Below are 144179 nucleotides of genomic sequence, written 5' to 3'. Positions count from 1 at the left end.
CCTAACAAAGCTGATTAATTCAGCCTTTCTAGTTGATAAGGTATCAACCGTGGTTTTGTCTACAGATAATTGAGTAAGATATGAGGCAGGGAGAGTCAGAGAAGGTGGACAGCAAAATGATCTGGGTTAAATCCCTGAGCCTGAGAACCAAAAGAAAAGGTGATTTGTATGATGCAAGAAGTGAATCACCATAAATTGGCATTAATGGGTGCTAGCTTATGTTAATAAAAGTAACACAAAGGGATGGAAAGGTAGAATGGTAACTAAAAAACCCCAGCGAGAACAGGAACAGGAACAATTGCAGTTACTGGAGTTCTCAGAGCACATTACCTTTTCACCGCCATGTTTCATTCATTATTAATCATGCTTGTTAAAGCAGTGTAAACTGAGAATCGGTGGCCATTGTGTTAATCGCTATACAAACATCTTATGACACACAGTCCTTGTCCCAACAATCTTATAAACAAAGAGTAGGAAAAAAAGATACAACATAAAGAAGTGAGAACAATGCAATGGCTGCAAACATCAGGGAGCAAATTACATAGCTATAGAGTCCTCCTCGAGAACACCCTGCCAGCTGCCTCTTTTATAACACGGGGAATCCAGCTCAGTCACCATGAAGGTGATTGGCATTGGGAGGGGAAAAGCCATTTCCTGCATAAGCGACGAGGAGTCCTGTGGCACCTTATAGACTAACTGAAGTGTAGGAGCATAAGCTTTCGTGGGCAAAGACCCACTTCGTCAGATGCATGTAGTGGAAATTTCCAGAGGCAGGAATAAATATGCAGGCCAGGATCAGGCTGGAGATGACCAGGTGGATCCAATCAAGGAGGATGAGGCCCACTTCTAGCAGCTGATCTGGAGGTGTGAATTCCAAGAGAGCAGAAGCTGCTTTTGTAGTTAGCAAGCCATTCACAGTCTTTGTTTAATCCAGAGTTGATTGTGTCAAACTTAAAGATGAACTGTAGCTCAGCAGTTTCTCTTTGAAGTCTGGTCCTGAAGTTTTTTTGCTGCAGGATGGCTACTTTTAGATCTGCAATTGTGTGTCCAGGAAGATTGAAGTGTTCCCCTACAGGTTTTTGTATGTTGCCATTCCTAATATCAGATTTGTGTCCATTGATTCTTTTACGTAGGGACTGTCCTGTTTGGCCGATGTATATAGCAGGAATTGTGGGCACACTGGATCAATGGAGCCCTCAGGCTCCCTTTGCCCATCCTGGGCTACTTCCTCTCTCCGCGGTCAAACATGCCCTTATCATCGGGCTCACCTCCTCGCCTTGGGTCCCATCCATCGCAGGTCCTCAATGCGGGGCCGCTCTCTCCGCGCTCGCCCTTCCCCTTCTTCCGGGGTTTAAATCCCCGCACCCGCTCCCAGTCCTCAGCGTCTTGCCCCTTCCAGTGTGCCCACAATTCCGGTTTGTCGGCAGGGCCGAGCGCCGACGTCACTCCACCTGTGCCGGCGCCCGGGCTCCCAGCCGTACCCGGGCGCCCGGCCGGGGCCGCCCAGAAACAGCGGGTGCACCACTAGTTGGCAAGTGCCGGCGCCGCTCAGCCCGCAGCCAACAGCGCGCCCTGCGCTGCTACTCCGCCCCCCACCCCAAGAGCTGCCAGACAAGTGGCCGCCAGTGGGACCGGAGTGCAGGGCGCTTCCGCCCCGTCGCACAGACCAACTGCCTGGCTTTCACGTACATGCACAACATCATCATAAACACGAGCACTTTTTGGCTATTAACTGCATCCTGCAAGCACGAAAGCTTCTGAGCAAACCAAAATCTTGTAAGTTATATTTTATTTATTTAAGTTGCTTTTATCACTTAGATCCATATTGTATCTTTCTAACTGTTTCCAAGACCAAGGTTAATATTATGCGATATTGCCTTCTTCATAAGCAAAGAAATATGCAGTATTTTGAAATGTTAAAAATATTTACATATCTCTATTTCATTTAGGAAAAGAATACAATGTCTGCCGGATAAACCACATACATTATATCATTTTATGGGCACTTCATAGCATAGTGTGTATATCAAAAGCAGCCTGTTAAGAACTAGAATTTCAGGAAATATGCAAACAATTTTGGCTACTCAATTTGGAAGAGCAAGCATTTAGAGTAAAGTTCTTTACTCGAGTAATACCACTAATGCCAGTGAGGCTATGCATGTGAGTAAGGCAAGCAGAATTAAGCCTAGTGTCTTACTGTTAAAGCATCTAATAATCAAGAAATGAGTATGAAAATTGGGGTAGACTTGAATATTTATTAGCTCAATTATGTTTGCAACCATTCATATGTTAACCACTGTTTATGCTGAGATTTTCAAACCATTGGCACACAGTTTTAGTAGCATCTATCTTGGCTATTAGACTTTCCTTAAATGGAAGTCATTAGCAAACACTCCATTATAATATTATTTTGCATTATATGCTCAGTGTACTGGCTTATTTTGTAAAGTAAATAACGACATACAAAACAAATCACCATGCCTCCAGAAAAGGTGATTTAAAAGTCTGACCTAATCGAGTCCATTATTGTATTATGTTAAGAAATATTTTCAGCATTTTTACCAAATAGCTACCAAATAATGGAGTTTATTGTAGATCATTAATTATAGTAATTGATTATTCTCACACACCCATGCTAGAGTATAATATTTTCACCTTCTAAATCACATCAGGAATGAAATGATTATCATATTTATAAATTAGTTTGAGCCATATTTTATGGATTCTAAGGATGCACATAAATTATTCTGAATTATTAAACTTGGCTACTGCAAAAGGAAAACCAGTACAGTGGTGTTGCTCGCCCTTCAGTCCCGACTGGTCTGGCTGTGTAGAACACAAAGAGGGAGAGGCAGTCAGTCATCCATGCAGACACTGCCCTGAGACTGTGCCCTCTTTGAGCAGCGACCAACAGTCATCAGGCCAGAGGAGGGGAATGTCCTGGGAGCAAGGTCATGTGTGGCCTGCATAGCAGACCCAGCCTCACTGGGTTCCCGAGGTGCCCAGGGGACCATGCTGCCTGCTTTCCCATTCCTCTTACCTCTGGCCCATGGACAAGCAGGCAAGAGAAATGTCCGGCCACAGTGGGATCCCATGGGCAGCAGAGGAACCAGGAGCACGTAGCCCTCTCTGGTGTCTGCACACACACCTGCAGCTTGCAGCGTTGCCCACAGGAGCGGGTGGTGCCTCACATGTGCAGGCATGCCCATGTGCTGTGTGCGGCACTCCTTGGGGTGTCTGGGGTTGTGCCTGCCCCCTTGTGGTTAGCCTGCTTCCAGCCATGTCAGGTGCTGAGGGCCCCTCCCACCGGTGCAGGATGTGTGTGTGGCTTGCCTTGAGCCTGGCAGCAGGATCCCAGCCATGCTCAGGGGCTGCCTGCTGAGTCTGTGTGCTGCACACTAACACTGCACATGGTTCCATGTGCATGGACTGCAGCACGATGTCCCGCTTGAGCAGCCCCAGCGATGCTCGCACCCAGCCCCCTCTGCACCTGCCTCCCCAGCCCTGTGTGTGTGACAAACTGAGAGCACTCACCTGAAGATCCCTCCCCGGCATCAGACGCAGCCTGGGAGACATCCTGGCTGACAAGCACCTGCTCCAGGGACAGGGTGATGGTGTCCGTCTCCTCCTCCCCCTCCGCCATGACCTCCGGCTGGGAGACAACAGGGGTCTCAAGGCTGGAGTCCATGATGACAGGAGGGGAAGTTGTTACAGCTCCTGGTAATAGGGGCAGGTGTGGGGTTCTGCCCCTGAACACGAGCTGCGCTCTCTGGCCCTCATGTACCCCTGACAGAGCTCTTTCATCTTACTCCAGACCTGTTCCAAGGTCCGGGGTGAGTGTCCACGCTCCACCAGGGACTCAGCCATGTGCTCGAATATATTGGTGTTGCAGCACTTGGAGTAGAGATCCTGCAGTGTCTCCTCCTCGCCCCACAGCACGAGGAGGAACAGAATCTCTGCTCCGGATCAGGAAGGTGCTTGCCTCTTGGTCCCTCTGTGTGGGCCAGGGACCCCTGGGGCTGCTCCCTGCGAGAGCCAGGGGAGTCTCGGGGGCCTTGAGGCTGGGCCATGGGTGGCAAGGCCTGTGGTAGAGAGAGCCATGCAGTCAGGGTGCTGCTCTCAGGCCGGCTTTCTGCCACAAGGCTTGTCCAGGGAGCCTGCACAGGATCTGACAGGAGACAGGAGGGTCCACCAGGGCACCCATGTTATTTCCTGGAGGCCTCTTCTTCCAAAAGAAAACCCTCCTCCCCATCCACACACTCCTTTTTCTGAAAGAGCTCTTGGAAAAAGATTTCTTCCTCATAGAAGGAGGAGCACCAGTGTTGGAAAACCCCCTCTGTTCTTTCAATTTACTTTTTAAGGAATGTGATTGCAGTGTGGACGTAACTCTGTAGTGTAGACATACCCTTAGTGGTTTCAACCATTTTCTTCCTGGGACCCCAAACCACTTGCTTCCGAATCTTGCTGAGCCCCACAGCTCCTTTCCCATGTGGTGGCTGCAAAGGATTATGGAACGGGGGCGGGGCGGGGGAGGGGGAGGAATAGGGGAGGTCTCAAAATAAGAAATACAGCTGTTGGGGGAGGGGGATTCTGTGGGTTAGCTGTTGGTTGCTAGTATATCCTGAACTTCATGCTTGCTGGTGAGTTTGTGTAGGAATACAGGAAGTGAAGGTTTAAGGGAAATAGGTGATGTGGAGGGAGTAGGTTTTCTTTTCCCCTCCCCACTTGCTTAGCACTCAATTTTAGGTTAGCGCTGCTTCAATTGAATGTGGCATTTTCCTGAAGTGGCTCTTTTCCCCCTCTAGGGCTGAATGATGCTCAGACAGGGGAAAAGTAAAGAGGTGACATATCATCAGCATTGCTTAGTGGAAATAAAGGATCCAGGGACAGACTGGAGCAAGTTGTCTTTACCCTTATTCCCACTAAGACAGGGGCGATCAATAATTTTTGCAGGGGAGCAATTCACGAATTTTGGGAAGTTGTCAGTGGCCTCTGGCAGAAGGGGCAGAGCTGGGTGCTAGAGAGAGTGACAGACTGTGACAGACACTGTGACACAGATTTTGTGGCACAGAGCCTGGTAGCGTGTGCGTGTATATACAGTGTCTGTGTGCATGAGGCAGAGACACAGGCTGTGTCTACACTGGGCCACTTATTCCGGAAAAGCAGCTGCTTTTCCGGAATAACTTGCCAGCTGTCTACACTGGCTGCTTGCTTTTCCGGAAAAACAATGACTATCTACTGTAAAATTGTCAGTGTTTTTCCGGAAAAACTATGCTGCTTCCGTTCGGGCAAAAGTCCTTTTCCGGAAAAACTATTCTGGAAAAGGGCCAGTGTAGACAGCACAGTAGTCTTTTCCGCAAAAAAGCCCCGATTGCGAAAATGACGATCGGGGCTTTTTTCCGGAAAAGCACATCTACATTGGCCACGGATGCTTTTCCGGAAAAGTGCTTTTCCGGAAAAGCATCCTGCCAATGTAGACACACTTTTTCCAGAAATACTTATAACGGAAAACTGTTCCATTTAAGCATTTCCGGAAAAGGGTGCCAGTGTAGACACAGCCACAGTGTGTAACAAACTGTAACATGTGGCAGAGTGTGTATAGACAGTGATTAAGTGTGTGAAGGCGGAGACGTAGTGTATGACAAATCTCTGTATGGGACACAGAGTAGGGATGTCATGGTATAAACATGTAATCAGTTAACTGGTGATCCTGTGCTCATCACTTAACCTTCATGGTTACACACAGTCTTCCCAGCCCCGTGCTGCTACCTCTGTATCAGAGGAAGCAGCTGGGGGAGAGGGGCAGGTGGGAACCAGTGTGTGCAAGGAGCCTGCTTTTAAGTTGGCTCCCCATGCGCACCAGTTCCTGGGGATCTGCCTGACCCCTGTGCTTGTGTGTCTGAAACAGAGGCAGCAGCACCTGGGGATGAGGGGCAGGTGGCTCCATAGGAGCTGCCTTCCCCTTGTGTGTAAACATGTAATCACTGAAATTAGTAACTGAGTAGTTATCAGTGGTTTACAGTCAAGCTGGAAGGGCATATTGAGGGGGTCCTGCAGGGATTAGGTCTGGGTCTAGTTCTGTTCAACATCTTCATCAATGATTTAGATAATTGCAAAGAGAGTAGAATCCAAAATTTGCATACAGTATCAATCTGGGAGGGGTTACAGGTGGTTTGGAAGATACGATTAAAATTCAAAATGATCTGGGCAAGCTGGAGAAATGGTCTGAAATAAATAGGACGCACTGCAATAAGGACAAGTGTAAAGTATTCCACTTAGGAAGGAACAATCAGTTGCACACATACAAAATAGGAGTTGACTGCCTAAGAAGGAATACTTAAGCAAAAGATCTAGGGCCATTGTGGATTGAAAGCGAAGTATGAGTTCACTGTGTAACACTGTTGCAAAGAGAAAAAAAAAAGCTAACATAATTCTGGGACATATTAGCAGGATTATTGTAAGCAAGACACATGACATAATTCTTACATTCCTCCATGCAAATTAGGCCTCAATTGGTGTATTGTGTCTAGTCCCCAGTGCCACATTTCAGGAAAGATGTGGACAAATTGGAGAAAGTTCAGAGAAGAGCAACAAAAATGATTAGAAAATATGACCTCTAAGAAGATTAAAAAATGCATTTACTGGTATTTAGTCTGGAGAAGAGAAAGCTAAGAGGGGACATGATAACAATTTTCAAGTACATAAAAGGCTGTTTCAAGGAAGAGGGAAATAAATTGTATACGTTCATCTTTAAGAACAGGACAAGAAGCAATGGGCTTAAATCGCAGCAAGGGTGGTTTAGATTGGACATTAGGAAAATCTTCTGAACTGTCAGGATAATTAATTGCCTTGGTAAGTTGTTGAATATTCATCATTGGAGATTTTTAAAAGTAGGTTAAACAAATACCAGTTAGAGATATATTTAGTCCTACCTTGAGTGTAGGGGGCTGGACTAAATGACTCTGTCATTCAAGTTCCCACCCCAGTGTTTTAAAATATAGGAGACCATCCTCTCTTAGGCTACGTCTAGACTACAAGCCTCTTTTGAAAGAGAGCATCTAGACTGCAACAACTTGTTTCGAAAAAGCAAGCCACTTTTTCAAAAGAGAGCACCCAGGCAGTCTGGATGCTCTCTTTCAAAAAAGCCCTGTTTGCATTCAAGAATGCCTTTTTTTTTTAAAGAGCACTTTCGAAAAAAGGCGTTCTTCCTCGTAACATGAGGTTTACCGCGGTCGAAAAAACTACCGCGTTCTTTCCATTTAATTTCGAAAGAATGCAGCAGCAGTCTAGACGCAGGTGAAGTTTTTTTCGAAAAAACCCTAGACACACCCTTATTTCCCTGGTGTGCCTCATTCACTATCTGGCCTATGCTTTGTTCTCCAAGACCCATAGCTGAATGAACAAATAAGATTTACCACACAGATCTTTGGCTCTAAAAACTGTCACAAAAGCAGTGATTGTCATGTCTGCCATGCTTGCCAGCATGATGCAGAGGAAGTAATCTGTAACGGTGTGTCTAGACCTCAGGGATTTAAAAAAAAAAGTGGCCTTTTTTTGAAAAATCTCTACCTGCGTCTAGACTGCTGCCGCATTCTTTCGAAATTAAATCGAAAGAATGCGGCAGTTTTGTTGACCGCAGAAAACCTTGTTTTACAAGGAATAATGTCTTTTTCAGAAAGTGCTCTTTCGAAAAAAGGCGCTGTGTAATGCAAACTTTGCTTTTTCAAAAGAGAGCATCCAGACTGCCTGGGTGCTCTTTTTCGAAAAAGCAGCTTGCTTTTTCAAAAGTACTGGTTGTAGTCTAGACGCTCTTTTTCAAAAGAGACTTGCAGTCTAGACGTAGCCTAAGAGTTCACTTTATGGTTCTTAAAATATTATAATGTCATGGGAAATGCAAGGAAAGCAAAAACTACAATTTGTGGAATCACTCCTATCACAATGCTTTCCTTTTGAAATATATTTTCATATACATGTTATGTTCAATAACTCTTGGCTGAAAGTTTAGGTGCAATGTGAATTTCTTCAATATAGATAGACTTCTATGTTCTTGAACTGTCAAAGCAGCCAAAATAGTCTGTGTGCCATGGTTTATTTCCCTTTTGTACCTCTTCAAGGTTAGAAGGACAATTAACTGTATTCTTTTAGCTATATTTTCCACCTAGCATCTTTCTTCCTGAGCCTGTGTAATGGAGTTTTTCCTCTTAATCTGCCAGGAGACAGGTTGCCAACTATAAGAAGAGAATAAACTAACTTCAGAATTTTTTAAAGTAATGTAATTTGGTTTTCAATGAGAATAGCCTTTGCCAGTGAATGTTTTCCTTAAAGATTTTATTTGCATGGCTAGATTTATAGCTTTGAATGTTCTTCACCCATTTGTTGATAGTGAATGGAAAGGAAAAAGAAGAATATGGTTAGAAATGTAAGAGATTAAGTGAGGTCATACAAAGATGAAAAAAAAATTAAACTCCAACTTGTGTTTCTACAAGTTAGCAAAACACTTAGGAAATATCACTGCAATGCAATATTATGTTTAATATGCACCTGTATGTCAGGTGTCCAAAGACATTATCTTATGTTAATTATAATGAAGTTCACCTCATAGGAGATGTGTAAATATATTAAACATCCAGTTTATTTTCAAGCACTTTGTACTCTTGTACAACATAGATATTGAATCCATTTTGATTCTGCCACTAGGCAATTTCATCCAGTAGCTACACAACGAGCTGACAAAGGTTAGCATTCATGTCAGATTTTTTCTCCTAGGGCATCCTCATGAACATCTTATAGAAACAGGGAAAATAATACCAGAAAAAATTATAGTATATTGTTCTGCTATAGTGTCTAGAGGGTAGAGCATCAGTCCCTTAGACATCAACAAGTGTGTAATCTTCAATTACTCATTAGCAGCTTTTTAAAATACAGTATATCCCAGACAGGTATATTTTTTCACTAAGAAATAATCCATTAGAAATGTTATTTCAATTATTTACTTATTATATGTTATTGAGCTTTAAGCATCCCTTCCTCACAGGCAAAATTGGGAGGTTGATCTACGGATGCAAGCACCACCATTTAATTCCACATGATCTATTACTGCACTTCCCCATCTGTCAAAGCCACTGACTCCTAGCATTGCTTGTAAGTGGAAATTTGGAAACCAATCATGAATTTAATCTCTCTGGGGATTCCCTAATTTTCCCCAGGTTTTCCTTCCCAGCATTAGTTTAAGAGATAAATTTTGCTATTGCACAAAGTTATTCATTTATAAACTTTTCTGCTTGGCTAGAATGGTTCTCTTAATTTACTGGCCTAGAGATGAAGCATCATCTATTAAAGTTTGTCTAACTTAATCAGATACTCCCTCCCTTTGGAGTGTTTCACACACACAGATACAGGTTTACCGTGATAAATGTACCCACGCCTGGGATGACCCCAAATGAACCACTACAAGCAATTTTATTTCTTCTGCTAATAACATGAGTGCAGTATTCAATCTTTGTTTGGTACATTTTGAATACAGCTGAACAATGATCTATGATTTTGGTTTTCTATGCTGCATAAATTGCATATGATGTGCCTAACACAGCTACTTCTCAAGACTTCATTTTCCTTTCTCTCATTTCTAACTGGTCTTCCAATATCATTATCTCTTTGATGCGCTATTCTTCATCTTATTATCCTTGCTACACTAGTCTAAATATTATGTATAATTGTAGATAGAACAAAATTGGATAATTTTTAGGTTTAAAAAACAAAAACAAAAACAACCAACCATCATTTTGCAAGAGAAGCCAGCGATTTTCCAACTCATTCTAAGATGCTGAGAGTTTCATTCTTTAACTTAGTGAAAACTGAAGGCCGGATCATCCTGTTCTGTGGTGCTAAGTTATGGCAGGAGCCTCTGACAAAGGACATTTTCACAAATAGGATGAACGGTTTTGCACCTCGGTATCTCCCAATCAGCAAGCTGAAAAAGGCTAGGGGGAACATTTCTTTAAAAGAAGGAAAGTATCTGTCGCTTCTGACAAAGAGATCAGTGGCATTTATAAAATAGGAAGGACTGAGGCAGCAATCAGAGTGGCTAAATGTTTGTGCAAGAATGTCATGGCTTGAGACTGTGCTGCTTGTAACTACTTAACTTTTAACCTTTTTGTTCACTCTGTCATTTATACAGTCTTGTGTGGGGGCTATCATATGGACTAGCATATGCAGCTACAATGGCATGTTGCAGCTGGAAGATAACTCTTAACTTCTCCATTAGTGGAGGTACTAGAAAACCATGCACCAATACACCATCGATGTCAAATGCCATTACTCACTATGAAGACCTCTGAAGAGTTTGTAAAAATAACAATGTTCTGTACACATTAGGTATGCACTGTATAGTATAACAAAATATTACTCAACTGTAACTAGAAACAATGTACCCTATTGGCCAGTGGTTAATCTAACTATGTAAGGCCATGTAAGAAGGCAGCATGGCCTCCTGATGACCTGGAGGAAGAAGTTCCCCTAAAGATCTCTTGGTGGGCAAAGCCAGAGCACCCTAGCCCAATTCCCAGGAAGCAGAAGGGCGGGGCTGGAAGTATAAGAGAGGAAGCTCCCAGCTCAGTTGGAGCCCAACAGCTGAGCAGGCTCAGACGAAGCTCCAGAGGCAACAGAGAGCCTTAGCCTGCCAACCCCAGTGGGATGACTGGGTTGGGCCGCCGGAACCACTGCTGTGCCCCGGGGACTGTTCCAGGCTGCTGTGACTGCTGCGGGAGCTCTGTAACTATGAGAGGCTTTCAGAGACCCCTGCTAAGGCCTGAGGCCTACCCTGGACCCCAGGATCCAGACCGAACCCCAATGAGTGTGCTGGGTCCCCTGGGCCTCTGCTTGAGCCAACCCAGGAGGAACCTGTGGACACTCTGCCACCTCCTTCAACCCTCGCAGAGCCTGCTGGCCAGAGGTGGAGCAAGGTAGGACCCCACGGGGGCTGGAAAGTTGCCCAGAGGAGCCAACCTAGCATTGACCAAGGACATGGAGGTCAGCTGGGCTGTGGGTTGTTGCCTGGACCCCCGCTACCCCACTGACCGGACCAGCATGGTGCAGCCAAGAGTCCCACCGACCCAGAAGCAACTAGCACTGCCACTGATAGGACCCTGGTCTGGGACAGTGGAACAGGTGGGCCTGTGTCCCCCATCCCCTGCCACCCTTTTCCCTCAGATGGCAGGTTCCCCCCTAAAGGGAGAAACCATCTGCACCTGTCAGCTCTCTGCCAGCAAGGAGACCCGAACCCTGGCTCAGCCTGCAGACAGGCCTCTGCCTTTGGACCCTTTGGGATTATTTACTGTTTGTTTGCCTGCCCTGCTCTGCCCCCAGGGCCTGAATCATAAACTGCTTGCCTGCAGCCTTGCCCTGAACCAGGGCCTGGGCTTATAAACTGCCACTCTTTGTCTGTTCACCCTGCCCTGATTTCACGGCGGGGCTCTGAGACTGACTGAGGGGAGGTGGCGAGGCCGCGCACAGGCCTCTTTCTATCAACTGGTTTAAACCGATCTAAATTTGGTATCTTCACTCAAACTTTGCATACAAGTTTAGGTATCTCACAAAAAGATCCCCAAAATACCACAGTTGACTGAGAATGCACAGCAGTGGATGGGATCAAATGACAGAGTATGTTTTCATGTCAAGATTACTATCCCCTCCGATAGAGCAGTGTGATGACACTTGAACTATGATTGAGTCTAGTTAGTAGAAGCAGCTCTCTCACTGTTATAAGGACTAAATTGGCATCAACCCTAAAAGAACAAAAATCATTGTGACTGATATGAGTGGTGAGGATTCCAGTGTCTCCACTGATTAGTTCAAACAGAAAAAAAAAAAGAAACAAAATCCTAATATTGTGAGTTGACTTGGCATTTGAATTTCTCTCTGCAGGTGTTGAACCAAAAAGCAGCATTCCTGGAGAATTAATAACACATCATCACGATAACAACTTTTTGCAAGTCTCATGAGAGCGTGTAATTAACAAGTTAAGCTGTTCTTAAAATGATATGAAGTATCATTATGCATAGGATAAATAATTCCTAATTACTGAATTATTTGCCAGTAAAATTACCCAGGTAATTTTCCAAACTTTACTAATAAAAGGTTTCATGCACTATATTGCATAGAATGAGTGCTTACGCACAGCGATAAATTATTGCCTTATAAACCTAAACTACTCTACAAATACTATTATTTGTTTGTTTTAAACAACACTATTCATACCGGGATTGATTCTGGCTGAGCTGGCCATACCTTTTTGCCATAATTTCCCAGTATAAAATCCTAGTGGAGATAAATCACAGGTAGCTTTTACCTTAGTGTAACTAGTCAAGGTGAAACCCAGATGGGGCTATAGGGCTAACTGATTACATTGAGATAAAAGCTACCTATGACTTGACTCCACTAGGATTTTACACTGGGAAATTATGACAAAAAGGTGTGACCAGCCTAGCCAGAATCAATGCTTATTCAACGGCTTCCTGGAGATGCTATCACAGATGATTGTGCTGTATGTTGCAATTATGGTGGAAATTAAAGTTGAAGTTCCTCCTCTTTCCAGAACTGAGGCAGCTGACAGGTAGAAATACTGCTTGCTCTCCAAATGGGAATTAATTCCCTTCTAGAGAAACAGGGTTAGCAGGCACTGGATATGGATACATAACTGGAGAATATTTTTTACTTCCTTACTCCAGCCTTGATGAATTTGGCAGCTTGAATATAAGGGCATATTTATAAATACCCTGTAAACAGATTGAAAAAGAAATATGGCATATCTGATTGTGTTATATTTAAACTGCTAAAATCTGTTGTTGTTTGTTTTTTGTGGTGGGACATATTTGTTTTTTACAAACCAATAGTTCTTTTATTATAGTGAGCATACACTGTGCAGGAGACAGACCCTCACGATTCGCAGAATTGCTATTCATGGTTTGGCATATTTGCAGGTTTCCTGTCCTCACCTGGAAGGCAGCAGCAGGGGCCAGAAGACACAAGGAACTCACAACAGCTGCCAGGATCTGTGGTGAGTTCCCTGCTGTTCCTGGCATCTGCAGTGAGTTCTCTGTAGCTGCCAGGAGCTGTCAGGAGCCACAATTAGCTGTGGGGAACTCAGTGTAGCTCCTGGCACCTGCGGTGAGTTCAGGAACTGCAGGGAATTCATGGGAGCCATGGCTTCTAGGATTTGTGAATTTCACCATTTGTGGTGGATGCAAGGGTTTCCTGTAGAATGTTAATATGTAGAAGTCATACATATAGCACTGATACACCTAAAACTTCATTCTTACTTAACTGTAACATAACATTAGGGAAGATACTTGAAAGTTAGAAAATGCCAGAATTTAGGTTGTCCATGCCCCGCCCCCATATCCCACCATCCCATGTGTATGAATTATGATACAATCATAATTCCACAATCACATGCTGGGTTTTTTTTTTTTTTGAGAGAGAATCCCTTCTTCATTGGACAATAATGGAATGTACGACAATTCCAGAACGAACCGCTATTCAGTATTTCACTTCATCCCCATTGTTTGGTGTGTGGCCCTACACTTTATTTACTTAAACTATTCAAACCTCACCTTTTAATGCAGAATTATTAACTTCCTTGTGAGATTTTCTCTATTGCTCATCACCACTACACTATCTGAGTGCATCACAAATATGATTGCATTTTCACAACCCCTTTGAGAGGTGAGGCGGTGATAGTATTATTCCCATTTGACAGATGAAGAGATTACATCTCTAGTGAAAATAAGCGAACTATGATTTTCAAAGGCTCATTACGTGAGGGCTTTTTTGATGGGGCAGGGGCAGCAAAAAACATGTCTGATAGAAACGTGCCTTCCCTCCTCCGCCAAATTTCAAATAACTGCTCCAAAGCATGGAAGCCCTAGAGCATCTCAATGAAATGGTCACTAGAAATGGTTAAGATGGCAGGAAACAATGTATTGGTCCCTCAAACTCATTCTTCAAAATGGCTGAACCATTTTTGCTAAACTAAAATAAATTTTAAAATAAATAAAAATACATCACCATCGGGCAGTCACCAAACATGGAAAATATCAGCCTAAACAGTTAAAAGTTAGCAACATTATTAGAAAATAGGGTTTTCTGAGGTAAAATGTCAGGCAGTCTTAATGAAAGGCATTGCTACCTATGCTGTCTATCATCATAACAAGACTTAGTGCTTATATAGTGCTTTTCAGCCTTGGATTTCAAATCACTTTATATACGGTCATGTTTGTGTGGCCCCTAATAGTTAGGATATGTTATCACTGCAAAAGAAAGGTATGTTCTTAACATGGTGAGTGATACCCAGAGAATTATTTTCACGACTGAGACATGGCAGGTAACCCTCTCAGTGGGAAAGATCAGAGGCAATTTCATGAGGGTGAAGCATGAGGCTCAAATAGTTTATAAATGTTATGAAATCCTCGAGACTGAGATTTGTCCTTCTACACATCCCTACAGGGGAGTCTGGTCAGGAAAACGCACACTAACAAGACTCTAGTGTCAATTTGTTTGGATGCTTGCCACAGAGTGCCAGCATGCTTGTCTTCCAGCAGTACCGTGAAGCAGAACAGGATGTACAGTTAGGCATCCTCAGCATCTGCAAGTTTTTAATAGAACAGGACTTTGCAGCTGAAGTGAGAGCTTTCCCCAGCTGCTCCTCATTACCTGATGTGAAATGTATTTTGATGATGCATTGGCTGATCCATGTTGAGCTGGTAAAAACAAGTGACCTCCAACCTATCTGGCAACATCTAAGCTGGACCCATTACATTGTATACATAAATACTTGACATTAACGCACCTACTTCTTCCAGTGAGAACAGAGGACAACAGAAAATTGAAGCTAAAATTGTTATTAACCTACTGGTTTCAGCAGACACATAAGCACATCCCCCCAGGCATTTGTTTGGCAGGCAGCCTGGAAAATATCAGTGATGCAAGGGTTAAGACCATTTCTGACAACAAATCATTGTGAAGTTCAATTCTTCTATTGGCACTGAGTGATAAGAATATAAATGTCTGGGCATTTTAAGACTACCTCTCTCCATATGCTCTATTGTAATGATTGAGAATTGCATTTCTACACCCGGAGAGGTTTAGTCGAAAATGTGACACTACTAATAAAAATGTGAATTAAAACAAAAATTACTCAAGAAAGAAGCATCCACAATCTTTGTTTCGGGGAATCTGTGTTAAAGCCTGAAGAGAGCAAATAATGAGCAATGAAAGGAGTCTTTGTTATGCCGTGATTTCAAAGCTCTGCCAAAATGTCAAATAATCCATTTAATCAATCAGAAAATTAAGGAATGTTGTAAATTCTCAAGGTAGTTTGAGGTTACAGCTCTGTCAAGTAATCCCACTACTTGCATCAAGCTTATGTCACAATAGCAATTACTTAATAATTCATTTTTGTCTAACAGCGCTGATGTAAAAATACAATTTAGCTTTCAGGTTATTTGCAGCTGTGTTCACATTTGAAACCAGCACAGTCTACGCTAAGGAAAGTTTGCATCAGCTGCTTGGACCACTGATTTTTATTAGCGAGGCACACCCAGGGTGTGTCTAAACTACATGGCTCCGTCGATGGAGCCATGTAGATTAGGCTGATCAGCAGAGGGAAATGAAGCCGCGATTATTTAAATTTAAATGGCTGCTGCGCTCTGCCGACCAACTGATCATCAGCTGTTTGTTGGCAGATCGGGGCAGTCTGGACGTGCCGCGGTCGACAAGAAAGCCTTTGTTACTTTGAATAAGTAAAAAAATTAAGAACCCACAGAACAACAAAACTCCCACTATAGGAAGCACAGCTATCTGCACAAAAAAAGAACAGAAGGCCCTAATTCAGAAACTGCATCCGGGAGTACCCCTCCAGAGGGCCAGTGTGTCCAGCAGGACTTCTGTGGCATCATTGTCCCTCGGGGGGGGGGGGGGGGGACGTGGGCAGAGGAAAAAGGCAAAAACAGACAAAAAACAAAACAAAACAAGGTTTCACGAGGCATACCTACGCCAGTCGACAAAGGGTTCATTGTTGACCGCGGCGCATCCAGACTGCCCGGATCTGCCGACAAACAGCTGATCATCAGCTGGTTGGCAGAGTGCAGCAGCCATTTAAATTTAAATGAAGCTGCGATTATTTAAATCGCGGCTTCATTTCCCTCTGCCGATCAGCCTAATATACATGGCTCCATCGACGGAGCCATGTAGTTTAGACACACCCCCATAGAAATTCTTGTTAAGTGAACAGAACAAGATAAGTATGCCTTAAAACATAGCTTCATTTGCTCATATTACAAAATCTTTTCTGTCACTGTTGGGTTGATGCTGTGCCCTTTGAAATCAGTGGTAAACACCCATTGTTCCCTAGGCTTAGGTCTCCTATGAATGCTCACATTTCAAATAATTTAGGAATTTATTGTAAGAAAGAAAGTACTTCTGTGGTTTCTGTTAGAATCATAAACTATACTTTATACAGTACCTTGTGTATAACTTTTATTTTGAGACTTTTTGAAAAGAAATAGCTTCAGATAAATATTTGTGAGCAAATAGCTCATTTTCATATGTATTTTTAGTGTATTTTTGCACTATTGAAAAGGGCACATTGTACAGGACTGGTTCCCAATGTGAACCTTTGCATCCAACATCCCTGATATAGTTACAGTTCTAATTTGTCAAATGTTTTGTTAAATAAAAATCTTCTATTAAATAAAAAGGTCAGGGAGCAGTTCATACACTATGTTGTAGTATAGTTAAATGAACGTAACTATTGACTTCCCAACATCTCTTCTACTATTGCCTCAAAATGAAATTTCCAGCCTGCTTTTCCCAGGTTTCTTCTCTGTCCCCTTCAACTTTAAATGCAGTTTTGTTAGCCAAACATTTCTGTATTTATTTCCAGGGATTTTCCATTTGAACGTGTATTTGTTAGTTGCATGGAAGACACACTGTCTTCATATAACAAGACGAGTATAATCAATCCTCCCTCCGACATGAAAAAAACAAAATGGGACTCTTGTCAGAAAAAAAAGCCAGAAATTCTGACAATTGCAAAACTGCACTTGAATTGTTAAGGGAAACCATTTCAACATCAACCTAAAACTGTAAAATACATGCACTGAAAATATTTAATAGTAATATTCCCCCTCCTACAACATTAATAAAGAATGGGATTATCTCTATAAAAAGCCAAAATACATGTTAATTGAAGAAAAATGAAAGCACAAGTGGTGATAAGAGTTGTTTATGCCTGCTAAAGCAATGATAATGTGAAAATATACTTGGGACCAATCTTGTTCTACTGAGGTCACTAGCAAAAACTCCTATTAACGCCAGTGATTCCCAAACCTTTTTAGTTGGAAGCAAACTTGCTCCTCCAACTTGGTTGATGGTTGCTCCCCCATTACAACCATTATTTTTATCAGATCCAGCTATGGTACCTTGACCTTTTTATGCCCATTTCGACCCTCTGATTTCCCTTTATGTCTCTATTCATTTCCCCCTCTCATTTTTAACTCATTTTTCATGTGTTTCTTTTCTGCTTTCCCCTCCCCACCCATTCTCTCATGACTAGCTTCATGCTGCTCAAGGCTAGGGTGACATTCATTGGAAGCTCTACAGGGAGTTGTTTTCTCCTAGATGTGCCATGCATTGCAAGAGCAGACATAAAATTTGGGCTGGTCAGCTGCTTCATGATCCTGGTGACCCATAAGTGAGATCTGCTCCTGCGGCTGGTGTTATTAGGGTCCGGTGTTCCCTCTAAGATGGGAGGCAGCACAGTTTCACAGGTGATTAATCAACCTTGCCCAGTCGGTCAGTTCCGTGCACAGAGCCCTGAGCCTCTGACTGGGAAGGGTTGATTAATCACCTGTGAAGCTGTGCTGCTGCGCAGTTTAGAGGGAACACTGTCAGGGAACCCCACTTCTTTTGCACTAGTCTGTCTTCCACCAGGGAAGCACAGTGCTTTAATATCAAAATAACCTACAGTAATCTGCTGAAACTGTATCTATGAGTTGAGAGCTATTTACGGCTGTCTTAAAAGCACACCACACCTTTTCCAATAATTCAAGAATATTTGCTATAAAGCAGCAATGGGCAACTTAAGCTAGTGAGTGGACCACATAAGTAGCCTTCCTTCATCTCAGTGGGCCACAAGATTTCTGTAACCAAGACAGTCTTTCAGGATAGAAATAGTTTTGACAACTGCGCTTGTGTACCTAGAATTTGCAGGAGGAGCCAACTGAACCATCGCCACACTTTGTTTGGATGCAGAGGGAGCGCATGGCTCATAGTCAACGTGTGCAATCAGCAATGTGCCTATCACTTTAGTTATACTGATAGGAAAAAAATGCCCAGGTGGAAACCAGTGGACTCTGGCAACTCTGCACATGGACAACAGGAAAACAAAAGGTCTTCTGGGACATACATAGAACCCTAAGGAGCTGCATCTTGCCTTGGGCCACAGGTTGCCCACCACTGCCAGAAAGTATACAAAACATTTGTTTAGTTTGGCTTGTTCATCAAATTTGTTTAGTTTGGCTTGTTCTTGCCACAAATAGTCTCCTCATGCTAGCGTGACAGTTTTCTTCAAATGCACATTTGTTTCCAACTTGGAGAATAGCAAAAAACAAAAACACAAAAAATTAGAAGCATTTTAACATTGTCCTCATTCTAATTATTTGGAAAACTCACATACTGAGTATGAGACATCAATGAGAACAGATAAGAACAATACCTGTTTTCCCAAATGGAGTTTTATGATCTGTACCAGTTCTCATGGTACAGTTTCAGAAGTAACTTAGAAGTATTATAATGTAAATGACATCATGACAAGCACATCTTAGTTTTAAGTGATACAAGAGCAGATAGCTGTGGCAATCTAAAAATAAAAGCCTCACCGATCTATTCAGGGGAAGGAAATATTAAAATTAACTGCAACATTTGCTTAAAAGCAGGGTGGATTGATTTACATCACAGTGATTTCAATCATGATTTCAATCAGCATGCAGAAAGCCTTGAGTTAAACAGTCAGATTTAATCTTGTTTTGCATATGGACTTTTCAGTTATTTCCCTAAAGAAAGGTCATTCTCATTAGTTGGAATAATTCTTAAAACATGTTGATTTGTGATCAAATATAGCATTTACACTAAATTTGGGGGGAGGTGGTTGTTAACTAGGATATACTTTGTCCATACACATTTCTTTTAAGCAATCTCCTAGTTTAGTAAACATGTAAAAGTAATCTCAATACATTTGTTTATGTTGAAAATAGTAACTGTTGCATTTCTTATTTACTTAGAAAATTTTTGAGCTGTGATTTCTATCAATTAGAAAGGAAGAAAAGAGCATATAATACAATTTATTAAAACATGTTTTATGTTTAAACTATCTGTCTTATTAAAGAAAAGAACTATTGACTGCAGTTTTTGAATTGGCAGATTTTTTCTGGTCATTCTAGGCCAGATTTTCAAATGATTTTAGATTTCTAAAGAAAGCAGACAGGTACTTAACATCCATTGCAACAAATAGGAGTTAGGTGCCTATCCTGCTTCTTAGGTGCATTTGATAATCCCCTTAGGCACCTAGCTGCATCTAGTTTTCATTGTAAAAGGTACTGGATTCTGAAATAAGCCCCAGAACGGCAAGAGAGAAAGACACATTCTGGAATCTGATGTGAAGAGAAATACATCGAAAGATTAAGTCCAGACTCTTTTAAAAACTTACATTTGATCCGTGTTAAATTATGGCTAGGAAACACAGCCATTCAAACAATCAATTATAAAGAAATTACAATCCTTTGAATTATGGTGTTATAATAGCATTCTGGAAGTATCATGGAAGACGCATAACCAGCGTGAAAGTAGTGGAGATCATTAGGACTTGGCAAGTACTATTCAGCCAGAGGTCTTATAAAAAGAAAGATTCGATTTGCAAGGCACAGGGTTCAGCAGGTGAGGAATGTTTATAGGCACTAGAAGGTAAAATTGATGGCAGAAGGACACGAGGCAGGAAAAGAACAGATGGGCATGTAGAATATTGGTTGGAGCGGAAGGATTAGTTACCTGTAAAGGTTAGCAGAGGATTGTACAGAATGACAACTCTACACCTATAAGCAAAGGGTGGGGGGTTTATTTGGCTGGGCTGAATGAAGGGAACAAAGCTTTATGGATGGGGGAGGGGTGGAGAGACGAAAACTGCTGCAAAAAGGTCCTTGTGGTAGCTGACTCAACCCTTAGGAATGTTGGATTTAAAAGGGGTAGCTTTGTGCCTGAAGACCTCCTTTTAGATATTCCATAGGGAAAAGATGTAGTGACCAGATAAATGGCTAGGAAAAGGTCTTAAAAAGAAGTATTTGTTAAAGGAATAAATAAGTGGGGGCAGTTGGTTTGGTTAGTATGACTGCTACAGAAGGGAGCCAATCCCCCAGTTTTATTGCCCACTTTAACCTTTCTATGAGCGGGAGGGTGGATGGTAAGGTCCCAGACAATGGATTTGTTAGAGGAACCTGGATAGAAAAAGGGGGAGCTGGTAAAAGCCCCCAGATAATTATGGAATAAACATGGAGTTACTGGCACTGTTCACTTATCTACTGAGTAGTCCCTGACATCTAATAATAAAGTTCTGGCCTGACTAAACCAATGTCACCTGTCTTCTCTCCTTTTGGTATAGCCAGACAACAGCCTTTGTACAAGAAGATCCCTTTGACTATCTGGCCCCATATCCTTCAAGTTTTGAAAATTAGTAATTTCATCCTCTACCAAATGGTTTTTATTCATAAACTGGAAGAGAAAACCAAACTTTCCTGCTTTTTCAGCTCCAAACTTGTTTCTCAACTTTAATTGAATTAATCCAAATGATGAAAATAGTCTATTACTGCTAGTTAAACTAAAACTAAAAGTGGTTTAAGCCAAAGATTTTCTGGACATCTGAGACTGGAAGTACCATCATTCACTCCTTTGTAAAGACTGAAACTAATAAAGAGTTTTAATATAATACATAGCATTGTGAAATAGTTACAAAACTTGAACTGTGTTCAAAAGTAAAAGATGTTTTCCTCTGTTCCTGTATATAATTTTTTAAAAAATTACTCTTTAATTCATTACAATTTGAGAAGGGTTCATGGATGCAGCATTTTTAATCTACTATATATTTGAGAGAATGTATCCTTCTGTGCATGAGTCTGTCTGTCTATGCAAATGTCTGTTTAAGAACTCCTCCTAAACGCCAAGAGCTACGACTACCAAATTCAGTATGCAGCTTCCTCTTATCATAACTTAAACCAAGGCAAGGGTTTGTCTGTGCCAGGAAAATGGGATGTGCCTGGAATGGGATTGCTTCTCATAAAACCACACAGAAAAGACACAGAATCACCAGGCAGGTGAAAGGAGCTGGCTGGGGGTGACCCCCCCACCCCGAAGTTGGGACTGTCCCAGCCCCGAGTCCCCCCACCAGGAGCTTTTTAAAGAGAGCAGGGGAGCTGGAGTTCCCCCCCACACACCTGATTTCTTTGGGAACATTGCTAGTGGTTCCCCTTTGTCAAGGAGTGAGGGGAAAGTTCACAGCTTGCTGAATTCCTCACTCTGCTGAGGGATGCAGGGGACAGTTGAACCTGGACCTCTCCCAGATGGGGGACATGCACCCCTCCCTCAGCTGTACCCACTGGAGCTGTAGTAGCCATGGAGGAGTGCTTTTCACCTGGCCCCAAGCTGTTGCAGTAAGAGAGGGCTGGGGGAATTCTCTCTCCCTAGGGCAGTCTGCATACTGAACCGCTCATCCCCATCCCAGAGCAATGATTTAAATGACCCCCCCCCCCCACACACACACACACAAATCTGATTTATCCCAGCTGGGTAAATCTTCTAGTTTATTTAAACTATCTTAATAGATGATGGTAAATTTAGGGCTTAACATAAATTGTGAAGATTTCAAATTTAATTTTAAATGGGATTATTTGTATATACACATTAAATAAAATATTGATTTAAATGAAAAAATGATTTGTATCTAGGCTGATTACAAATGGTAATTCACAAAAATTATAGCATTACACACACACACACACACCCTACAGTACAAAAGCAATATTTTGGAAAATAGTTTATGCAACATCACGCTACACTGTTAAATAATGCCAAGACCAGTGTCGCATCTAGTTCACTCTGTAGCAACACAGCTCAAATTAAACCCGTTAATGAATAAAAGTCACTGAATAAAATGATCACAACACTTCATATCAGTATTTTTTATATATATATTATTAACAGTCCTGTAACTGAGACATCATATGAACATTTGGTTATATGCTGAAGTAATTAGTTTTTCAGTATCCAGCCAGTATAGGGTTTTGGATGGGTAGGGGAGATGGAAATCACTCCAGGTAATGTTAGTAGGGTAATAGAAACAGAAGGTATCAGCAAGTGGCTCCTTCATTCTGCATTTATATGGATGTTTGTAACGTGCACCCTCCCCCTCACAGTATGGCTTTCCAAGCAGTGAACACCACCTTTGTTACATATAGAGGGCTTGGAGAACTGTAATATACTCTATACGGCTAACCTGGAAGGCTGCTCTGAAGATACAATTAGCACAGAATGCAACTGTCCTTTATTTAGTGGTATGAGCCTCAGAGAACAAATTGCACTTTCTTTCAGAGATCTATTCCATAATGGCTCATTCTTTTCTTCCATGTGAACCTCATGCGGTTTTTAGTGAGCTAAAAAAGACCTACTGGATAATGATTAGATCCTAGATACCTATAAGATTACCTATCATGAACTCTGTATCATGACCTATTTGCATATTCTGAACAGAATGAAACATTGTTGATATTAAATCATTATTATTACTAAATAATAAATACACTGATAGATCACACTGGGTAAAAACAAATGCTGAGCTCTGTCAGCATGCAGCACTTGCATTTACATCAGCAGATTTTCTGTGAGCTAAGTAAATACAGAATACAGCTAAAAGTCCTTCTGTTTCAGATCCCTAATACTCTTTTTAAAATTAAACTGTGGGTTTCTATCACAGATGGCCGGGAAGGTCTGACCTACGTAGTCCTTGTCCTAGGTTCAGGCTCAGCAATTCAACTACATGTACTAGACAAAGCATATACACTTCTGGTAGAATAAACAATGGAGGAACAACTTGCAGTCAGCTTTGAGTTTAACATTTCACCCCGATGACAAGACATTCCCTTTGTCTGACAAGAGACTACATTTCAGAATGCTGTCCCACTACTCAAATTGACATTGAGGAAAAAAACTTTATTTTCCATCAGGTAAGGTGTCACCTAGGACTGGAACTCTGAGCCCTCTGAGTACAAAATTAAAAGATGGGTTCTGATGCAGGCTTACATGATTCATTAACAAACCAATCCCTTCCATTGGGGAAACAGCCACATCATTGCCTGGGATGGGGAGGAGGCTAATTTGGTGAGGCAAGTGAGTTTTACACCATAGTTACTTACAGTAAACTTCCGATAATCTGGCACCTTTAGGACCCAGGGGATGCTGGATTATCAGATATGCCGGACTATTGGAAGGGGGGGCTATGAGGGGTCTGGGAGGGAGCGGGGGGTTGGGGGATGCACCCCTTGGAACTAGGGGACCAACCCGGCAGCACCCTAGCTGCTCTACCCCGGACTTCCCTGAGTCAGCCATTGTTGAAACTGACCAGCAGCTGACTCAGGGAAGTCCGGGGCAGAGCAGCTCCAATGGTCTGGCTGCCCGGAGCACTTCCAGGTTTCAGATGGTGCCGGACCACCAGGAGTGCCGGACCATTGGATGCCAGACCAATGGAGTTTTATTGTACTTCTTTCTACTACTTACAGGAAAAACACCATCTTCTTTCTATTACATATACCCAGGTCATGTGTCAAGAAATGTACATGCATTTTTGTAACAGTGTAAGTATCCCCTTCTGTACTCAGTCCATAGAGGGCGAGAGTTTGTTACTGGCCCCAGCTGTAGCGTCTGCCTCAGCGTAGGTACTTTCAGCTCTGAAAGTTCTGAGTTGAGCTTCTCTTGTTGACAAAAGATGGAGACAAGCCATTACAAGTACAGTGAGGTTTATACTGTACCCATAAAGCATTAAGACTAGAAGAATATAAGAACGGCCATACTTGATCAAATGAAATGTCCATCTAGTACAGTGTCCTGTTTTTCAACAGAAGGCAATGCCAGGTGTCCCAGATGGAATGGACAGAGCAGGTAATCATCAAGTGTCACCCATTCCCAGCTTCTGACAAACAGAGGCTAAGGATACCATTCCTGCCCATCTTGTCTAATAGCCATTGATGGACCTAACCTTCAGTAATTTATCTAGTTCTTTTGTTTAACCCTGTTAAAGTCCCAGTCTTCACAACATCCTATGGCGAGGAGTTCCATAGGTTGATTGTGCATTGTGTGAAGAAATTCTTCCTTTTGTTTGTTTTAAACCTACTACCCATTAATTTAATGTGATGACCCCTAGTTTTTGTGTTATGGAAGCAAATAACTTATGTACTTTCTCCACGCCACTGGTGAATTTTATTAAACTCTCTTCACATGGGGATCATTCCATACTCCAGTCATTTTTGTTGCCCTTTTCTGAACTTTTTCCACTGCCAAGGTATCTAAGTGTCAACCTTGAGTTACCATAGTTTTGCACTGCACCAGATAGCCTATTTAAAAATAACTTCTTAATATTCAACAGGTAAGAGAGTCTGCTAGGGCTGCCAGGCATCCAGTTTTTTCTTGATATGCCCAGTCAAAATGGAACCATGGTGGCTCTATTTATCATAGCTTACGGGACCACTAAAAGTTGGGTAAACAGTGTAGTGGGGCTAAGCCAGGCTCTCTACCTGCCCTGTCTGTGTGCAGCTCCTGGTGCAGGGGGTCCAGGGAGGCTCTGCATATTATCACTGCCCTGAGCACTGGCTCCACAGCTCCCACTGGCTCGAAACTGTGAGGGCAGGAGGCACACATGCCATGCAGAGCTGCCTGGACACAATTGCACCTAAAATCTGGATGTGGTGGCTGCTCCCAGGAGCTGTGTGAAGTCAGGGTGCCTGCCTTAGCTCTGCTGCACCACTGACCAGAAGCCGCTTGAGGTAAATACAGCCGGGCTGGAGCCCATACCTTGAATTTTCTCCCATGCCCAAATCACCTGTCTTTGGTTGGAACTCTTTGCCAAACCCCACACCCTAATTCCCCCTCCCACACCTAATCTCTCTCCTGCAGCCCACATCCCCTTCCCCTCCCAGTCCTGAGCCTGCTCTCACACTCGAAACCCCTTGGCACCAGTCTAGAACTCAAATCCGTCATCACTGGACACTCCCCAGAACCCACACCTCTAGCTGGAACCTTCACCCATCCCAATCCCATGCTCCAGCCTGGAGTCATCCTGGACCCTTCATTGCTGCCCCCCCTCCCCAGCCCATACCCTCACCCTCTTCCAGACCCTGACCTCCTGCCTCAGACATGTGAAAGTGAGTGAGCTTGGATGTGAGCAAGTGACGGAGGGAGGGTGTTGGAGTGAGTGGGGAGCATGGATTTGGAGAAGGGGTGTGGCAAGGGGCAGGGCAAGGGTGGTTTTTTTTGTGCAATTAGGCAGTCGACCACCCTAGAGACCAAGCAGAACTCTATTCATTCTTGTGAGTCATCAATAGATTTATTTATGAAGTTCCATTTAGACACACCTGTGCAAACCTAATGAGAGCAATTTTTTTTCTGTATAACTGAGGATATAAATTGAAGACAATGGCAGTAGAGGGCTGTACTGCTGTAATTGAGGGTATAATTTTGCCTAAAACACCCTTTATTGTTAGTGATGCTGCATGAAAAGGAAAATACTCCACGTTGCTTTGCCAGCCCTGCAGATTGAGCTGTGAATTAGAAAAATGTATTTTTTACTTGAAAACTGAATACAGTTAGATTTCAAAATCATGTGGAGGCAATAAATATAGAGCCCCATAATGTCATTTATAAAGCACACTTACATGAAAGTCTGCCCTGTTGTACTGAGAATGAACCCTCAAACTGCACATTATTTAGAAGGGACAAAAATTGAAATAATCTAAAATGTATTCTTGGGAAGGAAAGAGAGAGAGAGAGAGAGAGAGAGAGAGAGAGAAGAGGCTAATATGTTAATGATTAGTTCATTTGAAACTATTTAAAAAAATCTTCTCCCAGATTACAAAAAACGAATGTCCATATCCAAAGAAAATTCTGAAAACATTTGGGGGCAAACAATGAAGATGATTTTTTATCGGTATAATTTTTCTTCTGTTTTGGCTAACAAGCTCAGTTTTACTTTCTAAGCAGTATAACCTGTGTAATCTTGGAAGCAAGACTGCAAAAATCTCATTTCATTAAAACACAAGGAAGCAGATACTTTGCCTTTTAATGGAGGTCTGATTGTAACTTGCTTTGCAAATTCTGCAACTATTGCTTCACAAGACACTAATGATATAAACATCTAACATCTTTGTAAACCAAAATGATAATTAACCAATTTCGGACTACTCTTGTGATTTAATTAAGATTAAAATATTTAGAGTGTTATTTTATTCATACTGACAATTATTTTTTTAAAAACATGTAAGTTACAAGTGAGAAACCTAAAGCAATACAAGGAAAATACCTTTTCTACTTAATTGCCTCTAGGGTTTATATCAGAAGAAGATTTGCTTGCTTATAGTTAATAGAAGTGTATGCCTTTTTTGAAAAGAGACAAGAAATCCATATTTTTCAGATAAATAAGAGAGGCAAAGTAACAAAAATGCTTTATTAATTTTCATTAGAAAAGAATACAGAAAGAAGACTGTAATAATAAATTTAGTCATATAAGAATGACTCTCAATCACAGAAGTTTTCCACAAAAATAATATATTCAAGACAGAAAGATATACGAAGATTGACATAACTTAGATAGCAAAGCAATATATGGGATGTTAGCACAATTATGAACATTGTCATGAGTACTTTTTCTGCCCTCAGAGCTATAATCCCTTGTCTTGTTTTCAGAATAGGAAAAGAAGAAAATGTATACGTTGAGAAAAACATGTCAATAGAAAAAGAATTATTTACTTGCTTGCTCATCATTCAGATCTATTATTGAGTGTGGGAGTAAAAAAAACCTGGACCATGGGCTAATGGGAAAACCTACTTTGGCTTCATTCTAAATTTAGGTATCCATCACATGAATTTGGTAATTCACAGGTCGGGCTTGTTTTGTTGGTCTTTTACTGTATAAACTAATTAGTTTCGTGTTTCATGTACAGTGTTATATTGAATAGAAAATAAAAAAGTATAAACAATTTAAACATTTAACACTGATGTAAAAGTGAATCAACCTGTTATAAACTAATTTCCTTACTTGTCAAGCTATATGGGTGAAGTATGAAGAAATAAAAAGCAAACATGGCAATCAACATGGTGACATACTAAACCATTTCCCAACAATTTTCATTAGCTCTACAACTATACCATTTTCTATTCTCATGGCCCCATCTTAGTTGATGATTTTTCACAATGTATTTCATGGCTTCCATCCCTACATGAGACTTTATTACTATCACATAGGAATAAAAAGCCATAAAACACTAGAGTGAATTTATCTTGATCAGATGCAATACTTATTTTCTTCACATGATTTCACAACCATTTCAAAACTAACCAATAATTTCATGCTACATTACTGAACATTTTAAACTACATTTCAATGACAAGAGACACACTGAAATTGTCACATCACAAATTAACAGAACTTTAGCCTTTAAAGACATTCCTACCTACAAAGATCAGGAAACAAATCACAACACACAACCAATTAAGTCACTGAGGAAGACAGGACACCACAGAAAAATACCACTTCCACATACATTTGTAAACACGGAAGGAAGACAAGAGACAAGAGAAGCACTGGCACAAATCAAAACTATGAGAAACACTACCAGAATCCTTTTTAAAAAGACCTTTCCCACAGTAGCTTCCTGGCTTAACCAACACAAGGATGGTCTTTCCATTGTCAAAGAATTTGGAAACCAGTACATGGAATCACCAAGACATCTGAGCTTAATTGGGAAAAAAGCAAAATTCTACATTATGGCACAATCACAGGGCCAGTAATGTGGCAAACTGATCTTTAGAATGTCTATATCCTGCCTATGTTTCCAATGCTCATATTTCTACTGATCAAATATGGAATAAGACAAATTATAATGTAGAGTCTGAGCCAGACTCTGATTTTCTAGGCCTTGCACTGAATACCATTAGTTATTAATGTAATTACTATTCATCTTCTGATTATCTTATTGCTACTATTACTACTAATTGGCCAAGTTGAAATAAGTCTCTAGGGTCATAGAAATGTCAATACAGTAATTTAACTGCCTTTTATGGCCTTTTGAAAATAATTTTGCTTGTACACTTACAAGCATACTAAACAATATCCAAAGTATCTAAAGAGGCTCAGAGTATATACTTTAACTATAATATTTTATATTAACCCAATTAAAGTTACACAAATATTTATTTTTATTTACAGTTGTCATTAGATCTAAAAATTAACACTTATTTACATACACCTATCCTTGCTGCTTATCAAATCCTATTTCTTGGATAGTACAATGTGGCTAGAACAGGAAAGAGCAGGAAATCATTAAATGAAAGGAAGTGCATAAATAAATTCAATTATCATGCATAAAACATGCAAATGATTTAAAGACTGCATATGAAACTCGATTTTATATTCATTAATCTCAGGTTGCACTTTTGAGGGAGAGAGAGAGATGCTAATTGGGTCCAGATTAATGCACTCCCAAACCTTCCCATTTGTTTTAAGGTGAGGGTTAAACGAGATGTATTGAAATAAACATGGCTGCTCATCTCCCTATCTTTCTCTCTTCTGTTAGAGAGAGTGAGACCTAACCAACCTATTGCAGGTTTTCCAGGATGGTGAGAGTCCTGCCTTTCTGTGGCTCAACATAAATGCATCTACCATACCTAGCCACAGCTCTCTAGTGCCAATGTTGTTCCAAAGAACATAATATTGTGCTGAAAAGGAGTACAAGAATAAAGTTTAATAATCTTCTTTGGAGAGTAAGGAAGGAAGGACTTGTGTCTAAGTTAGGAAAGGGCAAGGATAGTACCTAACTGTGATTAAATGTTTTCAGTTGTGTGCAGTTGCTTTAAAAAAAGATTAATTCTAAGTTGGCATGGTGATAGGTGGCTCAGTTATGTGGCAAACATGGAATCCTGAGTAGACCTGAGTGGTTTTGTTTCGCTCACCCAGCCTGCGAAAAATAGACACATAACAAAGGTAACACTCATAGCTAAAATTGTCTCTTAGTTCATGAGACAAATTTCTCTTCTTGCTTCCCCTCCCCCAGCAGAATCTACTTTGGAAAGAACATCCTGTGTGTGTGTTTTTTTGTTTTTCCTTTTCTCCCTTTCTAGTGTAAGGTATTGTTTTTCTCAGCTGTATACACTGATTGGCTGACAGTCTACTGAGAAAGGCAAGAGGTAAAGGGACAGATTCAATGGGGTAAAAGCAGCAACTTGAAATGAAAAGAGAAAGAGAAGCTGTGTACCTGGGGCTGATTCTGAAGGAAGGAAGGAAGGAAGGAAGGAAGGAACTTGGGAATGCTTGGCCTAGAATCATATATCAGAGGAAGGACCCACTATGATTGTATAACAGAAGAATGTAAAAGTAAAGCCAACAAAAAGAGATCACACTAATTTCATACCGAAACTGATTAATCTGGATCATAGGCCCAAAGGGGAAAGGCTAGTATGTTGTCAATTAATTATTTTTTCTCTCTTTTACTTTATATGTATTGAAAATTAAGATTTTAGGGGGGATGGTATAAAAATAATTTCTTCAAGTTCCTTTCAGCTGCCTTTTTTAAAATCTATCCTTCCAGACTTTAAAAATTACAGGGAGAAGACAACAAAAATACATATACAAAGACTTGAACATATAGTCACATAGATGCTTTCAGACACACACACTTTTAATAACTCTCGCACACACTGATAACCATTTTATTAAAATTAATTTTGCATGATTGCACATGTCAATTAGTTGTAATAAATAACAACAAGGACGCTGATATTCTGTCTACATCGTGATAAATTCTCAGTGAGCTATTTAGTTAGGAAATATGCTTATGATATTCCTTTCTTCTAAAAGAGAAAATGATTATACAGTAACTAAACCCTAAGTAAGAGCTAAAGATATTCACCTCATGAAGCCATTTCTCAACTAGCCCCTTGGCACTTGCTGGAATTATTCGCAGCACGAGCTCTACTTTTTCATTTTCTGCTGACTCCATGTGAGTAATTTCTTTCTCATGATTAAAAGTGAGCTTGGCAATTCCTTCAAAGCATTTCTTTAGGTGTGGTTGGTCTCGGAGTGGATCCTTTGTCTCAGAAAGGATTTCTAAGCGCTCATCGTTGCACAGAAAGAAAAAAACCTAAAGGTGATAAAAAATGAACTTTATAGATATTTATATAAACACATTTTGTACCAATGCCTATAGCCAACAGATGAAATGGACTGTTTACCTTATAAAGAATAGTCTTTTCTTCTCCAAATAATCATTCAGGCCTTTCTGAATGTCATCCAAAAGCGATTCTGCCTCCTTCAACTTATCCAGCATCTGGGGCTGTGAGATAACCCTCATGCCATTGGCCTCCTTCACTGACTCCTTCATTATTAGCCTCCTGGTGGGTGAGATAGAATACAGTGAATGTAATAACCATACTTCACACAACAGGCTCTCTCTCTCTTTTAAATTGAAAATCCCCTTATTACAAAACAAGGGGTGTTCTTTTTCTTCTACCTTTAAGTAGGACTGCCACATTCATTGCTTTTTACAAAAACGCAGCTGCTTTTTAAGCTACAGATAAATAGAATCTGCTAGGCGGTAATTCCACTCAGTCTGAATGCATTATTTTCTAAGACACTTTGGTGAGGGACATTTTATTATAAACTGGAATGAACAAGGAAAGTCCTTTTCTCATCTAATTATGACTGTGCTTTGTTCTGTACAATTAACCTACAATGCCAGATTGATCTGCTACTTTTTGCTTCAGCCAGTTCAATAAATCAACATGTTTTTTTCTGGGGAAATTACAGAGCTAATTATTAAGACTTCAGGGACTAATGATAAAAATAGAAATAACATAAGACAATAGAGAATGCTGTATCAACAACAAAGCCAGACAACACATCAGTCTTTTGCTGTGCACAAAGCGATCTCATGCTTTTGCATCATTGATTAATATACTGGGATGCTATTTGAACTCACAGAAATTTCTTTTTAATAAAATATTGATCTGCTATGGATATTCTTCTCTGGACTGAAGAAAAAAGGTCAAATTGAAATGAATTATTTTGCATATATGTATTACTGTCCATCATTTTACCTGTGCCACTGTCACATTTCAATAATATAAATCAGAAATGAAAAAATAAAATCAGCTGTGCTAATATATAAAAATAGCTGAAAATTAAGACTAGTTACATTGCTTAATAATAATATATTGATATAACTTTGGATTTATAATAAAGAATGGCTTGGTTTTGAGTGCAAAGTTTGCTATTTCGAAATAATTCCCTTAAGTAGGCCATGACTTAAGGCTCCTGAAGCCTAACTGATCCAGAATGTCTTACTTTGACAAATTAAAAATATATAACTGCCTTTCAATTGCACAAAAATAAATTCTTCTCAAGTACTGGCAATAAATCAAAGCTGCTGGTACATAAACGCCTGCAATAAATGAAATGTACAGATTTAGACATCATGCAACAGACACTCAACAACTGATAAAAAGTGATTAACTGTGTGAAAACGAATGCAAAATCCTTTCTACCTATTCAAGTTTCTTTTAAATACTTATGAGGCTGAAAACTATGAATGATGGGAAAAGCCCAAAGACTCCTCAGAACTGTACCTGTACATGGTTTTAAATATAAAAATAAGCTTGATAGCACACATGTGCAATAAAAGAAATCTCATAGTGTGACAGTCTTAAAATCTTATATGCGCTCAAAACAGAACCACTCTAATTTAAAATGTTATGAGAGGGGCCATAATAAATGACTGATATGTTGCCTACATTTTTCAAAGTTTATACTGCAAGAAGATATATGAATATAGCCAACAGTGGTGTTCTTACTTTGAGATTTTAAAGCTTTCTACTGCTACAAGGCATTTCTTAGAGTTCTGATATTCTTGGCAAGCAATGAGTCCTTTAAGTTGCTTGTCTCAGTACAGCAGGAAAATCTAATGCTGTAGTACCAAGAGAAGCCTAATTTGCTCAGAATAAAGAATAGCAAAGCCTTTCCATGAAAAAATAAACTTAAGTGTATTATAGAAGCTTCAAAGCTGTGAGAATAAACAAACACATCAACATAAATATCAATTTAGCTGACTGCACTCAGCAAATATTATCTTAAATGAAGAAGACATTCAGCTATATATTTTTTCTTTTTTTAAGTTCCAGGTTAGTACCAATTAGCTTAGGGTGGTAAAATACATAGTGTGTGTGTGTGTGTGTGTGTGTGTGTGTGTGTGTGTGTGTGTGTGTGTGTGTGTGTGTGTGTGTGTGTGTGTGTGTGTGAGAGAGAGAGAGAGAGAGAGAGAGAGAGAGAGAGAGAGAGAGAGAGAGAGAGAGAGAGAGAGATGCTATCTTTGTTGCAAGGATACTCATCCCAGAGTCTAGATTTGGATTAGATAAACAATTCAGAGAAAAGAAAAAATAAGATGTAGCTGTGTAAACTTGTCTCGGTATGAAATAATTTTTGGACTGTTCACCTACCCAGCCTTCTTTTCTTGGACTGAAAATAAGGCCATAAAGCGATTACCATGGGGGCTATTGTTTTGTTTAAACTACTTACAAAATCTAAGAGTCAGTGTGAGTGGATTATTCTCACCATGGTTTATGATTATTTTTCAGAGTAATTTAGAAATATGGCTGTCCTACAGATTAATGTATACCCCCATATATCTCTAACATTGCCAACATAAATAGTATGAAAACAACTTGATTAAAAATAAGACATAAAACCTCCATTTTTTTACAGAGATCCCCACTAAGCTATAGAGAATGAACTGGTTAGGCTATCCTCTACACTAGTCCAACACTAAGCACTCTTTAGTAAATACTGACAGATGTACTCATTAAGTGTTAGTTTTTAGGTATTGTCCACAGTTTACTAGAGTCCATTTTGAGACCATTAAAATATATTATAGGACATAAAACCATAATAAGATTTGACTTGCAGTTGTAATGGTGAAATAGTCTCTCTCATTCTCTTTTGACATGGACAGAGACTGAGTATTCATATTTCACTATTGCAAAAAGGTGCCATGTCAAGAGAGGCATTAAAACACAATGTATTATTAATTATGTATATGAAGGCATGCCCGAGGGACAACTCAGAATGAAGTCCCACTGTGGCTATGTCTAGATTGCAGGCTTCTTTCGGAAAAAGCTTTTCAGGAAGAGACCTTTTGGAAAAACTTCTTCTGAAAGAAAGCGTCCAGAGAGCAAAAGCACATCAAAAAAGCGATTTGCTTTTTTGAAAGATAGAGTCCACACTGAATCTTGCATTTAAACTGTGATTACTATGGACCGAGTATCAGAGGGGTAGCTGTGTTAGACTAACAGAAGTGTTGGAGCAAGCTCCAACACTTCTGTTAGTCTATAAGGTGCCACAGGACTCCTCACCACTTATGGATGGAGTGGCCACCAGGGCACCTGTGCTTTTTCCTCTTTTCTCTTCTTTCAAAAGGACTCCCTCTTCCCCATCCACACCCACCTTTTTCCAAAAGAGCTCTTTCAGAAAAAGGCTTCTTCCTCGTAGAAAGTGGTTTACCAATGTCAGAAAAATCGCTCTGTTCTTTCGATTTTTTTCGGCTGTTTCTCCAAAAAATCTCTACAGTGTAGACATACCCACATGTGTAAGGCACTGTACAAACACAGAACAATAGACTGTCCCCATCCCAAAGAGCTTACTATCTAAATAGACAGGACACAGAATGGGAAAGAACACACAAGGAGAAAGAACTATGTAATGGCATCAAAAGATCTGTTATAGCACAGAAAAGTTTAGGGCAAGTGTTTTTGTTGTTTAATTTAAAAACAAATGTAATGTGAAATGATTTAGAAAAATTATGTACCTTGAAGAAAAACTTTTCCTTATAGTGACTTAAAAGGTTTAAAGAAAAAATATGATTTAATATTCTTATTTTTCTAAGTTGTCTTGTTTGCAAAATAGGGAAGTAGATGAAACAATTGAACACAGAAAATATTTTCTTACAAATAAAGAATGATTTTATAACTCTACTTTACTCTTCTGTATTGCCTTCCAACAAAGGCTCTCAAACCACTTTAAAAATATTAAAGTAGTAAGCCTCTCTACATCCCTTTGAGGCATGAGAGCACTGTAGTAATAAAAAAATAGTAATAATAATAGCAATGGTGATGGTGGTAATAACTATATACATCAGCAAAAGGCATTATTATTATCCCTGTTTTTACTGATGGAGATACTATGGAAGAGTAATGTATTAAAGGAGTAAATATACTAAAGAGTAAATGTTTTAAAGGAGATCACACAACCACAGCATGCTTGACCTATATACAAAACACAGATTTCCAAATTCCTTATCCTGTACTATATTTAGTAGGTCATGTTTCCCTTCACTTCAGAAAAAAATCATCAAGATCTTCTAAAGCAGAGGCTCTCAATCCATTGTACCCCTTTCAGGAGTCTGATTTGTCTTGTGTGCCCCCAATTTCACCTCGCTTACAAAATTAAACATAACATTCCAGGGGAGCTGACAGGATCTTCAGGCCCCTTGGCAGTGTGGGGAAAGGGAGGGCTCAGCTCCACATACACAAAAGGGGTGGGGCATCAGATAGAAGTGGCCCGAACGATGCCTCCACAGTTCACCCATCCCCCCACCAGCCCTCAGAGCTGGCCAGATAGAGCACCGCGGGACTCTAGTGTACACCACCTGGCATTCTGGCAGTGATTATGAAGGGGCCTGGGCAGGAGCATACTGGCAATCAAAATAGACCCAGGAAATGGGTTGAGCATGGCCCTCCCCATGATGTCACCCCTGCGTGCCCCTCAAGTCCAGCCCCCTGCATCATGTCCGGCATGCGACACAGGCGGCGGGTCAGACTCTGCGTGCCGCATACAGCGCAGACACGGAGGCACACGGCGTGCGGACACAATGTCCCACCAGACAACGGCCCACCGGGAAATTCCCGGTATCCCGCTGGGCCAGTCCGCCCCTGGGCCTGGGCTCCCTTTGGTCCCCTCCCTTCTTCCCTCCCGATTGGCAGGCCTGTAAAATACAAAAGTGTCACAGCACACTCTTACTGAAAACATTTTCTCATTTTTATTATATAATTAAAAAAACAGAATATAAATATTATACTTACATTTCAGTGCATAGTATCTAGAGTAATATAAACAAGTCACTCTATGAAAATTTAGTTTGTCTTGACTTCAGTAGGGCTTTTTATGTAGCCTGTTGTAAAATTAAGAAACTCTCTAGATGAGGTGATGTACTCCTCTGTGAGACTTCTGTATTCCCTCTAGGGGTTTACTATTCCTAGTTGAGAACCACTCCTAGCTATATTTATATTCAAGAGAAATTCAGTCATGGCTGAAAAGAGGTAATTGTTTTAGACTGATCAATTAATGATTAAGCCAAGCCAATTAAGACCTACTGAGCCCAATTCTTCATATCCAGTTGTGTAAAAAGCAGCTCCGGAAACAGAGAATGTGGAAAGGGAATTAGATCCTAAGTAGATAAGAACAACAAACTTACCAGTTCCTATTGACAATTTCATAGTGCTTTCCTTTTATTGATATTTGGTAACATGCGTCTTATGAACAAGAAAATGGGTTCTCAGCATCACCAGGGTCTTTTGAAGTTGCAGCCAGAATTCCATAAGCTCCTGCAGTAGTTACACTGGAGACAATAAACATGACATTTCATTTATTGTAAGCAATGCATGTGTTCCCTTACTACATCCAATAAATGCCAGGTATACCACATATTAAAAATAAAGTGAGCTGTTATCAGATATAAAATCACTCAACGCTACTATGTTCTTACAAAGTCAAAAGAAAATGATCTCAACTTCTGTTATCTGCTCTGCTTTGGGAAGCACAATGAAGAACGGGCCAGCACAGCTGCCTGTTTGTGAGTCTCACTTGGATGATTCGCTTACTTGCCGGATGACTGTGTCTATTGCATTTGGGCTCACATAATAAAAACTAAAGTGAAATCAATTTAACACAAAGAACTTTGTGCTATCTTCCCCACCCCCCTTTTTAATATTCTACACCGTGCAAGTAGCACAGCAAAGTTTTAAAAGTTTTATATAATGAAAGTTACTGAAGCATAAATCACATAGGGTGGTGAAAACTGAGATGTAGCATGGAAATGAAATCTAAAAGCTAATTAAATTCAACAAGAGCCTCTCAAAAGGCAACATACCAGCTTAGCCTCCCATGCTAATATTTCGTTTTTGAAGGGTGCAATAAATGGAGGGCCTTTCATGGTTGTAGTTTTCACAATGTGATCCTGCAGCAGAACCTGAGAGGGGAGAAAAAAAGATTAGATGCATGGATTACAGTACTGAATGGATGCCAAGGCAAAGATAAAAAGAATAGATAAGTTAGGGCTTCTCAGGAGCTAAATTTGAAGCCAACCAGCAAAACGGATTGAACCTTATTACCTCTAGTCACTGAGAAATTCCCCAGACAGTTGGATGTAATTTGAAAAGGTCAGAAAAAAATATCCTGCACAGTATTACGGCTTCATGGTTTAAGGGTGTACATTTGTGAGATGCCTGCTCTAATCATTTTTATTGACTTGGCATAGAGAGATAGACTGACATGCAAGGACTCAAGACAGATGAATCAGCTAGGACCTACCATTCTTTCCTATTCCAGTTTTAGGTAACTTTTTAGTTTGAACCATTTCTGCTTGCCCTTTGCTTTATTGACAGAATTGCCTTATTTCGCAGAAGAGAGAATGCATATCTCTTATGGAAAATCTGATATATATTTTTAAATTTGACCTGGGGGGGGGGGAGGTTCACTGAACTCCCTATTAATCAGAAATATATAACTGAAGTCCAGTAACTAATAGGATTTGCTGGACACTTTCAGGTACTTTTTTTTTAATTTAATGGAACAGCCTTCACTGCAAAGGATTATAACAATGACCTGGCTGCAACATATTCATACTACGAGCATTGTTATCAATATAGCTGTTTTGCAAGAAACAATCAAAAGACTTAATTCTTTGGTTTAGCGTACCCAGGATGCTTGTAATCAATATGAACATTTGCTAACATTACACAGCCTATTTTTCATGGAATTAAAACGACAGGCAATAGAACACCACCAAAGGGGTATTATGCACCCAAACCCTGAAAATGTTTTAATTAACGTTAGACTTTCTTTCACTAAGAAGTCATTCTTCTTCCAGTCATAACACAAACAACACTATTCACTGTGCATTCGCTTTGCATCATCTGCAGAGAAATTTTTAACAGGCTTTAAAGTACGCCTGTGAGAGTTCATCTACTGCATTATGTTTGAGGAACCTTCTTAAAGGCTCACTAAAACTGTTTCACTTTGATAGGGAAGATATTTCCATATGGCCATATTCTTCCTCCGTAAGCCCAAAACATTCAGTACAAGAAAAAAAATTGCAATTGAGAGTAGCATACATCTTCAGACATACAAAGTATTACATCTTTGAAGCAAGTCAGAAAGGATTAGTTGTAGCAAGGAATGAAAAGCACTGTGAATTGTTCTGCTAATGGAAGTTGATACTCTCAATTGAACTGGGGCTGTGGAAAAGATATACATGAGCTCCTAAACACCACACTTTCTCCAATCATTTAGGAAGCTTCAAAGAAAGACAAACACTTGCATATACTGGAGGAAACAAATCACATACTAGGGTTTAAAACAACTTAATTGGATTCCTCTAATTCAGCCTCAAAACTTAAATTAGTATTTTATTAGCTGTCTGCGGTTGTCTCCTGGGTCTCTGGAATACAGTGAGAATCTAATACTTTAATGGGAGAGAAGTGTGAAGGCATGGGAGCCCCCCCCCCCCCCAACATTCTTTATAGGTTACATACCAACCACATTTTGATTTTGCTAAAAAAGGACTAGAACAGAAATTAAGATCTGGTTACTCCCTTGCTTTGAGCTCAGCCAACAGAGCTCACCTGTTCTACAAATTTCTCCATGGGCAAAATCCTGCAAGCTGAAAATGAGGAATATTTAGATATAAATATAATATACAATATAAGGTGCCAAGTCTCATTTTTTTAAAGAGACTGTCCTGTCTACATATTTTGATGCCATATGCTGGCTGTCCCTGCTCAGTTCCATCTTCCATGCCTTGTTCTCGCCTACTACTTCTGCTTCCTGTACATTAGTTTTGCCACCTCCAATGAGCATCTAAGTGTTATAGTAGCTGCGAAGAAGAACCACTCCTAGAGCAATTCAGTGCACTATATGTACTAAATAAGCCAATGTCATTAAAAGAGGGTCCGTCTCACTATTTTTAGGATTATTTGTTTTGAGACGTTTGATTGACAATGGAGTACTTATCTTTGGACTTCAGCAGGAGTGAGTTGTGCTATTCATTTATCATTTTGTTCTTTCCTTTTGGAGCATTACTCAGAAGGTGGGGTAGGGTAATTACTCTTATTCCTAAAAGACACTGTTATGGGGATTGGCACTGATTCCTATTTCTCCTGTTTCCATGGGTATTTGGGACAAGATAGTCCTAGGACACTTTCAGTACACTGACAGTACCCAGCTATCTCTTTCACAAGTGAGTGTGCCAGACACTGGGGCTACGTCTAGACTGGCCACAAATTCCGGAAAAGGGATGCAAATCAGGTAAGTCAGCATAGGGAAATCCACGGGGGATTTAAATATCCCCCGCGGATTTAAATAAACATGTCTGCCGCTTTTTTTCCAGCTTGGGGAAAAGTAGGAATAAGAGATCCTCCGGAAAAGGGCTTTTTCTGGAGGATCGCGCCAGTCTAGACGCTTTTTTTCCGGCTTTTCCCCAAGCTGGAAAAAAAGCGGCGGACATGTATATTTAAATCCGCGGGGGATATTTAAATCCCCCGCGGCTTTCCCTATGCTGACTTACCTGATTTGCATCCCTTTTCCAGAATTTGTGGCCAGTCTAGACGTAGCCTGGGAGAGAGAGGGGCGTGAATGGGAGCCATTTTCCTGAATCTTGATCCAGATAAGACTGAAGTGATGCCTTCCATCTAGGTTTTTAAGTATTTACTCATCACCATTGTCGTTGAGTTTTCCCATGCTGCAATAAGCAACCAGAAGAAATGATGAGGGTAACACTGTGCCTGCCATTTATGATTCATACTATCATCCCAGGGCTGGAAATTGAACTACAAAAAAATTCAAACCGGAAATAAGATGTGACTCTTTAACAGTGGGATTAATCCATCACTATTCCTAATTACCAAATTGTGTGGAAGATTTTCAATTAGTTTGAGTCTTTAAATCAGAGGGGAAAGTAAGGTGGTGCTCTCTGGTGCACTGCTCCCACAAGAACTGGCTGAGGGTGCCATGCTAAGCAGCAGGCAGATGGAAGGGGCAGAATGAGGTTGTACCCCCACACTGGCTCTAGCCCTAAGCCACTGCAGAGTGTCCTTTGGGGAAGGTGATGGGCTGAGGCACCCCATTCCTACAGACTCTGCTTGTTGCTCCCCTTCCATCACTGTCAGAGAGTGAGAGAACAGCTCACAGTGGCCCCATGTTCCTTTCCCTCGTGGCCAATGCAGGAGGGGAGCAACATCTGGAGTATTGCATCCAATTCTGGGCCCCTCATTACAGAAAGGACATGGATGCATTGGAGAGGGTCCAGTGGAGGGCAACCAAAATGATTAGGGGGGCTGAAGCATTTCACTTATGAGGAGAGGTTGTGGGATTTGGGCTCGAGAAGAGTGAGGGGGGATTTGATAGAAGTCTTCAACTACCTGAAGGGAGGTTCTAAAGAGGATGGAGAGAGGCTGTTCTCAATAGTGACAGATGTCAGAACAAGGAGCAATGGTCTCAAGTTTCAGTGGGGGAGGTCTAGGTTGGATATTAGGAAAAACTATTTAACTAGGAGGGTGGTGAAGCACTGGAATGGGTTACCTAGGGAGGTGGCGGAATCTCCAACCCTAGAGGTTTTTAAGTCTCGGCTTGACAAAGCCCTGGCTGGGTTGATTCAATTGCGGTTAGTTCTGCTTTGGTGAGGGGATTGGACTCGATGACCTCTTGAGGTTTCTTCCAGCCCTAGGAGTCTATGATTCTGTGACTGTGTGTTTTCTTCTCACTTCCTGATAGTGATGGAAGGGGAAGAACAAGCAACAAGCAGCATTGATAGAAATGGAGAAGGGGCTTCAGTCCCTAAAGAGTGTGCTTGAACCCCCCCCCATACTCTCTCCACTCCCAACCCTCTGTCCTGAGTCCCCCACACCTCAGACCTCTGCCCTGATTCCTGCATCTTCCCACACCCCAAGCCTCTTACCTGAAGCTCCACCCCCACCCCAGACTCTTGGTCTGAGTACTGCACCTCCCCACACTCCAACACTCTGTCCTAAGCCCAGCACTCCACCCCACACTTAAATTTCTTACAGATGCTGTCATACTCCACCCAACATCCTGCCCTGAGCACACCCCCCCCAGGGGACAATACAACAGAACATCTAAAGAAATGTAAGTTACTTTCACACCTGGCTTAAATAAAGATAGAATATCTTCATTTTTAAAAGGTATTCTCTCATTCCAGTGCAGAAATCATACTGGTTCCTTCTGGATTTAAAACTGTGAATTAGGGAGCAAAGTTCGATCCCTGTCTTCTGCCAGATGATTAGTTAGGATCAGTGGTCAGGCAGGCTTTTCCCACCTGTCAGGCCAGGAGAGTGCAACCATTTTTTCAGTGTACACCTGTTCTACTGTGCTCTGAGACTTTGTCTCCTAAAGCCTGGATTACTGCAACGTGCTCTGCCTGGCAGTTCACTTTAAATCAATCTATAAACTTGCCAGTCTGCATTGGCCAATTACTTGTTTTCAGACAGCAATTAAGGCATTGGTTTTAACCTATAAAGTCTTAAATGGCTTGGGACCTTCCTATTTAAAACACTGCTTCTGTCCTTGGGGTCAGTTGGATCCATCTTGATTATAACTTCCTCAAATAGGGGCCTGTGGCTTGGAATCAGCTTCCCAAACAGCTCCAGTCTAGCCCTGCATGGTTTACTTGCATGGCTCCTTATAAAGAATATCTACTTACTTTGCATGGAGGGGAGTGGGCTGAGGGTTATGTGCAATGTTCCCTCTAATCTTTTCTGTTCATATATGAATTTTTTCCATCCATGTGCGGAATACATTTTTTTATGTGCACAGAGCAATGTGTTGAATGTGCACTGCCAGTAGAAACAAAAAACTAGCTGTGGGCACTCTGCTAATTAGTAGGGCAGCATTATAATTTCTCCTCAGCACTGCACAAGGACACAGCTTATAGAGAACACTGGTCATGTGTGGGTCAAGAATCTTTGCTGGGGGTTAGCTCTGATAACCAGAGTTAGCTGATAGGTACTAGTTTTATTAATTGTCTCTTGTTAAAATTGTATAGATGGAAATAAATAAATGTAAACCCCCCTCAAAGTGAAATATTTATTCAAATATTCATCACCATCACCACCACCAAACTGTTCTATTTTAAAAATCACTCTCTAAGAAACACATCTTTTTGAATCCCTTATTATTGTGTATTTCTGAGAGCTGAGTGCTCTGAAAAAAGTAATCATTCATTTGTTAGTTGTAATGTTTATGTTTTAAATAGCAACTCGCTCTTAAAAATAAATTAGATCTTCCTAAAGACAGATAATAAAAGTAGTTAGAAAAAGCTGGTGGACTTATTGTGTATAAAAATTTCATTTTACCAAAGCTCTCATGTGAGCACTGATTCAGCTCAGGCATTGATATCATTAGAATTAACTTTCAACAAATTAGGTTTGGGAACAATGAAATGCAATTAAAATATTGTATGTGCTTCATTGGGAGCTGATAATGTTTCATGCATGTTTAGAGAGAAAAAAATGAGAGAAACCTCTCTCCTCTGGTCATTAAAGAAGCTAATTAAAGCTCTTCTAACAAGGTAAAATAAGATTTTGTACATAGTTTCTTCAGCATTTCAATTTAAGATTTAAATGCTTTTATATGCATACCACAGCTGTTAGAACAAGAATTCCAGTCTCCATGTAAGATGAAAAACTAAAATAAACACCTTTCCAATCGATTTTCATTTTGTTAAGGATTTTCTCCAAAGTACATTCTTTACTGGCTTGGGAGCTAAAATGATTTAAATCTTCCAAAATACTTTTCAAGGGCAACCTCAAAAACTTTCTCCAGAGAAGATCCTTCCTGGAGGGCAATGTTGAATCCAACCTAAGTAGCACAAATTGAAACGATAAAATTGAAACAGTAACTTTTTAGCAGCAAAACAATTGCAACTCTCTACACTCTAAAAAATAGTTACCGCCAAATACTATGGACAGAGAAAAAGAATCAGAGATTTACTGCTTTGCACTAAAAGCAGAGACATCCAAATATGTAAGACCAGAAAAAAAGACTAGCTAAGGGGGAAATATCCTGAACGGAGGATTTGCTCTACATTTAACAAACTAACAGGTGAGTCATTTTGCCCATTCATTGTTGGCCACATTTTCAGAGATCTCAACTCAGCTTCTAAATGTATGAGCCCAAACTTGCACAATTATTTACACAGATAAATAATGTTGTTTGTGAATGCATACTGGATGCTCAGCTACAGAGTCTGTCTCTATCTGGACTGTATGTCTAAATTCTATTTGCCTATGCAAGTGAATGTGAATAATGGCAGGTGAACATTTAGAAACCATTTAAAAAGTTCTCTCGTGGATAATAGGTATGCATCTCTGGCATGGGAAAAAACTACAGGTTCAAAAAATGATCAAAATTACTGGGCTTAGTGTTAAATTGTTAAGGAACTTGATATGACACGTTCTATATTGTATCTACACCATGAAGTGGTTTTTTTAATCTTTTTTTTTTCAATTCTAAGGCATCTTAAAACTGCCTGGTATTAGCTTATTAGCACAATTAAAGTCCAAACTATAACATTTTACATCACAGATAGTATTATTTACATTTGTACAGCTGAAATGCTTGCCTATTATAAAATCATTTGTGGTTATGGTAGTTTTGACTTCAGTTCATGGGTCAGGTTTTCAAATGTTCCCTGCCTTGGCCTAATTCTGCTCTCACTGAGGTCAACAGAATTCTTACTATGGGAGAAGAGTCATGACTGTGAAATACGCCTAGAATAAGGAATAAGGCAAATATATGTGATTAAAATGAAACCCTAATTTTATTAACTCTAAATAGCCAAATAGAACTAGAAGATGCTTAACCACCCTATGCTAGCAAGCAGGGAAATGCTAGCACATTCCAAAACCGGCCTGTACACCAACTGCAGGACCAGCAAAACATTAAGGTTTGGGGAAGGGAAATCTACCTGTAGCTCTCAATGATAAGGAAATTGGCCTTGCAGCCAAATTCCTACCTCACAGTGAAGTGATGCTGAACTGATGGGGGGAGGGCTTAGAATACATAAATCCTAGAAAGAAAATACCCTGCATAATACACCAAACCCTTGAGCTGCCAGAGCCTAACTGGTCTGCCAACCTGCCAACTGGACCTTACCATCTCCTATATGTTGGACACCTGAATATGTTATGACAAAAAAAATTAACATAAAACTTCAGGAACACAAACCTCATGGGTCATAAAGAAGATTTTAAAAGCCCTTTCTGACCCCAAAAGACAATTAAAAAATCCCTCCGCATCTCAGGATGTTGAGAACCAGATTAAAGTGGCCTATAAACCACAAGGAAGGAGGATAGGTAATAGCAAATTCAAAATGGCTACTGGCTCAGAAGGAATTTTAAAATCCCACTCAACAGCCAATGGACCAAATATGGTGAGACACCAGATCCTCTTCCTTCCAATCCAAAGAGAGGGCCCATGGTAGATGAATAAAACTCTGTACCCATTCATCCCTTTAGCCAGATCAAACCCTATAGCTCCTGGAACTGGCAGCATAATGCTTTTTGAGCCTTATTTTCAATCTAGAGTCTGCGCCCATCACTGTGGTATCTGAGCATCTAGCTTGCTGTTATAGTTTTATACATTTATCAAAACAGATAAAGAGACAAATCCTACGGTCATTTCTCAGATAAAACCCTCACTAAGAACACCAAAAACTGGACAGTGAATTACTAATTCCCATCAGAACAGCAGCTAAAAGTTACTTTTTGAAATGTGAATGTTGCTAAAAAGATTATGGACTTTACAAAGTGTGCCATCACTGATAAAACAAGTTTGACTCTGCAAACCACCATATGGAGACCTTAAATAGACTTTGTGTAACATTTTATGTGAAACATACTATCAAGTCCAAAGTGGATTTCCTACTGAATTCACTATGGAGAATTAACATCAAAATCTTGATGATATTCCGATTTACTATTCTTTTACTAATTTTTCTGAGGTTGTCCATGATCTTATTTTCCAATTTAAGGCTCATATCACAGGACACAGATGTTTTAAGTTTCTTGCTTAAGTTATATACAGGTAATATAGAAATCTTGTACATTCCTCATATTCTCAACTCATTCCCACTGTTTTCAACACTTAGGCTGTGTCCAGACTCAGGGTTTTTTTCAAAAAAAGTAGCCTTTTTTTGAAAAAACTTCACCTGCATCTAGACTGCAGCCGCGTTCTTTCGAAATTAAATTGAAAGAACGTGGCTTTTCTTTCGACGGCGGTAAACCTAATTTCACAAGGAAGAACGCCTTTTTGCGAAAGTGCTCTTTCGAAAAAAGGCGTTCTTGAATGCAAACAGGGGTTTTTCGAAAGAGAGCATCCAGACTGCCTGGGTGCTCTCTTTCGAAAAAGTGGCTTGCTTTTTCGACACTTCCGCTTGCAGTCTAGACGCTCTTTTTTGAAAGAGGCTTTTTCGAAAGTATCTTTCGAAAAAGCCTCTTTCGAAAGAGGCTTGCAGTCTAGACACAGCCTTAGAGGTTAACTGTAGAACCATTTACCCAGTAGCTGTAGCAAAGAAACCTTCTGGATCCCAACTTTTCTCTGTTGTCTTCTATTAGCTGATGAATTTGATGCTGACAACTATATTTCTGTAATACTACTGAAATACACTAACTCTGTGTGTGTCGGTGTGTGTGTGTGTTCTCAGCTGATAAAACACTGGTTCTTGGTCGAGTTGTATCATTACTGAAACAACTATAATATTCATTTCGGTTAGTTAGCTTCCCCTTTCCTTCATGCATAGCCTCCTATCTTTATCAGTATTACATTATTTAATATTTGTATTCCAACGGCACCCAGAGGCAATGATCAGGATGAGGGAACGGCATTACTATGTACTGTACAAACAGAAGTAGACATGGTTCTTACTCTGAAGAGCTTTCAATGTAATTTAAAATAATGCTGATAGATAATTTTCCTATTGTTCTTTGTATCCACATGACATTCCATTATTTGCTCATCTACAGTACATTGGTTGCTGACATACAAACATGAAGTTTAAAGTGCTATTGTTGGTATTTATGCCTCTCATCTATCGTTCCCCATTTATGTACATTTCCATTACTTTAATTTAATATTTTTATTTCTGTAGTATCTCGTGCCCACTACCTAGAATAGGGGCCCATGTTAGCAGTGTACAAACTCAATGAAATGTATCTTTTTTTTTAAACCAGCTCTACCAAGATTCACAATCTAAATGGACAAAACAAAGAAAAGATAGAAGGGAAAAAGATGAAGTGACATGCCCAAAGTTCCTTTTTAACTGAGTGAAGAAATAGCATGTGATCATGTAACTAAAGACCATATAATAATTTGTATGCACAAGGTGGGGGGCAGAATTAAGGTTCCATATGTTTATTATGTGTTACTTGGAGGTAGAGCACATTTATAGCAACCACATTTCACAGATCTCTACAGATTAACAATAGTAGTTTGTCCAGATGACCAAATATTTTGCATTCCACTGGGAACCTATTTTCTCTACTTTCTAAAGGTATACTTCTCAGTTGGTGGGCCTGACTGGTGGAGATTGGATTTTAAAAGTGTCATTGCCTCATCCTGCTCAAGACCAATATAACTAATGGAGGAAATTCCTCTCATAAGGGGAAAAGAAGAACACTTCCCTTGCAAATTATTTTGCGAAAAGAAAATGATTGCTCTTTGAGAGTGGATGCTCAGAGCTTTGGAATGTTAGTAGCCCTAATTAGGTGAACTAGAGGAAAAAGGGCAGGGGAGGTGCTTAAGGGGATAGCATAAAAGCAATTTTTCACATGATTACTATATGCTATGGGTGTGCATGGATAGATCAGAAAAGGGGGGACAGACTAGAGAACATTTTCAAGCACACACATGCAGAGTACACAGTGTAAAACAGCAAAACTACTTAGCCAGTTCTTTCATCAGTCTAAACATATAGCATAATCCAAGCTATGCATGGAAGATTGTTTTTGAAATCTGTAGCATTAGAAAATTATAATTACACTAAAATGGAAAAGTCTAAGCCTATCACAGTTTAAAGATGCTATACCCAGAACTTGCTCACAACTGAAAAGTGGTTGTTTGCAGAGATACGGTATGTAAATCTCTATAGTCTGATTAGCTACTAAAATGAACATTCAAATAGAGGAAACATTTAAAGTGTTTCATTGTTAGACGCTTCAGTGTATAGCAGGAAGGAAGGAAGGAAGGAAGGAAGGAAGGAAGAAGGTAGTGAAGGGAATAAATGGGTAACCGTATGAAACAAGACCCAAGATAAAGACTGGAGTGGCATTATGTGACATCTAGAATATGGGGCACAAATTTTAACTTAATATGGCATGCAGAGGAGAGCCAAATAGAGTGATTAAAGAAGGAAGTTGTGGCACATTCAGTTACATAGCTAGTTTACGTTATACTGCACCTTTAAATATAAATGAACATGGCTGTCTGCAGATACAGGGAACCAGTGTTAAAGGCAGAGCTAATGAAGAGTCTTAGGAGACACATTCTGTCATAGAGAATCTACTTTTGTTCTTTCGTTTTCCATAAACTAAAATAAAAGTATGTTTAGATTGAAAGCATAAGTCTTTCTCTGCATACAGAAATGCAACATGAATGGTGTGGTCTCGTCAAAGGTTGAGCTTTCTTTTGAGCTGTCCGGAAGAGCTGAATATGAGGTCAAAGAGGACAGAGAAGAGGAAGCTGCAGTAATCTAGATAGTAGACAACCAGGACGTGAACAGATGTTTCATTTGCACTTAGCTGGACTGATATTATGCAGATGACACACAGCTTTACTTATTCTTCACTTTACATGACCATACCACCAAGACTTGTACAACACCAGCAACTAAATGAACAGCTAGTTGAAACCGAACCCGAGCAAGATTCAGGTTATACCGGTTGGCAGAGAAAAGCAGCCATGGTCTCCTCTGAGGGCACACACTCCTAGTTGTCAGTTAAGTCCACAGTATAAGAGAGTTCCTAGATTCAGCACCCCAAAACAACACTTTCTATCATCTCCAGCCAGCCAGGAAATTGTCTGATTCTGGCAGATAATGGCTTGGCTTCAGTTACACATGCCTTCATCACCTAGCATCTGGACTACAGAGATGCACACTAAACCCAGGCTTAAAGCCATCAGTCCATAGGAAACTCCAACTACTACATAATATTGCAGTGAGGAACCACAACAGTACAGGCAATCACAAGCACATCACACCCATCCTTGCACTGAACACTGAGTCAAGTTCAAGGTCTTGGTCCTTATCAAGGTGCTTATTAAACTGGGCCTGGCATAACTAAATCATAGCCTAAAACTCCAGGACGAGGACCATGGTCAACAACTCCCCAGGGGAGAGGATGAGAAAAAGAATTATGTTAGTCATGCCATTTAATTTGCTAGTGGAAGGACCCAGAAATAGTGATGGGAGCAGTTCAAGAAGCCAGATAGAAAAGGCAGAAATGTGGATTTGGACATCTGATAGGAAGGAAGTGTCATTACTCAATGATAGCCTGGATGTGTAAGGAGATGAAATGTAAGGAGTTGAAGATGCCCGTAGGACTGAGAGTGAGTGACTGATGGGGAATATATCAGTATCCACTGCCAGGGATTACCATTATTACATATTACTATTTTGGCTATGTTAAAACTTGAGGTTGGTGGTTATGCAGTGTAATATGGATCAAATATATGGGATTGGACAGGAGGTTGGGGTGGACAGTTAGATCTGTAAACCATCAGCTGAGAGGATAATTTAATCATACCACCTCAATGAGTATGGGAAGGCTGACCACTGCTGCTGCCCCGCACCAGCCTCCCCCTGGTAATCCCTGTCCAAGGGTGGGAGAGGGTGCCATGAGGGTGAAGCGATGGTTAGAAGGGGCAGGGCTTGGTGAATGGGAATGGACAGCCCCACCCCGACCCATAAGGGCTCCCTGGCTGGATTACACAGGGATGTCGGGGGGGGGGGGCGGCGGGAGGGAGGGCTGGGAATTTGTAAAGGGTGTAAAGGAGGGTACCAAGAGCAGAGACCACTCTTTCCTCCTTGATACTTTGATTTCTCTCGTCTTTCATGGCCCCTTGTTCTCCAGTCTCTCAGATCACTTTGCAGAAAGATTGAAGATGAGCATAAAGTAGAGGCCCTCTGACTATGACTACACTACAGAGATATCCTGGAAAAACTCTGCTGTATCCAGGAAATGTGTCTGTTCTTCCGCTTTTTTTTGCGGAAGAGCAGATGCGCTCTTTCGGAAGCCCTGTCTTCCTCCTCCCATGAGGAAGAAGAGCTCTTCTGAAAAGAGAAGGCTTTTCTGAAACATGGCCCAGTGTAGACGGGCCAAATTTCAGAAGAGCCTCTTCTGAGAAAACTATTGCAAAAAGGTACGCAAATTGCAGAGCGCAATTTGCGTACCTTTTTCTGATAGATCATTTTATGTGTAGACATAGCTTCTGACTTGCCCAGGAAAATGTAACCAAATATGGTGCTGAGAGACATTTCAGTGGAACATAAAGGAGGCCAGGATGGAATCAGGAGAGAAGGGAATGCGCCTTGTGACAAGGTCACTGCCTTCTTTTAAAGTCATTGGGGTGCTAGCAGAAACAAACAGCAGTAATACTGGTAAATCAGTATTGCCAGCCAAAGAGCTTAAAGATGAAAGGGAGGAGCAGCAGTTGTTTAACAGACAGGTGGGTTCAAAAGTTAACATTTTGAGGAGGGACAGTGCACTGAGGGAAAGGAGAAAGGAGAGTGGATACTGAAAGGTTGAGGGTGGAGGAGAGGGATGCAGTTAGCTAATAAAAAGCTAAAGGAAATGGAGTGAAAGTAATTATGAGACAGCTCAAGGTTAGCAAACGGGGTGAAAGAAGAAACACCGTATTGAAGGAGGTTTCCAATTTTTGTAAAGAAGTTGGTGAGATCCTGAAAAAGAGGGAGAGGTAGAGTTCTGGGGTTGGACCTGAAGGCATAGAACTCCAGGGAGGAAGAATGATAAGCGTTGTTAAACAGACATTCTCAGGATGATGCAAGACTCAGTATTACACATCTCTCAAACATACTTGAAGAAAGGATGGTGGTAAGAATGCAGACAGGAAATACACATTTTAAAAGCTCTTATTTTTCATAGTGTGATTTTACACATTAAATCCAAGATTTAATCCAAACATGGAAGAGCCTAAAATTGTATAAATTGCAGGAGGACTCTTTCCCCTCACATCAGCCAGAAAAACCTATATGTTTGCTTCAGGAAAAGACTGACCCATATATATTTAGGAGACAATCCCCTGGAGAAATGAATGCGTGGGGACACAGCAGTTGTTCTTTTTGATACTTCTCTGTGGAACATATTATTAATAAATCTATAACAAATAGATGCTGCTGGATTAACCTGCATCTTGAAGATTTGGAAGGTTAAATACTGAGGAGATGTTTACGTCGTATGTTACCAATAAAAGCAAAAGCTCAATGCATACAAGCCTTTGAATGAACACTTGTAGGCTCCAGTCTTCCATGATGCTGAGTGACCTCAAGTCTAATTGTATTCAGGAGGTACTAAGCACCTTGAAGGTTTGGGCCTTTAATAAAGTAATTCAATACATAAAAGCCTTTATCATTTTTGTCTATCCTGAATAATTATTTCCTATAGTATATTTCTGAGTGCTTTGGTTCAATCTAGTGTAAAGTGATTCTTGTAATAGTATTTCCAATACTTCCCTCAAAAGAGGTTCTTTCTTCACGGGTCAGCTAACCTCACTATTTGGAAACATCCTCCCACAACATTGATCTATAAAGGTATTTCTATGGTGGCTATCATTGTCATATACATACTTATACATTTCATTCTAAGTCTCGGGAGATGGATTTGTCTTGGTGAGCCATGGATGAAAAGTAGCCATTGATATAGCAGAGTACTGGCCCATTTCTAGTTTTGAAGATCATAGAACAGTGATACAGTAATGCAGCCTATAGATAACAAATCCAAATCATTATGGCCAGAGCCTTCTGTGCAGTGAAAAGAAGAAGGAGGCTGTTTTCTGCCACAGATGCAGGCTGCTCTACTGTACTCTATGAAGCAACAAGCAGGACACTGAGAATGCAGATTGCTCAGTGAATGGCTTGCACTTTCCTGTAAAGTGGCCAGATTCAATTCTCCAAAGGAGACACTGATCATTTCTATTAGCAACCGACACACTTATTCTTTCCTGGCATTCACCAGCCTGAGCAAGCACTGGTGAGTTTTTAAAAGTGATGGGCCAAATATTCCAAAATCTTCTTGAGCTTTACCTCATGTGATGGGAACAATCTGCAGTGTGTGTGTGTGGGGGGGGGGGGTAGGGGGAGACAGGGGGGTGGCTGGTGATTGCCAAAGGGGCTGTTATTGAGTTCTCTAGCTCTGTAAATTCCTGTTGTATTTGATTCATTTTCTCTGTACAGTAAAATAAGAGCTCCAGTGTCACCAGTTAGGAAAGGCTGTGATGTGGTGGGCAAGTATCCCATTTTCCCCAAGATCTTGCACTTGCTCAAAGTTCCACAGGTTTCAGAGCTAGGGAGCTAAGACCCAATTGCTTTAAAGCAGCATTCCCATGCTAAATCAATACAGCTGCTGCTGGAATGGTCAGGAGCATTACTCCATCTTGCATCATCACAACACCACTGAAATTTAACCCGGCCACCCCTCCATTCAGTGGCCGTGATAAATTGCATTGAAGCTTGGTGCACAGGATCTCAACACCACTTAAATTTGGCCTGGCTGCCACTCTGGCCAGCAAAGCACATGGAAGTTCTCTAAACAACTTGACTCCAGGGGCCAATACGCATGCACTGTGTAAGAGAATGCCTGGGGTTTCTGTGGGAGGTGCTGGTCCAAAATGGGGTTCCTGCTGGTGGGAGGGCTGGAATTTGCTTCCCCTCCTAAGAAATATATGAATTTGCAGTAGTTAACACTTGGCCAAGTATCTGGATTAGAGAGTCTGAACTGAAGAGTCAGTTCACTATTCAGAGTAAGTCAGTGAATCATAATTTTGCAGCTGTGATGGTGGTGTAGAATTTTCCTTTGCTTCTGTTACTGCAGTGGCACAGATTTGGCTTGCATCATTAGCGGTCTACTTTTTTGCCTTAATAATTTTTCAATGTAAATCTTCCTGGTTGGTGAGAAAAGCTGGCCTTGCAGCTGGGTCATTTGCATTTCTAGGAAATATTACAACCTAGATCAATTCAAGAACCTTCAGGGAGAACCATCTTTCTTGATTTCTCTCCTAATGGAAGGGGGAAAGTAACAATCAGCACCTAAATGAGGTAGGGTTCAGCTCAGGAGAGATGAACATTTGTTAAGTCTCCAACATTCCTTCCTACACTAAAAGACAAGATATATTTTGTGAGAAATATATTGGCTACATGCAGAAGAGCAGTTCAGGTGCAATCACCAAGAACAATGTACTAGTTTACAGGTTTCGGGTTTTGTATGTATTTTGGGCACAGTGCAAGTATAGATTTAATCCTGGCAGGCATGTTTAAAGTGACATCTTCCAACTCAGTCTCTTAATTTTTCATTGAGATATATTTATGTCAAATTGCTTCTAAAATACTCAGTATACTGAGCACACACTAAGGAAAAATACAGGAAATATAATTAGCTATGCTGGCTTTCATGTAGAAGAGCCTACATAAGACAAGGCTTGACTGAAGCTTCCTGGCACAACACCCAGTAAATTACTAGAATAAACAGTGACATAAATTCCTAGTTGACAACCTAGAAAGTTGCATTTATTTATTTGTGCAAAAGCAAGACTGTTGCACCTTTGAAAATAATATTGTGCAACAACATACAATATTAGGGAAAAAATTTGCTCTCCATTACTCTGTTGTAAATATGGAGTAACTTCATTGGAACTACTCAATATTTATCCTGGAGTAACACAGAACCAAATCTAGCTCACTAGCCAGGAATAATAATTTGACAACAAGAAATACAACCCTACATGTCTCAGTATATAAGTCTGATTACCAAAGATTTTGAGAAAATTATGGCAGAGGTGTCAATTACAACTGTAACAACTCTTTCCTATTAATAATTAGTCACAATATTTGTAGGATGTGATTTGCATTTGGACAGTGCATTATACAGAAAGCTTGTGAAGGAATTATTAGGCTTTGCATTGAAGCTGATGGGTTCCCACTACAGATGTCCTGAAATTTTAGCTCTTATGCAAACATAAAAATAAAGAGGTTGGAGAATGCGCATATAGAATACACACATTATTGTTATATTCATTCTTCACTTTAGTTTAAGTCATTCAATACATGCTTACTTCTCTTTGGTACTAGACTGTAGCATATTTACACCGTAGTATCTACTATAACCGGTGGCAGGAGACACATTAAAGACAATACATTGTCTGCATACCAGATTGTCCATGTAAACTAAAATAACATGAAAAAAGACTATAGTGTGACACTTTTGGAATATAGTTTGATGTAATTCAATTTCAGTGTCTATAATTGAAATAAATCATCCATGTTCTCAGTACTGATAGTCTACCATTTTGTTTCTCCAGAACACAAACTGTTTTGTAAGATAAGGACTCATATATTTGTATCTAGAAGGCTTACTTGGCATTGCCCAGGTCTGGCCCATGGGACGGGGAGGTGGGGATGGGGGGCATGCAGGCCTCCTGCAGACATTTCCCAGGCTCAAGCTGGGTCTGGGGGGGGCTGCCAGCGTAGCGGAGCAGGGGGAGTGAAGGGCGATGGCTGTGCAGGCTGGCCGGCCCCAATGGCATTTCCCAGGCCTATCTCAGGGGATGGGGACACAGGCTAGCTGGACATGCTGGATGTCCCAGTGATGCTGGGGGATGCAACCTGTGGTTCCTACATGAGGCTGGGACTGCACTGACCAGCTCCTGGCAGTGCTCAAGGGTGGGCGTGGTGGTGGAATTGGTGGGGGTCAAGAGCCAGAGGGTACAGGTTTGGGAAAAGGGGGCCACTTACCTGAGCTGGTGGCCAGCAAGATAGTGAGCCCAGTCCCCAGCTGGCCACTTCCTTCCTGGTGCAGCTGCCCCCAGTGGTCACTTTGTAGTACAGCTGTTCCCCATGCTCACTGCCCCAGTGGTCACTCTGTAGTATAGCATCCCTCCTCTTTGCCCCTCCCTTTCCATTTTATGAAAACAATTGAATTCCAGGCCCATCCTGTTTTCCTGACACAACCAAACACTGAACTTGCTCTAAGTTAGGATATGAGGAAGCTTCATATGAAATGTGATGGTCCTATCTGTTACCATTTAGGCGGAATTCACAGACAGACAGATCATATATATATATACAAACACACACTCACACTCACACACTATATATATATATATATATATATATATATATATATATATATATATATATATATATATATATAATGAGTCTCTTCGCTCCAAATTATATATGTAATATTAATTAATGGTAATGATAATTATTAACAATGGAAGAGAACCTCGTACAAAAGGTAAACACAGAAATGATGAATTTTCACTTTTTTTTAATAGTAATTCTTTAATACTCTGCCCTATGACAGTTTTAAAGGCAAAGAATGTATATTTGTTATCACACACAGAACTCCTCCTCTTAAATTGAAAGTTGACAGGTTGTTGTTGCAAAAAACGGGGGGGGAAATCAAACATCTTTCATGGAGAGTTAGTTCTCTTTTAACCTTTCTGCATATGGCAAGATTAAATTTACCAACTGATTTTATTAAATTTGCATGATAGTATATTAATCTTCATTTTAGAGAAAGTGAGTGGATAAAATTTGTAAATATATTGGTCAAAAAATAGACCATTCTTGATGCACTGGGTTGGCATATTATCAAAGCACAGAGGGTTTTTCTCTCTCTTTCACACACACACACAAACACTCACACACATCGTGATTGTTGCCAATAGAGTAAAATTTTCACATTAATACTGGAAGCAACTCAAAAGAACCCCAGCCGACATCCCATCTGTTCTCAGGAATTAAATTTAGAAATCATATGTAATATAGACATTTCTGTCTGAATATCATAAAGCTCTGACACATCCAGGCTTTCATTAAAAAGCTCTGAGATGTGACTTGAATAACAATTTGTCTTAGTTAATTAGTATTTTCAGTTTAGCATATTCACTTTCAGACGTATTGCTGTTTGCACATGGTAATTTAGGTAAACAGATCCCATCCACAGCTGCATCAATTAACACTGCTAATCAAAACTGAATTCAGGTAATTAGGCACATTTATGCAAAAAGTGTGTAATTTGGGGGGAAAGCTAGATTCTTCAAGTAATATTCCAATAAGCATGAGTCTCTTTTTTGCAGATAAGATGAGGAAATAAAGAGTAAATCAGCAATAATACATAGCTGATGCAGCCTCAGTGAAAAATATCTAAATTAAATCTCACTATTTAATTGGCCTGTATTTTCAGAAATTGGTCTGTATTTTCTGTATAGATGTGTTCCTCAATGTTTCTATTTAGAACAGTTGCTCCATGTCTGAATTGAGGTTTAATGATCATTACATAGGATTTACAAGGTTAATATTTCTTCAAATATTTGTGTATTTATGGGCTATGCTGGTCAAACAAGCTCTCATATCTGACTAGCAAATTTTTGATGAAAATGCCTTCAGTGAATTTTCATTTTCTTTTTGTCACATAAGGTATACATTATCATCATCAAGAAAACACCACTAAAAATGTCTCTTTTCTTCTGTGCTTATAAAAGCTCCCTTCCCGTGTTCACCTCACTGTAACTGTAGTAAATATAAAAATTATACCAAAATACTCCTGTTACAAATCACTTAACTTTAAATGTTGACATCTGTGTTTTCAAAGCCACTTACTAAATACCATTTCCCATGTTTTCTATTTTAATGGTTTTTCTATATTTTCATCAAACAACATTTAGTAAAGCATAGGGACAACTGTATATTAATATCAGAGGAAATATTTAATTTGTATAAGACAATACATTCAAAGTAGGAACACATATTATGACAACAAATGTATAGCATTTTACCTTTTGATTCATCATATTCCAGGATCTTGGCTAAATCTCAGGTGTACACAGATCTTTTATAAGTGACATGCTGATTTTAAATTTTTCAGATTTCGTTTTCATATTTGTGGGCATTTTCAAAAGGCTACGCAAGTCTAGTAGGCAAAATACCTTTGTCAGTTTGTAGATAGTCTTCCATAAATTCTGAACCTGATGAAAAAAATTGACAAAGGGAATTATTGATTTTTAACAGATGTCTAAAATGAATCTACAATTTTGCCTACCTCAGGCTAATTCTTGTTCTCATAAGAGACCATATAAAGCAAAATTGATTTCTTTTCAAAATAGCATATTATCTTGTCTCAGACAATAGTAGGTCTTTCCTGTCCCGTACCTCAGAAATACTCACTTAAAAAAAATTTTAATATCCATATTGTCTGCTATAAATATTATAAAATACTAAGTCTACTAAAATATTTGTTAAAATATTAACTCTTTGTAATAATCAGTGGAAACACTAATCCAATAAAGATTTAAAAAATGCACAGCATTTATTTGAATCAGAAGACACATGCATACACTGTATTGCATAATTTCCTGTTGTATGGAATATATGAAAATGCTACAGTATCAAGTACCATAGTTAAGTGGGTTAACAAACCTCTAGTTTTAATTTGGCTGTCTGAGTTGAGTTAAATATCACTACACTATATTAACACATTATCGAGCGCTCTTTATCCACCACACAAGGAGTTCAAAAGAAAACAAACTAAAATGTATGGTAGAAAACAGCACTCTGAACCAATTTGCTGTTAAAATAGCTATTAGCCACACAGACTGCTCTTACAAAGGTCAAATTTTGGAATTTAGGATGAACCAATTTCTAATTTTCACTAAAATAAATTGAAGTTCCCCTGCCATCTGAATCTGAAGCAACAATATAACCTCACCTCCTTTCGACTTCCTCTGCATTGATGTGTACACTTGTCATACATATGTTAAACTGAACAGCAGTTGTCCATAGTCTCTCAAATACTTCCTTTATACTGTATTGACATACTCTGTATTTCATCAGAACAGTTGATTTGACCTGTCTCTGAAAGATCTGCCTTTTCTTTGATGAATCAGAGTTTCTCTTCACTGAGCACTACCACGGCACAACTCACCATTCGCTGGAAAAGTTAATACTCTATTAGAATACCAAAACTGGTTGCATTTTTCATTTATTAAGTGGTGTTGAGATTTACTAAAATGTAGTTGGTATTAACTAATATTTATCTAAGGATTATTGCAAAACTAAATAACTAAAAACAGGCCAATGTTGAAGTTGACTAGTACATGGAGAATTTCTCATACATATGCTTAACTATTCTCCCTCACATGTATCACTTTACTTTACAATAGGGGAGAGAGAATGAGCATATTTAATCACACTGAAAAGAAAAAAAATGCACATGATTGCATATGTGCCCTTTATTAATAAATGTGACAGAGACCAAGTATTAAATCCTATTATAGAAACTCAGGTCTCAGAAGACCAAGCTTGTGCAATATATAGTAAATAGCACTAAATACAATACTCTATGCATTTAAATGAATTTGGAAATTATAAGCGCACTTTTAAAACATTTAAGTTAACATTTATTTGGATTTGATTATTCATGATATTTCATAACAAATTAGTTTTGTAAATATGGGATCATCATTTTATATTGTAAGTTTAATGTTTGAGAACTGCAGAGACAAAAGCTAATAGCTAATAATTACTAATCTACACCCTCACAAAAGAGAAACAATGAGTTGTTTATAAATGTGGAATGGAATGCAAGTCCCATAATTAAGAATCAGGCAATGATCCTTTTAGCAAATGGATCTCTTAGTTAAACATGCTGCTAATCCAAGCCTCAAGGTCTGATTCATTACCCTGGAGAATCCCCTCTATATTTTTGCCAGCTGTTCCATCTAGGTCACTTGAGCACAAGTATAGTTTTCATCTCTGCCTCACTTTCTTCCTGGGGTCCCACAAGCAGAAGCCTGTCTTTCTGAAGGCTGTTTAAAGTGTAAATGAAAAGACTAGGCAGCAGTGAGCTGCTACCTCAGGCTCCTTAATTACAATGCTTTGGACTGCTCTACCTTGGCAGAATTCTTCTTTGATGAAAGAGAGGAAAAATGAATATGGAATGGAGAAAGCACATTAATTATAATTTTAATAGTGTTGCACTCTATGAAAGGATAGGAACTTTTTACTATGCATTGAGCCACTAATGGCCAAATTATTGCTGGGTTAGTGAAATGTCCCTTACACCCCTGATCCATATACCTGCACTGTGGGCAGCCATGTGGGAGGAGAACCAGGTTGCCAAGAAAGGACAGAATAGGGAAGTGAATGAGGGAAGACTTGCCCCTTGCAAGTGATGGCACACCAGGGAATCTAAGGTGTACTGGATGTGAACCTGATAGAGTTTATTCCTTCCTGATAAGAATGGGGTGGGGTGGGGTGGGAGCGGGACTGAGAGGGAAGCAATGACCTTCTGAGGGTTAATTCCTTCCTGATAAGAATGGGGTGGGGTGGGGGTGAGACTGAGAGGGAAGCAATGACCTTCTGAGGGTTAGCTTATACACTAACTGGATCCAAAGTAACTACTCTATTTCATTCACACTTTCTGATATTTTGCTGAAAGCCTCTTATCCAACATGCAAACATCCCACATGCAGAGTTATACCAAAATAATGGGAGGTCTGACTTAAAATGGATTGAACTATTTTGGTTCCAGTTTTTCAAGAGGCAAGCCCTCAGATGGTTACAATCTTCCTGCTGAACTGCTTCTGGGCAGCCCAGCAATACACAGATCCTTATCCCTGGTGCATCATTAAGACACAATTTTGCCATAAATGACCATAAAATATTAATTAACTTGGTGTTACTTTTTATTTAAAAACTAAATAAAAAGAATAAAATAAATAGTTCTGAAGCAATCTCTGAGCCAAAAATTCTGGAGCATGCAGTGAAGTAAGCACAAATCAAGACATTGCATTCTCATACGAATAAATTAATATGGTTTAATACTCTTTGGAATGTGTAATTTTAATGTAAAAAGAACCTAAATCTAAAACCAAAATTTTTGAAGGCTGTACAGTGGTCCTTGCAAACCAACCCACAGTCCTTCAAACAGGTTAAGCAAGCACAAAACTTTAAGCCTGTGACCAGTCCCATTGGTTTCAATGAACTACTCAGGTCACACATGTGCTTAACTGCAAATGTACTTTTGGGATCAATCCTGCAAGGTGATTTAGGCCTCTTCAGCACTTAAACATATTCTTAATATTAAACAACATGAACAGTATCACTGAAATCAAAGCATCTAGGTCTGTGAATAGCTCTTCACTTCAATAGAACTAATCACACACTTACATTTAAGCAGGCGCTTAGGTGATTTATTGATCTAAAATCAAAGTTCTCAGTCTTCCAGAGAATCAAGCATCAAATGCTTGTGTGTTAGATAAAAGCATGTTTATTACCTATAAACCAATCTTGAAAAAGATTGCGCAGGTTGGCAACATTACTCATGAGAGTAGTCTGTTGACTTCAATAGGACTACTCACAAGAGTAGCATTGATCACTTGTGTAAAGCTTTCCTGGATCAAGTTCTTAGGGAAACAAAACCTATCAATATGACTTATATATCATACCTCTTTAATAAGTTCCAATTTTCCGCCATTGATACCATATAGCTCCTGCATGTAAAGATTAGCTTCAGACAGTGGTTCTTTATTCCGGAATTCCTTTACCATGACAGCCACATCAGTTCTGCACTTTGCCACTGGACTAGTTTTGCCAGAACTAAATCTTCCTCTTTCTGCAATCGCATCTCACTGACATGTAAAAATGAAAATTAAAACATTTTTTTTTAAAAAAACTTGAATGACATACCACTCTTTTCTGTGTTTGCATTTAAATTAGATGGAATAATTTAGCACTGGCTTTTAATTTCAGAAGGGTTAATCACCCTAGCAAAGGTCAATAAAACTTTAATCTCTGATAAAATTGCTGAAGCTCCAATCACCTGCAGGACATTTATTATATTCTTATTTCCATGCAAAAGAATGCATTACTAATCTTCTAACTCTTTACATTAGCACATTTACCATTAACATTTTACTAACATTATTAATGCCTCTAAAACTATGACAAGAGTTCATTTCTTCACATCTCAGGAGATAATCCTGTTAAAAACCAGGCACATCTGCTGTGACACTGCTTTAGTGGACCTCTCTAATCCTCATAGAGGTTTGATACTCCAACTGAGTTCTAACAATGTCCAAAGTCCCAATTACATAAAATATTACGGGGTTTAGGTTAAAACAACAATACACTGTTTTAGCAACTCAATCTTGCCTATTGTCTGCAATTACATTACTAATCTATTTTGCTGCTATTTGCTGTATTGCCAATTCAAAACAAAATATTGATTTGTAATTTTTTAAAACTGCTCTTGAACAGCAACAGAAATACCAGAAAATAGTAACAGTAAAACTACTGACAATAGGAAACTGATCAGAGGGAATAACATTTTCCAGCCTGAGCAATATCCCCTTTCGACGTGAGGGCATTGCCCATTAAAACAGGAGGGTTTCAGTTGCCATTTTTTATTTTGCTTATTAATCAAAAATAAAATCTCACTATATTTAATTTGGCTGAAGTCTGCAACATATCTCTGTAAAATGCTATCCGGAATTATATTTAGTTAATAATGGTTTTAATGTATCTTGAAAACCATACAAATGACTTAACTGATAACAGAAAAGGTCCGCATACCTATTTCCATTTTTTATTCAAAATAAAAATAAATCATATTAGATAATTTGTAATGCAATCTCTCCAGCTTCTATCCAAACAATACAATTTGAATGATCCTAACAGTTTTACCTTTAAAGTTAAATAGGCAGAAGAGCAAAAGAAACCCAAAAGAAGACTAGATATAAAACCAAATGCAAGACAAGGAATTTGCTTCCAAAATTCTGGAAACTGATGTTGAAAAGTTACAATTTCTTGTGCATACAAATAGTAATAAAGGCTCTTAGATTGGCCTTACTAATCCCTGAGAAGAAAGGAAGGAACCTTTATATACTACCCCATTTATGTTTCAAATGTATTGTTTATAACAGCTTTGCAACGCACTAATATAAACATAATATTCTTTACCTTCCAATATTTCCTTTTCTGTCTCTCTCTTTTCCTTTTTTGTTTTTTTTCCTATGGAACACGGACACACACACACACAAACACTCCTGTCACTGTCAATATTCACACTCATTAGCAATATGTCAGGCTGGCATTTTGAACACATACTCCAGAGCATAACTGAACACCCAAGTAGAGCACACAAATATAAAAATACAGTTGGAAAGAGGAAAAGGCTCAATGGAATAATTTTTTAACTCTGAGAAACATGTAAATATAGAAAAGAGTAACTGAAATGCTTACTCAATGTTTTATAAATGCACTATGGATTGGGTCTCTAGATACCAGCTCAGAGATTGTTCTCCGTTTTTACATACGGTTGTAAATACAAACATGTATATTTTAGCACTACCATCCATTTAGCAACAACATTCCTTAACATTAAGTTACAAATGTTAAGAGCCCCAAGATTTAACTGTTTCCTTTCACCTTTCAATCAAATTGAAATAAAAACTCTGGGAAAATATCACCAAATACATTTTTATAATACCTATAACTGAAGAAATCAGCAATGACGGCAGCCACATTTACAGTTTTGGCAAACAATGTCTGATAAGACAAGTGGCAGTATAAAAATAAGATGCACAGTGCCAAATCATATTTTTTATTATTCACTGTTTTATTCTCAGATAAGATTTTATTTTTTTTTTGGTGGGGGGGAGGGAGTTTCTGTTATCTTTAAAAATCCTATGACAAAAAACCAAATTTCTCCATGCGGCACCATGAAACGAAAGCTAAAAGTCATAAGAACATAAGCTAGATTTAATGAAGGACAATTAGAACAAGTGGCATAATGAAAAGAAGACACATACCTTTAGCTGTACAAATGCATCCCTTCTCAGCACATCTACATAGCTCCGCAGCTCCATCAATGCAAAAGTCGACTCTGCAATGCTTATGATCTTCATGACAATGGCACCATGCTGCTGGTAAATTTTTCGATTATACTTCTCAGACATGGTAGCAACTTTGTTAATTATGATATTAGCCAGCTGGCGGGTATGATCAATCATCCACTGTAAGAAAGCCAGACAACGAGACATCTAATCATTGCAACCAGAGCAGATAAATTTTGTTCCTTTCTTATACGTGTCACAGATTCTATCCCTCCTGACCCTCTACACAGCCATCGACTGTCAAATTTAGATTCAGCAAGCTCCCAGCTTTTCTTTATCCCTGCCTCAGATCTGAAACTCCTGGTTATCAGGAAGACAAGCGTCACCAGCTGTCTCAGAGCAGGAAGGCAATCAGGTGAATAGTACTTATTATCTTTCATTGCTTTCTGAGGAGTGACAAGATTGATTTGGGACCAAAAGCACATCCATATCTCTAGCACGGTGACTAGGGCTTCAAGTTCAGACAGTGGTGCATATGTAAAGCTGCAATGAGGGACTTCAACCCTGACCTTATTCATAATGCATATTGAAAGTTTAAAGCATTGGAAAAAATAATTTGGAAATTTATGAAACTCCCTTTTTACAGCCACCGTGGATATTCCCTTCCATCCTCCTCCCCAAAAATATGGGTAAGATGACTGCACTGTTACCCAAGGGATTGTGTTTCACAGTTGGGTAGTTTTAATTGGGCCCAAAGAAGCAGTTAGCTGCCATTAAAGGCTTCTCTGTAGACATCATCCTTCTTAACTAGTCTGATAGTCTATAAATTCCGATTAGTGGAGCCTACATTGTGAGGAGGTTAAAAATGCAAATAAATAATAACCTCTTAAACAAAAAAGCATCGTAACTAAATGCAATCTGATTGTTAGTTTCAGCATTGCTGCTGGAAGCAATGCTATCTTTGACCTTTTTATTGAAGAGGAAATTGCAGAGGTTTGCATCCAGGCTTCAAGATTGTTGTTAAAAATTAAGCATTTTGTGAAGTACATAAAGTACAAGTTGAATTAAATAATGTGGAACTGAAAAAAGTCAATAGCATACAAATAGTGAAAAACAAAAATAAAAACAAAACAAACAAACAAACCTCCCCTACTACTAAACATGGTTGTGCAATCATAATGATGATTTTACATTTAGCAAATTAGGTATAAATGCGGACCATGAGAAGGGTCAATTTATATCGACATATAAATATTTTTGTGAACTCTTCTTTTTATATTCTATTTTGTAGCATTTACATAGGAATTAAAATAAATATCAAGGACAGACTTCAGTTTTGGTTTATCCATTTGCAGTGAATATTTAACTAATTGGATCAGGGACTGTTTTGCCAAAACCATATCCATTCAGAGCTCACATTTTTGGCTTTGTTCATTCACTTTTAGTGATTATATACAAAAGTAATTTCTTAGTTTTTCTTTCAAGTTTTCAAAAATTGATAAGAATTTAACATGCTTTGAAGACAAGGGAGAAAATAGCTGCAGATAGAAAATGTAACAGCTTGTGAGAATATCAGGTGTAATCTGGTTATGCTGCCTTGAAATTACAATGCTATCAGAACCTGCTTTGTCCTTCTAAGTGTGAAATTCTGTTTTTATGCAACTGTCTGATGTGATAAACATTTAGATCTATCTTAATAATCAAAACACAAATTGTCCAAATTGATCATTGAATTTTAATCGGCTATTTATTGCACTAAAAGTAGGAAAATATTTACAGCCATACAAAATGCTGCAATAGGGACCTCTGTTTATAAAGGTAAATTTTGACCCTACTTTGAAGTACATGGCGCAACTTCCTTTGACTTCGTGGAGCCAGGATTTCACTCATTATTAATAATCTCAAGAAATTATTTGTATACTAGGTCATTTATTATATATATATTTCCCTACTGCATATAGACCCTAATCAGTGTCAGATCTTACTGTTCTAGGCACTGTAAAAAAATGAAGATGAGAGAGGTGCTGGACCCAGCATCCGGCTTATGCTTAAGACCAGATGCAACAAGCAAGTGTAACAAACAAACGGGGGCAACATTAATATAACTTTATTCATTGTATTCATTGCACATATAAGCTACATGCACAATATGTATGTAGCTAAGTGTTTCTTATTATAGAGTAATAGAACTGGACGGAACCTTGAGAGATCGTCAAGTCCAGACTCCTATACTCATGGCAGCACCAAGCATCAAATCTGCTCTTAAAACTCTCCAGTGATGGAGATTCTATAACTTCCCTAGGCTCGTTTAAACATTTTGGTAGTAGTATCACCACATAGATGCTTCCCTATGCTTTGCCAGCTGTCTGCATGCTGTAAGCAACACAGCAGAAGTTAGGAGGGTTGTGGAGGAGAGTAGGGTACTGATTTAGCTGCTTAGATTGGGGGGGGGGGGGCATCCATAAAGTGCAGCATGAAAAAATGTTCAAAGTACTACATCACTTACATTAAAGTTTGGCCATTTTGCCAAACCACTTGGTGGAGGCTTTTATTTGCTTGCTTGCTTGTTTTTTCATTCACTGCACAACTGAACTCTAAGGCTGGAATTCTCAAAGGGGCAAAGGGACTCAGACACCCAACTGCTATCAAAATTGGTGGGATTTAGGCTTTTAACTGTCTTAAGCCTTTGAAAATCCCAGTGTCAGTTGTTCTTCCTATAGACATCTAATGTCAAACGGTATCTCAGGAAAATATCAACTTGAGATGGAGCATATGGGAAGCAGGGCAAGATCACAAAGGGGATGCACAAGGAGGAAACAGAAGAAGAGCACACAGGGGAAGTTGCTATACACCGTACCTGGAAAATGAAGAGAAAGTAGTATGGAGGACTAAAGGGCACAGAAGATGCATAGCAAGAAAAATTAAAGAATAGACCCTGACGAATTAAAGAATAGACTCCTCAAGTAGGAGGGAGCCAAAGTATAATTACTCTGGCAGCTCCAACTTTACAGAAAGGAAAACACCTCTACTAACATCCCCAAACTGAAAAATGCATGGACCATAATTTTTGACCACCCAAATGCAATGGAAACCCCTGCTCAGAGACAACACAGTCCCAAAATTTCCACAGACTGCTGTATCAAGCAGACCCCAGATCATAAAGAAAAGGCAAAACAAGAGGAAACAACTTTATAAGGGAGCAGGAACCACCAACTAAAGCATAAAATAAAAATAAAAAAAGTTAAGTTGTTTTGATCAATGTACCTGACAAAGCTGCACTGTAGAAGCCAGTTTAGTATAAGCTTTTAAAGAAAATAAATGCACTTGTTGGTTTAACTGCAAAAATACAACTCTAATAAACTTCCACTGGTTACAACTCAACATTGTATTACAGAATATTAAGTTAACTGCAAGTTTTATAAAATGATATATGTAAATAATAAATTTAAATAAAAATGAAAACTATAATTAAGGGAAAGTTCTTAATATTCAAATATAATAGCTTTTAAAATGAGGTGTTTCCATGTCAGGCATTTGCCAAATAATAAGGGCCTCAAGTGGCTTGACTGCTCCAAGATACAGATGGGAACAGAGGAGCAATATAAAGGCAAGAAGCCAATGGATCATGACACAGTTTTGTAGATTTGGAGGAGCATACGGGGCAGGAGCACAGACAGATCTGAGACAGAAGCACCACTTTCTGGTAAATGCTTTTCCAAACCCATTAGGAATTAGTACTGCTCAATGTTCTATTAATTCCCCCCTTCAAAGCTATTATCCTCTGTGTGCAACTCCAGGGAGACAGCCCCTTAGAGGTGTTCAGACATTTGACAAAGGTTGTGTTTTGTTGTCAGAAAATACCAATCCCCAGAAATCACAATACTTTGTAGAAACACATTAATTTTAACAACATTTTCCTGGGCAAGGTTTCTCAGATATAGGATGGAATTTCTGGCCAAAATGGCAGACACACCCACCCTGAAATAGCCAATAGCCAGAGGTTAGAGCACTCACCTGGGATGTCCATAATTAAGTTCCTGTGCTCAGGGTCTTGCATTTCCCTTATATTGTTCTGTACCTTGTAGTTTTTCTGGATTGGGCTCCCTTGCACACACTCAAATACATATCCTTTTTCTTGAAAATTTTCAAAAGACGACAGTTTGGGTATGTCTAGACTGCATCCCTCTGTCGGCAGAGGGATGCAGATTAGGCAGGTCGACATTGCAAATGAGACAGGGATTTAACTATGTAAACCTGCAAGGAGGCTTACAGGATCTGTCGAAAAAGACTTTCTTTCTCGACAGATCCCCCTCTAGACTGTTGCTTTTTGCCGACAAAGTGCTGAGTCGGCAAAGTGCGGTGGCCATTTTTATGCAAATTAGGCACAGGATATTTAAATCCCTGCCTCATTTGCAATGTCGACCTACCTAATCTGCATCCCTCTGCCAACAGAGGGGTACAGTCTAGACATACCCTTTGATTCCAGAACAAAAATAAATTTTGAAACTAACATTTTTTTCAAAACAGAACTATTATTTTCCAGCCAGCCTTAGAGCCTATAGCAGTTTTGTTCCTGAGTGAGCCAAGAATGAGGCTCTTTAGGGGGGGGAAGGTGAAGGGTGTAGGGTGGAGAATGCAGCTTGCAGCTTATGGGGAGCTGAATGGAGGAGTTGTCTAACAACATGGATGGGTTTTGATTACAAATGAATCCTCAGGCTCTATTCAGCTTGGAGGCTACATACACATACACACACATCATAGCTCACCACCCAAAGGAGATGTGGCTGAAAATCAGAGCTTTGGCTTTCTACAGTCTCATGCAGCTTTTCTCATAGTTTAAAATTTTGAAGCCCTACATGAGTTAAACACAAAACTATGTTGATGAACTAGAGACTCCAGAGCCCTTTGCGCTATTCATTCCATGTGGACAAAAACCAAAATTTTTTCTAAACACACAACTGTAACTTTTCTCTTTGTCTACTTTTTCTGTAACAAATACAGTATGATATAACACACAATTCTACTCTGACAGCTGACTAGTCCATGGGTGACAACTAATAACTTTGTAACGGAGGGTATTATCTGAAGTAAAGGGGACACTAGAAAGGTGTATTTGACAATAATGCAGCTTCTTTTTTCCTGATGATGACGATGGATGGTGATGATGATAAATGAGAAGGAGAGAATCCATCCTGACTCATAAGACGGAGCAAAATATTTTTATTTATAATCTCAGCAAAATTTCAATTGAAACAGTGAGACAAAATAGACCTGAAACTCTGCATTGCCATAGTCACTTTTCAGTGACTTCACCTAACAACTCACACTGTGACATGCTACATACAAGAGTGTAGAAATGGATACCTTTTTTTTTTTTTTTGGAACTGCGGAAGTTCATCATAACAAACATACATAACAAAATATCTGTGTATTTTTTGAACAGAATGAACAACTTCAAAAGTTTTTCAAAATTCAATAACATCTCAGATAAATCACACTTGACATCTTCAGTCATAAGCACTGTGAGGCAGGTTACATGTTTAGCCAGCAGATAGCAAGCACATTGTGGGTATTATAGTAATACAGATAAATTGTAAGTAAAATAATACTACTTACACGATAGGGTGTTTTTATTTTATTTTTACAATGGAAAAAGACAACTTTATTCAGTAAGAACATTGTTGGCTTGAAGGGCTTTGATTTTATTGGGCTGTAACCAAGACAATAAAGGAGGAGAAGAGCCTGAGAGAGGCGAGAAGAGCCTCTTTTGCCTCTGTCAGCCATTGCCCTTTTCTTGTCCCAATAAACCTATTTAAAACATTTTCTTGGTTACAGTGGATATTCAAACACTGTTCGTACCAGACATAATATCATAGAATCAAAGAGCTAGAAGAGACCTCTGGATGTCATCAAGTCCAGCTCCCTGCCTAAGGCAGGACCAATCCCAACTCAATCAACCCAGCCAGGGCTTTGTCAAGCTGAGACTTAAAAGCTCTAGGGATAGAGATTCCATCACCTCCCTAGGTAACCCATTCCAGTGTTCCACCACCCTCCTGGTGAAATAGCTTTTCCTAATATCCAACCTAGGCCTCCCCCACTGTAACTTCCGACCATTGCTCCCTTTATTCTGCTATCCGTCACTACTGTGAACAGCCTTTCTCCACCCTCTTTGGAATCTCCCTTCAGGAAGTTGAAAGCTGCTATCAAATCCCCCCTCACTCTTCACTTCTGCAGACTAGAACGTCTCTTCTTCAAGTTCTAGAACACTGCAGCAGACTACCATTACCTGCTGTACTACCCATTCTGACTTGCAGACATGCAACAGGTCCTGTCTATCCAGGAGGTGGATGGGTTGATGTCTATTCAGAAGATAGAAACAATGTGCACATTTCCCCCAACAAAGCAAGCAAGGAATCCCACCCCCATTGTAGATATTTGCAGAACCACTTTCTTGCTTAAAACAAGAAGGATTTTCACAAACCCTTGCAATGGCACAGAAAGACAAAACTCGGTAACAATTGCACACAAGAAAGCAGACAGGTCAGTACACACTTGTGTTATGGGACGGTTCCATGAGATACAATAAAAAGAATTAATGCCTAGCAAAATAAACACACCCAAGGCAGAAAAGGGAATCCCAACTTCTGATTTGCAGACACCAAGCTGTCTAGCACAAAAGAGACATTACATGGTACTTATACAATATGGAGTGCTTAGAAAAGATATGAATCATCCTTGAGAAGAAGAAATGATGTTTTCCACATGGGGAAAATGTGAATTGGGAATCCAACATGAGTCTAAGTCAACATGTCACAATCTGGCATTACACCATTTGCAGTGGCTTCATCCCTGGTGAATGCCAAATCCACGAATACTGGGGAAGGTGGCAGCTCCTGGCTGCTGTGGTGAGCTCCCCACGGTTGCTGGCCCCTGCGGTGAGCTGGCAGTGGCTCTGGAAATCACTGTGGCTCCCTTCAGCTCTTGGCCCCAGCACTGAGCGTGGGAGAGAGGAGGCTCGTGACTGCTGCCATCTGACAACAGGTATGCCACTGAGGCTGCGTTCCCCTCCTCCCCAGACTGGGGGATTGGGTGCAATGGGTGGGGGACAGAAGAGACCCACAAATAAACAACATTACAATTGTCCTTCCACATAACATTCCCATTCTGAATCCTGAGAGTCTCTCCTGATTAAAAACCAGGCATCCACTTATTTACAGAAAGCTGGAAAGTGTTATACTATGTGTGGGAAATGATAGCTGCACCTAATCTAAATTAAATGAATTTTTTACAAAGATAATGAATATCAACCATTTTGTTGGAACAAAATACTGAGCTAGTCAAGCAACATAGCATTCTATTTTATATATAATGACTGAAAATTTTAAAGCTGTGTTATATCCTTTTTCCAAAAATAAACCTACAGTTACAACAGAACCTCTTCTGAAAGAATGGAATTTATCTGTACTAAACTGTAACATGAATAATAATACAAGAGAAACATGTTCAAGTACATGACTCTTAATAAAACAGTTGAAAGAACGCATCTGTGGTGTTCTGAAGCAAATCAGGATAAACTAAAATACCAAAACCATCACGAAACAAAGACATATGAGAATGGCACATGTTCACAAGGCTTATCCTCTGAGGAGAAAGTTGAGAAAGCCCAACTACTCATATTTAGGATCTGGATGCACCTAAAATGGCATCTCAATGAAAGCAACACACTGCCTACCTCTGATCAAGTCAGAGTTTTAACAGGTTTCTTAATATTAAGTCTATTATTTAATTTCCTTAAAGATAATATGCTGCCCCTCTCTGATTAATCTCTGAGGCTTCAGAGCAGGAGCCCCAATGGCACATAAACAAGCAAATGGGCCATTTCAGTAGCTCTTTTTGTCAAAGTCTCATTTTCTTTTTCATAAACTCTAAAATGAAACTCACAGGGAAGGAAAACATCGAAGTTATTTTCAGTGGCTGCTGACAGCAAGCATTGGTAAGATTCCAAGTTCAAGTTGTAAATAAAAGACGATCAAACCATTTAAGGAACAAAATTAGTTGAAATGTTTAATATACTTTGGGAAATCACACATTTTACATGATTAATGTCAAAATATCCACATTACAGCACTTTCTTTTCTATAGAGAACAACTGTCCTCATGATCAGCTGTACCTACCCATGACACAATGATCTCAAGTAATCACAAAGCACGGCATTCAGAGTCCGCAGATATACATAATGGATAGTTCATATATATATATATATATATATATATATATATATGTCCTATGTGGCTGAGATGTTCAGAACAATCTAGAAGATTTGGATGGCTTAAGTCCATTAGTATTGAAGCAACAGGTGACCTAATCATTTAGGTGGCTTTGAAATTTTTAAGCTATATTTTTAGGGTGGAGGAGGGTATTAAAGAAACTAAACTGTTCACAATATCACGTACCAAAACATTACTTAAGGACCAATTCATTAGTCTTAAAAAAATCCCACCTCAGACAAATGCCTGGAAATTAGAGATAGCACTGATGGTCAACAGAGTCAGGCTTTGTCAGATCAACTGAATAAGTGAATTTCTGTGTTGAGAGCACTCACAAATGAGCGTGAGAAATGCAGTCCCTAGTTGTTGGCTATTCCCAAGAGATTTCTTAACTCAAACTAGGTTCATCATTCTGTTTGTGGAGAAAAGCAGTAAGTTCATTTCCTTGTAGGCGAGGTGAGGCCTGACTACAGGTCTTTCAAGTGTTTTTGTATATTCTGTTTGTTATATATTATTTAGAACAATGAATGACAAACAAATATGCCAGTAAATGCCTTGTGAGGAAAGACCCTTTGATAACACTCTTGAACTTTCGGCTGTAGAAACCCCACAGCTCGTTGCTCGCTTGTAAAAGCTCTTGCAACACTGTACATTATCCACGCACATAGCAACTGGACTGTCACAACAGAACACTGACTACATATTATTAAAAAAACCAAAGAATTCACAGAAATTCACTGGTATACGCATTAAAAAAAATCAAGCATACAATTATAAAATGCTACACTTTCACAATCTTTTGGCTGAAATGAAAAAATAATCTGAATTGCATGTTTCTTGGCTTCATTAAAACAACTAAAGGAATCCCCTATTTTCTGTTGTACTTGAAGCTAAAAAGCTGCTACCAATTAAATGCAAATGGAGCTACTACATGGTTCTATGTATATTTTTAATTAGAACTGTTTGATGTAGATTAAAGACATGATCCAGAAAAGCGCCCCTATTCAACACAACACTTAAGCAGTTGTTTAATTTTAAGTACCGTAAATACTTGTTCATAAGCCAAATATTTTTTAATAAAAAAATGACACATCATGCAGCGGGGTCAGCTTATCACTATAGATGAGGGGTTGGCCAGTTTCTGGTCCCAGCCCATCAGGTTAAACCACTGGCCCACAGCTCCCATTGGCCAGGAACAATGAATTGAAGCCATCGGGAGCTGAGGGGCTCTGTGCCTGCATAAGTTCCAGATACTCAAAACATCCCAATGCACCAGCAGCTTACCCTGATGAGCCAGGAACTGAAGTTTGCCAAACACTGAAATATACGGTCAGCTTATGAAAGGGTCATAGCATTTTGCCATTTTTACCTTTTCATCTTGGTGGGTCAGATTATAAATGAATGGGCTAATGAATGAGTATGGATACAGTACGGCTGCATCTAGACTGGCAAGTTTTTCCGCAAAAGCAGCCACTTTTGCGGAAAACCTTGCCAGCTGTCTACACTGGCCGCTTGAATTTGCGGAAGAACACTGACGATCTAATGTAAGATTGTCAGTGCTCTTGCGCAAATACTATGCTGCTCCCGCTCGGGAAAAAGTGTAGACAGCTAAAAACTGTTTTGCACAAGAAAGCCCCGATGGCAAAAATGGCAATCGGGACTTTCTTGCGCAAAACCGTGTCTAGACTGGCACGGACGCTTTTCCACAAAAAGTGTTTTTGCACAAAAGCGTCTGTGCCAATGTAGACACTCTTTTCTGCAAATGCTTTTAACGGAAAAACTTTTCTGTTAAAAGCATTTGCGGAAAATCATGCCAGTCTAGACGTAGCCTACATGTTTAAATGCTGTCCTGAATAGGGAAGGATTTATATGTAAGTGTAAGAGTCCCCTTACATAAGGGTTGTAATGAATTGGGGCCTATATCCTGAGATGATAATGGGCAATATCAAGAATGTATTATATGATGTGAGTTCTAGTTATATTGCTAAATACTCTTAGAAATATACCCTGACATTACTTTTAAATTCTAGTGGTGGGCTTCTCAAAATATGTATGCGGTTATACCTTCTGCCCATTCAGTATTTGGTCTGTTAAACAGAGTATATAATACTTAGCCGATTTGTAAAGATGTGTATGTCTCATTTAAAGATTTTGGTAAAGTCTCTAGAAATGTTAAATGCCAATTCTAAATAAACATGGTTGTCCTGGCCTTTCTCTGTATTTTTAATTACACATACCAACTTAATTATAATTTTATTAAAATTATGCAATCAAGTTCATTGCACATAAAAAGGAATGCCAAAAAGGGAGAACAAAGTAAAATTGATGGATTCAAGTGGAAAAATAAATAAATAAAGCACTAGCTGGAGTTGTGAAGATCATGCATTAAGACGAAAGATGAAACAGATGCAATACACAGAAAGATCAAAGAGCTCCATCAATTCATTCTGAGAGTCAAAATCCAGCTGAGCATCGGAGCCCTGTCCGCATAATAAGAAAGGTTGACTAAAACATAAGGATTAAACAGATGAGCTGTCTCCTGTGAACGCATGGCAGAGAAGCCCTGCTGAGCCACTTTTAAAGACACTCTGGAATTGTACACCTGCTACTCCACAGTCAAACCAACAGGAAGCCAAGCTGGAAGAAAAAAAAATCAACTAATGGAATAAATAGCTATCTTTAGGAGACGGGAAAGTGTCCCAGACACACATTTTTGATAAAAAAATGTTCAGTTCAGGAAAATTACAGCTTATAAATTTGGTGTTTTACCCTTAGAGTTAGTTGGTTTACCAAACATTTTCATTACAACATGGATGTAAAGCAAATATCACCATTATCTACTACACTTTCACCTAAAAAGGAAACAAAAACATACTGGCTACGTCTAGACTGGCATGATTTTCTGCAAATGCTTTTAACAGAAAAGTTTTTCCGTTAAAAGCATTTGCGGAAAAGAGCAGTTAGATTGGCATGGACACTTTTGTGCAAAAGCACTTTTTGTGGAAAAGCGTCCGTGCCAAACTAGACGCAGTTTTGCGCAAGAAAGCCCCAGATCACCATTTTCGCCATCAGGGCTTTTTTGCGCAAAACAGTTCTCAGTTGTCTACACTGGCCTTCTTGCACAAAAGCATTTGCGCAAGAGGGCTTTTTCCCCCGAACGGGAGAGTCATTGTATTTGCAGAAGAACACTGACAATCTTACATTAGATCGCCAGTGTTCCTGCGCAAATTCAAAGTGGCCAGTGTAGACAGATGGCAAGATTTTCCGGAAAAGTGGCCGCTTTTGCGGAAAAACTTGCCAATCTAGACGCAGCCAGTATTGTTTCTGTGGTGGAAGCCTGAGAACCTACACAACAGGGTCAGCCTAGGACCATGTAAAGAAAAATCTGCAACAATCCTTCTGGTTATAATCCATTTTCTTACTTTATAAATATGATACTATCTGGCAAAACTAGGTACATCTTCACTGCAACACTATTTTGAAATAACTAACGCTATTCCAAAATAACCTCGTCCATGTCTCAACAGCAGGCAGTTATTTCGAAACAGTATCAAAATACTGTCAAGCTGGAGGACTTCTTACTCCAACTCCTGTAACCCTCATTGTAGGAGGAGTAAGGGAAGTCGGAGGAAGAGTTCTCTATTTTGAAATATGTGCCGTGTAGACGCTCCCTATTTTGAAATAAGATATGCAATTGACATAGCTCAATTTGAGTAGCTAATTTCGAGTTAAGCCCTGCAGTGTAGATGCACCATTAATGATCTCTGAGGCATTTTCTTGTCTTAACCATTCAATAGACTAAAATGACAGATATTTTAGCAAATTAAACATCTCAGCATGAGACATTAATTATTTTGTTCTTATTTTTCCTCATCAGTAATGAGAAATAAAACTTGGAATATAGTGCAATATAGTGTTAAATTGTGGGCTTGACAACAAACCAATTAAGGTGACATTTTTTCAAGTGATGTTGGAACAGAATCTAGATTAATTTTAAGTATAAAAAACTTAATTTTAAACGGTTTCCTATATTGTCCACTGCTTAGAGTTTCAGACACAATTCCTACATAAAAAAAAGTAGTAAACATTTATTTCAGTTCTTAGTACAAAGGGTAAATTGCTGAGTCTTTCAAAATTTGTGACATCATCAACATGTTATTTCAGGTCCCACTCAGTAATAGATCAAAGCAAGTCCACAATTCATAAACTGAAAGTGAGTATTATACAAAACAAAATAAGTTTACAATAAACTTGAAGATTTTTATGGCTTTGATTTGATTTTCACCAACTTTTCAATTAGATATGAACTAATTTCCATAGTGGCTTCTCTTCCTTCTTTCTTTAATATAAATGTCACTAACCTGTTTGGCCTATGAGTGTTATTTACAATCACATCTTTTACTCTTGTTTTAGCTGACAGTACAATCTCTTCATGGATCTGTGTAGGGCTGATATATTTGATTTCCAGGTTATCTACTGCCTGCAGATACATGCACTTCGATTGTTTACAATGCAGGAGTAATTGGTAACAGCTAAATAACTCCATAGAGACTGATTTAAGAGTGCTTCACCTATTACAAAAATGTGGGACTTGATCCTGCAGTCCCTATTCTGGCAACACTCCCGTCGACTCCAGTACGAAATACAATTAAAAATGAATACATTAATCAATACAACAACATTTAATTATCAATAACACATGTTCATTATTCATAACTTTGTTGATTTAAAATGGATTTGTATTTAGAAAACAGAAATTAAAATAAATGACTTACAGTTTGTGAAATTTCAACACATATTTGAAATATACCTGTAAAAATAAGCAACTTCTATGTGAAGCTATTTCATAAATAAAACTGAATGTTGACAGTTTCTTTAAGAACACAGACCCAAAATTAAAATGCTCATGACTAATTACAACAAAAACAGCTGTAATTGATTAGATGGTCCTCTCCTCTCTCTTCAATAGGTTTGGGATACATTCCTATCACATCACTTAAATATAGAATATGTTTTTTACATCCCTTATTATTGAAATACCTACATTATTCAGACTCAGTTAAATTATTCTAAGGGTCAATGGGTAGTAGATAACACTTTTTTTTTTTTTTTTTTGCCATTTAGTGTATTGCTTCCTCATTGCTAATACCGGTTCTAAGTTTAATTGTAAAAATAATAAAGATTGTCTCTGGGCCATAAGCAGCCAAATAACAAACATCATTCTCTATTTTAAAGGAGAATAATAGAGCACTTTTAGCTTTCATACTTTGTAGCTATTTTATGACTACTTTGCAATATGATGTGAATGTGTAACATTTTCGAAGACAGTTTTATGGAATGATATTAAGAGACTATTAAAAAAGGTCACACAACGTATTGTACTGTATTATCTGAGAAACAGTAGGTGATCATGTAATTACAGTATAGTAAAATGTATATTTAAGAAGGAATAAACTAAGATTTTTCCTGCAACTTCAATATAATCATTTCCTGAGTTTTCAGAACATAACCTTGAAATATTAATGCACTATCATCATCATGGAATTGAGTAGTTGGATGGGGATTTAGAGTGTGTGTATTTTAAAGAAAAAGATTTCCCAATTTTAGGTCAGTAAAAGATTCTATTTGGCTACTTTTATTACTGAAATATTCATCCATTGCATCCTGTCTTTCTTCCACTGCAGCCAGACAATGGGTATATTCTTTCACTCTCCTCTGAAAAAAGCTGGACCTTCTTGTTTAAGGTTAAAAAAAATCCCTTTGGGGCAGAGACCAGCTTTATAAAATGTCAATCTAATACGTGAAAAGAGTGTCTGCCCACAGAAACTGGCTTCATTATTATTTTTAATTAACAACTGAAGTTCCAAATAGGAGTAATGGTAATGGGAATAGTGGGCGTTCAGCTCTTGGTATATTGACAAACAAATTTTTCGCTATGAACTTATATATATATGTGGACATTTTTTCAACAGATGGGGAAAATCTGACATCTGATTCTTCCAATAGTGGTTTCTTTATCCTGCCTCTGCCTGGATTGGTTTTAAAGTTATGATGCTGATGTTTCGGATATATTTTTAACAAAAAAAAAAAAAAAAATTTGAATACAATTTTAATGCTATAAATTGGAGGAACATTGTCCATCCATATGCCATAGCAAGTTTTTCCTTTTTTGAATTTGGCATCAGACTGTAATTCTTCTATATACCAGAGGTGTTTTTTTTTAAAAACGCACATTGATTTTGTTTGACAGAAAATAAGAGCCACAATTAACCTTTGATTTGTTAAGCAGGGAGGACTATTTTTTATACCTCATGTTTACCTGTGTTGTATGCACAAAATGTGAAATTTCATAATTTCTTTGTATTGCAACCAATTTTGCATCTGTATGTCATGCACAACATTTTGAAAGTTTAGCTTACAACATCTAGCATTTTAAATGTAAAACTTTAAGTACAGTTGTTAGTCTTTATTTTTTTCAGCAATGGATGAATAAAGTTTACTGCCAAGTACAGTACTAAAAACACTTTTAATTAAAGGGAAACTAGACATTACCTTTTGTAATGTTTTCCCCCTTGTCTTATTTTTCAACCTGCTGGTGATTCTCAATTCTACTGATAGTCACACCTCATTTTTTTAAATGTATAGGAAAAATACAATGTTTTCTAAAATGGAAATAATATTGATGAAAATCGAATAATGTTGTTCCTTTTACAATATGAAAACTAAAAAGGTATCAATAAGAGATTATCAGAAAATACTACATTATTGGACTAAGAACCACACTTATAATACACACATGACATTTTAAATTCTTTTAAGAGCCACACCTGAATGCCCAGGATAGGTTTTGTTGCTGTTAAAATTCACATTACTATGGCATCAGTGCCATCAATATGCTAGGTCTTTGGCAGATTTAGATACCCAACCTCATTCAGACACCTTGCCCTACTGTGGCCCAGTGAAGTTAATAAATTCCTAAAGTGTGAGGCATGAGAATTTGGTTCAAAGTTAACATGACTATCAGTAAATCAGTATCTATGAACATATGTCCACAATAACTCTTAATGGAATGAATTCTTTTTCGTGCTTAAAATTAATTACATAAACACAAAAACTTAGACTATCTCCAAAATTTATCAGATTAATTTTGTACTGTAATTAAAGATATGGGTTGGGTCCAGAACTATATAGTTAATAGGCAAAGAAGATTCTGAAGTCATGTTTAAGCTTGGGCTCTTAAGACTGATTACTAACATTTTTACAAATGATTTCAGACACTAGATGCTATAAATACATTTAAGCTCACCTCTCCATTCAGCAATGACCATGCAACTACAGTATTTTCATTATCTCAAAAATGCTTTGGCTTCATCAGCAACAGATGAACTCATTAATTTTTTTATTAATTCAAATGATTTTTTTTCAATTTTATATGCCCCAAGGTTGTCTCTACAAGATCAGCTCCCTCTGTGTTCTATAAAATTGTAATCAATCTCTATTATAGTCATGAAAATGGTATTTGTCACTTGGCTGGGAAAAAAATAATCAATATGTCTTGCAGGGCAGAACAGGCATTTAATACAGCGAATTGATGCCTCTTAGAGAAATTTAGCTTGCCAGCAGTTTGGGACAAACTAATAGAAATCCAGAAAATTCACCCAAGGTTGACAGATGAATATACAGACATGCCATAAAATTAATATTTAGGCTTTTTGAATGCTCTGTCATTTCATATGTTGAAAAGATCATACATTTGGAGACTCAAATCCCAGAAGAAATCCTTTTCCATTTTAAAGACAAAACACCCAAAAATATGTACAAAAAAGTATTTTTTTAATTTGGTCATCATGTTCATATTCTGGAAGAATAAATAGTCTCTGATGCTTTAAATTAAAGTATTGCTCCAGACAAGAGGCAGTATCAAAAGCACTGTTGATTTTTAAGCAACAAGACAATACAAAGGTTGTGGGGTGACACTGAATACCTGAACACTTCAGAGAGCACTGTGCAAGGCCTGTGTATTCACAGCTTAGCAACATTCTGTACTATGGCATTGTTCAAAGGCGTCTAGTGGACCATATGAAAAATCCACAAGTGCAATAGTAGTTTAAAGGTCTAGAAAATGTCAAGCTGTAAGTTTAATAACAACTAGCATCAAATTCTCAAAAGACAATATATGAAATATTCATCAATTTTAACAATGGTATCAATAATGACTTTAGGAATCAGGTCTCCCTACCTTCTTTCCACCGCCATCTGCAGAACTGTCAAAACCATCACCCTTGATTATGCCTGTAAGCCTATAATCTGTTTAATTCCCTTGTTTTGTTTGCTTTAATAAATAATGTTTAAAGTTGCAGGAGCATAAAAAGTGAAAATTGCACCTCCACAGGACATTGCATTTATGGAAAATAATGTTAGATTTTTAATGTTTATTAATCTGCCACGTCCTTTGCTTTTCTCAATCAGTCAATGTATTATACTGAAAGTTGTATTTCAGTTTGTAATCAAGTTAGAGACTTTAGTGCATTGTAGATAAGGTTGTACAATGGATTAAATGTTAGTAGAATTAGCAATGTATTTGGAGAAAAAGAGTTTTTCAGGTCTGATTAAACCGTATGCATGAGGCACTCTGTGATAAGGCACTGAAGATCCCTTTAATTGCTTGATTTGGACAAGTTACCCATAGTTGAGAGACAGGCTGTGGTCACTCTTATGGTAAGAATTAACTGTATTATGTCTTCTTCTGTCAGTAAGTCTGCTTCTACAAAAATTGTGACCATTGAGTCAATACTCGTTCAAAGTTTCAAGTGTCCAATTTATGGCAGATTAGAAGCATTATCCCATATATTGCAGAAAGGCAAGATACCCAGGAATGTGGTTTAAACAGGTTGCAACTTTTAAGTAAAACATCTGGGAACTATTCAGCTTTAACTTGCCCAGTGCAGGTAACTCTTTTTCAGTCTGGTGAAGGTTTTTTCCATCAGTTAACCTGGTCTCAGTGATGTTGCTGAGACCCTTTCATCCTCCCTTTATGTAAAGGATAAGGAGGAGTGGGAAGCGGGGATTGTCTCCCTCCTATGCCAGACCTTAAGAACCCCATTCCCCTCTTTCTATAGGAGATGGCTTCTAATCTGCTTCCTGTTCCAGTTCAGGGAACAAGACCCCTTTCTAAACAAGTACCTGGCACTGGGCACCTACCAAGTTGCCACAAAATAAATGTTACAACCTAACCTAGCCAGTAGGGCCCCAGGCTGCTGCGAAGATGAAGAAACCTCACACCAACTTAGCAGTGAAAAGGTAAATTCATTCCAAGCTCCCAGATAGTTACATGATACCACCACAAGGCCCCCAAACCTAGTGCTGTACTAATCCCAGTGCTAGATCTTTTCTTCCTTATGCAAATGGTGCCACTGGGGCAAGAGAAAGAGTTTATCAGCCCTTCTCTTGGGTGCATGGGAACCAATAGGCTTGCACTTTTACTTTCTCTCCACAGAATCTGGCTCCTCAACTTGACAAGGAAAAGATGGGGGCACAGTCCTTAAAGGGTGCATGTACACTGCACCGTTTCCCCAGAATAACTGACTTTATTCCAGAAAAACAATACTAGCATACACACAGCAACTATGTTTTTTTGAAAGAAAATTGAAATAACTGAGGGCTTTTTCCAACACTGGTAAACCTCATCCCATGAGGAAGAAAACCTCTTCCGAAAAAGCTCTTTTGGAACAGGGTGTGTGTGGATGCTCCACTGCTGCTATGTCGAAATAGCTCCTCACCAGGGACATTCTAAAGTTCTTCTTCCCCGGTGCCTCCTGAGGCTCCACTTCGAGATGGTGCATCTACATTAGGGGAGCCTGCCTCGTACTAATTTTGAGGCTTCCCTGTAGCGTGGACACTCTATTTCGAAAGGAGCTATTGCAGAAGATATCTTCCAGAATAGCTTTTTCTGAAATAAGCTTGCAGAGTGGACGTATTCAAAGGGAACGATTATTTTCTTCCCTCTGTTGGCCCAAGCAAAGCTCTGCACCTCTGATTCTAACGGTGAGAGGCTAAAGCAACATTATGAAGGTTTTGCATTATCATTTTTTAAAATGTATTCATAGATGAATACATTAAACATAGGGTCCCCTATGGCCCCTTTCCCTTTGATCCTTGTGTCAGAAATACTCACAGATACCACAATGTGTTAGGCCCAGTCTTGCTCCTATTGAAACCAATGGGAAAATCTCCCACTGAATTCAATGGGGACAAGACTGTGACCAAAAAAAAAAAAAAAAAAAGCAACAATGAAGCTATACTCCCCCTTTTTCGTCATATTTATTTATTTATTTGTTAAAGCTGGTTTTCTGTTCTCATTTTTTGAAAAAGAATTTGATCCTAAGGCTGAAAACACAGTCCTCCAAGTTTCTTTCCACAGCCAAATTTGTAGCCAAGTAATAAAACTTCTTGAAAAATCAATTTACATTGAACATGATAATTGACCGTTAAATGGTGCAGCACTCAGAAGAAGCTACAAATAATTCAATTTAAAATATCTCAGCATTCTTAAACAACAGAAGTCAAACTAAACAGAAATCCAGCAACACTGACATATGTTTTCCCCCAAGCAATCTGTGTAGTTACTATTTTACAAATGAGCTTCACCTGCTATTGTATATGTAGTAGCAAGCTACTGGTAAGGATGACAGAAGTTAGTGTTGCATGACACTGTCAACATTTATATTTATGCTTTGCATGAGAGCAAACATTTGTAATTCATACTAGGAAGGCTGAAGTGTTATTACAGAAGATGACAAAGTGTTACAACAGATAGGAATCTCTTATATTTTGAACTATCTACACTGTCAGGTCTGATGTGTCAGATTTACACGTAAAGTTACAAAATGGGCAAATGTATATCTATATAAGCCTTCAAAGATAGATATGAATTTGCATTTAGCTGTCTTTCCCTCTGCCCCTCTTCTACTTTTGTCTATAACATACATTTTTACAACCAAACCAGCATTTGAAGGACTTGCACACATTCTAGGTTCCTTATAAATGTATACGATGGATCTTCTTATGTTTCAGTTGCAAAGATATGAAAGTAATAAAGGTATTAAGTATTAATATTTTTATAAAGAGCATGCTAGGCCATGAGAAGAATAGTCCCATCGATTCTTCATTGGGCTTATTGACATAAATTTCACCCTCCTGATAACTGAATTTTACTTGTGTGAACGCATAAATTCCAGTGAGAAAAGGAAAGAGGGCATTTTTCAATTAAACTATCTTACATGAGCTTACTGACAATAGTGAAATAAATGTGAATGCACCATGAGTTTTAACTGGATAATCCCCCCATTCTCATTTCATCTGCCATACTCTTAATTCATCTCAATAAGGTCAGCTAAAGATTCTTCCCAAGTAGACTGGACACAAATGTTGCAACAACACTGGCAAAGAAATGAGCCCTCTTTTTCATTCTCTTTATCTGGGTATAAAGTTGTATAATGAAATGTAACATCACTGCAATGTTTTTTGGAACTTGTTAGGTAACAATGCACATACCCTCTGTTACAATCTATTTAAAGAGATTTTGTCTCTTATTTTATGGAAAATAATATACCCTGTTTTCTCTGTATTATGAAATTCTTTCAATTTCTAGGTCGACTATTTCTCAAAAAATTACAATATAAGGGCTTGATTCTGCTTTCATTAAAGTCAATAAAAAAGTCCCCTAGATATGAAAAAAGCAGACTTTAGGCCTTAAGTGGTTTAGAAAATGTTCAAGCTTAAATTTACATTTTGCTGTATCTGACTTGATTCTAAATGAGCAGCAGCCATGATCATCAAACAAGGAATGAATTAATCTGATGAAGTGGTTTTTACCAATGAAAGCTCATGCCCTAATAAATCTGTTAGTCTCTAAAGGTATGTCTACACTTGCACCCTAGTTCGAACTAGGGATGCAAATGTAGGCATTTGAAATAGTCATTGAAGCAGAGATTTAAATATCCTGCGCTTCATTAGCATGATCTCGCCAGCGCATTACTCTGATCAACAGCTGTTTCAAAAGTGAAAATGCGCTCTGGGACGCATTAGTTCGAACCAAACCCCTTGTTTCGAACTAATGTTACTCCTCATTTTTTGGAGTAACTCCTCAAAAAATGAGGAGTAATGTTAGTTCAAAACAAGGGGTTTGGTTCGAACTAACGCGTCCCGGCACACACTTTCACTTTCACTTTCGAAACAGCTGTTGATCAGAGTAACGTGCCGGTGACATCATACTAATGAAGTGCGGGATATTTAAATCCCCGCTTCATTCACTATTTCACATGCCTACATTTGCATCCCTAGTTCGAACCCTAAGGTGCCATAAGACTCCTTGTTCTTTATTTCATGTAATTTTAATATTTCAAAATAGAGGTTTTCCTACAAAAAACAACTGCTCCACCTTATTATTTTACGCTAAGCATCGAGAAGTCCCCATTTTGCTATTGGGCAAGTAGAACCTAGTCAAAGCTTAAAGCGAATTTTGATCACACCCAGACTGGTTTGGATTTGAACCTATAAATCAAATGCTCTACATCCTATAGTCTACCCTTGAGTCATACAGTTTCCCTCTTGCTTACTATTTATTAGCATCGCCTAGTCACAAATAGAAAGAGTAGTTTATGTATAAAATGAAAACCTATGAAAGCCAGTTTCTATTACTTTTCACATGCTGTATATGAACCTTGGTATAACTAGTATTTTTTATACATTTTTTTGAGTAATATATGACATTCCCCATTTAGGGTCAGGTTCAACCTTACATGCATGAAGAGTACCACGCTCCACTACAAGTCAAATAAATGTGACTGCTTACAGAGGAAAAAGTGCCAGAGTTTAATTTTCTGTGTAATACCATTCACAAAAACAGAGTAAGAAATGACGGTGACAAAATCCCTAGTAAAGCATAACCCAAACCAGATTAGTCTGACTCTTAGACTATGACAATAAATATCAATCAGTTTTTCCCAACCTGAATTTTCCTCTTCCTACATATACCACCCAAACAAAAAGTTTCATAGGAAAGAATATTTTTTTCTATGCATTATCATTTTGTGTTAAGTACATTGCAAATTCAATTCACAGGCTTGAGGCCAAAGGGCACTGACAGATTAAAGATGGCTGTGCAATATCACTTATACACCACTGGAATGACATACAGTAGAACATGGCTTACCGGCACTAGCAAGGGAAGTACCAGTATAGACCAGTTAGAATGCAGACTGGCAACTGCTGAGAGTGGAATTTCTCCATAGACAAAAGCCCACATTTCCTTCCATTTCTCTTCCTGGCATTCAGCAGAGACATGGAATAGGGTTTTTCTATGTACAGTTGATCATGCCTTTCTTCTCTCATGTGTGCTGCTGCTCAAAGAGGCAGGATGAGTCTTTCTGGTTCCTTGGTGGCCACAGGAATTGGACCACTGTAGTGAGCTCAGTGGGAAAGCTTTAGAGGGAAGGACTCCTCAGGGGCCCCTCCTCAAGGTTCCTTACAGCAACCAACCACCACAGTGGCAGGAGGAACCATGGAATTGTAGCAGCAAAAGTCACATCCAGGTCACAGCGTTCATCCTGTGCAATAGCAGCTCTCAACAGACCTGTTTCCATTGCCACCTCAGTTCTTTCTTCAGTATGGAGACCAGGTGTGGGAAAATATTACATCTAGTCACATGTCGTTGATATTTAAAATTGAACAGCTTCCAACTATTCCCCCAATGTGCAGCTTTAATCTCTTCCTGTGGTAGGATTCAATGCTCTGGGCAGCATGGAGGACCCTACAAGATCTACCATGACCACCAGTGAAGGGAAGAGGGGCAGGGCAGCAACATTAACCTTTGGGTAGGCCTTTATGCACCAGGCCACAAGCTAGCTTCAGAGGCCGCATTGGGAACGCTATAAAGTTGCTCCATCTGCCTGAGCAACAGCAGCACTACTAAGTTAAGAAAAGGCCAGAGTAGGAGGAAGAATCAAATCTAAATAGAAAAATTCCATTTCAGGGCTTATAGGTGACTTCCAAAGACCTCTGACATTTTCTGCTTCAGCCCCTGGGACCGGAGCTGGCAGCCAGTGGGGGCTTTCAGGGTTTCAGTAACAGGTGACAGCCTCCTCAGGGTTACAGCAATGGGCAATTGTCTTGTGAGGAGTGGGACCCCACCACAGTAGCAGGGGAAACCATGGAACCACAGCAGCAAAATTCTAAGTCAGGTCACAGCTTCCATGAATTTCTGTTCATTGCCCATGACCTATTCATGACCTTTACTAAAAATAATCATGTGAAAATCTTAGGCTTACTTACAGGAATCTTCACAAGACCAAAGCTGTCCCTATGTGTGGCACAGCAGCAAAATTTTTACATTACAGGCTCCAGTAAATGCAAACCTGGAAATCTGCTTTCATTGTGGCTTTGTGGCTCACCAAAGAATACATTAGGTGAACTTTTATGATGTTGCTGGTATTGACTAATGAAATAAAAAAAACCTGCCCTACAAATGTCTCCCATTCCTTTTTGAGCAGAATTTAAATGACATTAGTCATCTTATCTCAAAGAGTAAGATTCTAATACCAGTCTGTTATTCATGCTATATATGGATGCCAACCAAACTCAACTGAAGTCTGAACCTCTACAGTTGACATCTTTCACTTTGTCACCTTTTCATTTTCTGAATATCGATTGAGAGCCTAACCATGCCCTTGAAACAGGGCAGCCAGATTAAAAAAACACATATCAATACAAGTATCTGACAAGGCCATTACCTACTTTATTATTAAAAGAAGTTGTGTGTAATGCCGACACACAAGGAGAGTTCTATTTTGCAAATAAAGCAAATGATTCAAACTGTTTGAAATGCATGAAAATACACTGTATCCGCCCCCTACTTACTTCATTTGTACTCTGACCACAGAATGAATTTTCTGGAAATGTACAGTATACTAATTAAAATAGCTTAAAATTAATAAAAAACTGGGTCCTTTACCAAATTTAGTATCTATGTCAGTCTTTTTTTATCCTTAGGTCATCATAATACAGCTACAATAGAATCTTCAAACCTTCCATATTGTAAAAAATAACTATAATATGAAAATTCTACATTTGAATAATATAGGTTATAATTAAACTAAGTTATTAGCAGTGCCGGCCCACAACATTTTGGCACCTAAGGCGGGGAGCTCAAATGACATCCCCATTCCCCCTCGCTTGGGCCAAAACTTTCAAAGGTCTCAATTCTGCCTTCTTCCTGTTCTGTTCTAGAGAAGAGAGAATACATATGCATCAGCAGCAGATACAATTTTCTACAGTCTGGGACCTATTGTTCCTTCCCCTTCCGCCACATACACAGTCTGGGACCTGAGGTGGCTGCCTCAGTTTGCCTCATGGTAAGGCCAGACCTGGTTATTAGGGATTTTTTTTTTTTACTTGCCATGATTATTTAGGCTGCAGGTAGAGTCTGGTCCACCACCATTTTGACAATATAGGTAATTGAAGCAATTTGCCACCCTTCCCCTATTGTTAATTTGCATGCTACAATTCTATTGGCTGTAATGAGTCAGTAATATAAGAGACTAGATTTATGAATCAAGGATTCTTACTGGTTGATTACTTGGACCAACCATCACTGCACTTTAAGAGTATGGATACATAGGAGGAAAAAAAAAAGCATGGCTGAATCTAGCACCTTGACAGGTAGCGGAAATCCCAGAGTTTGGACTGGCCATAGACTCAAGAAGTAGCAGAGTGTGGTGGGGGCTGCTGCAGTTTCCCCAGGTTTTGGGCATTCTGCCCATACGTCCCTGCCATCTGGGCCTGCTGCTGCCTGGGGGCTCAGCTGCTGGCCCCATGCCCAGCTCAGTCCTGGAGTCCCATCCAGCCATCAGCCCTATGCCCTGGGGCTTTTCTACCGGGCCCTGAATATCGGGTCCTGGTCTCTACGAGGCATTTTGGGGCACAGATATGGGAAAAGGAGATGCAGTTCATCACCCCCACTCCCAAAACTCTTCCAGTGCTACTGGGACTGCAGCCCAAGCCTGGAAATCTACACAGCAGTAAAACAGCCCCATAGCTCGAGCTAGAGTTGGCTGGCACAAGGCAGCCCTGGGTTTTAGTTTGGAATGTAGATATACCCTAAGAGTTCCATGGCTGCATGCCAGCGTGGACATCAGTGTTTTAAAGGCTCCCCGTGGCACTGTTGCCAGGGCTCCCCTGTGTGCTGCCAGCAATATTGCTGGGGAAATGGACACAGAAGCATAAGGGAAACTCTTTAGATGCAAAGACATTAGTACTGAGAGAACTGGCTTCCTCTGTCCTTCCTTCACATAGCACTTTCTCAAAGTTCTCTAAGCCAGGGCTATTCAACTTTGGAAGCCCTGGGGGCCACAATGATACTCACAGCACATGCCAAGGGCCACAACTTAAGTGTGGTTGCATATACATGCAAATATATATGCAAATAGCTTCTTTCACACAATGCCCCAGAGCTCCCAGCACCTCTTCCCTGGGGGCTAGAAATGCAAACACCCTGTACCCATCTGTTCCAGCCAGCCCGTCCACTTGAATCTTTCAATGCTCAGCCCACCTGGGAGACTCCTTGCCATTGTGGAATGTGTTTCCAGTGGAAGCTATGTTCAAAGGATCCCACTTGCAGACCACGTGTTGAGCCCCGTATAAACCCAAACCACACCGCGGGCCACAAACAAATGGACCTTGGGGTGCATGTGGCCCATGGGCTGCATGTTGAGTAGTCTTGCTCTAAGCCAACAAATTGATTGCAGGACATATTAGTACACTTTGGCCGCTTTTTGCTGCTCTGTTTTACAAGTGAGATTGTTCTTAAAAGTTACAATTAATAAAGAATTTAAGGCTGGTATTATTTATTTAAATATTTTTACCCCGCCTTTAAAATAGTCAAGGCTGCTTACAAAAAAAACCCCTACAGTACAAATATATATAAAAATTTAAAATATGAGACCCCAGATGGACATAACCAGCTAAAAACATATATAGAGGAGGAACACACACATACAAATTTAAACATTAATAAAAGCATGAATAAAAAGGGTGACTTTAGCCTGATGCCAAAACAACGCTAGCATTGGCGCCATGTGAATTACATGTCTTTTAAATCATTCAAAATAGCAAATGGTAGTATTCTTTTGGGGGTTGTTGTTTATTGCTCATTTATGCAACTTTTAACAATTGATAAAAGTCCCCCTCCCCAGACATCTAAAAGATAAAAACTGTGTTAAAGTGGAATTAAGCTTCAGAGAACATATCAATAATGTAAAAGTAAGAAAAAACAAAAACAAATATATAAAGGTAATCCTCAAACTAGCATTACCAGGAAATTCAGAGTTAAGTTAAAATAAGAAATCCAAACAACTTAAGAAAAAGCATAGTCAATCAAATTCACCTGGGCCAGAAAGTGGTATCTTGAAGAGGGGGGAAAAAAAAGAATACAAATTTAAAAATTAATTTAACGTCTTGTGGGATCACAACCACTGAATGTCTTAATAATAATTATATGATAATTGCATAGAATCACTGTAGAGCAGAGTTACGTTTTGTGGGGTGGTTTGGTTCTCCCTTTCTATTGTGTCTGGATTTTTTGTAAGTATAACCTTAATTCTGAATTTCTTGGGCTTGTAAATGCTTGACTTTGAGATAATTATACTATCAATGCAATGTTTTCCCCTTTTATTATTGACACATGCACTCAACCTTAATGCCATTTTGAAGGTTAGGGGTTTGTTGTTGGTTTTTGCTGCTCTGTATGGGTTGTGTGCATGCACATGTTTGTCTTGGAATAGAAAAATATAGACGACATAATAAAATGTTTGTTAAAGTAATTTATCTGGAATAGTTTCCAAAAATTGTTTCATGAAACAGTACAGTGAGAGCACATATATAAATGTGTAAATGAGCTACGATCTACACAGGCAGAAATGTGTTATAAAATTGTAGCACATTATTGAATTCCCTTAATGTAAAAAACAGTCGTTACATTGACATATGTCCTTCACTTGCACACTACAGGTTTATTTTATTTATTCTAAAGAAGAGAAGGATGCCAACAGCTATGTACTATGTTGCGATGGAATCTTGGTATACTATACTTACCTCTCATGACCACTTTGATACGACTGCCCTAATAAGCTGCTAATTACATTATTTTGCTATATTAAACCTGTGTTTAAAAATTTACATATAGTTTTTAAAAAGAATAACATTTAACTCCCCCCAAACACAGGCACACATTCCGTTATGGAGCAGTTGACCTTTATGGGGAGTCAGGGCTCAGTCTGCCTGTGACTGCTATGTGAAAATCTCACCTGAAGATAGCTGACTGCCCCAGAGGCTGATCAGTAAATGAGCTCCTGGACTTAATAAAGTTTACCCAAGCTCAGTGAAGGACACGCAAGGACCCCCAAACAAAACAAGGGCCTTCTGGGGAAATGAAATCCCAAGAGATGCCCAAATCAGAGGGCCGAGCAGGGAATCTGAAGGGTGAGATTTCTAGGGAAGTCACTAGAATAGAGAGACTGTCAAAGTACTCTGAGAGAAGGGAGCCTCTTAGATGGAGGGCTGCATAAGGCAGGCTTCCAAGAGGGCACAGTCTGAGCCAGCGGTCTCTCAGACACTGGCCAGAAGCCCAGACTGGCAAAGAAAACCCATTGTCCCTAGAAGAGTTGTAATGAATACACCTGCCTGAACCCCTGAACTGCTTCCATAAGAAGCAAGAGGTCTAATACCAGGGGAGAGACAGGACCTGAGAGCACCCCTAATGAACAATCTGGATAGAAGTAAACACTAGACTCAGTTCAAGTGGACAAACAATGAGGCAGCTAAAGATGCAAGAGTGAACATTATTTGTATGTTCTGCCTTGGCTTTTCTGTTAAGAAATGAAACCCCTCAAAAGAGGGTGCTTTTCATCATGTAACAGTTAGTTTGGACATGTTGATGCCCTGGCCAAGGGAAAAATCAAGGAAAGACTTCCCTGCAACACCACCACTGTTTTTAAGGGGGCACCTTAGATCAGCCTGGGATAATGATACCCCTGCTATCTCTGCCATCAGCCAGGCCACTCCTAAAAGGTCTGTCTGCCCCTTGCCCCAGAAATGGCTCTCTGCTGCTGGCTTGCTTCACTGTGGTAGTGGATGTTACTCATAGGGAGATCAAAAGATGCTTATACCCATGGATTAAAGGCATAGATAAGGATTTTTTTCTTGTTTCCTAGCAACACCTCCTAAGAAGAGCTCAAATGACAGCCAGCTGAGGTGATGGAGGTTACCTCTTTGTGTATTACTCAGAGTGAAGATGAAATCAAACTGTGAAAGTGTCAGGAAGGAGCTCTACAGGGTGAGGAAATGCGGGATGGTGACTGGTCATCATTCTGCCTGTCAGAGCAAGTGAGCAGTAGGAGCCCAGAATCTGTGCTGTCATAAGCTGATCCATAGATGTAGCAGTATGCAGGCAAGTGCAAGAAATATATATGGGCCAGGTTGGGGAGGAAGAACCTAAATTATATTATTATATGCAAAAAGCTAAATCACAGAGGCCACTTATGGAAGCTGGTCTGGATGAACAAATGATTATTAAGAGAGATGAGCTAACTATGCCAAGAGCAGCTGGTCAGGGCCAGGAACTCTGTGGAGTGTGAAGAGAACAGACAAGGAGAGGATTGGAATATATGGTGAAGGCCAATTATCTATGCCTTACATGGCAGTGAAGTCATATATGTAATGTGACTGACTGACCCATGTAATAATGATTCTGCTTTGCTCTGTCTACTAAAATATTGACTTTTACAGCACAAGCTGAAAATCAATATTCTGCTAAATGTAGCTAAGTGGTTGTAGTAGAGAAAAGCCCAGTCCATCACCTCAACACAGAAAACTTGCATCCAAAACCTGGAGTTTGAGATAACAGAGAAATTACAAAGAAAGGGACGAGATGTTGTAAATGTGAGGAAAGAATGGAAAAAAGGAGAAAACGGAAGGTGGTAAAACTGAAAACAAAGGGACATAATATTTTGCATAGCTTGTAAAGTAGTGACTCTGAAAAAGATTTAGGACTTATAGTGAACAAACAACTGAATAAGAGCTCCCACTGTGATGTTGTGACAAAAAGAGTTAATGCTAACCTTGGCTATATAAATAGGGGAGTAGGAAAAATAAGGTGAATTTACCACTGTCTGCAGTATTGTTGAGACATGTTAGAATAATATGTCCGGTGCTGATGTCTACATTTTAAAAAGGGTTTCAAAAAACTGAAGAGAATTGAGAAAAAAAGCATAATCATTTGAAGGCTGGAAGAAATACCTCACAGTGGGAGAATTAAGGAGCTCAGTTTGTTTAGCTTAGAAAAAAGAAGGCTCAGTTATTAAAGTGTGCAAGTACCCCCCAGGGGAAAAAAATGCCAGATATTAAAAAAGACTCTTTAACCTAGTGAAAAAGCACATCATAAGAACCAAGGATGGAAATTGAAACCATATACATTCTAATTAGAAATAAGGAACTGAATTTTTAACAGTGAAATAATTATCAATTGGAATTAACTCCCATCCTTGATGTATCCAAATCAAGTTTGAGATTTTTCCTAGAAAATGTGGTTTAGTCAAACAAATTATTCAGCTTAGGATAGGACAATATAGGTGAAATATTATGGCTTGTATTATACAGAAGGTCAGATTAGATGATCTATTTTTTTTTCTTGTTCTAAAGTCTATGAATAATAACGGACAGATGTATGGTGACTTTTTTAAAAAGGTGAATGGAAACAGTTAAAAAAAAAGGAAAACTTTACTTTAAAGTCTAATGTAAACATGCTGCGCTATAAAGTTTGAAATGCCATACATTTGGCTGTTTTTTACATGATTTCTTGTTTAGCTTGTTTAGTACAGTCCCTTGTACTGAATGGACCATTACACACACAAATGTCTATAGAGTTGCCAATACAATGGAAGTAGAACAGAAAGAAGTAATAATAAAGGAAAAATAAGAACAAAAGATGGAGTTGAGGTGCTATTACTAGGCCAATTATTATTATTAATCATGTTATTAAAGATGCAGCAGTGTAGCCAGACAGGAACCCCCCCTTGTAACATCCATTTTTGCTTGCCTGGAGCATACAGGGCACACAGAGCAGAAGGCCCAGGCTGCTGTGACCGTGAATGGCTATAACAGAGATACGCCAATTGCTGACCAAGAGGCTGCCAAGGAGTGTCCTTGACTTAACCTATATTGATACGAACACACATCCGTCCGTGGGGGGAGGAATCTCTCGCCCAGTAAAAAAATGTCTAATATTCACAATTTAGTTATCTCTCTTGCAAGTGTAAATTAACTTGAAACTTGCTTGTAAGAACTGGTGCCACAAAACGGACCAGTAGAATTTGGCCTCTTAGATAAGAAAGAGGATACAGGCCCCCAGGGCTATAAAGATGGGTCCAGCAGCGCATTTTCTCTGAGTGTCAATCTACCATCTATCTGCTGGTCGGGTTTGGTGTTTGATCTCCCGAGGTTCCAGAGGGGACGCCCACCTCGTATTCGTCTTTCCTAGGAATTGAGAATCCGGCCCTGGCCTGACACGCTGGAGTCGAGAGGCACAGAAAGGGGTAAAAATTGTACCTGGATGTGGTCCTTTGTTTAAGTATATATACACATAGACTTAGAGCTCTTTAAAGATTAAGCTGTCACTTGGTACCATTATTTCTATTTTCTATCTTTACCTTTTTCCTGTAATCATTTTTAAGACCTATATATATATATATATTTGCTAGCATTTAAGAAATAGAGCAAAAGCCATTGTAACCATATGATTTATAAGCTTCTTTAATAAACCTGTAACTGTTTAAGCTTTAACCTGACTCCTTCAGTTGCTGTAATAGAACCAAGCACAATTTAAAAGAACTTCAGCCGGTCATAAAGGGACAGACATAGGGAGAGCTTGGGCGTTTGGATCTGTGTCACTCCCAGGTGACAAGATCCGTTGGGGCACCTTTTCAGCCTTTCCTAGGCTGAACACTGCGAAGGAACCACTGTGTTCTAGCAGCTAAAATCTAAGGTGTAATAAGCTCTTCCTATATAACGGGGCATCTGTTGGCCTGCTGGCCACCCTCTGCGACGAGACCCCGGTCCTAGCAGTAAAGACACGGACGTTAAACCTTTTCTCGGAAACATACACACACACACACTGCCCTGACCGTCGGCTGACAAGCAGTAACAAGGGGAAATTTGCAGCGACTTCTGTATTAAAAGTGTTGGAGAAAAATTATATGGCAAATCTATTTCTTCCAATACATCAAAAAAATCCTGACTTTATTCAACCCAGTCAGTGCTATTGCTGGTCTTTTTTGTAAGAACAACACAGGTTCTCACTAAACTGAAAAGAGCAGAGAAAGCCAAACTTACAATCAAACTTTAAGTTAATTATTACCATAGCTGAGGCTTATGAGAATTATGGTGTGTACACAACTAAGGTACAGGAGGTACGTAGTACAGTGGCTACTTATGAATTGAGTATTGTCCAAAATTCTTCCACTATTGCTCCAGCACTGATGCTGATCCTCCCATATCAGCAGTAACGGGAGTTACACGGTAGATTGATCACAGACATGTTTTTCACTATATCATCTAACTCAAGTCAGGTCATGTCAGGTCTAAATGGCATGGTGATTGAAAATGCCTGAATATGCTCAGCAAGGACAAGGAAAATGATTTAATAAAGCTTAATAATAATTTAATAATGCAGAACTTTAGTTTACTTCATAAACGTGAATAGAAATGTCTGAGAATTAAAAAAAAATTCTCACATTTCTTTTTAAAAGTTTTCTGAAAATGCCCTTTTATGGGAAAGTTATTTCTCTCTAATTTTGCTTCTCTGAAGTTATCATTTCACTGGACCACTACTTTTGGATCTTGCGTACTTAGCATATGATAGAAGGAAGTTCCTACAGTACTTTGGCCCTTTTGAGTGCTTAGTTAGTTCTGAGTTTGGGCAAAGTTGCCATTGAAATCATGAGGCTGCCATTGAAATCATGGATACTCGATTCACCAGACTATAACAGCAGCAGCTACCATTTGTGTGATTTCATTTTGTCATTTGCTTCACTTCACACAGTGCTCCAGTGATTAAAATGTTGCTCATTCTGACGATATACATCTTACAATCTGGTAGGTCACTCTACGCAAGTACCAAATGAGGAGGAAAGAAAGAGTGCCCTATCTTTGTCCATGGTTGCCTCAAAAATTAAACTTAAGTACCACCAACACCACAAAATAATAGCAGTATATAAACATATTTGAACAAAGCTTTTAAATGCCAGGCCTCCCGCTTTACAGGAGATACTGTTCTTGGTAGAAATACTGTTCTCACTGTACTAAATAAATAACAGAATTAATCAAACCAGACCTACATATTATATATATATGGAAAATTAAACCCCTTCCAAATTACGTTATTTATGTTTTATTCCCATTCCCAAACATTCATCAGAAATCCCCAAATCTTTCCTGTTAAACTGAAATCTCTGCTGCAAGCCTAACTATGGACTCTTGACCAGGCATGTATACAAAATAGCACAGTCCACAACTTCATGCAGATATAGGAGATATTGTCTAGCCCCTCGGGCTATTTTTTAAGATTATATTTGGCTCCTCACTTGAAGAAGAACAAGGAACAAATCTGTGCTTAGAGGCACCATGAGCATTCCACAGCAAAAGAGAGCACTCATGGAGGACCAGACTGGTAGAATTGTGTATGATCCTACCTAGATTTCAAGCCAGTATTTATATTATTATTTAGATATTAAAATTTGTACTTGAATAGGAAATAGATTATGATAAAGTCCATGTTCTGTCAGTCTGAGACTGATGGTGGCCTCGACATTTAATTTAGATTACAATAACAATAAAATTGAACATAATACCAAGTTATCATCATACACATTCAAAGAAAAGAACAATTGAGAGAAATCCTTGCACAATAATCCCAATTAGAAAAAGCAAATGCAGAAAAATACTATTAGGCAGTCACAGCAACAAAATAATTCATTTTAATTTACTTAACTGAATGAAAAATGCCATCTTGAATGTGGCACAACCTTATGTTTTGTCATTGGAAATCCAAATATAAAGATGTAGCTATCTATGAACAAGAGGTTAGAATTGTTCCTCCTGAGCTTAGCTCCTTTAGGAGTGAAGCTATATGTACACTACACTGTTCTTCCAGAAAAAGCTATGCAAATTGAGAACCGCAATTTGCGTAGCTTTTGACACTTCTTTTTTCGGAAGATGCTTTTCCGACATTTGGCTCGTTTACACTGGGCCAAATGTTGGGAAAAAAAAGCTTTCGGAATATCCCTTCTTCCTCGTAAAATGAGGTTTACAGGGATGCCGAAAAAGTGTCTGCTTTTCCGAAAAAATTTTTTTAAAAGAGCAGATGCGTTCCCTGGATGCGGCAGATTTTTTCCAGGATACCTTCTAAAATGCTGAACCTGTCTTATCTGGAATAATTATCCCTATGGTAATTGTGCTTCTGGACATGGCTGGCATGTCTCTGCAGCCCCTGAGAAAGTCAGAGCAGGGGGTCTCCATATGCTGTCCCTACCTCCAGTATGCCAGAAAAACTCTATAGTGTTGACATAGCCTAAGAGGTAAAGAGCTTTCTATCCCCTGAGCATAATTAATATAATAAACAAATAAAGAAACTAACAAAATAGATATGGTGTCTGTGTGCATTTATGTGGATTACATTTGGGTTATAAAGAGTGTGTGTGTGTGTGTGTGTATGAGACTGAGCATAAAGTAAGTCACTGGAAAATATTGATTTATGAACTATGAGAAGGCATGAGAGCAATTATGATTCTTGTCAAAATATAAGTTTTGAGGAACAAAATAAACAAATAACCTTTCCTTGTCTAAAGATAAAATATTCCTAAGAGGAGACTAAAATGTATGAAGGACAGTCTCCAAGTTCTCTAAACTGGAAAGACCCTAATTTTCCTAGGCAGTTTCATATTCCCATGAATGCTGAAATCTCTTCCACAGACTGCATATAGGAGAGTTGGGGGAAGAAAACCTGAATAGATAAGAAGTCACAGGTGGCCAAGCCAGGACCATTAAAATAAAGAGAAGCATACATATAAATATATCAGGCATGGCAAGTCAGCTAAATAAAAGGATATACTCTTATTTACTTTAGTGCCAAATAATTTCCATCAAACATTAACAGGAAGTCCTGTAGATTTGCTCTTACATGTAACCACAAAATTTGGGAGACTTGGCCAAGAATAATAACAGAATGTACATAAACCAAAATATTTGAGGGAGCAGATAAGAAAAGATTCTCAAACTAGAACATTAACCTATTATAGCATATAGTTCAACACCCACACACACCTCCAACTGGAACACTGCTTTCAAAATGACAGCAATCCTCAGCTATCCACAGGGAATTGAAGGTGCAATGGAGACTTTGTTTTCCCAAGATAATTAAAAGCTCTTCATCTGGAGATGGTCAGCACATTTGATTCCACCTGTAATAACACAAACAAATAGCTGCAAGTATGGAAAATATCTTCAGCAAGTACCCACGGGTTTACATTTGACTGCATGACCTACTAATGAATTAAGACAGATCTGAATGCTGACCATGCAAGCCTTTCATGTTCAAGATTTGGTCTTCAAGCTGCAGGCTTATCATGCAACAGAATGGAGAGAGCTGATCATTTACTTTTTCCAAAGTGTTTTTTTTTAAATGGTAGTTACAATGACTATGGAACATATGTAATCAGAAAAAAATCTGTCCTCAATCTGTCTCAGTCAATACATTTATTTTGAAAAGTAGTGATGCTTGGTTAATCCAAATCACCTTTTGTTTGGTTGCTAGTTTTTATTCACCCATTGTGAGAAAATTTCAAAATACTTTAGAAATAAAAAAGTGGCTATAAGTCAAGCTAGTTGTTTCCTCCATGCAGAAATAGACTAATGGTAAATCCTGTCTGCTTGAATTGTGATCGGTGATGTTCAATGGGACATTGCCACAAATTTTCCATTCTGCACCTCCCTTTGCAACCAGTGCCATCCCTAGTACCTGAAAGCTACTAAAGAAATAACTTGTCCCATTACTAGTCAAGTTTATCAATTCCTCCCGAAGGAAGAATAGGGTGTCATCTTTTCTTAAAGCAGTTGCTGCATGACCTTTGTTCGGGAAATCATCACTTGATGTAGATCATCTGGCCAACAATCATCCATTACCTAATCTTCTATTTTTGTTTAAGACTGTAGAAAAACTGTAGTGAGATAAGTCAAGAGCATTTAGATGCCTTACACCCAGAGTGGGGAACCTCCAGTCCATGAGACACATACAGTTCATCAGGGTTAGCTGCTGGCAGGTTGCCAGACTGTTTACGTAAGTGTCTGCAGTGGCTCTGTTCACCATTTCTGGCCCACACTGTTCCCCCCCAGTTCTAAGTGGCTGGAAACAGCAAACCGTGGCCACTTGAAGCTGCAGACATCCAACAAGCAAACAAACCATCTGCTGGCCTGCCAGCAGCTAACCCTGATGAAGCATGTGCAGCCCGTAGGCCAATGGCTCCCCACCTGTGCCTTACACAACCACTATTTTTAGATTTATCAGCTGAACACATAGCACTGATCACAATGTTCTGACAACCCACATGAGTGTACCAAGTGTGAACACAACTGCTCTGGAGCGGCACTGTTTCTTCCTGGAAGAGTTTTCCCAGAAAGTGCTCCTGTGCAATTGCTCTTCATCTTTAAGGAAACTATCACCTGGATTTCCACAGTGTTTCAACTTGTCCCTCTGTTGAGGGGGTATATGAGGAGGTATGGGCTGCAGAGTTATCACTATAGTGATGACACTAAAGTGTATCAGTCTCATCTGACACCATAGCAGAGGTTCAACCCAAACACTGGGGCTGTGTCTACATTGGCACCCCTTTCCGGAAAAGGGATGCTAATGAGACCAGTCGGAATTGCAAATGCCGCGGGGGATTTAAATATCAAGTAGGAATAAGGGATCTTCCGGAAAAGGGCTTCTTTTCCACAAGATCCCGTCTAGACTGGCCCTTTTCTCCGGCAAAACCCCGAGCCGGAAAAAAACGGCAGCCATGTTCATGCAAATGCCGCGGGGGATATTTAAATCCCCCGCGGCATTTGCAATTCCCACTGGTCTCATTAGCATCCCTTTTCCGGAAAGGGGTGCCAATGTAGACACAGCCATACTGTTTAAACTAAATTATAAAACATGGTCAGGAAATTAGAAAGTACCACCGTTGCTTACAAACCAAGTAAAAGAAGCAGTAAGAGATAAAAGGCATTGTTTAAAAAGTGGAAGTTAAATCATATTGAGCAAAATAGAAAGGAGCATAAATTCTGTCAAATGAAGCATAAAAATATAATTAGGGAGGCCAAAAAGGAATCTGAAGAACAGGTGGCCAAAAACTCAAAAAAACATGTGGTATTACTTTTTAAGTACACCAGAATCAAAAAGCCTGCTAAACAAACAGAGGGGCCGCTGGATGATCAAGATGCTAAAGGAGCACTGTGGAGAAACTAAATGAATTCTTTGCATTGATCTTCATGGCTGAGGTCATAAGATTCCCAAATCTGAGCCATTCTTTTTAAGTGACAAATCTGAGGAACTGTCCCATATTAAGGTGTTATTATCATAGAATCACAGAATCATAGAATACTAGAAGTGGAAGGGACCCTGAGAGGTCATTAAGTCCCTGCCCTCATGGCAGGACCAAGCACCACCTAGAAAATCTCTGCTAGATGTTTATCTAACCTGCTCTTAAATATCTCCAAAGATGGAGTTTCCACAATCTTCCTAGGCAATTTATTCCAGTGTTAAACTTCTTGTCACTGTCCTAATGTCCAACCTAACCTTCCTTGCTGCAGTTTAAGCCCATTGCTTCTTGTCCTATCATCAGAGGTCAAGAAGAACAATTTTTCTCCCTCCTCCTTTTAGGTATCTGAAAACTGCAGTGCATTGTACCAGAGCCTGGATGGGAGTGGGAGGTGTGACACAGAAGGAAAGGCCCTGCCTCCATGCTGGATTCCATTTTCCAGCAGGTGAAGCAAGATTTTGACATTTGGAGAGAAATGTTGGGTCCTGGCTCTGAGTGGCAATTCCCAAGAAGGTTTCCTGGGATCAAGCAAAAGTCCTGGGGGTAGGGGGAATCCTAAGGTGATGGGAGGGGAAAAGTCCAATGGCAAAGGGAGAGATCCTGGAGCACCATATCGGACAGAACCTCAGGCCCAGGAAGACGGAAGACTAGGACATCACAGATGGAGGGCCCTGCCTTCCAGCACAACATGTGCATCAAGTGATGCTGAGGTGGACTCCTCAAAATCTGGGACAATCTAAAAATCAACAGGCTGAAGCAGGGTGAGTGAAGGGTAGATTCAGCCCAGTCCCCTCAAGAATATTTTCACCAGCTTCTTATTAGTCTAAGATATACAGGTACTGAGAGAAGAGTGGGCAGACACTCAGAAACAACAAACAACAACAAAAAAGGGAAAGGACAAGGGAAAGGACAACATTGGTGGTCAAAAAAACCATTCCCCTTCCTTCACGCCTTAGTTTGGGATTCCTGGAGCTGCCTTTCCAATGACTACATATATTACTGAAGTTTAAAAGTAGGATATCATGATTTATCTTTTGACACTTTGTTCAACTTTGGTATCACATTACAACTCAATTTCTTCATCTCCTGACTTGATTAAATAAAATTAAATTCAATTACTCTAAATAATACCAGAATATTTTCTATCAAATTGCATTTCAAATGAATAAAGTTTTAACTGATTTTGTAACAGAGAACTATGGGGTAAAATTTTCAGAAGTGCTTAATTGACTTAGGAGCCAAAGTCCCTTTTTCCGAAGAAACCAAGGCACTTAGGAGACTGTTTCATTGACTGCCAGTGAAACTTGTGTGGCCCCTAAAGATATGTTTACAGTGCAGTTATATACATGCAGCTGACTTGAGCTCGCAGGGTTCAGGGTAAAGGTTATTTAATTGTGTGGTAGATGTTTGGGCTCACACAGGAGTCTCAACTCTTGGACCTGTCCCTTTGGTGTCCCATAGGCCAGGCTTTAACCCACATACCACACGTAAACAGACCCTTACCCCAACCTCCGAATCAGCCAGAATGGGCCAGCCACAGGTGTTTAATTGCAGTGCAGACATACCTTAAGCAACTAAAGGTATCTGGGCTCTTACCTGCATTTTAGCTTAAAACCTCTTAGAAAAACCTCTGGCACAGGTCTGGAGGTACTGTAAACCTGGATTAGCTTATCTAGCTGAAGCTACAGGTTAAAACAGAACCAAGGTTCATTTTGAAGTGAGAATGCAGGCATCATCACTTGAGTCCTGACAATCCTCCACTGTCTTCCCACAGTTCCCACCAAGATCTCCCACAATTGACTCAGAAAGAATCTTATAGCATCTCAACACAAAGGACTATAGGATATGCTCTGTACATACAAGCTCTCTCAGGAACAATGAGAACACAGTAATTCATGCAAGAATTTGCTGCAGCGTCACTTGTACCAAGCTAAGTTAATTCAGGTGTTCACAGTCAGGTGCCAATCATCAGGGCTAATTGTGCACTGAAGCCATAACCTAACTCCCTTTTAAACATTTTACCCTACACCAATGAAAATAACAAGTAGTCCTGTAGTTCCTTAGAGTGTGTCTACACGGCACCCTTAACTCGAAATAAGATACGCAATTTGTGCTAGGCAAATTGCATATCTTATTTCAAATCTATTTTGAAATAGCTTATTTTGAAATTTGGTGCGTCTACACAGCACCAGATTTTGAAATAACATGATATTTTTGAGACATCCCTTAATCCTCATCAAATGAAAGTTACCGGGATGCCGAAATAGCATGCCCGTTATTTAAAAAAATATTTCAAAATAATATGCGGCTTTGTGTAGACGTAGGGTAGTTATTTCAGGATACTCCAGTATCCTGAAATAGCCATGCAGTGTAGACATACCTCTAGAGACTAACAAATATATATATAAGCCAAGTTAATCTGTAACTTGAAAAAACTTGCACAATGAACAGTCTAGCAGTACCTTAAAGACTAACAAAATATGTAGATGGTATCATGAGCTTTAGAAGTGGGTTGTACCCACGAAAGCTCATGACACCATCTACATGTTTTGTTAGTCTTTAAGGTGCTGCTAGACGAAAAATATGTATGTAGTTTGGTCTCCACTCATCTGAGGACATAGGTTTTGCCCACGAAAGCTCATGATACTATATATATATTTTATTAGTCTCTAAGGGTATGTCTACACTACAAAGTTAGTTCGAACTAACGGACGTTAGTTTGAACTAACTTTAATAGGCACTACACTAGCGCTCCGCTAGTTCGAATTTAATTCGAACTAGCGGAGCGCTTAGTTCGAACTAGGAAAACCTCATTTTACGAGGATTAAGCCTAGTTCGAACTAGCTAGTTCGAAGTAAGGGGTGTGTAGCCCCTTAATTCAACTAGTGGGAGGCTAGCCCTCCCCAGGTTTCCCTGGTGGCGACTCTGGCCAACACCAGGGAAACTCATCTGCCCCCCTCCCGGTCCCGGACCCCTTAAAGGGGCACGGGCTGGCTACGGTGCGCGTGCCAGGTGCAAGCCTGCCAGCACCCAGCCAGCAGACCCTGCACCTGGCACAGATCAAGCCACCCACCTGATGCCCCCAGTCCTCCCCCTCTTCCCAGGACCAGGCTGGCGGCTCCCGGGAGCTTGCCCGGGACCGCAAGAGGCGGGCACCCGCCTGGGCTAGTGCGGACATCATGGACCTCGTCCACGACCTCCGCACTAGGCACAGGAAAGTGGCCGGCTAGGGCAGGAGAGCTGCCAGCCTGGCCACCCAGGAGCAGGTGTGCATGAAAATCAAGGTGGTCCACTGAGACCCCCGACCCTGAGCCCTGAGCTTACAATGGCTGTCCTGGGTCAGACCAAAGGTCCATCTAGCCCAGTAGCCTGTCTGCCGACAGCAGCCAACCCTAGAGACCCTGGAGGGGATGGACCGAAGACAGTGACCAAGCCATTTGTCTCGTGCCATCCCTCTCCAGCCTTCTACAAACCAGGGGCAGGGACACCACTTCTACCTCCTGGCTAACAGCACTCCATGGACCCAACCTCCATGACTTGATCTCACGTCTCTTTAAACTCTGTTCTAGTTGTAGCCTTCACAGCCTCCTGCAGCAAGGAGTTCCACAGGTTGACTCTTTGCTTTGTGAAAAAGAACTTTCTGTTATTAGTTTGAAGCCTGCTACCCATTCCTTTCCTTTGGTGTCCTCTAGTCCTTCTTTATGGGAACTAATGAAGAACTTTTCTTTATGCACCCTCTCCACCCAACTCCTGCTTTTAGAGACCGCTATTCTGTCCCCCCTCCGTCTCCTCTTTTCTAAGCTGAAAAGTCCTAGTCTCTTTAGCCTCTCTTCATATGGGACCTGTTCCCAACCCCTGATCATTTTAGTTGCCCTCCCCTCTCCCACCCTCTCTCTTCCCCTCTCCCACCTCCTTTTCCCAGTCTCCCCCAGTTTTGTTCAATAAAGACAGATTCCATTTTTGAACACAATTGTCCTTTATTTTGTACATCAAGAAGAGGGGCTAGGGAAGGGTAAGTGGAAGGAGGTGAGGGAGGAATGGGGTACGCGCCCCCGATGGGGAGGACTGGGCTGGCTCTGCGGGCTTCTGGGGGTGGAAGCTCTCCTGCAGCCCCCCAATTGCCTCCTCTCCCCAGATGGCAGCCTGCGGCAAGTGCAGCCGGGCTGATGGCCGAGTGCTGTGATGTGCCCAGTGTGGGTACTCCGGGCAATTCAAGCCAGGACTGCTTTGCAAGCGGGACACCCCTGAGAACTGTCTGTCTGGGGTGGGGGTCGGGACCCTTTAAGCACAGCCCTCGGCTAGCCTGAGACAGCATCTCCACGCTCTAAGTCCTCCTCTGATGCCATGCCAGCACTGCTTCTGGCCATCCTTAAGCCTGGTTCAGGGTCCACTTAATGTGGACATGCTAGTTCAAATTAGCAAAACGCTAATTCGAACTAGTTTTTTAGTCTGGATCCGTTAGTTCGAATTAGCTTAGTTCGAATTAACTAATTCAAACTAAGTTAGTTCGAATTAACGTTGTAGTGTAGATGTACCCTAAGGTGCTACAGGACTATTAATTGTTTTTAAAGTTACAGACTAACACGACTACCCCTCTGAGACTACCCTGCAAGCTTAAAATGATCACACAAAGACTTTGTCTTTGACAACCGAGACATTTAAAAGGACACTGCAAAATAGTTAAGAGACAAAGTTTAACCTTTCAAAAATTAGAAAATTAATATTAATAAGAATGTTATTTTTTAAAATAATTGAAAAGAGGTTTTTATTTGGATTTGGACATTCTCTTGCAATATATGCTCTGAAAAAAAATAGTAAAATTATATTAGTGAAACTGAATAAAAATATTTTTCATTCTCCTACAGATTAAAGTATCAAAACAAACAGCAAAAAAGTGAAAAGTAAATTAGATCATAACATTTAATCTGAAGTAAATAAAAGTTTTACATATTTAGTTTCTAAAAAAGAAAAACTAGTACATTATATATTATATTCCATGATATTAATGTATTCATCCTAACAACACTCCCAAATTTCACCTATTGTACTGGACCCTTTCTAAGTTATGTTGTTCCTACAATGAATGATGTGCCTCAATATCTTGATTACCAGTATCATTGTAATTAAATGTTTAAATTTAAGGCCCTTCCTGAAAGCCCCCTAGGTTTCCCAAATGACTTAAAAATTTCATTTAAAAACAATTTTGTGATTCATTTCAATATAACATGATTACCCTGAATACAAGATATATATTTTTCCTAAAGTGCACCTTTTACCTAAGTATCTAAGACATTATGATTATGGCCTGTAAATGTTAATGAACGACATTCTATTATTATTAGAAAACAAAACAGTAACAATATGAAGATTTACCATGTAAATATTTCTGAACAGTATTAATGCTATGTAATGTTAAACAGTAAATACAAAGCAAGGCAATAGAGTTTAAAATAATCAGTTTCATTTGAGAGACATGTCAGGGAAAATAGATGGCTTTTGAAAGAGAGAGCGAGAAGGACAAAAACATTGAGGCCTAGGGACTCCCACTCTCTTTATATTTCACTCTCATATAGGTCTCCTTGCTCCATTGCCTGTTCTTAAATATTACTGGACAAAGTTGCTGGCCTTTATTCTCAGGCTTGGCCGTTATAGCATTAAATGCAAATTAAATAAATAGATAGCATGACATTATCATCTAGTACCATTAGATCAAGTTTTGATATTAATTTTCAAAGACCTCCACACATGTCATTGTTAGGTGGTCAGTATATATATTTATCAGTTTCATATTTAATCCATTATCCGTTCTCCTGTCTATAGCTATTGATTAGACATGATTTTTTTCACACAAATCATGCTAATCTTACTTGATGTTTCCTCTAAAATTATATCCTGCACTGTTTTTCCACTTACATGACACAGAACATTGTGTGCATAATTATGCTCTGTGCACTACTAGTCAAAGCTGCAGAGTAAGCCTATGCAGATGTAATATAAAATAGAAATATCTGAATGAGATAATGCATTCATATGACATAGAACACTTCCAATGATTTATCACTGCAGAGCTGCTGTATGCATTTCATATTCCATTCTTGAAAGTATTATAGTTGCTTGTGGAAATAAGGAAATGCAAAACTAGCTGAAAAAAATAAATAAAATAAAATGGTTTCCTAAGGGACATTACAGAGTTTCACCTCATCATCCTGAGGCATCAAGGATTCTGTGTTGTCTCTGTTTTTATTAATAATGCAACAATAGTCTTTCAACCATTCTTCCTGCAGGATAAATGCTCTTTTTTGGCAACTAAAGGCATGTGATTAACTAGCTCATAGACTAAAACCTGACAGAAGTTCTAAATATCTACCAGTCTATTCATCTGGTACCTAGAGGAGAAGCAATAAATGGAATATGTATCTATTCAGAAGAGACTTTTATATCCCCACCCACCCACACACACACAAAGTCATTACATTACTAATAAGAACTTTGCTCTCTTGCTCATAATATAATGAATCCATTCTGTTACTAGTTTAATTCCTATTTAGCTTCGATAAGACAATTTTCTATACCTGGAATGCCGAAGGGAGAACAAGACTTCACTGACATATTTGAATTAAAATAAACAACATATGCATCTCTTGAGAGTAGAAAAGTACTTTGTGCTTAACATGCACCTCTTTTGCTATTCCTAATATTGTTTTCTGAAGAAAAAAATTGATACTCCCACTTTTTCATTAAAAATGTATAATTTCAATAAAGGAGCATTTATCTTTTCATCTGTATGTAACTGAACCAAATCAGCCTCCAACTTGTAAGGAAATTGAATTGTTTCTTGTTTATAATAGGATGAGTGATGTATAAAATGTTCTCCAACTAATATTGTGCATGATTTACACTTTTGTGGCAGACAAATGTATCTCTATTAGTATTTTCAGAGAGCTAAAAAGATGACGTTATATTCCGCATAATATCCAAACAAATTAGTAGGAAACTAGAGGGAAAAATGTATGCAGAAACTACATTTTTGTACCAAATTATTTTTATTAGGAGTGGAAGAATTATTGGAAAAAATTAAAACATTGGCGAACCTCAGATAATCTTAAAAAAAAAAACTACTTGGTAGAAAATGTGTACAAGTTTTTTGTCCCATTTAGCTTTCATGAAATGCATTATAATCAGAGCTGGGCAAAAATTTTTAGATGACTACTTCATTTGCCAAAAATGTGGTTTCACAAATTCAGGATAGATTTGATGACTAGTCTCAGTAGAAAATTATTTTAAAAAGAAGTCTAATTATTTCATTTGATGTGTTAAAAACAAAATGTTTTCATTTTTCATTTAGTAATGATATTGGGTTTAGAAATTTATGTAGACATACAAAAAGGTAAAACACCCAAGAACTAAATAAAGCAAAAAAATATTAAAAATTAATTTTAGGTAAACTTTAAAAGATTTTTTTTAAATGTGGGTTGGCCACCAAAGTGGGAAAACTCACAATTAATTACAATGTGAGTAATTTACGAGAACAAAAAAGAAATAGTATAGTTTCAAACAAACCTGGTCAGTATTCTAAGAAAATTTAAATTGTAATTTGTATTTTATTTCCTCTGGCATGAAAAAGATTAACATTTTCTTTACTTACCTTTTACTGCAAAACCTCTTTTGTTCTCCAGAAACTATATGACGTAGTCCAATGTTTATTTCTTTATCGTACCTGTATAAAGATCCCGTGCTTCCTATTCAACAACATACAACAAATAACATGTATGCATTAAATCAATGTCACTTACTTTATCACAAAATAACATGTTTAATAATCTTAGAATTTATTGAAAATAGACAAAATAAATAAAATGTTTGTTGTTTAAATTCTGAATGTGTTACTTATGCAAAACACTTTGAATATGACGACAAAGTATAAAAACTCGGGCTTCATTTTAAGCAAACACCTCAAATGTTTTATATTGGCTCAGATTATCTCATTTATCATAATTATCTAAATCTCTTATCTCATGTTGTATCACACAATTGGCCTGATAATCACTTGCTTAGTGTTCAAAGAACTGATATAATATCAACACAAAGTAAACCTCTTAATGTAGGAGGAACACAAAAGAAATATAGATGAAAAGTAAAACACCGAAATCTAATTATATCCTAAAGACAAGGAGACACTTTTAGAATGTATATTTACATTCAAGAGAACATCATTCTCCCTTCCTTGGTTCTTCAAGAACACTGTATACACAAGGGAAAGAAAAGCCTAAAAATCCAATATTGCCGCCCATTCATGCTAATCTTGTTAATAAAAAAAATATTAAAGAACACTAGCAGGGAATGGAAGGCTTAGAGAAGAGGTAATGGGATTTAGGTCTTGATCCTACAAGCTTTCCTTTGAGGTGCCCACTCCTCACATCTGCTGATTTAAATGGAAGTTAAGCAGGCTCAACACTTAATAGAAATGAGCCCTCAATAGCTTGCAGACTCCAGGTTGGAATGAGATCAAGGCCAATGGTGATGGTGACCAAATATTTATTATTTGATGGGGATGTGTAGTGAAAAACTAGCCAGATGCCTCCATTCATCACTGAACACGTATCTCCACCATAAAATTGGTGTCACCCTTGTAGAGAGTTTCAGCAAGGAACTACAACAGAATAGACACTCTAGAGTCTCTCTCCACTCTAATGCCTGTCCTACATCATATCTGAGGAGGTTCACTAGCAAAGTACGGTAGGGAAATTTGCCAATTTTTTTTCTCTGACTCACATCTGTGGCTGGAGGATGTCACATTCTAGAGTTGCTAAGTAGCCACATTAAATTAATAATAAAATCTCATGTACAAATCATAAAAAAAACTACTAAAAGGGAATGTGTGTGCAGGTGTTTCTCTGAAAGGCGACCAAAAAAGAATTGTAGAAGAGACACTGTAAAACTGAAAATCCTGGGTACTTATTAGTGACCTTTCTCTCCTCTCATTAAACTCAATGGGAGAATTCTCATTGACTTTAAGTGGAAGCAGTGTTAGACCACCACCAAGCAGGCTTCTGAAAATACCATCCCAGATTCGCCTCTGAAAAAACTGTTTCCAGTGTTGCAGAGACTCACAATATTATACTGAATCTTGTTATATTTGGCATTTTTCTTAAACATACAGCTCCTGTAATCAAGTGACGGTCAGAGAATCTAAACAGTCATGATCATTATTTTTAAATAACATAACAGGGATCAAAGAAGAACTGTATGGACAGGGACAATGTCCCTAGCTTCTGTTTGTCGGAAGCAGGGAATGGGCGACAGAGGAGGGATCACTTAATGATTAGCTGTTCTGTTCATTCCCTCTGCGGCATCTAGCATTGGCCTCCATCAGAAGACAGGATACTGGGCTAGATGGGCCTTTAGTCTGACCAGTATGGCCATTCCTATGTTAGTCTTCATGGTTGCAAAAAACGTTTAAAAACATCATACAAGTGAATCCCAAGGGCTCAGAAGGCAAATATATTTTGTGATGTCCTTATTATGTTTTTAAAGTTTCATCTCAAAAGCTTTTTGAGGCTCGACTCACAATTTGGCCTTAGCAATACTCTAGCTATAACTGACACAACTGGCCTCTGAGATTATTGCAAGAGAAACAATATTTTCTCTACTTTTCCTGCTTGTATACTTTGACATATAATCATAGCCACTGCTCTCTTGCTAACCTCTCACCAGGCTCTTAAAGAGGGCACTTACCAATACGGACAGCAGCAAAGCTGAAAGGGAAACTGAAACTAAGGGGCAACATACAGGTGTGTGCAGAGAAAAAAAAAAAGGAATAGGGCATAGTGGATCAGAGCATTTTGATGTTGCTGTTGGGAGTTCTAGTTCTGGTTCTAAACATCTACTGGGAGCAAAAGAAACCCTTATAAATTAAAGGGATTTTGAAATATTCCAGTACATACTAATTAACATGCTCTGTCAGAAAAATTCACATTTCAAAAATGTAAGGTTAACAGTGCCCCTTTAAACTCAGGATTAAGCTATTTTCAGAGAGAGTGTAACTATTACCATTATTGTATACAATGGCACATTTTTCAATGGCAATCATCACTGGAATACTCCCCCCATTGTACTTGTCAAACATGAGTGTAAAACAAATAATGAGCTATTGTCCCATCATTTTTCACACACCTGAATTAAATCCCAAAGGAATTTGTTCCACTTGGTGTAGTGTTCTACTGGGATATCTGAATAGTTTCCCTGCAGCCATTCTGCACAAAGCAGACTCACTACAGAAGGGTCGAGGGATTGTTCAATAAGCCTATAGTATCTGCAGAATGAAAATGCAATGTGAGAGAAAGATGATTTCTGGTAACTTTGCTGCTCTGTCAGCAACTCCTGAGAGAGAGAAAGCATAAAGGTTGTTTTCTACAATATATGTGACATCCTAGTTTGAAATGACACAGCTCATGTTATTGTGTGACAAGTCCCGTATTAAGACGTGACAGACATAAACCCAGAAGAACAGCTATCCTGCCAGATACAGATCCACATATTAATAGATTCTAAGGCCAGAAGGGACTTCTGTGAAGATATCACCTGACCTTTTGTATAACACAGGGCATAGAACTTCCCCAAAATAATTCTCAGCAGCTATCTTTCAGAAAAACATTCAATTTTGATTTTTAAAATTGTCAGTGATGGAAAAGCCACCATGACACTTGGTAAATTATTCCAATGATTAATTATTACCTCCATTAAAATGTACACCTTATATCAAGCCTGAATTTGCATAGCTTAAGCATCCAACCATTGGTTTATGATACCCTTCTTTACTGGACTGAAGTACCCATAATTAAATGTGTGTTCCCCATTCAGTTACTTAGATTATAATTAGTCCTTCTCTTAACCTCTTCATTGTTAAACTAAATAGATTGAGCTCCTTGATTATCACTAGAAGACATGTGTCCTAATCTTTTATTCACTCTCATAGCCCTTCTCTGAAACCTCTCCAATACATTGATGTCCTTTGAGAATTGTGGACACCAGAACTGGACAAAGTATTTCAGCAGCAGTCACACAGGTGTCAATCAGATAACACAATTTCTCTACACCTTCCTGGCATTTCCCTGTTTATGCATCCAAGAAACTCATTGGCCTTGGGGCTATGGCATTACAATGGACGCTCATGTTCTACTGATTATGCCCCATGCTACGACTCCTATTTTTCAAAAGATTCAGAGTGATAGCCGTGTTAGTCTGTAACTCTATTTTGCAGTTACCATTTTGCATGACAGATGCTCCCACTTTATAAGTATCACCTAAATTATTTGTTCCTAGATGTATACGTTTACATTTAGGTGTATTAAAATGCACATTTTTTGCAAAGCCTAGTTTGTCATATGATTCAGTTTACTCTGTATTAGGAAATTATATTCTGAGACTTTTCAGTTAGCCAGTTTGTAAACCATTTAATGTGTGCCCTTTTATTTTTATATTTGCACTTTAAAGACTAACAAAACATGTAGATGGTATCGTGAGCTTTCATAGGCACAGCCCACTTCTTCAGATGAAGTGGGTTGTGCCCACAAAAGCTCATACCATCTACATGTTTTGTTAGTATTTAAAGTGCTACTAGACTGTTGTTTTTTTAGTTTTTCTTGTTACAGACTTAACTCAGCTACCCTTCTGAAATATTTTTATATTGTGAGTTAAGCTCATGATATTTGTTACTTTCTTGCTTCATTGTTGCTGGAAAGAGTGTTGCTTCATTTCAAATGATAGATTAAATTATTCTTCATTTTATCATCAATTTAAATCTCGGACACATTACAAGTTTCAAAATGCTAAACAGCTTACCATATGATGCAACACTGCTGATGTCATTGCAAAAGTCACCATTCTGAAAGAATATTAACTGTAATTGTTGTTCTTTGAGACAATGCATCAAAAATGATCACCCACACATGCCTTCAAAATGCCTACAACAAAGCCACGGTGGGAATCTCATAAGCTCAACATTATGTAGCTCTGATTGCATTAGGCTTTGCCAGGCATTGCAATGGAAGTGCATTTGCACTCCTTCCTGCTTTAGTCATCAGTTCCTTTTAAAGGCAAGATGTGAATAATGATAAAACAGGTTACCGAAGCATCAGCTCCCTTCTGAAAGGAGTGCTAGAATGCTATGATGTGCAGAGGACAATTACAGGCTATTCACACTCCCTTATAAATACCCTTCAAAATAGATTCCCACTCATTCAGAATTAAGGGTTCTCTGAATGAGTATCAGCAAAAGGCAGTGGAGAGCAAAATCATGTGAATAATTTTTTTCTTGCTTTTTTTAAATATATTTTTTGTTAGAGTTGTTGGTCTTTAAACAGTTTCCACAACAACTAGGAAAAGAACACATAATTTGCTCCTGAACCCTGTCTGGAAAGAGGTTTTGTGATACACCAAATCTTGATTCCCATCTCTATAAATAGCATGGCTGAAAAGTAAGCTTTACTTCCAATCTGATCTATGTTCTTCGATTTTCTGTTTTGAGGTGCAGAGCTAAAAATTTACCTCCCTTTAGATCTATGAGAGGTTCCTACCAACACAAACTGACAACTGCAAAAGACAGAAGATTTCCATGCCACAGATAGGGGATGGCACAGGGGGAAAGAGATTGTATCCACAGTTCCTAGCCTAGCTATGATGTCTAAATTGATTGGGAAAACTGTCATGATGTTAACAACAAATGGCCTGGTAGCACTTTATAGACTAACAAAACATGTAGATGGTATCATGAGCTTTTGTGGGCACAGACCACTTCTTCAGATGACCGGAATTCTGAATTTAGGATGTGCAGACCCAAAATAAATAGGACAGAATGAGGGAGGGGGGGTGGAAGGAAAAAAGGAGGGGGATGAGAGACAGGGAGCAGAAGGTATAGAAAATAGAGGGGGGAAGGGAATCAGTGAGTATCTGAAGATTGGGTAGTTAAAACGAAGCAGATAAGAATCGAAGTGGGCTGTGCCCACGAAAGCTCATGATACCATCTCCATGTTTTGTTAGTCTATAAAGTGCCATCAGACCATTTGTTGTTTTTTTCTGTACAAACTAACTCGGCTACCTCCTGAAACTTCTGTCATGATGTTAAGTATCAGAGGGGTAGCCGTGTTAGTCTGAATCTGCAAAAGCGGCGAGGAGTCCTGTGGCACCTTATAGACTAACTGAAGTGCAGGAGCATAAGCTTTCGTGGGCAAAGACCCACTTCGTCAGATGCATCTGATGAAGTGGGTCTTTGCCCACGAAAGCTTATGCTCCTACACTTCAGTTAGTCTATAAGGTGCCACAGGACTCCTCGCCGCTGTCATGATGTTGTACTTCAATGTTAGGACACTAAATATTTTGTGAATCTTCCCCCAGATAAACAAGGCAGAAAAGTTTATAGCTTTGGTCAATCAGATCCACAACTTCCCAAAGTACCTTATCATTATAGCTGGTAATAATGAGGGAAATTACACTGAGCTACCTTACATTTTAGATATGGCTGTCACTGCCTCCATGACCCACCCTCTCACCTCCACTTCAGACGCAGAGATGTTATCCCGGGAAGGGGAACACTTAGGAAATTTTTCTTTGATAGGATAGCTCATTCTATTCCATTTTCTTTTATGCTGGGGAGAAGTGATTACTGTGATATCTAATGGTGTATCTTGATAGCTCTAGAGACCCACCTTGTCAGTAGATGCTGGAACCCTGCTGAGAAATGCTAATTGAGGTTAATGACTCATTGTGGCAGATGTAGCTACCTGCATCCCTGGCTATTAAGGGAAGAGCAGAGGAAGCTAGGGTCTGGGACTGAGCAAACTTCATAGAAAAATGGTTAGAACTGGAGTTTACAAGCCAAATGCCAGGAAGGGGCTGAGTTTTGAACATGGGTCTTTTGAAGATTGCCATTTCCTTAAATGTTGATTATCATCTTACATTTGATTAATGCTCAGTGTCTTTCATTCCTACAGGATCTTTCATGCTAAAGAATTGCGAAGTGTCATGGAAACTATAGCATACAGGAATCGCCTGAATGCTGAAATGCAACTGTAACCCTCACACCTGCTGGGTGTGGTTCACTGTCCCATGTAGTGGCACTTAGAGCATTTACAGAGGGAGAGAAAGCAAATGAGTGTGCTCTACAGCCTTAGCTAAGAGGAAGTTGGCTTTTAGCTCAAACTATAGAGGCTCATGAATGAAGCTACAGAGGTCCTAGGTTTGGTTCTGCCTGTTGGCATTGCACAAGCACATTTAGGGTGGTCGATGGCAGTGCAGCGGGCTAGCTTGCAAAGGCATTGTGAAAGAAGTAGTAGAATTTTGGCCAAAAGCAAACATCTAGGGTGCGTCTAGACTGGCAAGATTTTGCGCAAAAGCAGCTGCTTTTGGGCAAAAACTTGCCAGCTGTCTACACTGGCTGCTTGAATTTGCACAAGAGCACTGACTTTGTAATGTACAAAATCAGTGCTTCTTGCGCAAAATACTTTCCCGCTCCCACTCGGGAAAAAGCCCTCTTGTGCAAGAATACTTGCATAAGAGGGCCAGTATAGACAGGGAAGAATTGTTTTGAGCAAAAAAGCCCCGATGGCTAAAATGGCGATCGGGGCTTTCTTGCGCAAAATCGCGTCTAGACTGGCCACGGATGCTTTTGCACAAAAGCAAATCTTTTGCGCAAAGGCACTTGCCAATCTAGACACACTTTTCCGGAAATACTTTTAACGGAAAAGTTTTTCCGTTAAAAGTATTTCCGGAAAATCATGCCAGTCTAGACGCAGCCCTACTGTTTTGAAAACAGCCATGGGGTTTTTCATGTCACAACCTACCAGCTAGCACATTGGTTTATGAAGGCCTTTACCCAGATACTCATCACAAAGAAAACTGAATAAAGTTCATATGACACACCATGGAAGGATGAAAGACAGAATAGTTCCTTCTGGGATTTAAATTCGCGGTTGCAGGAAATTTAGGTAGTTCAAAAGTAATGCTTACACTGCTAAGCATTTCCCTTCAATAATAATTGATGAATAATCAATGTTATGCTGAAATGCCAGTCTCCTAGCAGCTACTTCTAAAGAAAGGTATGCATTAAAATAAACTAGAAAAGAATTTCAAAAATTATTATATGCTAAATAGAGAGCTGATATTATGTAAATAAATCACAGAATATTCAATCAATTTTAAAATAATTAGCACTTATACATCTTAGCTTTATATCTTCAAAGTGCTACATAAATATTAGCTAATTAATTCTCATAACACTCCCGAGAGCTGGGAAGCAATTACTATCTATATCGTAAAGAGAGGTAACTGACTTGCCCAATGTCACAAAGTGAGAAAGTAACAGAACCTGGATTTTTAACTCCTGTTCTTCTTCTAAATAGTTCTATTGGGATCTTACTATTCTATTAAAACAATGAGATTATTAGAAGAATGCTATTTACACTTAAAACATGGCCAAACACTATTCTGTTACACAACATCTATCAACTACCATTCTAAAGATTTTGACAAATATGAACTAAAACTAAATATATATATTCTTTTATAACCCTAGAAATGGAAGTTATAGAACACATAATTTCTAAAATTCCCATGAGTCTACATGAAAAGGTAAAACAAAATTTACTTTAGCTGAGAAAGCAAAGTTTTCAGATCTTAATGCCACATGCTTGCTAAACTTTCTAATTTTACCTATTTTTTAAGTCACTGAAAATCAGGGGTGAAAATAACTTACATTTCTTACAGATACTGTAAGGGGGGGCTCAGGGCAGGGGAATGCAAGAGTCAGGACTCGGTCAGAGTTGGGGCTGTGAGGAGATGCTTAAGGCAGATGTGGAGGGGTGCAAGAATTGGGTCTGGAGGCCTAGGGGGACTCAAAGCAGAGGGTTGGGTGTGGGAGGGTGCAGTAATCAGGGCAGGGGGCTGGATGTGTGGGGGAGTACAGGGGTCCAAGGGCACTCTCTAGGGACGTCAGGGAGGTATTCCTACAGACTTTGCTTGCTGATCCCTTTCCTCACTCTCAAGAAGTGACAGGAAAGCACACAGCATGGGTCACTCAACTCCTCTGCTCCCTCCCTGCAGTGGTCAGGAGGGTGAGGCATGCAGGGATGTGGTGTGCTTTTCTGTCACTCCTTGACAGTGATAGAAGGAGAACAGCAAGCAATAAGCAGCATTGGTAGGAATGGGAGGGAGGAGCTTCCCCTTGCCCTCCCTAAAGGGCACCCTATGGGGGGTCCCAGGGCTGAGGAAGTCCCGACTGATGTGGGGCAACCCCCAGCCAGCCCCTTTTACCTGCCTGTTGCTACAAGAGAGCCCTGGGAGCCTGGCTAGGAGCACACTGTGCCGCCTCCTGCAGTGGAGCACCCCAGCCAGCTCCTACCAGAACAGTGCACTGGCAAACACTGGAGTATCAAAAACAAATTTCAGTGCAGAAAACATAGTATTCAAAATAATGTAGCTCAAATAATAATAGGCTCAGATTGTCCCCCACCCTCCATCCTGAAGAGAGTATAACAAATTTACAGGTATCTCCTAGTCCTAAATTTTGCATTCTGATCTTTGATTCAGTTTGCAGATGTTTAAAAATGCATGTGACCAGACAGTTCCCCTTTGGCTACATGGCTCACTCATCTAAATTATTCTATCAAAGGTCAACTGTAACAGATACCAAAACTGGTTTCAATACACCTGGAAAGAACTACAGAATACAAAAGACCTATGGTGTGTGAGCATTTTTCTCTATTTTTGACCAACACTCATTTCTTTTGAGAGAGTTATTCTCACAGGCAGACAGCAGTATTTTGAAGAATAGAATACCTGGTGGTATGTAAGACAAGCTTATATCTTATATATTTTCAGAGTCACATTCACTTAAACCTGCATTACAAACAGATACACAGTGGTGATATGATGTCAGAATACCATATTGTGGTATTCAAGTCATAGCAGTACTAGCATTTTTCAGGTTACTGGTCACTGATTACAGCAAGTGCATTCATGTCTCAACACTGAGATCAGAAATGAGAAAAATTACATCCTTATTTACTGGGCCTTTGAAAAAGAGTCATAACTCCTCCCCATTTAATATCAGTAAAATACTTATGGCAGACCTTTGCATTGGTGCCCAAGTAATTTCATAGTAATTCTATTAAATTCAACAGAAATACTCTACATTTTAACAAGTCAAAGCAGATTTAGGCCCAAATTCAACACAGGAGTAAAGAGAAATAACTCCATTGACTTGAATGAAGTTGCACTCATTTAATACTGAAATAATTTTTACTCAGTGCACGATTCCCAACGTTATAAACTGGTAACTTGGGGAAAATTCACACTCAAAAATTAGCTTACACATAATATAAAGGTTGTTCAAACTGAAAAATGTTTCCAAATGGTGGATGATGTTTCATTTGATGGTGTCCAACCTACTGACATAAGCCCAATGCTAGAGTAAGAAAGAGCTATGCAGAAGTCAGTTGTTTTGTTTCTCAAGGATTTATGCAAACCATTATTTCAGTTTTGATGTGTATACACTTATATCCCTTGAATTTAAGATGTGTATGAGCCCCAAAACCTGAAAGTAAACTTGGATTTATATTTTCGTGAGTGTTGAGTGCCCTAGCACAGTGCCAAAAGCAGAATTACCGCTGGTAAAAGGTAACACGAAATACAGTTCCCCAAACCTACAAAATTAGCATTTTGTAGTGAACAGACCACATTTCAAAACTATTTAAATTTCTATCAAACATTTTAGAGGGATTGGAACATCTAAAGAAAAAAGCAAATAAACCATCTGTTTTCTCCAATATTGTTAATTAAACACATTCACACGCAGACAATATACTCTTTCTAATGTTACTCTAGTGCATTCTAAGTTCCTATTTAAATATGTTGGTAAAATGTAACATTTTTCACTAGGGACATATGATATAAGAATGGATGAAAACACATTCATTTACTTGTTTTTATCTCAGCAAACTGAAGAGGTTAATCATATTTTGGCAGTATTATTGGTATGCCTTAGTAGCAGCAGGACTACCATGGAGGATTTTTCAGCCAACACATTATTATAAATGTAAAAATACCTGCTCTAGGTATGCTATAATAATTTTTTAAAGGATTTATATGATTGCCATTTATCAACAATTTATAGAACAGATACAAAATTTCTACTGTGAGTATTTCTTCCAAAATATCTTTAAAATAATAGAATATACTGAAGGAATATCTGACTCCCCCCTCCTGACAAAATAACAACCACCTTTATTGTTTGGTTCCACTTAGTAGTTGTTCTAACATGGATTATTTTAGTGTTATCTTCCACCTCCATAACAGAAAGCAAAGCCAACTGTGATGAACATGTAACAGTGTGAATCTACCAAGAGACTCAGACCAACCTTTTTAACCATGGGTGCCTAAAGTTGAGGGTCTAAATCTATAGTTTGGGCCCATTTCTGATTTGGGAACCTTCTATTATAGACTCCCAGGCCCAAACAAGAGTTCCAGTGACATCAGTAGGATTCAGCACAGACACAGAGGATCTATACTATCAGTCCAAGATGCAGTAACAGTGCTTCCAGCACCTACATAATTTTTACAGGCACTGAGCACCCTTCAGCTCCCGCGACAGTTTATGGGAGCTGCAGAATGTTCAGCACTTCCAAAAATCAGGATAAACTTTGGTCTTTAAGGTGGGCTAAATATGTATGAACTTAGTAGCAGAAATGTAGTCATCTAGGCCTGAAGATATTGGAATCTGATTTCAAGACATATGTATATGACTGAATAAGTATCAGTGTGAAATCATAATGACTCTTCACTGGATACTCAAGAGCAAAAATATTTTTGTTTCTCTTTTTTCAAATTAGACTAGTAATCGTTTGCAGTTGCTTAATAAGTAGTACATTTCTAGTACAATACAGTATTTGATATTGTCTGGAAAAATGGAGTAAAACCCACAGTCTATTTACTATAAAGTACTTTTTTCTGAGAAGATTTATAGAGAGGTTGCTAGTATTTTTTGTATCGTGTATCAAAAAACCCATCACCCTTACCGAGGGAAAAAAAGCAAGTACAGAATCAGCTACACAATGAAGCAAAACAAACCAGGCAGCTTTTAACTTGTTATTTGTAAGGATTTAATCCATCATAGAAGATGCACACACTATTTGGACACATTAGATCTAGAAATCTGTCTATGCCACTTGTGAGCCAGTCTGACCTATACAGGAGATAGACTACGTAATGGCAAATAAATAAATCAAATCCACACTATGATTGAGAGCTGCGAAGATGTTCAGGGAATGATCTCATATAAGGAATTCTGGCTTTATGATCGATATTACCTCACACTCAAGTCTGTGCATTTTCTCCTCACAAAGTGGGGAAAACTGAGGAGACTGTCAGTTCTTTTGGTGTGTTACTTTAAAAAAATGCATGCAGTTCAAGTGGAATGGGGAGAAAGGAACTGACAGGGCCTCCTGCCACCAGTGGTGTATGGTGCCTCTGAAAGCCTATGATGTGAGGAATTTGAGGATCTCATCCATTTCCTAGTATGCCTCGTTCCCCACTTTATCATATAGGTGGGGAATCAACTTCTTGATTTCCCCCTAACCAAATCCACATGAAAGAGCCGCCGACTGAAGAATTTCTTTGGGGCATGGGGCTATGCAATTTTTCCTGAGTTGACTGACATATATTAGATATTAGTTTAACCAAATTAACTATAGTAACTGTAGTTGTTGGAATTCCTAATTAGCTATGATTATTTTACCTGTCATTTGTTTTTTCTGCTTTAAAATAATTCAGACTTCTATCCTGCCTCAAACCAATTCCTTCTATGTGGGCCCCAGAGACACCATGAGCGTCAAGGACTGAGTTGGAAGCGATATTTCCTCCACAGAAGCAAAGTATCCGCCCAACCCCCCCCCCCCCCCCCCCCCACCCCACACACACCTTCCTCCCTCAGGAAGGAGTGCAGAAAGAAACAAAGAAATTGACTGGAAGGTTTAATTTATAAGGAAAGACTAAGAGTTAAATATGCATCATTTGTCTAAATGACAATTGAACAGACCAAATAGTCTGCAAATATTTGAAGGGATTCAGCACTAAAAGATTAGAGAAAAATTATGTAGGGTGGTAAAAAGAGGTGTAACTAGTGATAATGAAATGAAGAAAGGGAAAATTAAGATTGAATACAAAGAACTTGTATCAGGACAATGGGTTGCTGTAAAATTGACATTTTTGGAGATATTAAAAACTACATGTTAAGAAATGTATTAAAATACATTGTCAGCAGGAATTGGAATAGGCCACCTAATAGGTTTGTTTCCATCTCCAACACCAATGATTCTGTAATAAATAGTGGACTCTAGCCTTAGACAGCCACCTCAGCAGAGTTACAGAGCCTGACTGATTACCATATTTATAGCACTCTATATGGCTCCTGCACAATTGAAATTATGTAGAAGGATGCATGGGATTCATTCTAGAAATCTAAAAGACCTCTTCTCTCATTCAGCAGAACCATTACTTCCTAGGATGGCTATGTTCCATTGGAACAATGGTGGAGAGAGGCTAAGATCCATGGAAGATAAAATTTTCACAGGAGCCCACTCCTGGCTAAAATAAGAATGGCCATTAGTCTTGGTGCATTTCAAAATTCATGTCTTTGCACTATACTACAATAGCACCCTTATATGCTGACTGTACATATATAAATGCATATCTTTTAAAACCCTTGTTGGAATTAGTCACACAGGAAGAAAAAAACGTGTGCAGCTTTACTCCTGGGGGTGCTCAGGTATTATGGTGATGAGTGCTAATATAAGAAAAGCTGGAGAGATATACAGATCACCAGACCTTGTTTGTAAATGTTTTGGTACTTCTATCAATCTCCTCTGACATTAGTCCCATCACTAGCACTTTGCTGGGGCCTTGAAAGTAAACTGGGCAGAAGTCAGTGAAATTAAATTTTCAAAAGTGATTAAGGGACTTAAGTGTATTTATCCCACTTCCAAGAGTGATAAACATTAAGGGCAAGATGCTCCAGCAATGGGAATTTGGCAGCTAAAAACTGGATTTTAGAAGTCTAAGTCTTATTGAAAGACTTTGGAGAAAAGGTAGATTTAAATATTTTCATAAGGCTGCCTTCAGTTTTATGCAAACACTTCTGAGAAAGGAAAGGCCTTCTCAAAATAAAAAGGAAGATCTTTTGTGGACTGTGTGCACGGTGGCAGTTTTGGTAAAGATTATTTTAAAGCAGACAAATCGTACGATTTTGATGTACTTTCACCTATCATAATAGGTAGATTATCACTACACAATCAATCTTATTCCTAATACTCTACAATCATACCTGTGTGTATGCAAACACAGTACACTATAGTAACTGATATGCTATTTAGCAGCTAATGATGTTTATAGTTTTAGAAGCTTTTCCACGGCCATAAGTACAATGTTTCAAAAACTGCATGTCAAATTTTCCATGCCTCTGGGAGGACAAATCAGTATGTAGAATGGAAGCATAGTAATAGCTAAATATATTATAATCAACAGTAGGAAGACAGATTAAATCATAGATAAGTAAAATTAATATAGTAAATAGAACTCAATTTTTTCTTTTTTGATAAATGCAAAGACACTGAAAAAATATTACATTAAAACTGTACTTTTATTTATGCAAAGCTTTTATTCAAAAAATAAAAAGTTAAATTATCTGTATCACTGGAAGTATTGGCAGAGTCTCCACAAAAAAGGTTGAGTTGAAATTTGCACTGAAAGCAGAACTAAAATCCCTTTGTTTCATACATCCATGAATACACTGAAGATTTTTAAATTTGGCCCAATAAATCATTAGAGGCTAACTATTTTCTATGACAATTTTTGAGAAATATTTTTCAATGCTCCTTTTTGAAATTTTGGCATTTTTCTCAAATTACTTTGAGTAACTACTTAAATAACGAGAGTCGCCACCATCTCCAAACATTTCTTCCTTTCTCCCTCTCTCATATCATGTTGTATCATAGATACTTCTGTTGTATTTTTAACTAGACACAAAGATGTATTCCTATTCCTCTGAAAATAACTAAACGTGGCCAAAATTAACTAACAGAATTGTCATGCTTCACTGTCTGTTTTGAGCAACAAAACCTAAAGGATTTATTTTCATTTTGGTCAACATTTTCTCACCAGTCCTATTCGTAGACACCTATGCTGTGGATTTAAACCAACAGGCTGGGAAGAAGAATGGTCTCTGGGCATCAACAGGGCCACAGGTCGGGTGAGCAAGAATCTATGTGCGTGAGAAGGGGATAGGAAGAGTGGAAATTTGGGGAGCCTGGAGGCCCAGAAATTGTGTGCTATGGCATTTGTGGCACATAGAAAGGCAGCGGATGAAGCCAAAGATATATGGGCTATGGCTGTTATAAAGGAGATAGTTGAGGCTGAAAAGTGAATTGGCAAAGTGGCACAAAGACAAAATGTTGCATCACTTAGCTACTTATTTCATTGTTTTAGGGTGTGCACTGGTAGACAATGCAATGATAACCATAACACTAAGACACCATTGTATTTTGTGTGGAGGAGAGAAAGACATCTCTCTCTCTCTCTCTCTCTCTCTCTCTCTCTCACAAACACTTCCCTCTCTTTTGCTTTAAAAGCTCTATTTAAATGACTAAATTATTAAAATAGGCTGATCATTAGGAATTCACATCATCATCTAATCCAGACCCTCTTATTCTAAAAGTAAATAAAAATGGATTTAACAGCAGTCAACAACCAAAATAATAATAGGAGCAATCTACCACACTAAAAACATCCTTTGCACTTAATTCATCCATGTCACATGCAGGTGCATGATTCTCATGGATCTAAATGAGCACTGAATTGAATTTAGAGTCAATTTTTAAATTTTATATGGACTATGTTTTCCTATACTACTTCTACTGTAAACATATCTTACAGAAAAAAAATCAGAAGAATTAAGCAAAGGTTTAGTAAAAATCTTTTTTATCATTATTTAGTGACCTTCACATAATATATCACTTGAAAAACTATATAAAAATTAATTTGAAGCACTATGAAACTGGGGCTAAGAGACTAAGACATGCTAATGCAAGGAGAATATTAGCAAAGATGAAAAAGAATAAGACAAATTAAAAGGAATAACAAATTAACCGTATTTTTTCTTTTCCATCAAGCTACATACACAGTTAAGAGCATGGATACATCTGGGTTTCTTCTGAGAATGTATATCTATATCTATGCTCTATTTGTAAAATGCTCATATTGGAAAAGAAGAGATTTCACAAATTTGTGAAAAATATTCTAACTGAGCTGGTCTCTGGCGTGACATCAGAAGGCTGGAAACAGCTAATATGCCATCCCTGAAGTCATTCCATTCAACAAAGGGGCAAAAATAGCATGGGAAAATAGCTTTAAAAGCCTTTCACACTTTTTTCTTCTTCTTTTTCCCAAAATTACAAATACAACACACTTTATGAACCTGCAGCTGGTTGTGGCAAACTGGCATTTGCAGGTCTCGCATGACAGACAGATGATGAAAGTGAGAGTTTTCATTCATTGCTGTTGGCAACCCACTGCCTTTCTGATCCCTTTCTGTGGAAACAGAGATTGGACGTAGGGGAATAAGGTAAAGGGTTATTTTTAAAAGTCCGTATTATCAAATCAGCATCCAGCAGCTGAGTCTGAGCTCTTGTTAGCTGCCTCAGCTGGCTCCCATCATCCCCTTCTGTTTCCATAGAAACCTTAGCAGCAGCATTCCCGATCTCACCAGGACTGTTCTGGAGTTTGCACATTTGACCATTTCCAAATGTGGCCTGGCCATAGCCCTGGGGATGACGGCTGCTGCAGTCTCTTAAATTCTGCATGGCCGGCCTCCTCCTCAAGGGGAGGCAGTGCAGATAGGAGGTCAACTAATGTGAGCAGAGTGGGTCAAGATGGCTCTCAGAACAGTGGGCACCTCTTCAGGCCTTGGCACAGCAGCTACTCCTTCCCTTCCACTGCTCCCCACTGAGCTGCGGGAACCAAGTGGGGTGAGTGATGGAGAGCAAAGAGATGACACATTTCTCTCCTCCAAAACTCACAGCATAGGGGACAGATATGCAATAGCTTGGTGGCTGCCACCATAAAGGCAGCTGTGCTGTGGTTCCCCAAGACAGAGCAACAGGAAAGGGGATTTTTAAAAAACCTCTTGCTCCCGCCCCCTAAAGAGAACAGCGATCAGTCATGGAAAGAGACATAGGAACATTCACTCACTCAAGCAATCTCATTGTCTGGCCATTCCTAGGTGTTTGTATTATCTTAAAACATTTTTTCTAAAGCACACATTACTCTAGTATCTAGCTGCTCCAAATTACTTACCCCTAGGAAGGCACCCCTATTTAAGACACTTTTCCCAGTGATTAGGTATCAGTGGTCAATTTTTCAGAATGGCTTTTGTGTTGGGGAGCTGGGAGTTACACACCGATGATCAATCTGCTGCTTTCTCCATCAGCAACCTTTAAAGGTGACCCAAAGATGAATATATTTTGGAAGCAGAATCTTGAGCTGATAAATATGAGCCACTGTCATTAAATCAGCAACAGAATGTGATAGCAGGTAAAAAGCAGACAGCAGCCGGATTTGCCACTGTTCCCTCTTGAGATTTCTGAAGCAACGACGAAAACAGTAGGATGCAGTGACTGCATCTTTTTGATCAAGCGGGAGCAGACCTATCAATGAGGTCACTGTTTTAGCCAGTGAAATGGTTTCTTCTGCCAGCCAACATCACTTCCACCTTATGGAGATTAAACTTGAGTCATTTACTCTCGGCACAGGTCTCATTTTCTCTCAGGCAGTGTGTTATCAGGGGAGATCTGTACTGACACAATGTCAAAGGATATCGTCTGCCTATTGATAGCAATGGAGTCTGTATGGCTCACTATCCTTACTGGTGTCCTTACATAAAGTCAGTGTTGAATAAGAGGTAGCAAAAACCATCCTTTTGGGAATCCTCAGGGAAGAGGAGCCATTATTAATGTCTGGGAACTATTTAGAAGAAGCGAGTAAAGTGAGCCCTAGTGCAGATTTTACCAACCTTTTGGTGCATTTGAGTGAAAAGTAAGGAAGATTTGTCTTCTCTTTCTAGCAGTAGGGTCATACTTGGCCCATTCAAACAAATCATGGTGCTAATGGAGGTAGGTCTCCCTGCCTCTTATCTGACAGATGGTAGATCCTTCAATCTCTAATGTGCCAACCCTACAGCTGAGAAGAGGCAGATGTACATGCAGATCCATGTAGAACACCAAGGAAATCAGTTGCAAAATGGGGGCCCATGTCACCAGCTTAAGACTGGAAGTTGCCACCACTTGATGGCTCTTTATAAATTAGTATTCGATGTGAAAGTAATTTATCTTAGTTTTGTTGAGCAGAGAAGTGTCTGTATCACAGTTGGCACCAGTGACACACTGGTTGGAACATTTATAAGCAAATAGTATGCGGTCTGAATTATCCTCTTATTTCAATGGTGGCACCTTTTGGGCCAGGTTTCAGGTGTATCATTGGGAAGTCCTGTCACCAGAGGACTTCAATTTATTACTTTTCACTAGTCCTAGAGTAGAAGAATGGTCCAATGGTAAGGGTAAATGGGGATAATAGTACTTCCCTACTTGACAGGAGTGTTGTCAGGATAAACAAATTAAAGGTTCTGGAGCTTTAGATATTGCAGTAATGGGGGCTAAATAAGTACCTAAGATAGATCCTCTCTCTGACTTTCTCTGAGAAAAAACATGTTTTACAGGTAAGGGATCTCTTCCCTTTGCTCTCAGAATAGTGTAAATTCTAAGAGGTAGATTCAAGCATTTAAAATGCCAAAAGGCATGCATAAAACTGAGAAAAGAGATTTCTTTATATTCAAGTCTATGCCCTCAGCAATGAGCACACTGCTGCCATTTTCTGCTGCTGCAGGCCCAGAGGAAGATGGCAACTGCTATTAAAGATAAAGATTATTTTGTAGCAGAAGTGCTTCAGGAATTACAAGTGAGAAATGAAAAACTGCAAACTTCTCTTAACTCTCTAGAGGAGAGGTTTGAAAGCAATGCGGCCATGATCAGCACACAGGATAAGAGCAAAAGAAGCTAAGGAGGAAATGCCTTGATGGCCTGGAGAAAAAACGACAAGAGATTTAAAAAAAAAAGACACTGGAAATGTCATCTAATCCATTTTACTAGTATTTCCACAACTTGAATGTAGAATAGCATAGAAAGTATGCAAATAACTGAATGCACATCAAATACTTCTATCTACATGAGGTAAGAACAGGGAAAGAAATTCTGATCCAAGAGACTGATTTGTGGATAGCTCTACATTTTAATGTGATAAATGAACTCAGTACTCTGTGTGGGGAGAAATCTGATCAGATACTTTTCAAGGAGGAGAACACAAAGCAAGAAGATGGGTGCTGCTGCTGAAACTTGGACAACCAGAAGTTTGAGGGCAGGCACCTGGATGTGCATTGGCTGAATTGCAAGCACCCTTTATGCAAGGGGAGGTGAATTTCAGTCTTAAGACATAAAGCATTATAAGGAGTTTATTTTAGTTTGCAGATCTTCAGTGGCAGATATCTTCAGGCTAAGTAATTATGGGCTAAGCACAGATGGATTCTGGAGTTTTTAAGATGAACATCTCTGTATCAAACAATTCTAAACTTCAGAAGGCAAACAGAATTATTTCTTTTTTCTTTTGTAGGCACAACCTCAGAGCATGGGATGTATGAATAATCAGCAGTCATGCAATACTTGAGAAATCATCCAGCAGGTCACTAACCAAACATGTCCCTGGTCACCACCAGCACATATTGAACAGGATGGAGAATTAGAGCAAATTTACAGTACTGTGTTACACAATGCACAAACTGATTTTTTACTAATAAAATTTTGTATATACTTAATTTATAAATGACATGGACCACCAATGCATGCCTATCCAAATCATTCTAGCAGCTTTCACATTCTACCCCCTCCCCAACACAAACATTTAGTGTGACAGGGACACAGATTCACCAAAGAGTATTACAACATAATATTAATACCTACCTCTTATATAGTACTTTTCATCAGTAGGTCTCAAAGCACTTAATAAAGGAGGTTAATGTCATTGTTGCCATTCCAAATATAGAGAAACTGAGGCATGGAGAGCCCAAGAGACAATGAGAGAGTGAGAGGGTTGAGATAAAAAAAGGAAAACAAAACACAAACAACCTTGACAATACAACAATGTAGTTGAGATTTTACTTGAACAAAATTCATGACACTGAAATTTAGAATTCTCTTAGAAACTGTGAATTGGCTGCACTGTGTGTACATCTGTGTGTAAAAAACAAAAAAAACAAAAATGATATTAAAATAATATCAAGGGAAGTCAATCTTTCATGATAGGAAATGCCAGGAAATGCCAGAATTAACACTGCCCATGCAACCTCAGTTCTGCCCTCTTGTGTGTATACATAATGATGCAGTCTTTGATAACATGTTTCACGTACTGTATTTTCCAGACCCTCATTACCACACTTAGAGCACCGGTCAGATCCTCTGTGGGATATTTTACACAGAGGACCTTAAGAGTAGGGGTTTGTTCTGAGGAACAGAAGAGTAGCAATAGCAGTGGGCCTGACTTGGAAGTCAAATTAAACCTAGCACCTGTACTAGTGAAGGGGCAAAGATATACAGCAAACAAGAGGGGGACAAGAACCAGACTAGTGATGCTGTGGCCATGCATTTACCAAATGGTAATAAATCTTTACCACTAACCAGTGTCAAGTTCAAGCATTTATTTACATGTGAAATACCAATCTCTTGAGCCATCCAATAACCTACAAAATATCCTATGACAGCATAATAGAGTCCAGGCCAAAAATTAACATGTTCCAGTATGTTTTAGGACTTCAAAATCTGCCCCTTAATATACCAGTTAATCTAGCCAAAGAAAATAACAATTAACTTATATTAACAGAGTAGTGATGATTTTATAAAGTTTAAAAACAATTTTCCTGCAACTCTCTGCACTTTTGAAACATATCTACACTACATTATATTTCCAAAGTAAAAAATCAAGACATTTCTACACATATTAAAACCATATGCCAAATAAACATAACCTGGTTCATAAATTCAAGTAAGCCCTAGCCACAGGAGAATGAATTAATAGTGAAAATGCTGCAATCTGTTTCCATTGGGAGGGTGACAATGGAACTGTCTGTATTTTACTTTTTTAAAAAAAGATTATGAATACTGAAATACCATAGGCAAACTGTAAACCTGAAAGGATGATGTCCCATTCCTTTTTGAAGATGAGAATATTACAGCTTACTTATTTAAGCTATGTTTTTACATTGCATTCTGCTTTTATTACATGTTAAGTGAAAGTCATCAAAATGTCATTAAGGTCTTTGCGCTTGTGTTGTTGGAATGTAAACATTTCAGCAAGATGGTTTTGAGCCATGCAATACTGATTTTTACAGTTATAAACATCCAATAAATGAATATCTGAGTGTTATGATTAGACTTAAAAATAATTAAACAGGGTATTTTTGGTTTCCTGTCTCTTAGCAATTAATTGTAAAGATGGTCTAACACAGTGCTATGCGTAGGCCTTATCTATAGTTATAGGAAGATCAACGCTCCATAGATCGATCTTCCATGGTTCAATTTAGCAGGGCTAGTAAGGACCTACTAAATCAAACTCTGATGATGTCCCCGTCTACTCCAGAGTTGAGAGGAATAAAAACATGCAATGGGAAAGTTTCTGCCATTGATCTCTCATAGTGGGGATGCCAAAAAATATCAATTTAAGGTACATCGACTCCAGCTACACAATTCCCATAGCTGGAGCTGTGTATCTTAAATCGAATTTATCATGTAGGGTAGAGCTGGTCCAAGGAGCACTAGCAGGAATGGCCTGCCAAATTCTATCATCAATCCAATGCTGAAAAACAGCTCAATGGTGTTGTAAAGTTCCACCTTGCAAATCCCATTTCTTTGAGCATTGATTCTAATGGCAATTTTACCTGCCTACTCTAGTGAGAAACTTTCTGCCATTGCAGTAAATTCTTATTTGTAGCTCAGTTCAACGTGTTCAATCAAAACACTAACCCTTATGCTATTATGTTACTGACAACTTGAGATAAATATGCATCAGATCTTACTAATATGAAAAGATCAACATGCACTATTTTGATTTTCAAAACAATATTTTAAAGACAATAGACACTATTTATTAAAAAGAAAATCTCAAATTGTTTGGGGAACTAATTTTAGTTCTATTCAAGTAGCATCTGTTTGGGCCCTCCTTAGGGCTGTCGAGAGGAGGTAAAATGGGGGACAATTGTATTGGGGTCTCATGCTCAACAGTCCCCCAAACATGTTTAACATCTGAGTAAATGAAGTGAAATGGCAGGGCATAGGGCCCCAGTGACCATAGTGTACCAGGGCTCCAAACTCAACTGGCTGTGGTTTAGTCATGTCTACCTCCATTAAGGTAAACTGTTATTTTTTCCCCTGACACTTCTTATACAAGAGGAATATATTAAAAAAAATGACTTTCTTCAGAAAATCTTATTTTAAGTTATTACATGAAGATAGAGAGAAATGGCCACAAACGCTACAACCAGCTTTAAAATGTATAATTACTGATTATGTTTTGCTTTCTTTAACAATGTCAACTGCCAGGTACAACACTTGATTTGGCTTGTTTCCCCTCACCCCCTAGTAGTAGTAATCTGTGATAATAATTTTTGTACTAAATTGGCTAACTCATTACTGAAAGAAAAGTATTATGAAACATTACTCTGTATGTGAAGTATGCTATAAACACAGCAAATGATTTTGCCTCTGTTAATCTGTGATCATTATCACATTAGCCTAGCATGCATACTGCAAATGACAAATGAAACCAGTAATTTTAATATAAGAAAAATATTATTAGTCATCTCCTCAAACCCACTCTGCATTCAATAAACACTTAACCACAGTAGTTTCTTTTGAAAGAGATTCTGTAATCCATGAAGGTACAAGCACCATTAAGTATCACATGTGAAGAACATTTCTGATAGTAACAAAAATCTGATACTATGTGAATTTAAGGCATCTGCCTACCACTGAAACTAGAAACTTCCTTGTGCTAAGTCACAGTTTATTTGACTGGATGTACTTTAAGACTTTGTGATAACGAAGTGGCAGACAAACAATATCAGAGAAAGCACTCCTGATTTTTTACTATTTCTACAGAATAAATGCATTCAGAATCTATCCTTTATAGAGTCAGATAGGGAAATGGAATGTTAGCCTTTCATTGTCAATCTACACAGAGTCTCATCATCAGATAGCACAAATGAAATGCTAATGTAAGAAGATGAATGCCAATTTCCTTCACTTTGCTCCAAGTTTCAGTGGCTCTCTGCAATGAAAGATAGCTGTTTGTGGAGACTGGCTTGTTCCATACCATTAACTCAGAACAAAACATATTTTTAGTGGGACAGCCGTGTTTACTTGTAAGAACTGATGAATTGTATGCCACCATTTATCACTTGAAGACAAAGACATTCAGGCTCAATTTTGGACATAAATCAAGGTACATGCTCCTAAATAAAAAAGGATTGCTTAAGTCCCTAAAACTGCATAGATTGAGGTCAGATTGGCCATAGCAACCACGAATGGTACTTAGGCCTCCAGTAGGACTTAGCAACCAACAAATGAGCTCAGATCTCTTTTCATCTCCACTGGTGTGAAAGCCAAAATTAAAAAGATTAGATCACCCTGCACCCATCACAATAGGCTTCACAATGAAAAAGTCATTTCTAGCCTTTGAATCACATCAAATAAATAACATTCATCCCTTCTATAATGAACAACTTTCAAAGTAAATTGAATCTCCATAGTGCTACTTTCCCTTGCTGCACCATATTTACATAACAATATATCAGAGGAAGCTTAGAATCGGTCTTGTAAATGGGAAACTGAATAAAATTAATCTTTAGTGCTGATTACTGTATATTCAGCTTCAAACTGCCTTCCATTTTACCTCCATTTAAACAACGTACTGCAGATTACAATCAATATAACCAGCTTGCAATTTGAAAGTTTGTTATTTCTATATGGGAATTGTACGGTAAACAGATTCCTCCACCCCCTCCATTTGAAGATCAATTGCAAATTCCTTTTTAAGTGTTGAAAAGTTATGTGGTTAATATTTAATTGAAAACAATGGCACATTATTCTACTTTATCATAACCGGCTTTCATGCTGTAGTTGCTTCACTTTATTCCAAGTTACTCTACCTGCCCTTTTAAACCTGCTTCACTAATATTTTCATTTTCTATTTCTACATGAAACATTGGGTTTTTTTTATTTTTCTAGTCTTTGGAATATTAGTTATTTGTAAACATTTAACAAGTGTACAATATCAATGATTACAACTGTAATAATCAAAACAATTGTTATTTAAACATAATCTATCAAATTTTCTCGTCTTGTCATTACAGGAAAAGGCATTTTTCTCATGCTTAACTTCTCATTGTTAAAATGGATTGTTGTCCCCTTTTCATCACAGAGTGTATAAGCTACTCTTTGAAGGAAAGTGTTCCAAAAGCAATATATTAAAGTCAGAAGGTTATACCTACATTAAAAGTATGCTGGAATAATTTCAGGCTTCTGCAGCAGCAGCTCACGTAGATAATACTATTTGAACTCAGCAGGGAACCTCATTAATTTTTAAAACTCTCTGACCCCAGTACAGTTAACAGTGTAAAAATAATTACAAATTAGGGTTGAGGGAGCACTGTTTTAATATTGCATGGGTACTGTCAGCAACACACCATTTCATTGCATACATGTATATATTACGGCTAAATATAATTTTACCTTACCTAAACTGAAGATTCATGGTGAATTTTAAAATTCTCAACAGTAGCAGAAACCTTCATTAAAGACCAATTGTAATAGCTACTGTGCAGGAGAAGAAACCTTGCCTATTTGCTGCAATCATTCTGGTAACACAAAACATTATAATTACTGGTTTACAAGCTAGCAGTAGCCTCGATACAACAGTAAAATAAAATATTTGAATAAGGCGGCATATATTAAACGTAACAATTTCTAACTCATCTAGAAGGTTTTAAAATACTTGAGTGATATATAAATATTCCCTCTTACCTAAAACTTGTCAGAAGAAGAGATCCTTCTCATTGTTGTCACCTCCAGTGCCCCCTCTTGCCTCCATGGAGATTGGTTCTGCTATGTTTATTGCTCTGTGCCTCAGTTACAGCTGTGACACTAATCTGCCTGCACAGACTAGTGTGTGTGTGTGTGTGTGTGTGTGTGTGTGTGTGTGTGTGTGTGAGTGTGTGAGAGTGTGAGAGAGAGAGAGAGAGAGAGAGAGACACTCCTGACTTCTAAGCTGGGAACCTAAATCTCAGGCCAAGTCAAGGCTGAACGAAAATGATCAAAGCTCTGTCCTTCATCAAAAGAGAAGACAGGATTTTTTTTTCCCTCCCCAGTGAAAAGTGGGACTGTCATTAAGAATTCTTACTAAGAAACCTCTAACAGAGACAGACCTTTTCCAGATTGCTAGTGCCTGCCCAGCAGTCTGTACAGAATACAGGTAGCTATTGTTCCTGAGACAGATATGTAGCCAGCCACTCAGACTCTGACAGATCTCAACAAACCAGTGAGCCTGCCTTCACTTTAACTCTTTACTTACTAGTGCTATACTTTTTGCGAAATACAAAGATCTCTTTTTATCCCCGTGGGGAAAAATAAATTGTAAATAACTACATTTTGATTAAGAAAAGAGCCACATATCTTATACAAAGAAATATTCCCATTTAAACTTAAAAAAATACTAACTTCAGTTCAAACTCTCTCATTCTGGAATCTGATTGAACCTAATGTTAGACATAGTAGAACAATCTTATACCTCAGTAGTAATAGAGAATTTAAATTATACCAGGTCAGTAACTGATGCACTGTTCTTTGTGGAACATTCATAATTTAAGGCTAAATAAAAAAGTTCTGGATAATCGCTGCCATGTATTACAGATGAGTATTTTAGCCTTTAAATTTGATTTCCTTTTTCCTCTGTTTAAGCCAGTCTCAACTTTATTTTAAACATTGTATGTGTGCACAGGTGAGTGAGTGAGTGAATACTTCATGAGGAGGAACTGTTTGATTTGGTTTTAAAAAGGCAAGTTAAAGGATGAGAAAGGCAGAGAGCAAAAAATAAAATATTTCACACCAAAATAAAACATGAAATATTTTACCACTGCTCATAAAAATGCAAATGAGAGATATCACTTGAAAAACATGGATTTCTAATGTAATAGAATATTGGTTGTTACTGTCTGTGGCACAAGTAAATACAGAGTTTTCCTCATGTGTCATACATAGAAGTACAAAATAATGACCTTTATGAAATTCTTTTGGAAAAAAGATCAGTGGTCATTTTTTAAAGCTACAGAGCATTATTTTCTACTTGAGTGAGGATTTCATTATGTTTCTCCATTAAGGAGAAGGGTCACATGGCCTTTTAAGATTATTGATGTCCAGCAAGAAGGGAGGAGTGTCTTTTCAATAGGAAATCAATGTAATTTAATGGAACTCACCCTGCAGGACAAAAAAATCTCAGCAGCTCAGGATACACATTACATAGACAGGACTGTGGATTTGCATGCTCTGCGGTTAGGTTATTCCTGAAAGTCTCATTATAGGTTGTTGTTTTTTTCTTCAGAATATCAGTATATAAAGACAATGTTGAAAGAACCTTATTTATTTCAACAATTTTAGTATTCGTGGTGGTATGTGAAAAACCATATTACTGCATACATGTGTTAAAAGTGAGTATTTTCCCCCAAGTTAAAAAAGACATTTTATTACAAGTTTCAGAGAGTTTTAGGATGATTCCCTTTTCTATATTATGCAAGTTTATAACAAAATAACTGGAGGGGGGGTGGAAGAGATAAAGGGCTAGCGTCCTCATCTGACGTAAATCTGTGCGCCATTGACTTCAGTAGACCCACACTGATTTACATCAGCCACAATTCCAAAGAACAGCTTGACTGTATATACCATAATATGGCAATTTCTTTTCAACGCAGCATGAGTGCTACTTCTGGGAAGAGCAAAATGAAGGCCACTCACTTTGTATTATAAAAAGAGCACTCTAAACTCCAGCTGTTGATCATATGAGAAATGTCTGAGTGTGGTCACATTCAATGTCAACATTTGATTAGACCCTTCCCAAGAACATTAGCTTTGAATATTTCACTTTGAACCAAGTGTGTCATATCTTCCAATACTTGCGTCCTCAACAGAACAATTCTTGCATAGGTTTTAAACAATTGCATCTTAGCTTACGTAGACACAAGTCAAAAACTTTGTAACTGAAAGGATGCAGGAGTGATGTGAAAAGAAAAATGTTCAATACTGAGATATCACTGTGCTGGGTCCATGCTAAGAAGATAAACTAAATAGATCAGTCTACATTTCCTGCAAATGCATAGCTCCCTTCCCATTCTCCTCAGTGACGTTATAGGAAGAACTCTACATGTCTTTTGAGAGAACATTCTTTATGCTATGCGGAAAAGGGAAGAGAAGTTTCTTATGGAAGTTTTACTAAAGTTCCTAAAAGCTGCCTTAGATATAAAAGATTCTTAATTCCAGACAAGTCATTCACAAGCACCCAATGACATACATTTTGCTATAAGACAGAAAACTCGAGTGCCAGTGAAGTCACACAGAAAAATGGAGTTCATTTAGCTATACACTAAGAATCTCTTTTTAACAAGCCCAAAATATGAGAAATGATGTTTAAAGTGTTACATTTTTCTAAGGAGGACATTGTCAATTCTATATATTATAGTAGAAATTAAGTACACAACTCCCATTAACAAAATCAGGTGCTATTCACCTATAATTCCCTAGGTACAATGTCAGTTATTTACCCTCAAATATCCACATGACATAATTTGAAAAATTTGAATTATATTTCCCAAAAGGAGAGTGTAAGGAAAACAGTACTCCTATTATGTATTCCATAATAATCTAGTGTCTGAGAATTTTACCTGAGGATACACTGTTACCATATTCTCTTTCAGCCAACTCAGAGTGTTATACATTCAGACACAAAGCCACATACCAATATCAGGTATCCATTTCCCCTCAGGGATACTATGTTTTAATGGTTCTGTAATAAATAGCCATGTACTAAGAAATTATTCATACCAAATGTAACAGAATAAAAAATTGCATCAACTATATATAACAGTTATATATGCAAAAATACATACAAAACTCAGAGCATGTAACCTTAATTAACCTTTTATCTCAGTTTGTACACAAATTATGTGTAAAAAGTGAACTTTACCAGGGACAAAAACACTTATCGACTTAACATTTCCTAGTAAATGGCAAGTGTTCCCAAATGATATAATTGATATTTAACATAATGATTTCCTAATAAAAAGCAGAACTCTTTCTTTTCACTTGTTTATTTGCCTTTTAAAGTTACTTGCTGCAAAACACACATATATGATTAAAATATTGGATCTTTATTATTGCAGCAAATGTTTACAAAATAAATACCAACTACAAAAATAAAATATCTAAATAGAGCAGAGCCAGTCCCTATTTTGCTTAGCATTTGGGCAAGCACAATGTGCAGTTTAGAAAAAAATGATGAATTATATTGAATATGCTCAATTTTATTTAAAAATAACACTATAAAAACAGGGATTTTTTAAAAAGGATAAATAAGCTCTCAAAAGAGACATTTATGTTATGTTACAATGTTAATAACTTTTTTTTAATAATATAGGGATGAAGATCTTTTATCTGAATTGTTTTCATAGAAACATAATTACGGTACTGCACTATCAACCAGGCTTTTTATAATAGTAAATGTCAAAGACTAGGACTCATCAAGACGGTTAAAAAGCTTCCACATGACAATGTAGCGCAGTAGTGTCAAAGACATATTTCATCAGTTCGTATTCCTAAATCAACAAATTATACATTTGATACATGATCTGCTGATAAAAAAAATCATTCCACTTGTCATCTTTTTTTTAGCTAGCCCATTTTTAGGAGTTGTGTCACTGTATCTCATCTTTAAAAACAACAACAACAACCCAAAGCTTTTCTTCTCAAGGTTTAGGATTCCTTACTTGCAGAGAGGCTATATTTTGGTCTTGTTCTCAGCCACAGTAAAATAATAATAATAACAATAATTATAATTTAAGTCTCTTGTTCAGCATTGTGCCTAGAACTCATATACAGGTTAGTGTTATCACAAATAAATTGCTACAAGGAGTCTGTATTCACAAATGTGTTGGGTAAATGAAACCATTTATTTTCTGTGTGCATGTCAATTCTAGTCTTACTCATTTCAATAGTTAGTCAATAAATAAATAACCTTAAACAGCATAAGAAAAAAATACAATTTTCATAAAAATAATTCAAACGTGGGAAACATAAAAAGGATAATATCACACTTTCCCCTCACATATTAGATATAGTCTATTTAAGTAGTACATTACACATTATAATTTGATTATTCATTTATTACTGTCATTCACTTGCACCAATTTTGACCTACCGCAGTAAGTGCATTCTGTGGGAGTTGCTCATCTTGAAAGGCCATGTGTACAGTAGCTTGATGGAGGGGAGAAAAAAAGTCAGAGCTTCCTTGTAGCTTCCTTGTGCCTTATGCAGTTCTCCTCCTCTGTGTCTTTTGATAAAAGTCAGAATGCAACATGATTTATTAATATAGCAAAGGTATTACAATTCAGAGCTAAAAATATTATTGGACTTCTCCCTAGCTAGTGCTGTTTAGGGAAGTCTTTTAAAAAGCTATTTAATTTTATTCTACCACGTCAAATTTTCTCCACACTTAATTAGTTTTCATTATATGCATAAGAAGCCAATTTTAGGATTTATTTTTATTACAGAAAGATATACCAGCTTTTGAAAGAAATGTTATTGTCAGTGTTTCCCCATTGCTAATTTACAAATCTTTATTGTTAATAATACAATACTCCACAGCAGCATTCACCAATGTACCTTAACATCCAAATGTACTTGAGATTATTTTCTGTACTCTCCCACATCAATAATTTTTCTGTAAAATAATTTCAGATCATACCTGTTATACATTTAGTATCAATATTTTAAACTGAATCCACAGAAATTAAAATACCCACCATGTGTTTTGAAAGCTTGAAATGTGGTCACTGACACCAAACCTCTTTCATGTAGTCAAGAAGAACTATAGTTTACAATTGCCTCAGAACAGCAGACTAGCAGTGTTTATAAATGTGTACACACACATGCACACACAAATACTGGAAGAGCAAAAATTTTCAGGGAATTTGCCATAAACTTAACACACTATCCCATTCCCCCATCCCATTCCTTTCCCTCCCAAAATACTTAGGTCTTGCTTTTCTGCGTTATGTGCCTTGAGCAAGTATCCTTCAAGTTTACAGCCACAAAGTGTAATGGTAGAGATCTACTTACCACGAGCCTTGTCTTGCTTAGACTTCAGGGTATTTTCTGTGACATGAGTTTGGGATTTAGATTTACTGATGCCATCCTCTTCCTCTAGTTCTTCAGTTGCAGGTACAGAGAAAGCACAACTAGTACTGTTTTGAAATTAAGACCGTGGCCTGTGTAAGCCAAGATACACTGCACTAAAGATCTCTGCAGTGCTCTTAAACTCCTTCCACTGAAACAGGTATGTGTTGCTGCCTGGTGTCCAAACAGGTTCACGGTAGCAGTCAACTTCATTTTCCAGTCTTAGAGGCTATGTGGGCTGAAAGAAGAGGGGGTTTCTTTTCTTTAGTATTTATTTGCTTCTGGATTGGAGGAAGAGTGTCAGAGACCTTCAATTTGAGATCAAAGACAGGCATGTAATGGGAATGAAACAAGTTTTCTGAATTGCATACAGCCCCCTCAGTTGCTGCATTACTAAAACCCTCATAGTGTTCCTGACTCTATAAACCTTGAGGTCTGTGTGATTTAAAAACAAACAGACACATTTTAAACAAATTAGTTGTTCCCCCGTGCAGCACTTGCAGCACTGCAACCTTTCCATTGTTGAATAGTAACTATTTCTAAAAAGGAAGCTCTTAATAAAGCTAAGGTCAGGCTGCTTAGACTTGGCATTTGCTGTGATAACAAATCAGAAATGATAGCATCATACAGATTTATGAATTTTGTGCCCCCGCAGTCACAAACATCAGACATTTACTTTATAAAGAAAGCTTTTAGATTCTTCCTGCAGTTTCCATAGTGATTTCATTTTTTCTCTTTTATCACAGATTGGCTGGAGTGCTGCTACCCTTTGTGCTTTAAAAGGCTTGTGCTACCAACTGTCGATATAAAGGTACTGTAGCAAAAGCACACATGGAATACATACCGTCAAAATAATTGAAACGGATAAATGTTGGCAAAAAGGTTTCAGTAATTTCCCCCCCCCCCCCCATTTCTGTAGAATAATATGGTAGAATATTACTTTATCTGAATAAATGTAATTAACTTGAGCTGTGCTGCTGTTCTATTTTACCGTAAACTATGATACCTCTATTAAGGCACTCGTCATACAAAAAATAATCTCTTCATAAAAAGCTTTAATATAGCTTAGATCATGCAAAATTCTTGAGCTTGTTAGCCATAAATGAAAGCAATTTCTCTCCAATTATTTTAGTCTCATCTACAATGTTTATATCAGTGATATTTTTCTACCACTTTCAAAACAGTTTATTCTCTTTAAAAGTGTTCTCTAAAAATAATTAAATTGTTTTGGCAAATTATGTCATGCTCTGTACTACAAAAAATAATAACCTTTCCAAATACACAGGAATACTAGTTTCCATGTAACTCTTGTTGTAGATATCTCCAACACAGCATTGATCTCAGGTATACAGTTTTACGCTGTTATCTGCTGTTAAAATGGAGTCTTTAGATTATAAAATGTGTTTAAAATATTTCATTCCTTCTCTCTTGAATCTCATTTAATAGTAAGCAGGTACATAGTTAAGTCCAGCCATAGTTTGCTCTAATCCTGTGAGAATGTGTGTTCTTCTGAGTTGGAGACTAACTCCTTAGAGATACTGAATTCATAGCACAAAGTGATAAATGTATTGCAAGTAAACTCTTAGCACTGAAAATAGTTTTCTAGTTGCTTATAAAAGAATAAAATTGCCAATTAAGTATGAAAATAGGAAAAAATGCAAAATTCACATGAACAAATATAAGAAAATCCAACATATAAAATGAAGTAACAGTAAAGCAGATGTTCTAATTTAAAAAAGGGAAGTACAGACAACTTAGCTTTGCATATGTTTTAGAAAATAAATGTAAACTCAATATATTATGGAGTGATGCACTATCAAACTCTTTATTTTTAATGTCATCTATTTATGAGGCAGATTGTGCATCTGGCTTTGGTCGATGGTTATAAAATCTACCAGTGGGTATTCAAATCTATTAAACAAGCAATAGCTTTGAACATAAAGTATGTTAATACTTACTGCTAGTACAGGTTGTTGGCACAAAGAGGGGTTTTTAACCATATGATAAGTGAAGCATTACATTTGAATGGTTTCCCAACACAGATTTAAAATAGAAATAGACAACTGATCAAATTTTTTACCCCTATTTGCATTGAGTAGTATCTTACTCTGCAAATGGTCACAATGAAATCAGTGGGGCTACTCACAGAGTAAGGTAGCACACACTGTGAGGAAGGATGATGGAATCTGCCCCTACCATTATACTCATTTTCCACAGCAACCTCTGTGAGGGTCATGTTACAGACCACTGAAATACTGTATGCAAATTAGTGTCAGGTGATTCTCTGAATCTCAATGTTTAAAACAACAATGCTATCTTTGTTTAGGTTTCTCAACTTCTTTTTCTAAACTATAAACGACTATCTATGCCAACATAGGTAACTAAATCCCCATTCTTCCTGTAAGGTTTGCATTTTTAAATGATTTAAAGATTAGGACTATACAAAACCCACATAGCCACAAGCAAACTATTGGTCCTTTAATACAATTTTTAATCATTTCATAGACAGCTTTCATATGTCTATGAAAAGCTCTTGTTTAAAAATAAATCAGCAAAAGAGCCATTTTTAATGGCTTTGTCCCAAAATTGTAGGAATGAGCGAATTTACTTGGATAACACAAGGGGCAGCTGAAACTGAACATTTTTTTAAGCTTTTAAAGTTCACATCACTTTTTTAAACAACAAATTATAGTTCATTTTCACACACACCTCTCTGTTCTTCCTGGTGTAGCTATGATGAGAGATGGAAATCCAAAAAAATCAGTCTCATGGCTAGCACCCTGTCTGGATACAAAATTTGTATCTGCAGCCAATCCACAATCTGCAAACATGGTCCACAGATATCTGGAGATATAAAGTGGATATCTGCAGATTTGCAGGTCTCTATTCATACAAGCCACAAAATACCAGAAATAAAAAATAAATCATATTCCCATGAGATTTCCAGTCCACTTTCCACACTTCAGGATGTTTGAATAATTCATCTAAGATTCACACACAAAAATCTGATTTCCTGAGTGCTTATTCAAGGGATTTGAAGTTTGTCCATTGCTTATTTTCACAGGATAAGGAGTTGCCCAGATGGCCTGGGTGCCTAGAACATGGGGAAATTGGGATGCTGCCTTCCTTGTCTGAGCAGGTGTTATGGTACAGGCTTATCTGGGGAGAAGCCCCGCCTTGTTTGAGTATATAGATATAATCAGGTGGAGGTACAATACGTTTTTGGGGAACAAGAGATCACAGGAATAGTGGCCTATTCCTTGCACTGCAAGCTTAGGAGGGACACGAGTCATGTAGTAATATTTGCTGGGCATTTAACAACAATAGTTGTTTTCGTAGCATCCGTGGATTCAAGCATATGTGTGAGACATGCTTTGGGACCCACTAGACCCTTTCTTGCCAGAGTACTAAGGGATGATTGCAAGGAGGAAACACAGGATTGGGGGTGAGTTCAGTGCCAGCTGCACGTTGGGCTGGATTGAACCAGGTCATGGGGTACAAAACACAGGCCAGGAGGAGGGCAAGTTGTGGGGCAAATTTGTAGGTGGAGGGGTTTATGGATTAAAAAAATTAATCAGTGGTGTATACGGGACCTAAGGGTTTCCCTTCCGGCTCTGGTCCCCAAGAGTGCTCCAAGGGAATATCCAGTAATACATCATCTTTCATACCCACGAGGCAGCTCTGTTAACAATGCAATGAACTCGGTGGCCTGGCAAAACCATTTGTGGGTATCCCTTGCAAAGGATGAAACAAAGGACCCTTCCACTACACTAGCATGCCTGGGTGTCGTGCTGAACATAGGGGATAGCCTATTACAGCTCCTTCCCAATAAAAGGCGGGTTTCTGGCTGGCAGGGGTCACGCCAGTCAATGACAGGGAGGGAGCAAAAGGAGAAGTTGCCCTAGGGGCCGTCCCCCCACACCTTGCCCAGGGGCTTGTGGAGGCTGTCAAGACCCCTGGCTGGGATATATGTTCTCAGGGCCAAACTTTGAGCCTTAATAATTCTTTCCTCCCAAGCATGCCCCTGTGGCTGGACACTGGCTTATCAGATGTCCTACCTTGTTTTCTGTTCGACAGAGTGTAGTGATTTGATGAAGACAAGCAGATGCTGCTGGCACTATGGAGCCCTGGCATAAGTGGATGCAGCATGCTGGTCACCGATATGGCCCATCAGCTGTAGTACATGGCATTGGCAACCCAGCTGCAGGAACAACGATCTTCTGCATAGTGCAGGGGGCAACCAGTGCATTTGGGATAGTGTGTTTTCTCCTATGAGATTTAGGGGGAACATGCTTTTGGGCTGCTACACAAAAGATGTCTGGGAACCTGAGCAGGGGAGGAGAAACATCCAAGCTAATTGCTGGTGCTGCCTTGTGGGGAAGTATCTGGTGGATATTCTCCTTAGGGAAGGCTTCTAGTGATCAAGCCTGGTAAAGGACTTAAAAAGGGGGTGCTGGTTACAGGAAGGGAATGGTGTGGGTTTTGGGGCTCCCATGATTATAATTGAAGGGAGCCATCCCCTCCTTTCCGATAGCCCACATTACTGCTCCTACAGGGGGAGGGAATGGTAAGGTCCTGGCAATGAATTTGCTGGAAGGATCTGGATGAAAAAAGAGAGGACACTGGTAAAAACCCCTCCCCAAGGTACAATAAGGTCCTGGCAATGGATTTGCTGGAGGGACTCAGATGGAAAAAGTAGGGAAACTGGGGAAAGTCCCACAAGTAATTACAGGATAAACAGGGGGTAACCTGTACTGTACACTCTGCCAGTTAGTCCCAGACATCTAATAATAAAGTTGCAGCCTGATTAAATCCACATCAAATGTCTCCTGTCCTTTCTTCAGAATAGCTCCACAACATCTGACTTTCTGGGTGTTTATTCAGGACTTTTGAAGTTTGTCCATTTCTTTTTTTAATCCAGGGAATTCTTACGCAATTAACATTATCAAAGGAAGACGCAAATAAAAATTCTTGAGGTAGCAAGGAGCAAACAAGGCATTTAGAATAGATCATTTACAAAAAAATCCAGTTAAAAAATAATTATGTGCCCTCTTCTAGCTATTTCTGCATACTTGCCTTGCAGAAAACCTCAAACACCATGAAACTTACTAAATAATGAAACTCTTAGTTGTCATACATCTCCTTCCATGAAAGTGACCTCTTCTGTCATATAGCCGATAGTTGCTCAAAATATTCTTTCCTTCTCTTTATTGAAAGTTAGGTGTAACGCATGCTTACTCATTGTGGCTCTCTGTTCTCCCTAGACTAGCCCATATAGACATTTATGAGTCTGCATAATCATGGAGCTAACAGAATTAAGATTTCTTAACTTAGACAGTATTAAAGGCTCATGCTTTCAAATCCGGAGTTCCCAGGTTGTTAGCTATCTGTTAGCCAAAGCACCAATGAGTCATGCTTTTAGATCTAAGGTCCTCCCAAATATCTGATATTCATTAAAACATATTTTAAGAAGCTCATTTGCTGTGACATGTGGTCCAGTTTCTTCCTGCAGCAGTTCACTAGCAAGCCAGAGGGAAAAAAGGAACACGTAATATACTGTAGGAACAATTTACTTCTTCACTTTGGGAACCCAGCCTTCAACTGAAATGAAAGACTATTCAGATGCTGAACCTCAATTCTTTCCCTTTTATTACAATGCACATTCTACTGAACCATTGTAATATAACTTGGGACCAAATTCTCCCCCGGGGAGAAAAAGGAAAATCTTTGTGAGAGGTAAGAGAATTCACTAGTTTCAAGTCATGCCATTTTCTACTAATCATTCCATGATTCTGCCACTCTCCAGAAAGAGCAGAGGGCTAAGTCCCCTAATAGGCAGATTTCTGGAAATCCTCTTGGATCTTTGTGTAGTTTCCCAGGCTACTCATCCCCCCCCTGGAAGGAAGCCACTGCAGAAGCCATGACAGCTGGGCTGCAATTGCACTTACTCAGACTGAAAACTATTCTGAAAAGTAAATTGCAATACTTTAAAAATGTTTACAAGTTTAAGATCCTACCTCAATCAAAATTTTTCAGTTCCAAACAAAGCCATAACTTCTATTTCCTCATCAGTTCCAGGATTCAGGACTCTCTTTTTATGCCAGTTGGCAACATCACTAACTAACTCGAACGGTTTAAGGAGCATAATTCCTTGTTTGAAGTGTCATCAAAGTTAGTAACACTAAATAGAAGAATCAAAGCCTGCCACTAAGGTCTTGCAAGGTAAAAAGCCTTTTAGTTCAACTTTGAGATCATGATGAAGAATATGCCTTTTCAGTTTTGCAGTAAGTGGAACTTACAGAGTAATGGTCTCTTGCTTTCTTTTCAGTTAGAATGTAATATAGTAAATACAGCACTGCAGTTTACCACTAACATGGACTAACCCTTTTGATCTTATTGGTTCTTTACTATAACTTTCTAAAGAACAGGGTTAAATGCATGCATTGTTTGGGCCCATATTAGCACACATCATAATTCTTTATTGTGTTGTTTATACTTCCGTTCCATCTTGCTAAAATATGGATATCTGAGATCGTGATATTTTATTTATTGAAAGCATTCATTAATGAATGTAAGCATCAGATGTGTTAAGAAATATGCCAACTCTGATCCACACTTGCAGACTATGCCAGTTGTATTTGTTGGAGGAGTGCACATATTTATTTTTAAAAATTGGAAGCTTATGGGTCACATACTGGAATGTCATGACTGCCTTATGTAGCAAATGTGGTGAAGGCTAGGACTCTAACAGGGTTCAAAAAAGAGCTAGATAGATTCATGGAGGTTAGGTCCATCAATGGCTGTTAGCCAGGATGGGTAGGAAGGACAAATGGCTACCCTCTATTTGTCTGAAAATGGGTGACAGGAGAGGGATCACGTGGGGATTGCTTGTTGCGTTCCCTCCCTCTGGGGCATCTGGTATTGGCCACTGCCGGCAGACAGGATATTGGGCTAGATGGACCATTGGTCTGACCCAGTATGGCCGTTCTTATGTTATTATGTTAACTATCATCATATATTCCTTACTTAATGAAAAGAGTATTTTCCTACAAAATGAATTTCAGCTAGAAGGGAACTAACCAGAACTCCATCCATGCATTTGTAATCTGCCCATCACCATTATCTCTATGGGTGTGTCTAGACGACATGGCTCCGTCGACAGAGACATGTAGAAGAGGCAGGACAACAAAGGGAAATGAAGTGTCGATTTAAATAATCGCTGCTTCTTTTAAATCAAAATGGTGAAACGAGACTTACAAGATCTGCTGACAAAGGGTTCTGGAGTCAGCAGATCCCCGTCTAGACTGCTGCACTGTGCCGACAAACAGCTGATCGGCACAACGCGGTAGCCATTTTGATTTAAATGAAGCGGCGATTATTTAAATCGCCGCTTCATTTCCCTTTGTCGAGTAAACTAATCTACATGGTTCCATCGACAGAGCCATGTAGTCTAGATGTACCCTAAGTGTCAATTCACAAGTTTATGCAGAAAGGGTTTTTCTTCTTCCGGGAGGAGGCAGAACAAGCAGCACAACATATAAACCGAAACCCTAAAAGAAATCCATAACAAATCATAAAGAGATATTTTCAGTGAGCAGAGGTCCATTTGTCCATTGAAAAAGTACATGTATAGTTGCATGGTTACTTCCACATATATGTACCATAACTATGCATGCAACTATACTTACCACAACTGTGTGCAAAAACAGGTGGACAAATAAATGTATTTGCTTGCAAAATTGTGGTCAATTGGCATTCATACACAAGTACTTGTTTGCTCAAGGGGCTCTTCCTTGGGAAAAGTACTGACCGAAACTGCTATGTAAGAGCTTAGTATCAATTGGAATTAATGGCTACAGTGAAACTGTTCTGTTTTCCCCCAAAAAACGGATAAATACTTTGATTTTTTGGGGGGTTCTATTTTTGTCTGTCATTTTGCATTTGAACTCTTTGATTTTCAACTACCTCCAACTGCAGCTCAAATATAATGGGAGAAGGGGTCTGCAAAGATCATGAGCCCAGCTTCCACACAAGTTAAGGAAGTCAGGGTTCTTACACTGCCACCTACCCCAGTGGAGGACTAAGTGTGGCAAACATCAGTTCCACCACACACTCTTCTTTACAGCATCATAGCATACATAATTATAGTATCTGAGCACCTTCGGCCACATGCCCTGCATGCTTGTTCTCTCACCCTGTCCCCCAGGGGAGAGGTGTGTGAAGTGGAGTGTCTTGTTTTGGTAAGTTTTTGCTTTTTTAAACTTTAAATACTTACTCTGTATCTATTTTACGGATGGCAAGGACAAAGCAATGTGCCTTGCACTTGGAGCAGAAGATTGTGAGGTTTGTGATGGTCCCAGTTCTTGTGGCACTTCATCCCACAGTCTTGAACCAGCCCATAAGCAAGTTCCATCTCACACAAATACATGTTTTGGCTGAATACTCCATTGTGCCAGAGGAGTAAATCTGTTGGGCACATGGCCTAAGGCTTCATCCAGGAGCTGAAGGTATTCTATTAGCTGGGTCCAGGCCATGGAGTCCCTGGAAAATATGGGTCTAGATTTTGACCTTGATTGGATAGTCCATCAGGGGTCACTGTAGAGAGCAGAGGACAGGTCTGATAAGCTTACTGTAGTCAGCGTTGCTACAGTGCTCTGTAGCAGGGGTGACCAAACTTACTGACCTTCCAAACTGCAAGGGACAGCCTTCACAAGTTCAAGAGCTACTCCTGCTGGAGCTCAGAGCTGAAGTGGGGTAGTGGGGCTATAG

The 144179-nt window shown here is 38.9% G+C and overlaps 2 long non-coding RNA genes across 2 annotated transcripts; both read right to left on the bottom strand.

The window, feature by feature from the left end:
* Nucleotides 1–26794: 26794 nt before the first annotated feature.
* On the bottom strand, nucleotides 26795–39043 carry LOC149525593 (uncharacterized). Its single transcript, XR_016350252.1, has 4 exons — nucleotides 36555–39043; nucleotides 35880–36023; nucleotides 30592–30750; nucleotides 26795–30500 (listed from the first exon to the last, which is right to left on the bottom strand). It is a non-coding gene; the product is annotated as an uncharacterized LOC149525593 (long non-coding RNA).
* Nucleotides 39044–55711: 16668 nt separating this feature from the next.
* Nucleotides 55712–130450, bottom strand: LOC102452623 (uncharacterized). The gene is made up of 6 exons (XR_016350251.1): nucleotides 129996–130450; nucleotides 105422–105515; nucleotides 95522–95658; nucleotides 61802–62005; nucleotides 59438–59620; nucleotides 55712–55957 (listed from the first exon to the last, which is right to left on the bottom strand). It is a non-coding gene; the product is annotated as an uncharacterized LOC102452623 (long non-coding RNA).
* Nucleotides 130451–144179: the final 13729 nt, after the last annotated feature.

The sequence above is a fragment of the Pelodiscus sinensis genome, chromosome 1 (genome assembly GCF_052426305.1).
Source record: "Pelodiscus sinensis isolate ZL-2025 chromosome 1, ASM5242630v1, whole genome shotgun sequence".
Taxonomy (NCBI): domain Eukaryota; kingdom Metazoa; phylum Chordata; order Testudines; family Trionychidae; genus Pelodiscus; species Pelodiscus sinensis.
This window is presented reverse-complemented; position numbering and strand designations above follow the sequence as displayed.